Source organism: Oncorhynchus mykiss, chromosome 13 (assembly GCF_013265735.2).
Source record: "Oncorhynchus mykiss isolate Arlee chromosome 13, USDA_OmykA_1.1, whole genome shotgun sequence".
Taxonomy (NCBI): domain Eukaryota; kingdom Metazoa; phylum Chordata; class Actinopteri; order Salmoniformes; family Salmonidae; genus Oncorhynchus; species Oncorhynchus mykiss.
Genome location: NC_048577.1, coordinates 23,385,257 through 23,507,152, shown reverse-complemented (window position 1 = coordinate 23,507,152; position 121,896 = coordinate 23,385,257). Strand labels below are relative to the sequence as shown.

At 43.6% G+C, this 121,896-nt stretch overlaps 4 protein-coding genes across 8 annotated transcripts in view; 2 read left to right on the top strand and 2 right to left on the bottom strand.

The window, feature by feature from the left end:
- The first annotated feature begins 643 nt into the window (after positions 1 to 643).
- On the top strand, positions 644 to 7,151 carry LOC110485989 (26S proteasome non-ATPase regulatory subunit 12). Its single transcript, XM_021557260.2, has 11 exons — positions 644 to 882; positions 1,555 to 1,614; positions 1,750 to 1,878; positions 2,207 to 2,314; positions 2,491 to 2,595; positions 3,351 to 3,500; positions 3,906 to 4,040; positions 4,285 to 4,397; positions 4,854 to 5,028; positions 5,290 to 5,367; positions 6,539 to 7,151. The coding sequence occupies exons 1-11, from the start codon at positions 757 to 759 to the stop codon at positions 6,746 to 6,748; spliced, it is 1,389 nt and encodes a 462-aa protein (XP_021412935.2). The 5' UTR covers positions 644 to 756; the 3' UTR covers positions 6,749 to 7,151.
- Positions 7,152 to 7,827: 676 nt separating this feature from the next.
- On the top strand, positions 7,828 to 64,666 carry LOC110485986 (probable helicase with zinc finger domain). Of its 4 annotated transcripts, none has more exons than XM_021557259.2 (31): positions 7,828 to 7,964; positions 12,918 to 13,157; positions 13,584 to 13,620; positions 15,328 to 15,452; positions 16,478 to 16,534; positions 16,704 to 16,752; positions 17,066 to 17,138; positions 17,536 to 17,734; positions 18,202 to 18,309; positions 18,959 to 19,265; positions 20,557 to 20,824; positions 22,652 to 22,988; positions 25,102 to 25,232; positions 26,924 to 27,103; positions 28,151 to 28,252; positions 29,470 to 29,648; positions 33,368 to 33,486; positions 35,126 to 35,271; positions 35,811 to 35,958; positions 37,132 to 37,315; positions 38,227 to 38,455; positions 42,963 to 43,236; positions 46,203 to 46,254; positions 47,269 to 47,456; positions 49,497 to 49,719; positions 49,852 to 49,934; positions 50,674 to 51,175; positions 55,775 to 55,994; positions 56,147 to 56,747; positions 59,151 to 59,454; positions 60,314 to 64,666. In XM_021557259.2, the coding sequence occupies exons 2-31, from the start codon at positions 12,936 to 12,938 to the stop codon at positions 60,685 to 60,687; spliced, it is 6,021 nt and encodes a 2,006-aa protein (XP_021412934.2). In that variant the 5' UTR covers positions 7,828 to 7,964; positions 12,918 to 12,935; the 3' UTR covers positions 60,688 to 64,666. The 4 variants fall into 4 exon arrangements, with proteins under 4 accessions (XP_021412934.2, XP_021412933.2, XP_021412931.2 ...); XM_021557258.2 differs by having other exon boundaries at positions 17,045 to 17,138; positions 60,317 to 64,666; XM_021557256.2 differs by having other exon boundaries at positions 17,045 to 17,138.
- Positions 64,667 to 65,907: 1,241 nt separating this feature from the next.
- On the bottom strand, positions 65,908 to 104,757 carry LOC110485985 (voltage-dependent calcium channel gamma-1 subunit). Of its 2 annotated transcripts, XM_021557255.2 has the most exons (4): positions 104,165 to 104,750; positions 80,943 to 81,017; positions 68,136 to 68,273; positions 65,908 to 67,929 (listed from the first exon to the last, which is right to left on the bottom strand). In XM_021557255.2, the coding sequence occupies exons 1-4, from the start codon at positions 104,397 to 104,399 to the stop codon at positions 67,700 to 67,702; spliced, it is 678 nt and encodes a 225-aa protein (XP_021412930.1). In that variant the 5' UTR covers positions 104,400 to 104,750; the 3' UTR covers positions 65,908 to 67,699. The 2 variants fall into 2 exon arrangements, with proteins under 2 accessions (XP_021412930.1, XP_036796540.1); XM_036940645.1 differs by lacking the exon at positions 80,943 to 81,017 and having other exon boundaries at positions 104,165 to 104,757.
- An 11,283-nt stretch (positions 104,758 to 116,040) lies between these two features.
- Positions 116,041 to 121,896, bottom strand: part of LOC110485984 (voltage-dependent calcium channel gamma-4 subunit-like) — a 23,908-nt gene continuing 18,052 nt past the window's right edge. The window contains exons 2-4 of the mRNA XM_021557253.2: positions 117,851 to 117,934; positions 117,389 to 117,529; positions 116,041 to 117,205 (exon numbers count right to left, since the gene is read on the bottom strand). Coding sequence (XP_021412928.2) covers positions 116,649 to 117,205; positions 117,389 to 117,529; positions 117,851 to 117,934 — 782 coding nt within the window. The 3' untranslated portion in view covers positions 116,041 to 116,648. The remainder of the gene's footprint in view (positions 117,206 to 117,388; positions 117,530 to 117,850; positions 117,935 to 121,896) is intronic.

The window sequence follows — 121,896 nt, the reverse complement described above, 5'->3', positions numbered from 1 at the left end:
ACAGAATAATATCAAAGTGCATATGAGTTTTCCCCTGGGCAGTCAGGGAAATGTTCTCATTCCACCGTGGGTGTAAGCCATTTGCAAATAAAACACATTCCTCACTATCTCTCCCTCAATGTTTTTTAAAACAGGACTGTTTGCGTCTGAAATAGCACCAAGAGAAATATTACCAAGAGTGCACAACTGTCTTGAAACTTTGATGGTTGAGTCAATGAGATGAGATTTGGAAGGAAGGCCTCGAGACTACATCATCATCGTCGTCAATTAGATCACGTGTAACATATTTATGTTTACATTCGCTTTACTTAAAATGCCTCCTTCACAGAGACAGGGGTCTTTTTGTTATTGGCCCACTATTTTCATGCTTAAAAAAATATACCAGAATAACCTAGAAAATAATTCTGGAAATTCTAACGTTTCACCCTGAGCACAGTTTCCCCCCATCAAGAACCTATTAATGGAAAAAAATATCAAACAATATCAGTGAGGACAGCTGGAAAGATTAAGTTGAGAGAGAGGGACGCTGTGTGAATAAGTAAGGATTGACTGTCAAAACGCCTGACACAAATAACAATGATTTTTTTTATGGTCCTTCTCTGGGTCCTTCTGGCAGCCTAGGTGGCCTTTGCAGTTCCTTGTTATTGGTCGGTTTTCCTTCACTTCCTGTAGTTTTGACACAACAGCAGCGGGCTAGCAGCAGTTAGCACTTAGCAGAAATTTCACTTGTAAATTCGCCGTAGTATTCAGCTTACGATGTCGGAAAACATGTCTGCAGAGGTGGAGCGATCAGAAAGATCAGATGGCAAGCTTGTGAAGATGGAGATTGACTACAGTTCAACTGTAGATACACGTCTACCGGAGTGTGCTGAAATGGCAAAAGTAAGTTGAGTATGAATGAGGCCAGCGCTGGCTGAGTCATGGTGCATCACGAATGTTAGCAGAATGGCTAGCTAGCTAACTTGTTAGCAAATAAAGTGCTGTTTGTAATAATAGGCAACATTGCAACTGTATTGCAACAAAGTATCACAAATATTGAGTCGATTTACTTGTAAGATGTAATACATCTCGATTAGTTCCCTAGGTAACGTTAGCTACGGTAATTGTTTTCGTCAGGTAACTTCTCAAGCTAACGTTACCTACAGACTCTACTAGTACAGTATCTTCGCTCTTGGTGTTATGTTATGCTTACTAGCCGGTTTGGTCGTTTCAGTTGGATTGTATACTAATTTATCAACCAACTACTAACGTAGGTACCACAGTTATTGTTTTTCGAAGACCCCGCTACTTTTTGTTAGAAATATACAAACGTTATAGCTTGCTGGTGAAGTTTTTCAGTTTAATCATGTGTCAAAGCTGACTGAAATTTGTTGACATCTTTGGCTTTACCGAATCAGACTGATCAGCAATGACTTTATGAATGATACAGTTTTCATTAGTATTTTTGGTTGTCCATCTCATAATTTGATCATGTGTGGTCATTTTAAATGGATCTTTATAAGAATTGTCTGTCATTTGTCCTGACTGTAAGCTTGATCTGCTCTGCTTTTCTAGGAAGGTCGGCTGCAGGAGGCCGTTGAAAGCCTCTTGTCGCTGGAGAAGCAAACGAGGACTGTGAGTGTGAATTCATTCATTTCTAATTAAACATCATACTCCATTGATATTAAACAATATAAATGATCATACTCCTCTGACTAATCGCATAGTTATCTTTGAGTAACATTGTTCTCTTTTTATCCATCTTCACAGGCTTCTGACATGGTGTCAACCTCCAGAATCCTGGTGGCCGTTGTGCAGATGTGCTATGAAGCGAAGGACATGGACGCCCTAAATGAAAACATCATGCTGCTCTCTAAAAGGAGGAGTCAGCTCAAAGGGGTGAGAGTTGGGGCTCCTTCTTTGAAGGGATACTAAGAGAAGGTAAAACATTTGAGGCAGGGGTGTATTAATTAGTGCAAGCAGTTGCCAAAACGTTTTGCAACAGAAAACTGCTTGCAACGCAACAAACAAATTTAATGTAGGTCCCTCCTCGTTTTTGTTCTGTTTGCCAACATTTGGTTTATCGTGAATACACCTCAGGTATGCACCAGTAGGTTACGGTGCTTTGCCATCAAAACAATGTTTTCTTCGTGTCCTTTTATGTGTTGCCTGATGTTAGCTCTTTCGATATATAACCTTCTCTTTTGCTTTGTTTCTCTATTCTCAGGCTGTTGCTAAGATGGTGCAAGAATGTTACAAGTATGTAGATACCGTCACCGACCTGACTGTTAAGCTGAGACTCATTGACACACTACGCACAGTGACCGCTGGCAAGGTGCGTGGTGTCATGAACTTTCTCTGATTATCCTTACTTGGATCATCCTAAAATGACTGATGATACCACCAATCATGCATATTCAGATGGCATAAAACAATGATTTTACTTTTGTGGGTCCAAGTCATGTCTCCATGCAATTCAAATGCGCTAACGGCTTTGTTTCCCTCACTCAGATCTATGTGGAGATTGAGCGGGCCAGGCTGACCAAAACATTGGCAAACATCAAGGAGCAGCATGGTGAGGTCAAAGAGGCCGCAGCAATCCTCCAAGAGCTGCAGGTAAGGGGTTTTCACTGGCATTCCTTGGCAGTTTTCACAATTTCTTATAGATTGGAGGTAAGAGGTTTCAACCATCCATGTTGCATGAAGCTATTTGACTTACTGGACTGAATCTTCAGACACAAGTGCAGAACTCAAACTGCCAGTCAAATCCCCTTGACATCAAATAAAAGGAAATGTAAAAAAAATATTCAACTTCATATTCATCATCTCCAGCACCACCCCAACATCAACATGTGTGAAAATGGCGAGTTTCTTTGTTTGGTAGTACAAAAGATGGAAGAAAAGTTTTTCCAATGACATAATTGGTGTGCATCGTGTGATTTTTTAACCAATTATGAGTAGGCATTGTCATTGGAAACACTTTTCTTCCATCTTTTTTACTACGAAACTCTCCATTTTCACATATGTTGGGGTGGTGCTGGAGATGATGAAAAATAAGTTGGAAACTGCGAAATTTCCTTTTTCATAATTTTAGTGAAAGTTGGCTGAGACACCATAAATAATCGAAATAAAAACTTGTGAAGTGTTGTGCCCTCCAGGACCACTACAACAGTTGTTCACAAACCATTCTTCTCCCGGTCCAGGCTGTGATGTTGCACAGCTGGGCCGTGTTCAGTAGGCACGGAATGGGAGTGGTATTAACTGAACTTGCCGAATGAGAAACGTTTTGCTATGACGTGCCCTAATGAACATGACCCAGGGCTAGAGTACAACATTCTGCCTCTGACAGCATGCACTCTTTCACCCTACAGGTGGAGACATACGGCTCCATGGAGAAGAAAGAGAAGGTGGAGTTTATCCTGGAGCAAATGAGGCTGTGCATCGCCGTCAAGGACTACATCCGCACCCAGATCATTAGCAAGAAGATCAATACCAAGTTCTTTACAGAGGACGGCACTGAGGTGAGAGAAAATAGTTTATTCAGGCTGGGTGTTATGATATGGCCTCCCTCCTAAATAGCACCCTGTTCTCTAGAGTGCACTGCTTTTGACCAGGGCCCATAGGGGTCTGGGTATGCTATGTAGGGAATAGTGTGCCATTTGTGGTTTTGTCTATTGGGGTGGAGGAGGAACTACCTAAACATTCAATGTTCCAATCAAAACGGTCACTTTCGTTTTCCTATTTTGGAACAGTTTGACAGAAAACAATATTTATTTCCTGCAAAATATTGAAGTCATGTTTTTCTTTTCGGCTGTTTGGAAAAAATGACTGTTTTTGGCGGTCTACTCTGCTCCTGATGAAGAAACATAGCAGTTAAGAACCAAGCTGCAATATTTTTAACCATTTACGTCATTATTTTTCATTAGGAGTCTAAGCTGAAGTATTACAATCTGATGATCCAAGTAGACCAGCACGAGGGATCCTACTTGTCCATCTGCAAACACTACCGTGCCATCTACGATACCCCCTGCATTCTGGAGGATAGCTCCAAATGGCAACAGGTAAACTGGTCTCAGAATAATGTTTTTTTTTTTTTAGGCTTCAGCTGTACATTTGTTGTTTCTGAAAGAAAATATTGCTCTTACAGCAGGACTTAGTTGGAGAGGGTGTTAGTGAGTGTACTGCACACTGACTGGCGAAAATGGAACTAACATTGGGTCTGGCTTCACAGGGGACTAAGACGTTACAGATTGCACCTTTTTTAAATGCATAACGATACAACGCCAATGTTCTTTCCTGTTCCAGGCTCTGAAAAGTGTTGTTCTGTACGTGATACTGGCTCCCTACGACAACGAGCAGTCCGACCTGGTGCACAGAATCAACGAAGACAAGAAATTGGAAGAAATACCCAAATACAAGTAAGACATTTAAATCGCATTATATTCCGGTGATTTAATTTCACCCCTCAAATACCAAGAATGTAATCTAGCTTCGATGGTTCATTCCTTAAAATCTTCAATGGTATAACACATTATTTCTCATCAGCAATGCCCAAATATTCCTCATCAGAAGAATGTAACCTCGAGATGATTTAATTCGTAATAATCTTAGCATTCAATACTGTTTCACAATATTCCTCATCATCCAACTCTGTAACACAGTAATTAACTATATATTCGCGAAGGTACCATATAACCTAGCCAATTCCCAGTGGTGAAACCTAGCTAAGCTACCAACTGCACATGCTTGATCTTTGTGGTACGTTGAAACCTAGGCCAAACTCTGGTGCCTCAACTACATATCATTGCGGGGTGGTGCTTTTGCCGTTGCTGTGGTTCGTCTCATCGTGGTTTCCCTCTTACCTCTCCCTCCAGGGACCTCCTGAAGCAGTTCACCACCATGGAGCTGATGCGTTGGGCCTCCCTGGTGGAGGATTATGGGAAGGAGCTGAGGGAGGGCTCCCCCGACAGCCCGGCCACCGACGTATTCAACTGCTCAGAGGAGGGCGAGAAGAGGTGGAAGGACCTCAAGAATAGAGTGGTGGAGCACGTGAGTAATTTATGGAACTGCTTTTATGGACTATCTATAGATAGAATATCACAATTACCTTAGTGGGATAGTTTGTTTTAGCAAAGGGGTCTGTGGTGGGATCACAATGCTGTCTCGTTGGAACATGGTTGCGGAAAAAAATGATCTGGGAACGTCCCTTTCCCATCTAGAATACTTTCACGTAATTGGTGTTTTTTGATTCCAGCTATGTTATGTTGCACCGTTGCTTACTTGAGTTTTTTTCTTAATCTCTCCTTTTAGAATATAAGAATTATGGCCAAATATTACACGAGGATCACAATGAAGAGGATGGCTGGCCTCCTGGACCTCTCCATAGACGTATGCACCACCAATCTACTCTTTACATCTGTTACATTTTTGACAGGGGATGGAATTCTTACTGGTCCTCAACCCTAATGAATGCAGCCTTAAAGGATAGTTTTCCCTCCAAAATAAGGTTTAAACTTAGGTGCAGCTCCGTATGGTGCGTCTCTGTTCACGCCAGGGGATCTGAACAGGAGTTAACGACTTCGGTGAAACTTCACATGATTGTTGCCTTACTGTTTTCGTGTGTTGCACTTGCATTCAATCGCATCTATGAATCGCATGGTTATGCGCAGTGTTGACGTCAAGTTTTGTTAGTCGTATGTACGGGACACACCGTCCAACGAAATGCTTAGGCAATAACCAAGGACACGGATGGTTCCTAATGTTGTGAGATTACCTCTGGTGTTTACAGAACAACAGGTGCTGTGAGATTACCTCTGGTGTTTACAGAACAACAGGTGCTGTGAGATTACCTCTGGTGTTTACAGAACAACAGGTGCTGTGAGATTACCTCTGGTGTTTACAGAACAACAGGTGCTGTGAGATCAGGGAGTCAGAACCGGCTGAGACAAAGCAATTGTAACAGTAGAGCAAAGGAATGTATGAAAGCGTATATTCTTATTTTAAATATAAGTAGTTCTGTCCCTGTGCTGTACTTGTCTACTAATGTTATGTATTATGTAATGTTTTCTCTTTTGTCTGGACCCCAGGAAGAGTAGCTGCTGCTTTAGCAAAATACAAAATACTAGAGATTTTCATACCTTAAAGGTCAAATCAAAGGTAGACTTAGAGATATGACGTAATGTACAAAGGAAACAGCATAGCGGGTCAATTTCCGCAGTAAGTAAGCATTTTAAGTGCAAGGCTAAACTTCTCTGCTGTTTTGGTCCATTGCTACCACGCTGTAACGGTGTGAAGAGAACCCATGTGCAGATACTGTGTGAGAGCGAGGTCTTCCATCTCGCTCATTGCAATATATGCGGCGCTCCTCATGGCAACTTAATTTTCGCTGAGTGGTCGACAGTTGAGCTCAATCCATATTCTCAACTTGATATTGGAGTGTGAACCATTTTTTGTTGAGTTATCTATAGAAGTACTATAGTACCCTAAATGAAATGTGTGATTTTTGTTATTGATGGTCTTTTGAAGACACAGATTCTAACATCTCTAATATCTCTTGCAGGAGTCTGAGGAGTTCCTCTCCAACCTGGTGGTGAACAAGACCATCTACGCCAAGGTGGACAGGCTAGCCGGGATCATCAACTTCCAGAGGCCGAAGGACCCCAACGACCTGCTCAACGACTGGTCCCACAAACTGAACTCCCTCATGTCCCTGGTCAACAAAACCACACATCTCATCGCCAAAGAGGAGATGATACACAACCTGCAGTGATGAGGACCGAGTGCATTGTTTTCTTTTTTTTCTTTACTTTATTGAGTTTTTCTGAATTTACATTGAATGAACTGTTATTCCAATGTCAACTGCCCACATTTTTGGAATAACAAATACCACATACCACACGCAAAGTTGAAGCATTTACAATAAACAAGTCTTACCATATGTTACGATCTCTCGTCCCACTGATGTAATACGAATTACACTGTTTAGAGTGGTTTCCCAATTTTATCTACCACAATTTGAGCATGTACTTTTGTTCTAGAACCTAGACCACAGAGGGCCATACACTGTAAATGTTTTCTCTCCTGTTCCAACTCTCTTTCTCATGTAACTGTTTTAAGGGATTTAGTGTTAAAGCATTTGCGTGCAACTTGCTGTATTAAAACATTTGCTGTGAGTTCTTGATGTCTTTTTTACATTTTTATATCTACTTTGCAATGTAAACACTTCTCACATGGCATAATGGATATTATTTTTGTTGAGTATTGTAACAGAAAATGTGATTATTATGGAGTTTTAACTGTTGTCAGATCAAGTTAAGAATACTTGTTTAAATGCTGTGAAAGGCAAACCTGACAGATGCAGCTTTTTGTTGTTGGTTTGAAAGGTTCTGGATCCTCTAGCTATCTAGTGATGACTAAATGTTACAGGTGGCACTACATCAAGACTTATTTTTGTGAGCTTATTTATTATATTGACCATTTCTACCTTACTGTGTAGTTCTATCCATATGAAAATAGAACTATAGCAGTTATGTAAAAGCAAAGACAATGGGATATTATGTAGAAATAAAATTCAAATGTAGTTATGTACATGATCACATGATCTTTCTATTGTTTTAATTATCCAAATCATCTATACATCAAAATATCTCTGAAAATTGTCCAGATAGTAGCTGAAATGAGGTGGACAAAATACAACAATGTTTTATTGATGTAATACTGTTATATAATTTACAGTGCTCAGCTAGGTGAACCCTGGAAACTGGTTTATGGCAATTAACTGGCAATTAACTAGGGAAATGTATGAAAACTGGTATAATGACTTGCTTTAAAGACTGGTATATGACTTGGTTAGAAGTTCACAATGGTCAAACCCCAACCTACACCAAAAAGACCCAAATCCCCTCAACCTTCAGATGAGCTTTTTCCCACTATCCTTTGCGATGGGCTGACAAGTGGATCCAAGATGGCGTAGAAAGTAAAGCTAGGTAAGTGTAGACTTCCTATTTTCAGTCCTTTCAGTTGTCTTTTTCAGTGGCAAGGACACCGACTTGACTCCCATCTGTAACACATTCTGAGAGTAATGAAGGTATACAATTCATGCCGCGACCACAATGTAATGTCATGTCACTTCTATACGTCTAAAAACCGAGCTAAAATTACAGGCCCGTGCAATATCGCTAACGATAGCTCGGAAACGTTAGTTGTGTATCCATTCTGCATACGTTTTGGTCAGCATGCTAGCCAGATGGCTAACGTTAGCAAGCTAGTTTGGTGCCAAAACCAAAGCGAAGGGCCCTATTTTGGCTGACGTGCAAACTGCTGTCGACAGCACCATTTTCTCACTATGTACTCATGATGAATTTAACGACAATTATTATGGAACTGTTTTATGTTTTTTCCTCGTAATATTGTTGTAAACTATGTGCCAATGGTATTGGCTACTATCGCTCAGTGAGTCTACAGTCTCATCACAAAATTATTGCTAGCCCACCTAGCTAGCAAAATTATTTGCTAATCTAATTTCTTTGTTTTTAAAGTTAGAAGCAATACATTTCCATGGTTCAAATTCCTCCTATATTTAATCACGTTGCACACCAATATGTCACAATAGATAGCTGAATGCCTTGATACAAGCTAATGTGAGCTAACTAGCTAGATCACGCCACACGACTATTGCACTGTGGTCCCACCAAACATGCGAGCGAACTCGAAGCCAGCCACAGTTAGCGGGTGCTTGTACCGTGTTGTTTTAGCTAATACCGACGATGGACAAGTTCATCGTTAACGTTAGTGGTTCGCCAACAGACATGGTACATCTATTAACTGACCCGGAATCTCAAAATAGACTGTTTTTTTAAAATATTTGTATTAGTCTATAGGAGGGCATTGTGTTTTGATCAAACTTGCCATTAGGTAAACACTAGCTAAACCATAGCGATGTAGTAACTAGCTAGCTAACAGCCTAAAAATGTCGCCCCTTGATTCATCTTTGTTTATTTGAAATGATGCGTTTCATTTGACTGTGAAATATAATTAATGACTCTTCTGGCCGTTACTTGCAAGCCACATGGTTGTCATTTTGCTCTTACAAACTGCCATAGCATGCTCATGTCATGTCTTTGGTTGTCTCAATTTCTTGTCTATTGACCAATCCATAATAGTACAAAAGTTCAAGCTAATAGACTTAAAGATGCCAAACAAAAAGTGTTGGCCTATATTTGGGTCATCAAATATGTATTTGCATTCCAACGTGCTGTGAGTGATATTTCCACAACAGTAGTTGTAGCATTTGCTAAAATGCTTTGAATACTCTGGAAACCCGCCTCTGAACCTTGGCCTTATCTGAGGTATTCCTTACAAGATAATGTTACACATAAATTCTGGGGGATGGTGTTGGTTTAGGTTAGGACTATGGCATGACTAAAATATAGCCTAAGTAACCTATCTTATACACTCATCTTGGTCATCGTGAGGGAATTGAAATATGTGTGATTCACTTTGTGGAAACTACATTAGACACTGAGTGGGGTGTCCACCCACTTTTCCCCAAAGTGGGTGAAAATGTGCTTCCTTATTTTATACCAAGACACATCTGATTCTTCAAGTTCAGAATTGTTCATTCTCTAACGTATCATTAACATTCTATCCAAAAAGTTGGAAAATGCTACATATCATGTCTCAAATTCGATATCCATCTTGCCTCGTTTCATTTCCTCCAGATTTGAGAAGAAAGATGACGAGTTCAACAGTGAGCCTGTCAGTTTGCCTTAATTCTCACACAGCATCCAGCCTAGCTGACACAATGCAATTTTGTTTATACCACTTTTCTTCTGGCCTACATTGATTTAGTCACCCTAGGATACAAGGGTTAAAACTACAATAACATTTGAACGGATAATGATAGAGACAGGTTTGGGCTATAAAAAACACAATTAACATTATTTTACCGATTGGTCAAAATATGTGTTTTTGATTGGACACCCTACACTGAGAGCTGGCTCAGTCAATGATGGTCATAAACAAAGACTAGCCCCACTTCTGCTAAAGTAGAGGTGGTGTTGTAATAGGCTACTGTCCTTAGATATAACTGCTGTGGCGTAGTGTGTTTCTTCACTATGAAAGAGCCATATCAAACCCTGATAAGGAGAAATAGAGCGTTTGTTATAAGTTGCTCCTTGGGCCCGGAGGCCTTTTCTGTTTTTAGTCAAAGCAGAGGCTATTTCAAACAGGGACGACCCCTTGCCACAGACACTGCATGTCAGGTTTTACATTTAGGCCTCCATGTACCTCCCAATGTCTGGCTGTCACTACAGTCACTGGACAGAATCCAGGCTGTGTCACATCCAGGCACGATTGGGAGTCCGTAGAGTGGTGTACAATTGCCCCGGGTTTGGCCGGGGTAGGCCGTCATTGTAAGTAAGAATTTGTACGTAATTGACTTGCCTAGTTAAAGGTAAAATTTAGTAAAGTGCATGAAAACAGATTGTTGCCCATCAGCTAGTCACCCCCCTTCTCCCCACCCAGCTATTTGTCATTGCACTCTGTTGTGGGACGGTAGCGTGCTTTTCTATTCGAGACACTGTATCCCTTGAATCCCTGGATGCCATGGCCTGGGTCAGCTCTGTGCTGTGATTAACGCTAGAGGACACCACCCTCTCTGCAGAGGACAGATGCCACCACAAGTGTTAACAGCCGCAAGTGTCCAGTAGTAAACTCGACTGCCCCTATTGCCTGTAGTTGTGCCTATAGGCCTATTAGGTTCCCAAATACTCAAGTGTCACCGGTGGACAGGCTATTTCTAATTGATTTTGGGTACATTTTTGCACGGCAAGTGTAGTCCACTCAATGCCCCTGTTGCCTGTGTGCATATAGCTTAGGCTTATTAGGTGCAGAAATACTCGTGTCACCTGTAGTCAGCATACATTAGTACCCAATGCTGCAGCTGCACACATTTTGTTCTATTGATTTAAGTGCCGTTGATGGGTCCTACCTTTGCTAGCCATTCAATTGTGGTTCAACGCCGCCAATGGATAACTCCAGTTGACTCGAGTGGCATTGGCCATGGGGCCTTTTTGGGGCCTTTTTGGCGCCTATGTGTTACTATGAAAAAACCTGCCTATAACAAGCTTGTCATTTGACTTGAGCTTTTATTTTTGAGTCAAATGTATTGAAATGCCTTGGTAAACAACTACGCCTGTATATAGACCTACTACCACAGAGGAAATACTGCTCGGCCTCTCAGCACATTTGTTATGATATCAAAAAAGGATGTGGTTCTTGTTTCAGGGAACCCCACATAGAGCTTTTTCTCAGACCATATTCCATCCAGGCTGTATCACAACCGGTGGTGATTGGGAGTGCAATTGGCCCAGCATCGTTAGGGTTTGGCCGGGGGAGGCCGTCATTGTGAATAAGAATTTGTTCTTCACTGACTTGCCTAGTAAAATAAAAATATCAGTTGCTTTTTAGGCTAGTACACTGGTTTTCAAACCTCTCCTCGTGGACCCCCAGACAAGTCACAATTTTGTTGTAGGCTTGAACCAGCTCCCCTGATTGACCTATTCTAAGGCTTGATGATTAGTTGACAAGTGGAATCCGGTGTGCTAGCTGTGGAACAGTTAAAATATTTGACTACTATATTTGAAAAGCCTAAACTTTTAATCACTTACAAAATTGTTGTCACTATGAAATGATGAATACATAGCGAAGAATGCTGTGGCATTGTAAGACCCAACACTTTCAAAATCCTAACATCGTTGAGCCTCGTGTTAAACAACCGTCTTTCCTGTAGCTTTTTTTTGTCTCGCCAACGTAATGGTGCGCGCACTAAACAATGTGGCACAGCACAGACGAGCCACACTGTACAAGATTCTTCAGTTGGTCGTGAAGATTCTCGATACCACTCTGTTTTGCGGAAAACAATGTGATGTGATTTAGATTGTGAACTTAGCTAGAACGAGCTGTGGCTCAAAGCAGCCTCAGACGTTTTCAGTCAGACATTTGCCCTTGCCATACAGTTGAAATCTTATCTAGCCAACATTTTTTTTAATTGAATATTATTCATTGTGAACTTCAGCACAGCCCAAGTAGGGGATTTTGTCTCTGATCTCAAACTTTCTTGGACAGCGTAAGATTTTCATTACCGACCTTGAGCCATCCTAGGATATTCTGTAATATTCGCACTGAACACAAATGTTCAAACCCGACTGAGCCTCTGTAATCCGAAGGTTAGCAATTCAAACAAGTACATGTAAAATCCCATAGAGATTGCCAACGAGCGCATTGCTGCCCTACAGCTTAATTTGCAAGGCTCTGGTCTCGTCGTTGTGTGCTTGTAAACAGACAGGGGACTACCGGTAAGCTTCATAATGAAGAATTGTGACGGGTGAAATGAAGAATGCGATCTTTATCTCCTAACGTATTGCACAACTTGATTGCAGGTATTTACTTAAAAAGTAGCTGCAAATATTCAAATGTATAAAATAAAAAAATCCTAAGAAATAGTTTAAACAGTATTGAAAAAAACATCCCATGGCTATTTCCAAATAAGGTATACCGCCCAAGCCTAGTGTACACCCGGCTTAGGAACCAGTAGGACTAACTTAGGTTTGTCGTGCCACACGTGACTACTTATTTTTAGCTCTGAGGAGAATATAGGTCTATGAACCAACACATCTGGATTCCAAGATATTTCAACTCGTCAAAGCAAGTGTCTACAAATAGACCTACCAGCCCACTACCCCAAGTACCCCATCACAGAAATAGCATTGCCCCCCCTGTCTCTCACTCCGGGGTGAAGTTTCCACTAGGTACAGATCTAGATACAACTTCCTCTCCCCCAATCCTTACCTTTACAATTAGTGTGGAAAATGCTAAAACTGACCCACGATCGGTGTCTAGGTGCAACTTAAACGCCCTTTTTCTCTTTCTGTCTCCAGACATTCTGTCCCTGAGTCATGGCGGACAGGAGAGCGGAGAAGTCATGTGAAGAAGCCAGCGGATCGTTAGCCAGGCGGGAGTACGAGGTGGCGGTGAGCCACTGCACAGATGCGCTGCTGGCCCTCGGCCCCCCGGCCCCTCCCAGCCCTGGAACCCCCACATCCAACCCCCCCAACGACACGGTTACCCCCCTCCGCAGCCGCGCCCTGCTCTACAGGATAGCCGCCCTGCTACAGCTGGTGAGGCGTCAGACTGATCCGGGATGCACACCTTTCGACCCACTCCCTCAGTGTGACCCACATATGGGTTTGAATTTAAGTGTGTTCAAGTAAAGTGTCATAAGCCCATCTTGACTTGGATATGTTTTCTGAGAACCAGATAAAACGACCAAGGTCCCACCTCCTTTCATTTCTCTGCCTCTAACTGCACTGTTATCTCCTTCTAGCACTAAAATTATACCCCACTACTTAAGCCTCACGATTATAGACACTGCTTAAGTACTATAATTATATTGCGAGTGACTCCGCTCTGAGTAGCAAAGATATCAGTTCTGGGCTCTTATCTAAGACTCAGTCAGGACTTCTGTCATATAAAACCCACCTTTTACGAGGACAGTCATTCTGCTGCTTTGACTTTCTGTTTACTTGTTTTCTTTCTACCACCAGAAAAACTATGATCAAGCAGATGAAGACTGCAAACATGGTGAGTTGGTGGAGTACTTATCATAGTGAAGACATAACCCATTGTATTGAAGTCCCATTCCCAGGTTAGTCATATACCAACTATGACTTGGCTAGAGGATGCACTTGCCATAAAGCCTGTTTTTGCATGGGCAGCACCATGGAGTGCTTTCACCATTTTAAAACTTGTAGAAGATGACATTGACTACTTAGAAATTAGGGCTGGGAATTGCTAGGGACCTCACAATAAGATGTTATCCCAATACTTAGGTGCCAATATGTATTTTGATTCTCTATGTATTACGATTTGAATACAATGATTTTATTGCGGTTCGATGTTCCAAACATATTGCTAAGCCTATGTCAGCTGCAGAGAGACGAGAGAGCATGAGAAAATGAGTTTTGATCCGTTAGGGAAATAAAAGTGCTGAAAACAAATTCTCTCTATTAAAAAAATATGGAAAACAAGCTATGAAGGAAAAATACTGGAGTTTTGGTGCAGCCTACTAGCTCAAACCTTTGTATTGAAATATTGTTAGTTAAACCAATACGATATCGTCAAATAATAGCCCGATATGTAGCTATATATTTAAAAATTAAAAAAGTACTATTTCAAATGGATATCAAATGTTTTATTTATATAGCCCTTCGTACATCAGCTGATATCTCAAAGTGGTGTACAGAAACCCAGCCTAAAACCCCAAACAGCAAGCAATGCAGGTGTAGAAGCACGGTGGCTAGGAAAAACTCCCTAGAAAGGACAAAACCTAGGAAGAAACCTAGAGAGGAACCAGGCTGTGTGGGGTGGCCAGTCCTCTTCTGGCTGTGCCGGGTGGAGATTATAACAGAACATGGCCAAGATGTTCAAATGTTCATAAATGACCAGCATGGTCGAATAATAATAATAAGGCAGAACAGTTGAAACTGGAGCAGCAGCACGGCCAGGTGGACTGGGGACAGCAAGGAGTCATCATGTCAGGTAGTCCTGGGGCATGGTCCTAGGGCTCAGGTCCTCCGAGAGAGAGAAAGAAAGAGAGAAAGAGAAAATTAGAGAGAGCACACTTAAATTCACACAGGACACCGAATAGGACAGGAGAAGTACTCCAGATATAACAAACTGACCCTAGCCCCCCGACACACAAACTACTGCAGCATAAATACTGGAGGCTGAGATATAGCCCTAATTGGAATTTACCCAGAGCTATTGTGGCAAAGACGCCCTCTATCCAACTATAAGTGTAACACAGTCCTACTCAACAGACCTTAAGTTTTTATTGGCAATTAGTCATCTCAGATAGTTTCATTGCTATTAAAATCATTCTAGACATGATGATATGCTAAACAAATGTTAGGGTTAGAAACAGGTCAACATTTTGGGTAAATGTCAGAGCTAAGGTTCATGCTCAAGTTAGTGAAAACTTACAAGACAAGTGGTTTGCATAACATCAGCTGTCGTAGGCCGCGTGGAGCGGGACTTCTGCACGCCATGCCTGCTTCAGTAGCTAGCTTTGCCCATGTCAAGACAAGCAGTTAGAATAACATTGGTGGTCATAGCCCTGTGTCGCAGGACTTTACCACACCGTGCCTGCAGCTATGCCCATGTCATGTGACTTGGGTGGAGAGAATGCAGTTCGATGTGATGGGAGTGAGCACACGTTCCATGCAATGTAGTGCGGTGCGATCATGCACAGTAACGTTCCCTGTCGTCCTGTGTGTCTTTTTATTGTAGTTCTGGCCGAGGAGCTGGCCAAGGGAGACGGGTCGTTTCAGGCCAGCCTGCGCTGCATGCTACTGGACGGCAGCCTGCACGAAGTGGCCGGCCTCCTCTCCAAGTCCCTGTTTGGGGAGCCTCTGGTAACACTTGCTCCCGGCCTTACTTCACTGTTAACCCTGCCTCTTCAACACCTACATCATCTTTTTCACCCCCCTAGTTCACTACCTCCTTTTTCTCCTCCTTTTCCACCCTCCCCTTTCCACCTCCCCCTCTTTCTCCTTCTGCCTTTTCCTCCTTTTCACCCCTCTTCTCCCTTTAACTCCTTTTTCCTTCTCTTCCATTTTGCTCCTTTTCCCTCCACCACCTCCTCCTATAACTGATCTATGGAGACAAACACAGCCATTTAGCTCTGAGAGCAGCTGGAACATTTGGTTCCTTTTGACTTTTCCAGGAAATGTCCTCTGGGTTTTTTTATGAAGCAGGTTCTCTCAGCACAGAGGAAGTGTCCATGTTGACTGTTGAATCGATATGCTTTTAAGGGTTTGTAGCTGTGTTATTCTCCAGCCTCTTTACATGGGGGTAAATGTCAGAAAATAGCAAAATACTAGTGTTGCATATCTCAATTAACTTGGAAAAAAAGTCATTCCTAAAATATCAATACCTTTTTAGATTAACAGGCAGTGCCCAAGTGACCGTTTCAATGTTGTGATTTATTTTTAAGTGTGTGATGCCCTGTTCTGGTGTCAGGAAACAAGCTTGATTCTCACACTGTCCCTTAAAACTCCCAACAGCAGATAACTTTCAACAGTGAAACGCGAAGCCTGAACACTCTGGTGTCTTATCTGGCAACCAAAAAGCATAGATATGAAGTCCGTTATTTGTTCTCAAGTTGACTAGAACCAGGGAGCAACAAACATGCTGCTGCATTAAGTATAAGAATCATAAGCGGCATCCACATAACCATTTTGACCAGCCTGTGAACAGATTTGGTTTTTCGGATGAACAAATGTGTTATTCAGAGGATTTATGTATCGAGTAGTATTTTGTATTGACCAGTGACTCTGCCAAGTCTCTTTTAATTGATATAGTCTAAAACCCTTTTGGATATGCTTGCTGATATTGTATGTGTTGTAATGTATTTCCTGTATCTTTTCTTCTTCTTCAGAATGGCATCGTCACAAAGGACTTAACTAGATTAAAAATGCTTCTCTCAGAAATTGAAGTAAGTGTTTGTGAGGTGGTCTTGACTTGTGTTTCTGACTATTGATTATATTTAAAAGTGAATGACACTGCAGATTTATCACCCGTTGCGGTACTCGAGGTCAACTAATTGTTTGAGTGGACATTAAATGTTATTGTCTTATGAATACAATACTGTCTCTTTCTCACAGGCCATTCGTAGCGAAATGGCTACAGAATATACAGACGACAACGAGGAAGGTGAGCAAGTCGTCCTCACGCGGGGGGGGGGGGTATATATATTTGGATGCGTTTTATATATGTCAATTGGATTTCACAGCTTGTGCTCAACACAGTCAGGCTCAATGCTTCGAAAAGGATGATTTGCTTCGAAAAGGAAAGCTCTTATTTAACGCCTGGTCGCAGGATATCGAAAGACCCAAGCCTTTAGAATTGGATTTCATTTTCACTTTGACTCAAGTCTCAAAAGCTTGACTCAAGTCCATATGTAGGCGCTTATTTACTGTGTGAGTGGGATGTTCTGTTGATGCAGTTATGTCTTTGTGGTCAAAAGTTCGGGATGGATGGCAGTTTCGCCCCCCGCCTAGAGGAGTTACCAGCAGTGAGGAGTACACGCTGTGTAAAAGGTAATGCTGTCATGCGTTGCTGACTATGTTATACCGGTGGCGTAAGACCATAGTTCATATAACATATTACAAGACTTGTTTAACGAGTAATTGGCATGTTGTATGCAATCACTTTGTCACATTTGTACAGTGAGTGGCCTACAATTAAAGCCATTGTTATTGCACCTGCATTATGTCCACCTGCTGCAAACATGGGCTTGCTTTACAAGCAATAAACATTGCATTAGCGCTTGTTACCTAGCTGAGTAACCGACACAGTTTTTCAGTGTTGGTTCAGAGGGTGAGGCCCTTTTGGTCCTTGGGGGTTGGATTCCCGGACACTATTGGAAACGAGAACCACGTAACAAGTTGACGCCACCCGGTTGAATGTCCTGTTGTCCTCGCCGTGCTCCTCCAGGTTCCTGGAGCAGGGCCTGTGTCGCTACGGTGCCCAGTGCACGTCGGCCCACTCCCGGGAGGAGCTGATGGAGTGGCAGAAGCGCTACGCCTCGCGCCTCATCCGCCTCAAGCAGCAGCAGGAGAGCAAGCACTTCACCGAGAACTACATGGAGGCGCTCATCGAGAAGTGGATGAACTCTCTCTCCCCTGAGAAAGTGGTGAGTCAACCCCTAGTCTAGTCGCTTGGCCTACGGCCTTAATAGACTAGTGTTAAAATACACCCTCCCTTACTGGAAGTAATCACTGATTTTTAACGAGTGGAGGACAGGCTGAGAAGCTGTTTGCTTGGGTCTTCAAATGCGTTAACACGAGCTCCCTTCCTCGGAGTAATCACTGATCTAACCCAAATTGAGACGTGGTCAGATCAGGGATTAGTACTTCAAGGAGGGGAGGAAGCAAAGATGCTTGTATTAGGACAGAGCCCGTGAGGCTGATACAGGTGTACTGCTGTACTCTCAGCATATATTGGTTTTTAGACTTGTTGACTCTTTCATTTTGTCTACTTATCTCAAATAAACTGCCCTTTTTTTAAATGTACAATCTATTAAGAGGTTATGTCCTCGTTTTAGCCAGGCTTTTATTTTGTTCAACTCTCCTTAACCTGTGTTCTGTTCCTCTGCTGTAGCTGAGTGACTATTTGGACGGCGTCAACGTGGAACACAGCTCCAACCTCTCCGTAACGGTCACCACCAAGAAATCAGCTCACTCCTGGACCTTTTCCCTGTTCTGCAAGGTAACAGGGGCTCTGTCTCACTCAATGTCAGCACACCAAATACCACCCTTATTCCTTATACATGGCACCCTATTCTCTATATAGTGCACTGCTTTTGACTATGACCCATTGGTCAAAATCAGTATATAGTGAATAGAGTGCTGTTTGAGATGCAACCAATGGTTTCAAATAAATATATTTCCAAAAGCACCACACAAGTAGATTTTGATTTGAAATCAACATCTGGCTGTTATCTGTAGGTCGTACACGGCCATATCATTTATAAGCAACTTTGATAAAGACTGCTCCTACGCAGAGGAAAGCTGCATGTTGATTTTTGCCGGCAGGTTGGTCATGTCGACCTTTATCAAGACATTATCATAACACATAAAATAATTGTGCGGAGGTCGTGTGTGGGAGAAATTTGTATCATTGACCGAAGTTGTACTGATTTTTTTTTTTCCCCCCACCATTCCCAGCACCACAGCAGGAGACCATGTACTTATGCGTCTGAACATTCACTCTCAAAAGCCAACTTTTTCATATACCCATTGATATACTCTTAGACAGTAACTGACTGACAATGCTTCCAAAGAGCACTCACATGTGGCGCAAAGTAGCCCTTTATCTCTGATTACCCACTTTCACACGTTCTGCCCCTCCCCCTCAGCCTGTGAGGAAGCTGTACCGCATCGCCCTGCTCTACGACGCCCACCGACCCCACTTTTCCATCACGGCTGTGTCGGTTGGCGACGCCGGCGCCCAGCGGCTGCAGGCGGCGGCCGAGGGCTGCCAGGAGTGGACGGCGGGCGAGGAGGCGCTGGCGGCCGACAACGGCATGGACCACTGCGTCTACACGGTGGTGGTGGGCTTCAGCACCGAGATCTTCGGCACCTTCCGCCAGACCATCGTCTTCGACTTTGGCTCGGAGCCCGTGCTGATGCAGCGCATCATGGTGGACGCCGCCTCCATAGAAGGTTTTTTTTTGTGGTTTTTTTAGAGAGATTTTGACATTTTCAGTTAAACAAAAACCTCCCACCCTCCCTCATTAGTCCAAGTTTCTAACACAACAATAAAACTAAAATTATTAGGAAAATAGAAGTTAGGTTATATTGATAATGGGTTGCACGTGTGACATTCCTTACAAGGCCTCAAAGTACTTAGCAATGTAATAGGAGGCAACTGAACCCTATCCACCACAATGTGTAGCACCAACATGAGTGGTACGGCAGCCGTATACCGTTCATTCGGAAAGTATTCAGACCCTTTAACTTTTTCCACATTTTGTTACGTTACAGCTTTACTCTAAAATTGATTTCACTTTTTTTCTTATCAGTCTACACACAATACCCCTTAATGACAAAGCAAAGACAGGTTTTTAGAAATAAGCATTCAGACCCTTTACTCAGTACTTTGTTGAAGCACCTTTGGCAGCGATTACAGCCTCAAGTCTTCTTGGGTATGACGCTACAGACTTTTGACTTCTTTTACTCACTATTTCAGATGTGCAAATGCAATGTTCATTGTTCTTTTTATCCTTTGGTTATGTCAAAATATATATATATATGTGTATGTATGTATGTGTGTGTGTGTGTTCTGGCCAGTCCTCATAGCTTTAGTAGCAGGCCAATATTCCCCATGATTTGCGCCAGGTGGAATCTGTGTGGGCAGAATTTTCCTAAGCTCCTCTTCCTAAGCTGGAAGAGGATTTGAAATAAAGTAATACTTATGAATTTTCTGACATTTGATTCCACAACACTGTTGGCCATTATTATGTTTACAGACATGCATGAAAGCGATTTAATAATTCTTTAGGATTGGAATAATAATATAGGTCTCTATGAATAAGAACCTGCAGATTCTGTCTCATCTCACCCCAAATCCCCTGTGACTTACAGTAAAATGTATATATGGCCCTTGCGGGAATCCCACGCACAACCCTGGTCTTACCAGCTGAGCCATCAAAAACACAAGTGCAGGCCAATATTTAATTTTTAAAATCTTTTTATTTATTCAGGCAAGTCAGTTAAGAACAAATTCTTATTTACAATGACGGCCTAGGAACAGTGGGTTAACTGCCCTTGTTCAGGGGCAGAACGACAGATTTTTACCTTGTCAGCTTGGGGATTCGATCCAGCAACCTTTCGGTTACTGGCCCAACTCTCTAATCACTAGGCTACCTGCCGTCTCCAATTACCCTCATGCTCAAGTGTCAATATTAATGATGGAAGGTGTGCTTTTCACAAACCCTCACATCTCCCTCTACAGACCTGGAGCACCTAATGCAAGCCAGGCAGCAGCTCCTGATGACGGCCAAGCGCTGGGACCCGTCCTGCAAGACAATCGTGGAGTTCAGCCCCAACGAGACGGTTGACCTGGACCGCAGCCTGCTGGCTCGCTACCAGATCCCTCTGTCGGCCGACCAGCTCTTCACCCAGTCGGTCCTGGACAAGACCCTGACCCGGGACAACTACCAGGCCCGCCTGCACGACCTGCTCTACATCGAGGAGATCGCCCAGTACAAAGAAGTCAGCAAGTGAGAGCCTCTTTGTTGTTGTAGTCTGTTTCCAATCAATCCTATTCTGAAAACCTTCCACCATTGACAATGGGGAGTAATTGCTAAAAAGACACTTTTTAAATAGCACTTCCATTGCTAGTGATAATTGTCTTCTAATTGTAAAAAGTGTGTACTGATTTTGAGTATGTTTTCTCCGAAGGGTTGGTCCTTTAGTGCTGCTTTTTATTTAGTTTTAGTCAGTCACACCTCTTGATACCTGCGAATATACATTTTAGTGTAATGTTTTATGTAGTGTGTAGACAGTACTGAGCGACAGTCTGGATTGAGCAGGGGTCTGTGAGACTGGCTCACCACAAGGTGTCAGAGTCGATCTTCCACAGTAAAGGGGTGTGTGTACACTACACACGTGGCCAGGCACACAGCTAAAGCCCTTTTGATTATGCATATCTCCTCTGCATCCCCAGAGATTTCCCCAGACCAGGACATTTTTGTTTTAGAATAGAAGTCATTTCTTGTGTATGAACTAAGGCGCCTCCCCAACCCCCCCCTGTAATTCGACACCTGCTGCTGTCCTCAGTGGAAGGTGAGAAGGAGAACAGGTTATCACAGCAATACAACCCTGATTAAGACCTAATCAAAGGCCCCCCAAGCCTTCGCTCAGTCAACCCAGTGGAAGGAACCAGGGTTTCCCCCACTCCTTCACTGTTCCCCTCCCCCACTCCTTCACTGTTCCCCTCCCCCACTCCTTCACTGTTCCCCCTCATCACTGTTATTGTCATTTGACTGGGGCTGTGGAATGGATTCCTCTCAATCATCCAATTTACCACTGAGGGCCGGTTTCCCGGGAAACAGACCTGGACAATAAGCATTTTCTATGGAGATTCTCTATTTGAAAATTATTTTATGTCCAGGACATAATCTATGTCCGGGAAGTATGTCTTCATGTGGCGTTCAAGGACCTGTGAATTCCTGGTTTTGCATGCATGCTCATCTGGTTCAATACAGACTATGTAATAGTTTATATAATACACAATATTAGGATATATATAATACAAAAATGAATATTTTATTAATACTACTATAGTATAGTCTAATGTCCCTGTCAAATACCCTTCACAGTATTGCTGTCTTGATAAGAGAGATTGATCTCAGATTTATTTTCGCTGTCCATGAACCACACTTGACTACTTGGCACAAACAAATGATCATTCAACGGTCAATCTGCTGTCTAATTGTTAAGGTCCCTAGCTTACCTAAGGGACTCCCAAAGCTGACAAACATATGGTCCAAGTCAGTTTTGCCACACTGCTGAAATAGCAATTGGTAGATTTTCATGCCAAACAAACCCAGATTCTTTTGCCCAACACAAACATATTTTTACCACTAACAGCTGTCTATGTGAATGCCTCCGGGCAAAACATTTGCCATGTAAACCACTGTGGATCACAACAATCACTGTTTGCATGTAAATGAACAGGATGTGAAAAGGTCAAATTTCAGGAAGTAAAGAGGTTACACTGATTCAACCTTATTCCAGTTAAACATGGTGCATATTTAGCAATGACTCCAGTCCAGTCTCATTTCATTGTTTAGCTATCTTTGCCACTGTCCTACCCTCTCTCCTCCCAAGTTCAACATCAAAAGTCACCTCAGCACTGGCTAACAATGCTTATGTCTATTTCCACTTAAATTAGGCCTAATACTAATGTCCATTTCTGGCTAACTTCGTTCAGGCCTACTCTCCACAACTCCCGCCTCTCCTCTGTCACATCATTTTCGAACAACGCTAATGCTCCCGTCCCTCAACTAATTTCTGGCTGATGACAAAATGTCCTCTCCCACCAGGTTCAACATCAAAGTCAACCTCCAGCTGGTCACCAGCTTCATGCTGACTGGCATCTCGGGTGGCGCCAAGTACGCCCAGAACGGACAGCTCTTCGCCCGCTTCAAGCTGACTGAGACTCTGTCGGAGGACACACTGGCGGGCCGACTTGTCATGACCAAGGTGAACTCTGTCTTGCTGTTGCCCCTGGCCCGCCAGGAGTGGTGCAGCCAGCCCCCTGGGGTCAAGGAGCGGGTCTACGAGGCCTGCATCGAGGAGAAGACCAAGGACTACATCTTCCTGCGGATATGCAAGGACTGCTGCGAGGAGCTGGGGTTGATACCTGACAGGGAACTGCAGGTACGGACCAAATAGAATCGTTGTATAACACTGTGTGATTGGCCTAGCAACAAGTTGCTACAGAAGAGTCGATTGGTTAGAATAGATCATTTATTTTTCAATTGAGATTTGAAACATGACAGCTGCCACAATAGGTGTTTTTTAAATGTATTTTTGCGGGTAGGTTATTGGATGAACAGATCCAATGTCCACTATGGAGTAGGTGACATTTTAGCCATGTTCCAATATGGAGGATGTTGGATTTGTTCCCTGTAGTTCAATACAACACATAATCACACCATGGGTGAGGTCTAATGCGTTTGATTCACAAGGACATCTCCCTTGACATGGCTTCAGCCTCAAAGCTTGTTTATGTCCCATGTCATCACGGACAGAAGCGGTGGCATAGAAACTATTCTCTTGAGTCAGGGGAACTGTTTAAACCCCTTAAAGGCCCACCGCCCCATCCTTCTTTCAGTCTTTTCAATCTCCCATTCCACTGTGTCCTCTGCCATTTGAGAGCTGAGAAATCTTTAATGAAAGGGTCACCTCTCCAACGTCTGATGCTTTAGCGAAAGCAAACTCTCGGGGTGAAAGGTCCCAGTATCGATTGCCACTTCACAAAGGTTAGCGCCGTCCACGGTAAGGCTGGCGCTCCAGGGAAAATTGCACTCTCCCAGCGCGGCGAGAGATCCCAATTACTTTGCCCAGTGGCGTCTAAAGGCTGTTCTTACCCGCCGGTGTGAATGATGGGCTGGCGGGGGAAAGCGAGGCCCGGGCATGAGCAATTATCCAAACAAGCCTGTTGCAGGGAATATAATCTGTCCGTCCGTGTTTTGGAGCAGCTCATGTCTAGCTAAGTGATTAGGACAGAGCCCGTAGCGACGGGGGAATTAAAGCTAGCTATCTAGCCACCCGGTGGGGGAGAACGTGCCCCCTAGTTAAACGAAGAGCCACGATTGCCAGTGTCAAGCAGACTGACCTGCAGATAATGAACAAATGTAGGGATGGAATCTAGAAATGTAAACGGTATTCTACTATATTACAAAATGATCTAACTTTTATATACAAGCGCAGCTAGCAATTTCTGTAGCTGATGGCTATGATGCGAATGAAAAATCTGGTAAACGGAAAGGCTTTCCCCAAAAACGTGTTTTATTAAATGTTAAGTACAAAGTAGCCTATGCTTACCTGGCAGAATGACATCACGACATCATTATTTGCATTCATCCAGTGAGTATTTGTTTAGCTAATTCTACCTGCGCTACAAAAACAATCCCAGCGTCTTTCTAGGTGCGCAATGGAATTAAATTGTAACTGCCTGTATACAATCCGCGATGTGGAGAACACGTCTGGATTCTGTGATTCCTTCCATTTAAAATGGAATTCAACAATATTCAAAAACATATTGAACTTAGTAGGGAATCAACTAAATGTATTAAGTTAGTTCATTTGCACAGGTTTTTTGTTGTTGCACATAAGACATGAACAGAATGCATCAGTGACTCGCATTTCCTGCAACTTTGAAGAGGCAATGAATATATGTAGCCATTAGCATGATTGTAATTGAAAGGCTTTCCCAAGAACCTCAGTTAAATGTTAACTACACAAAGTAGCCTATGCTTACCTGACAGAATGATATCATGGTTATTTGCGTTAATCCAGTGTTTATTTGTTTTGCAAATTCTACCATCACATATACTTGCACTACAAAAATATATATAAACAGACTTTTTCAATGGGCACGCTGGAATTAAAGGGTGACTACAACAACAACAACAAAATATTTTTTCCCAGACCTCAAATGGTATCCTGATGTGGTGTAAGTATTGTTGTGGGCTTCAACCATTTTCTATTAAAACAGTGTGATTTTTGAGAGTGAAAAACAGGGAAAAATAAAACAGATTTTTATAGGGCCCTATAAATGGTTGCCATTAAAAAGGAGCGAGGGAGACCGACACTTTGAATTTGTAACAACCATCTTAGCATTGTGTTGATGGGCCATTGAGTAATATGTCAGTTATGTAGTCGTTTAGAGCCAATTGTTTCCAGCTGAACCTCTCTAAACTGCATCTTTATTTAGTCTCAAGACACTTGGTTTGAGTGACCACTCCTGTGTTCCCCTCTGCCCCAGGTGGAGCTGCAGTTTCAGTTGAACCGCCTGCCCCTGTGTGAGATGCACTATGCTCTGGACCGCATCAAAGACAACGGCATCCTGTTCCCAGACGCCAGCCTTACCCCCACCATCCCCTGGAGCCCCAACAGGTACTATTCCCCCCCCCCCCCCCCCCCCCCCCCTCTAGACCAGGAGTATTTCAATCTAAGCCTGGAGGTCTGCTGGTCTTCTGTTCTACCTGAGAATGAATTGCAACCACCTTGTGTCCCAGGTCTAAGTCAGTCCTTGAGGAAAATAATGAAAATCAGGAGTGGAACTGACTTCGAGATCCAGATTTTAATTTGTCTGCCATAGATCCTCCAACCCCTGTTCCATGGTGTGCAAACCGGTTCAGGACAAGCGTTGCTAGTCATAGTCTGCCCAACAGGCCTCTTACTCAACCTCGATCCATGTGAGGTTTTCACATGAATTTTGGCAGAGGCCTTTTTTTGATTTCAAGAAAGATTACGCAATAACCTACGTGTGTGTTAAATGTTATTCTAGCTTGCATACTCCTTTAGGTTAAGTTTAGTAGTCTGCCTAAAACATGCATGGTAAATTAGGTTTGCTAATACTTTCACACCGAAATGAAGTTGAGAAAAGGTTGCTAGCTGTCCTCGCTGACTAGGCGGACATTTTGAAAAGCTGTTAGTTCTCCCGGCTTTAGATATCTCTTCTAAAGACGGACAAATGTTGGAGGGCCACAGAGTAATCTTAATTGACGCGAACCCAAGAGTCAACAATGTCAAGCCTAATCTCTTGCTTCCAAATAGCTCTTATCTGGTTTCCTGAATATGATTAACACTGTATATAGGCTTTGATTTAATGAGCTAAAGCTTTTGCTACTGAAAGATCAAGTCAGACTCTAATTCCTGCGTTTTGTATATGTTTTTGCAGTGGTGGCCATAATTTAAATGCATAAAGGGGGAACACTTACTAAATTGACAATGGTTATTAGTACAATAACCACCTTAACTAGCTCCATATGGCAGTAACCCGCTTTGGATAAAGTTCCTAAATACTATGGGTCCATGTATGCTTCACCTCATTAAGATAATGGTATGAGAATAAGTAGTGTTAAAAATGGGTTTTAAATATATGGAAAGTGTTGACTGTTTAGAATAAGTAGGTTATATTGCTTGTTATGTAGGCCTAACAAAGCCCCTGCCTTGCCTGACTGCATGGTGACTATTGACTGCCATGTTGATTGGTCATGAATAAGCTAATTGGCCAGCGCCAATGCACTTGTCTCCTGTGTCTGGGTTTCTCAGACCAGCTGTGCACGCTGTGTGTGTCCACTTTGTTTCACCACCCATACACAGTGCTTTCGATCAGCCTCAACCTCAACCCTCCTCTTCCCTCAGACCTCATTACTCTGTGGGTGTAGCAGCCCAGCTCAGTGTTATACCCTGACCCGGCTCTCCATTCATCCCCACTGATCCCTGAACCCGTCCCTCTGCCTCTACCTATTCACAGCCCCTTCACGGTGCTTACAGCTGCCTTTAGCAAGGCTGGGCCTGTATACGATCGACCGGGCGGGCTGTTCAACTCCACTGGGCCAGTGCTCTCTAATGAGGACTGTGATGCTAGTAGACTGGGAGACTGGCCCACGATTTATCACACTTAAGAGGGTGTGTTAGTGGGGTTTAGTGTGTAAATGAGTGTGAGGGGACCAATGTCCCCTCCTTGTGTCAGGGACCCCACGAGCGATGCTGCTTGTTCGCCAGCCAACTAATCGACTTACTTTCCATGTGAGTCATCTTCCTCCCCTATCTCATCCCCTCTCTCTGCCACCCTGCAGGCAGTGGGACGAGCAGCTGGACCCGCGTCTCAACGCCAAGCAGAAGGAGGCCATCCTGGCCATCACCACGCCTCTCACCATCCCCCTGCCCCCTGTGCTCATCATCGGGCCCTACGGCACGGGCAAGACCTTCACCCTGGCACAGGCTGTCAAGCACATCCTCAGGCAGGACGACAGCAGGTGAGGCGGGCACCACACAGCAACTCTGCTATGTCCAGATAGGTCGCTCTAAAAGGGCAATGGGTGAAAGGGCAAGGTTACTGCTGCTCCCGGGGGCTACCAGCTTCCTTGGAGTTGATGTTTAGTTCAATAAACACTCAGGGTGACATTGTCAAGTTGGGTGTATCTTCCGATCAGAATGTGTCACTGAAAGCAATTGGGGGATGTGTGTGGGTTATGGGAATGTCTGTCGATTGGGAATAAGGCAGCGATTGGTTGGTTGATTGTGTTTGGATTGTTCATCTCCATTCAAGTGAACCACGTGTTCAATTGGATTGCCATTACAACGGCCTGTTATCTCACGTCCAACCGAATGCCATGATGTAATAGAGCCATGATGTAATAGAATGCAAAATTGCCTGAAGATTCACATTCTCTTGTTAGTACGGCGAGGCGCTGGCAGGAAATGTATATTGGCTGGTGTAAAAATAGGAAACAACAATGTTTTAGGTTTTTATTTAAAATAAATTGTAGAATACGTTGTGGCATTTGGCCTTGAACATAAGATACGTTTTAATTTGATAAAGCCTTCATACATAATTTAAAAAAAATATGTTCTGAAAAATGTGTTGGAATGCAATATTCATCTGGAACTTTCTAACTGACTATGATAAATATTAAATGGTGGGAATGAATTATGGATGTTTTAAAAGCCAATACAAGGAGGGTGATTGACCCCTATAGACGGTTATTCATCATCATGTTAACTTTCTGAGAAATAGGAACTTAAAGTCCATGGTCAAGTGCACAGCGTTCCTGCAGCGCTGTTTAAGGGTCGTGTTAACATGTTCACTCCAAAATGAAGGTCCTAGAATTGTCAGTATGGCCTGAAAGAGTAGGAGTTCGTGCACTTCTGGTCAGTGCTTCTCCAACATACCTACTTGTCTTTCATTGTTATGGCCTGGAGTTTTACCTTGGTCAGATCACATGGTCAACAAAATCTCCTGGCTGTATTTATTTGTTAAAGATCTCTTAATTGCTGACACATTTATCCCCTTTCTTTCGCAGGGTCCTCATTTGCACCCATTCCAACAGTGCAGCTGACCTGTACATAAAGGACTACCTTCATCCATACGTAGAAGCGGGCAACGCGCACGCAAGACCTCTCAGGTAAGGGTCTGTAGAAACGCTCTACAAGGGGTTTGCAGCACCTCTTAAGATTTATTCCAAGATATAAAAAAATATTTTTTCCCCGTTACAGTACCCAACCTTGAGAATTCATTGCTTACAACATCTTTAAAGGAGCATGTCTGCCCGCCTGAAATCAATCCCCCACCTCTTCTGAACAGTGTGCTTTCAGGCATTCAGTTCTCCCTGCTGGCTGTAGCCTGAGACATCAACAAACCCAAATCCACTCATAGTTGTATCAACTCCATGGAATCGCAGTTAAAACCAATGATCGCTCAATCAATCAAATGTATTTCTAAAGCTCTTTTTACATCGGCAGATGTCTCAAAGTGCTTATACAGAAACCCAGCCTAAAACCCCAAACAGCAAGCAATGCAGATGTTGCTGTACGGATGGATCGGATTGATCCATCCACGTCATTGAGGTTAGAGGTGTAGTGGAACGGGAACAGCGGTTGCCTTATGGCAGTGAGCTTGGCAGACCTCGCTCTTTCTGAGGAGATGTGTCCTGGCCTCACAACACAGCAGCTGTGACATGAAGACTCTCTCACATTCCTCCCCTTCTCGCCTACACTCAATCTCCTTCTTACGACTGCTGCTTCAGTGACTTCTAATCACAGTAACTGTAATCCAGCCCCCCCCACCCACCCAACAATATAGAAATGTATCCCTGACTTCTAGCCAGACCCCATGTGTCAGTGAAGGGCCTGCAGGGGGAACAAATGACTTGTTACACTTGACTGATGGCCTGATACCAAGGGCTGTGTTGGGAATCCCACTATAATCGCCATGTAATTGGGCTATCAGCCAATTTCTCCTGAGGCTTTGTGTGCTTAGCCAAGTGAGAAGGCCATAAGTGTACATGCTGAAGGCGATACACAGACAGTTCTTTAGGTCAGCTAAACCCTGTCGTGGCACAAAACCCCATAAGGAATGAGACAAGATACAACCAATGGAGTGTTATGAAAATGTCAGGACAGTTGCTAAGAGTATGAAAAGTCGAGACGCTGCTAATTTGTGTCTCTACTTGTCGATTTGCAAGTTCAGCAATTGAAATGTTAGATAAATAAATAACCCCGAATAACAAGTCAATGGATACTTCTCAATGTTAACATGTATCTGCTGCTTTTTGATTTTTGTCAGCCCAGTTTGTCTGGAATTAACCATCCCACTGTGTCCTCTCTCTCTCTCTGCTCCCAGGGTTTACTTCAGGAACCGCTGGGTGAAGACTGTCCACCCGTTGGTGCAGCAGTACTGTTTGATCTCTAACACACAGTACACTTTCCAGATGCCCGAGAGGGAGGACATCCTCAGGCACCGCGTGGTGGTGGTCACCCTCAGCACGTCCCAGTACCTCTGCCAGCTGGACCTGGAGCCAGGTGAGTGGCTAACCGCTGACGTAGCATACACAGCTAACGTAGAATACGGTTGTGCTTGGTTGGCTAACTGCTTACGTAGCAAATATGGCTAATGTAGCAGCATAATACTGTACTGGTGCTTTGTTTGCTAACTGCTTACATGGCTAATATTTTCTTAACTCTTTTTGAACGTGCACTGTTAAGGGCTTGTAAGTAAGCATTTCATGGTAAAGTCTACACTTGTTGTATTTGACGCATGTGACATAAAGTTTGGTTTGATTTCATGTTGCAGCATATACTGGTGCTTGGATTGCTAACTGCTAACATAATAAGAATACACCGCTAACGTAGCACATGGATAAGGTGAAATGCATAGCTAACATAGTATACACCGGTGCTACAGTGACTTGATATGTTGAGCTGTATACCCACATAAATCAACATGGAATACACCGCTAACGTAGGACATAGCTAATGTAGCATATACAGCAAACGTTTCATACACTGGTGCGATAACTACTTCATACACGGCGCTGTATAGCCAGGAACAAGTGAGCAATGCAACTGCAAACTGCGTGTTTAACCAGCTTAGGCTACATGCAAATTGTATGTGTTTACCAAGCAGTTTGGTTTTAACGAGCTCATAAAGTAAACAGAATGACAACGGGGCCTTAAAACAACCCAGACACCCACGTACTGTAGCTACACGACACATCTCAAACCCGCCCCAACGCGTCTTTTGATCGGCCGCTACACCTTCCCCATAACAGCAGGAGAAGGCAGAGAGAGGGAGGAAGTCATTTTAAGATGGAGTATAAAAAGACGGTGAAAACAAACCAATTTGTCAGCGGCGAGCTAATAACCGTCTCTAATGTGTCAGCGGAAGGCTTTGTCTGTTGCTTAGGAACACCATCTGCCTGTATCGAATGCACTTTACTTTATTAGCCCCCCCCTCGTTTAATCTATCTCCCGCGCTCGCCGTTGATGAAAACCGCCGACAAATGAGGCAATTGGGAGCCCCTCGCGCTCCTTTGTAGTGATAACAAATCACCAATCCAGTACACATGTTGAACAGGTTGCGTTGTCGCTAATCTGTTTTAGTTTGGGTTTGTTAATCCCTCTATGGGCCAGGCTTTTGGCAGCCTATGGTTTGTCTGTGTGTGAGAGTCGACCTAGAGAAGAACATTTTACACCTACATAGTCTACCTCTTAACACCACCGCACCCCCAGTGCTCTCCTTCCACCCCCAGCTCAGGCCAAATTCCACGGCCGTTGTTAGACACATGATGGAGAGCGGGTATCGAAATGCAATTTGTCCCCTGGTTCTTAGCCCCCCCCCCGCCCCTTCATGTCCGACTGCCCTTGCTCATCAACAGAACAGAACCTGCCTTCCCAGCCTCGAGGCACACTACAGATTATTATGTAATTATCCATGTACATTATGTGCTGTTTTGCATATTTATGAGGGTGGAGCTGCAAGCAGCAGAGCGCGTTGGCGCCAGCTTCACCTTTGGCTGGGTTTAGATGGCTGGGGTTAGAGGTCACCTGTAGTGCATGTTGTAAATGACTCATGACAATGGGAGGTGAATTTATGGGGCTTTGGTGTCTTTGTAGTCTCTTAACTGACGTGCAGGGTGCCATTCATAAATAACCCTACTACAATAGATGGTAAAATGTGCTTTATATTTCATCTCTTGCTCAAGTACGACTGCAGTTCCAACGCTCAACATGAATACAAATGTTGTCGTGCATTTTGCAAAAGGTGTTGTTGTAAAGCTAGATGTGGCCTTACACTATACAGAACATGAAAGCATTCCACTCTGGTCTGTTTTGCTAGTACCAAACGTTCTAGAAAAATCCACCAACCCCTTCAATGAATCCCTTTCTCCACCATCTCCACCATCCTGTGAAAATGTTGAGGCGTTTGGACACGGCTGAACAGTGGTTGTTTCTTCCACCTCTCCCTGCCTGCTCTGCTCTGACAGTCCTCGACTATGCCGTTACATCCTCATGCGCCAAGCAGCGTTTGAGCCTTCTAAATCAGGGTAACCGCTCGATCCTTTTCGAACGTCTGCAATACCAGCTTTAGTGTGTGTATAGGGGGCTACTCTCTGACGTTGAGGTAGAGAAAGAGATGGAGAGATGATGGCAGAAGACAGGCGTGTGACAGGCGTGTGTACATGTGTACCGCGTTCATCTTTTTTTTGGGGGGGGTCTTTTTGCTGTCTGCAATCACAAAGCCAGACGGATCAGAAACCAAAAGAAAAACTGTCTGTACATAACCTTCTCCTCATGGGCTGAGCAATGTTTGAGTATTTTAAATGAGGGATACCACCGCTCCAACCCTTTCAAACGTCAGCGAAAGCAGCATTGGTGTGTAGTGGCTACTGTTGAAGATGGATATAGAGGGGTAGAAGGTTAACTAACCTTGTTGCTCCAATGTGTTTTTTGGTTTGTGTTTGGGGGCGGCAGGTAGCCTTGTGGTTAGAGCGTTGGGCCAGTAACCGAAAGGTTGCTAGATTGAATCTCAGAGCTGACAAGGTAAAAATCGTTCTGCCCCTAAACAAGGCAGTTTAACCCACTGTTCCTAGGCCGTCATTGTAAATAAGAATTTGTTCTTAACTGACTTGCCTAGTTAAATAAAGTTTAAATAAAATAGAAATCACAAAACCAGACAGGCGAGACAAAAAAAACGAGCTGGAACAAATATCCCATCTAAAGAAGATCTGCAAGTTTACAAAACGAATAGTAAATGAGAGTATTCGTAATAGTTTATTTTTTAGAAAGTTAATCTCTGTGAATTTTTTTATATTTGAGGTGCAACAACTAAGACAAGTACATCAGAACGTTTGGACCCTGATCCAAAAGGACTATATAGCAGCTCTATACCACAGAGCAAAACTATACATAGCAGCTCTATACCACAGAGCAAAACTATACATAGCAGCTCTATACCACAGAGCAAAACTATACATAGCAGCTCTATTCCACAGAGCAAAACTATACATAGCAGCTCTATACCACAGAGCAAAACTATACATAGCAGCTCTATACCACAGAGCAAAACTATACATAGCAGCAAAACTATACATAGCAGCTCTATACCACAGAGCAAAACTATACATAGCAGCTCTATACCACAGAGCAAAACTATACATAGCAGCTCTATACCACAGAGCAAAACTATACATAGCAGCTCTATACCACAGAGCAAAACTATACATAGCAGCTCTATACCACAGAGCAAAACTATACATAGCAGCTCTATACCACAGAGCAAAACTATACATAGCAGCTCTATACCACAGAGCAAAACTATACATAGCAGCTCTATACCACAGAGCAAAACTATACATAGCAGCTCTATACCACAGAGCAAAACTATACATAGCAGCAAAACTATACATAGCAGCTCTATTCCACAGAGCAAAACTATACATAGCAGCTCTATACCACAGAGCAAAACTATACATAGCAGCTCTATACCACAGAGCAAAACTATACATAGCAGCTCTATACCACACAATATCAAAATCAATCCTTATCCAATGAGGTTGTGATGTTACAAGCGTCATTACCGATGGCATCCACCATAAGCACCACAGACCAATGCATTGCTAATGTCTTGAACGACCCGTGCACCATTTGTTTCAAGGAGCCCAATGAATCACCACCTCATTATAATTAATGGGTCATATGATGGTGCTCTGACTGAAATGGTTTGTGTTCTGTGTCCGCAGGGCTCTTCTCCCACATCCTATTGGACGAGGCGGCCCAGGCCATGGAGTGTGAGACCATCATGCCTTTCGCGCTGGCCAGCAAAAGCACCCGCATCGTGCTGGCTGGAGACCACATGCAGGTAAAACTGCGGTTTAGGAGGAGGTTTATGATGTCATTGGTTTGAACAAACTCTGACCTTTGAAACAAACTCTCACTCCTTTTTTTTTTTTTTTTTTTTTAGGGCCTTGATTTTTTAGGTTTTTTTTGGTCAGGCCTTAATCGTATTCTCTCATGCGAATGACCTCCGCGTTCTGCAGACCTTTGCCAAGCTAGCAAATAAAAACCAGTGTATCACCTAAGTCCTTTACATTTCCGTGTGCTTTGGACTCCGTCGTTAGCCTATGGCTAACTTCACATTGGCCGTGAGTGAAACAGACTGAGGAGAGAAAGAAGTTGTCAGAGAGAGCATGTTTACCATTCACAGTCCAGTCAGACGAGGCAAACTAAACGAAACTCCCCCTGTCATTCAAGCTTTGTGGAACACTCCAAAGTAGCCTCTTATTTCCGTTTCTTTTTGTGTTCTGGACATTGTGTTTATTTTAGTGCGACAGGATTAAGAGTGGGCAGTAGATAAATACACCCCGAGGGAGTTTAACCGTGCGATAACGGTTTTAATTATTTCTCTACTCCTTCCTCTCTGAAGGAACAACGGCTTCAAACACGCTCTATTCTCCTCTCCTGCTTCTCCTCTGTCACTTTCTTTCTCTTGCTCTCCCTCTATCTCCCTCTACATCCTAATCTGTTGCACATTGTCTGTGCGCTACGTGTCAGTTGCCAAGGAGGATTTGTTTGCCCCTCCTCCGACTCTCTTCTGTCTTATCACTCTTCATTATGGGATGTTTTGTGTCTCAGCTGAAAGAAGTAGGCTGAGAATAGTGAATGAAGGTTCCCTGGCTCCTGTTGACTTCAGGTCTTCTATCTGCTGCGTGAGCCTTATTTAAATGCCTGGCTGAACTTTTCCCCTGAGACTGGGAGGTTCAACCTGGAGCTACATTACCACAAACACAAAACAATCTAGTTCAGCCAGTGTCAGATTAGAGGTAATTGCTATTGGGGGGGGGGGGGGGGGTTGTGTGTCTTCAGCGCGCATCTTAATCAAAGTTGCTGTTGAGGATGTTTCCGGAGCACCTCAACGCGTTTCGCTAACTTGAACTATTAGTATGTCTTATTGTTGTGTCGTGGAGGGAACCTGCAAGTAAGCGGTCAGTTGGACAGTGTTTACCATGGTGTATCCTGTACATACCACGAATAAAACGTGTGACTTTACAAATCATGTTAATGGAGCAACATCGCAGCAGAAATGTAGCTACCGATGATGAGATGCTGGCCACAGGTCCGTTTTTCGATTTAGAGACGGTAGGACGGGAACTCATTGGTTTGGAGCATTGTGTTATCTACACGGATTGCATGACTCGAGCTGTCGAAGAGCAGACGACGTCTGTTCCGCAAGTCAGATGTACATTATCTGAACCAAAAGTTGGTGTAGAATACATTTTGGATCCAACCAAATATTGTCACACAACATGTACAGTTCCAGTTATATTGACTACAAATGCAGAGAAGACACAACTCCAGTCAGGCTGTATCACCACCTGCACATCCCTGTTGCATTAAAAATAAACAAAATAAAAATGAATTAAAATTTGTTACTCAATGTTTTTGGGCTGCCCTCACTTCTCTACCTCCATCCCTCTCTTTTCCCTGTTCCCTCCCTCCAGCTCAGTCCGTTTGTGTACAGCGAGTTTTCTCGAGAGCGCAACCTGCATGTGTCGCTGTTGGACCGGCTGTACGAGCACTACCCAGCCGAGTTTCCCTGCCGCATCCTGCTCTGTGAAAACTACCGCTCCCACGAAGCGATCATCAGGTAGGTGTGAACGTCATCACGTCGCCGAGACTGATCCAATTTTCACCCCGACTCTGCAACGTCGTTTACAAATGAGAGATTTTATGCAGACAGAAGACTTGGAAGAGTTGACGGTTCTTCTAGGCTATTGACAGACATAAAAGCCCAATGTACACTGAGTCCCATGACCACCCTTGTTAAACAATTCTCAGATGGGGATGCTGACATTTTGAAGTGGTGGTTTATCAAAGAAGCTTACGCAATGGGTTTGAAGTGGTTTCTCCACCTTTAAAGTGGTCTTGGTATTTTATATAATGCTTTTCACTCACACACATTTACGTTTGGACAACACTGTGAATGCACATTCTTTACAAGAACCTCGAAAAGTCACTAGGAACGGCAAGGACCACATGGAAGGGAAAACGAACAAAAACAGATGGCACCATTGTCGAAGAATAGCCACAATGCACGCAACCATGCCTTTCTCGACTGACGCAACTGACATTTGTGAAGACCCACTGATGTTAAGTCTCCCTCCCTCCCTCCCTCCCTTCCTTCAGCTACACGTCAGAACTGTTCTACGACGGGAAGCTGATGGCCAGCGGGAAGCAGCCGTCTCACAAGGACTTCTACCCGCTGACCTTCTTCACGGCGCGCGGCGAGGACGTCCAGGAGAAGAACAGCACGGCCTACTACAACAACGCAGAGGTATAAACCCTTTTGTTCCCTGTATGCCACTGACTTAGGACTGCATTGATGGAATCAATTACATTTTGATTGAATTGAGTTGGTGCGTTCGTGGTGAATTGAACGTTGATTTGAATTGAGTTGGTGCGTTCGTGGTGAATTGAACGTTGATTTGAATTGAATTGGTGCATTCATGGTGAGTTGAAATGGTTAATCATTCAATGGAATTGAGTTGAAATGCACACGTGGGCAAAACACACCCCATTCAGTCAACATTACTGTGATGTATTACTTGTGCCTCATACTACTGCGCTTCACAACCAGACGTTTGACACAACCACTAAATGCTAATTCCTTGTCCAACATTTAAACCAGGCACTCCAGCGACTGAGTTTGAATTTCGGAGGTGCCTCTGCTAAATCTGAGGGGCAACTTGCCAAGTTGACCCCTGAACCCAGCTGACAGAAGCTGCCCAATTAAATTGGATCTACTCCTATCACAGCGCCGCGCTAACCTGTCAAAGACGCCACAGGAATTACCCTACCTCCCTTTGATGACACCGCGCCTGTGTCAAACGGTTTCGGGACATTAGCATAATGTCATAGGTTTAGGTTGCCTTGATTTAAGCGTGTGTCCTGTTTGTCTGCTGATGTGACGTCTGGATTCTCCTATTTTCTTCTTCTTCTCTCCTCTTGGCTGAAAAGGCCCCTTGAGCAGCAGTCATTTCCGCCGTCTCTTTAGCTCTGCTTTCTCTTTAAGTGTTTTAAGCACCGGGTTAAGTACTTTGGTGACTCATAAATAATGGCAACAGCTTACAATGGACTTTCTCCTGCGTTGCACTGGTAAAGATTCAATTGACACCAATGGAAGATGAAAAGGTTTTTGGCGGGAGGCAACAGGGCCGAGGCGGGGTGCCCTGCCTTCCAGGACAATTGTTTCTATCCAGGACCACGAAAAAGCGCCCCACCTTGTAGTCAGTGGGGACTGGGGAGTAGGGTGACGTTGCCCCTAGATGCTGATCTTGGGTCAGTTTTGCATTTCCCCCATTTATGGTTAAGGCTAATATTGGGGAGGGGAAGCTGATCCTAGATCTGTACCTAGGGGAAGCTTCACCCCAGAGATGCCGATTTTCAGACATGACCTATGAGAAACACTGGCACTTGTAACCAGTCTCTCCCTCCTGTGTTACCCGAGGTGTTTGAGATCGTGGAGCGGGTGGAGGAGATGCGCAAGAAGTGGCCGGTGGCGTGGGGCAAGCTGGACGAGGGCAGCATCGGCGTGGTGTCGCCCTACGCCGACCAGGTATTCCGCATCCGCGCCGAGCTCCGAAAGAAGAGGATGCACGAGGTCAGCGTGGAGAGGGTGCTCAACGTCCAAGGTGAGAAGAATACTATATTTAATCCATTTCCTTACAATTGTTTATTTCGTTTAACTTACGACATTACATTCCACTGTAACCCATGGCACAGGTGGCCATTTGGCACACATTTGCTATCAAATAGAATGAGAATGTCAATACCGCAATCACAATGGAATTGTAACGATCAAATCCCATACTACTCATACACTGAAGCATTTACAGGACGTTCACTGTGGAACTTTCCCGTTCTCCCATTTTTAAATTCTGTTTTGGCATTCTAAGACGGCAGAGGTTTTTAAAGTGTGACCCTTCCCATTTCTACCCGACAACTCCGAGATTCTCAGTGACCGTCTCCCAGCTAGCAGCTCCTCTCGTCTCTGGGACGAGGCTAATGCTCCCAGTGGCAACAAACACTCTCACACACCCAACTCTCACAGCCATACGCTGCTGCTTCCAGCTCATTAACTCTCTCATTAAGGAGAAGATGCAGCGATCAGGACGGATCTCACAACACACAGCTGTCTCTGTCTCTCAATGTGGTGTTGGTGTACAGTACACACACACTAGCTGGAGTTTGGGTGTGAATTATTTTTTATTTTTTTGTATTGCCAAACTCCAATGCTTTGTCATGAATAATTTCTGCAGTAATTGGATCGTATTTTGGGTCATGAATGATGTCAGCGCCTTGTCGAGGTACTTGGATCATATAATTATTATTATGTAATGAATTGGTAATTGTTTCTATGAGATTAATATCCACGAAAGAACACTGAATATGACCAGTGGCACTTAGTGACCTAATGAAAAAGCATTGTATGAATGCAATTCATTACTAAAACCTTTGCCATACGACACACTAGCTCCTCAGAGTGCTGGCTGAAAACTAAGGTCTAAACTGGCCTTGTATGTTCCCCCCTCCCCCTCTCCAGGTAAGCAGTTCCGGGTGCTCTTCCTGAGCACAGTGCGCACGCGGCACACCTGCAAGCACAAACAGACGGCCATCAAGCGCAAGGAGCAGCTGGTGGAGGACTCGACAGAGGACCTGGACTACGGCTTCCTGTCCAACTACAAGCTGCTCAACACAGCCATCACTCGCGCCCAGTCCCTGGTGGCCGTGGTGGGAGACCCCATAGCGCTCTGCTCGGTGGGCCGCTGCAGGTACAAACAAAACAACCAGGAAGTGTTGTCATGGGTTAGGGCCCTGTTTTTGAATACTTAAATGAATCCTTCCTTGAAGAAATCCCTGATCTGACATGGCTGGATTGGTGAAAGCTATACGGTAGAACTGTTGCTTACACCTATCAATCTGGGTTAGATCAGTGATTACTCCAAGGGATGGAGGTAGGATGGGTGTGTTTTCACAGTGCTCAAGCAGTGCCTGGCGTTTTCCCTGGTCACGTCCTAGTCATCCAAGTATTTTCACTAGAAATGTTGCTATTTTCATGTTCCATTACATGTTCTGAAGGCTCACAGTAAATGTTACGCTTTGCAGTGTGTGTACGGGTGGAAGGGGCACAGTTGGTGTGTCAGCTGTGCAGGAGGAAGAAGTAGCACAGTGGGGGTATATGTCCCTGCCAGGCTGGCTCGCTCTACCTCTGCCCCACACACTCATTCACACACCCTTCCCAATCCCTCTCCAATGCACGCCCGCAGAGTGTCAGCTTAGGATGACATCATAACGCCAGGCCCTGACCAAGCCATTGACATCAGCAATGTGCTCTGGAGGGGTGGGGCAAGGGTGCACTACTTAGTTTTTCTCCAATGGAACTGAAATATGGGGGGGGTGTATTGAATTTGGTGCAGCTATTTGTGACCGATAAGAGTTCTCATCTTTGCCCTGACTGGTATTAAGCCAAAATCGACACTTTGCCTAGTTCTGTGTTGTTTACGTCTGAATTTTCCCCATATTCAAAGCGTCTTCAGGGCTGGGGCACAGATTATGCTTCCCCATTGCAAACACACACACACACAAACAACACCCCCACGGCGCTCACCGACCCCCAGCTGCAGTCCCTCTCTCCCGTTGCCGTGGCAACTGTTGAGCGTCAGCCAATCGCGACATCCGGCTGCGGCAGTTGTTTAGAAAATGTCTCTCTCTCCCCCCCAGTTAAATCAATGGCGCTAACGAGGAAGAAGCTCTGTTTAGATGGACTGTCTTAATGCCTGGAGGGGGGGGGCACCCCCAACATCAAACTGTTACCTTTTAAAAAGAACAGCCCAGTGGGTAGGCTGCACAGTACAGACGCACTTGATGTGCATACACACTCGCTCATACACACTCTCACACGCATGGCGGGTGGGAAAGAGGAGGAGCATGAAAGGGAGAGATGATTGGGGCGTTGACTCATTTTCAATATGTCACAGAACCCCCGCCCCCCCCTTCCATGTTGGTAAGAACAGGGCACTGGACACACACCCACCACTCTGCTGTGCCTGTCAGATAAGCCAGCGGGTAGCCACAAAGGTTAAGCAGCCTGACTACAGAGAGAGGCCATGGCAGTTCTATATACACATTAGAGGTCGACCGACTATGATTTCTCAACACCAATACCGATAATTGGAGGACCAAAAAAGCCGATACCGATTAATCGGCCAATTTAAAATAAAAATGTATTTGTAATAATGACAATTACAACAATACTGAATTAACACTTATTTTAACTTTAATATAATGCATCAATAAAATCAATTTAGCCTCAAGTAGATAATGAAACATGTTCAATTTGGTTTAAATAATGCAAAACAAAGTGTTGGAGAAGAACGTGAAAGTGCAATATGTTCCATGTAAAATATGTGCTATGTTAGAAAGCTAACGGTTCAGTTCCTGGCTCAGAACATGAGAACATATGAAAGCTGGTGGTTCCTTTTAACGTGAGTCTTCAATATTCCCAGGTAAGAAGTTTTAGGTTGGAGTTATTATAGGACTATTTCCCTCTATAGCATTTGTATTTAATTAACCTTTGACTATTGGATGTTCTTTAGTATTGCCAGTGTAACAGTATAGCTTCCGTCCCTCTCCTCGCTCCTCCCTGGGCTCGAACCAGCAACACAATGACAACAGCCACCACATTGAAGCAGCGTTACCCATGCAGAGCAAGGGAAACAACCACCCCAAGGCTCAGAGCGAGTGAAGTTTGAAACGCTATTAGCGCGCACTAACTAGCCAGCCGTTTCACTTCGGTCACACCAGCCTCATCTCGGGAGTTGATGGGTTTGAAGTCATAAACAGCGCAACGCTTGACGCACAATGAAGAGCTGCTGGCAAAACGCACGAAAGTGCTGTTTAAATGAATGTTTACGCGCCTGCTTCTGCCTACCGTCAGATACTTAGATACTTGTATGCTCAGTCAGATTATATGCAACACAGAACACGCTAGATAATATCTAGTAATTTCATCAACCATGTGTAGTTAACTAGTGATTATGATTGATTGTTTTTTTATAAGATAAGTTTAATACTAGCTAGCAACTTACCTTGGCTTACTGCATTCACGTAACAGGCAGTCTCCTTGTGGAGTGCAACGAGAGAGAGGCAGGTCGTTATTGCGTTGGACTAGTTCACTGTAAGGTTGCACGATTGTATCCCCCGAGCTGACAAGGTGAAAATCTGTCTTTCTGCCCCTGAACAAGGCAGTTAACCCACTGTTCCCTGGTAGGCCGTCATTGAAAATACGAATGTGTTCTTAACTGACTTGCCTAGTTAAATAAAGATTAAATAAAGGTGTAAAAAATAAAGGCGCCCAAAAATACCGATTTCCGATTATCATGAAAACTTGACATCGGCCCTAATTAATCAGCCATTCCGATTAATCGGTCAACCTCTAATACATATATAACCCTCCACAGTGAAAGATGTCACCAATCAAATTATGATCTCTCATCTTTTTTGACGCTTCTACTGTTGCTCACATGATTCACATGGTCTTTCGTGAGTGAAATACAGTCGCATTCTTGATGAATGCACATCTAATAAACAAACAAATTGGCAGTGAACTTACTAATTCAATTTGTTTTACGATTGTGTACAATTGATTTTAATTCTCCATCTATTTGGACTTAACTCAGAATGAACAGATTGTGTTGTCTCTGTCCATGCCGCCCGTGTGGGCTGAATGTGGGTCATGGAAGCGATGCCTTAAATGTGGGTAATCTGATGAGACGAGATAGCGATGGGGTGGGGGTGGCCTCTCCTATGGGAGGGACAGACTCCGACCATCTTATTGACGCCCGATTTTAACAAAAAATAGCCTTCGCAAGTCACTGCAGATCAATCATATAACCCAGACACACATCTACCTCCCATCCAGCCACAATAAGGAGTGAAGATGCACGTTGCCACTGGAGTCCTAGCGCTGTGTTCTGAGAGACGTGCACTGTACCACACCAGCCATAATTGTGAGGTGCCCTCAATTTGATACCAGCACAAAAACCTTGCATTTGCTTTCAGAGTAAAGCTAGAGATTCATAGAAATGTAAATTCAGTACCATTTAATATTCTATAAGGATTTTTCAATTTACTCTTCAAATGGAGTTGAAATGGAACTGGCCCTAAGTTAGGGAGTAGTGAATCTCGCAAGCTTCCGTCATAGTGATGCTTTTTCATCGCGACGTCTACACTCGATGCAGTCAAAATAAGTGACCGCTTATGTTCCCTTGGCCACCGGTTCTGCAGTTAATGTGCAAATATGTGAATAATGTCCGTAATTTTTATTCACCCGGACATTATGCAAGTTGTGTTTCCGTACGCTCGCGCACACACACACACACTCGTACACACACACACTTATATACACACACACACACACACTCGTATACACACACACACACACACACACACACAAACATGCAAATCATAGACTCGTACACGGTCTACACGACAGAACTGATCTGTTATGAACATGACAACCCCACAAAGAACTTAATTTGCTTTGGTGTTGCTGCCTACAATAGCCCTTTTTTCAGTGGACCATGATTTATTCATTTATGCTACAGGAGCCATCTACTGTAGTGGGTGGTTTAATAATCGAATTCTGAAAGTAGAAGCCATTCACATGAAGATTCTGTGCAAGATTGGACTTTTATTTAACCTTTTTGACGGGGGAGTCTTTTCCAGATGAGCCCTGTATAGCACCCCAATACACATCAAAATACAATAAACACATTAAACTACACGTTATTGTACACAACGATACACAAAAAGCAAAACACCATCATAAAAACCAGACATTTTTCAGTGAAAAGAATGTCTGAAATGCCCTAGAGGCACCAATTCCTCCCATTTTAAAGCATATTGTAGATCGTTCCACATGTAAGGTGCAAGGAAATGAAAGGCTGAATTACCTAGGAGTCTCCAGAGTTAACCAACCCTGTGAACAGGGTTGATAACTTGTCATTTTAAATCTTAACAGCGATGTTAGGTAAGTTGGACGTTTGTGGAGCAGGGCTTTGTAAACGAAAAGAGCGTAATGATGTGATCTACTTGACTTCAGTCTGAAGGTGTGTGTGTGCGCGTTGTGCACTAGGCATTTCTTTAAATAATGACTTAAGTCGGCGTGTCAGCAAGTGTGCAACCAAGTGTTCGTGAGTCAAGATAAAGTGTATTATGAGAACACGTCCATATATGTCCATGCCACTCACATCACCCCCCTCTCCTCCCCTCTAACAGAAAGTTCTGGGAGAAGTTCATCTCCATCTGCCACGAGAACGCCAGCCTGCACGGCATCACCTTTGAGCAGATCAAGGCCCAGCTGGAGGCCCTTGAGCTCAAGAAGACCTACGTGCTCAACCCGCTGGCGCCCGAGTTCATCCCCCGCGCCCTGCGTCCCCAGCCGGCCCAGCACCCCCATCATCACCATCACCATCACCAACACCCACACCCCCAGGGACACACGGCCAGCAAGCAGCCCGGGCCCCAGCAGCAACAGCAGTCTCCTCCGAAGGTAAGTGGGTTAAGCCTGGGGGGAGGGGTGGCAGAGCAGCTAGGGGCTGTGGGTCTTGGGGCTGCTGGGTTTTTCACGCTCAACAGTTTCCCATCCAGCCAACTTGACACAACTGTAGGAAGCATTGGAGTCCGCATGGGCCAGCATCATGTGGAACGCTTTCGACACCTTGTAGAGTCCATGCCCCAGCTAATTGAGGCTTTTCTGAGGGCAAAAGGGGGTACTCCTAGTGCTTTCTACACTCAGTGTATATTAAGCGAACAATGATGAGAGATGGGGCTGGCACAATTACTTTATAACCATGTAACTGACTGTTATGGATGAAGACAGTCATGAAAATAAAATAACCATAACTGTAAAAAATTGTGTAAGTTTTGTGTGGAACAAAAAGCTGATTGAAGACGGGACGTCCGGGCATTTGAGTCCGTTTCTGCTGTAACATGGACTTTACAACATGATGAAACTTCGTTGCTCGTTGCTGAAACAATCAAGGTGTTGTAGCAAACAAGTATTTGTTTGCCTAGGCAACGCCCCTTTCCTGCAGCAGCACATGCAGTCAAGAGTGGAGGAGAAACTGTCAGTCTCAACAAAAATAGGATAGGACTGGCCACTTCAGAGCCTGGTTCCTCTCTCGGTTTCTTCCTTGATTCCTGCCTTCCTAGGGTGTTTTTCCTAGCCACCGTGCCTCTACATCTGCGTTGCTTGCTCTCTGGGGTTTTAGGCTCTGTTTCTGTGTAAGCATTTTGTGACAACTGCTGTTGTAAAAATGCTCTAGAAATAAATTTGATTGAGAGATGTAGGTATGTATGTATTTGTTGTATGTCGTTTTATTTATTTTTTGGGGGGGTGAATGTGACCATTTTGCTAACCAATAGTCTTCATCCATAATTCCCTGACCGTCAGAGCCCTAATGAGAGGGATGCATGGCTAGGGCTATCAGTATCTTTGTCTTGGTGGTAGTACAAGAGTACGCTCAGAACTCGCATAGTCAGTGGTTTTAGAGCTCAAGGAATTCATATTTTCAATTCAGTTCAATACAACGTAATTGGTTCCCTCGCGGGCCTTTTTGGAAAACATTTCGGAACATTTTGTACTTTTTGTGGTTGCTTCAAGAGTAGTTTCCTCAAGTAACTCCTCTAGATAGTTGTAATTATTATCGCAAAACCATGTTTTTTTTTCTTTTCGAAAGTGGGTTTTGAAAAGACGAGGAGAGAATAACCGCTTGAGTTTGCACGAGTGCCTTTTTCTTTTTTTTCCCTGTGAAAATGTTAACTGTTTATCTGATGTCCTCGCTACAGGCGTAAAGGTTAACTAAATCACCACAGCTGCCAAGCCCCTGTATCGCCCACTGAGTGAGGTGGATATCCACATCACACACACTTCTCTGTGCGTACATACACAGTAACACTGAAAAGAGCGCATACTGGCTCTCTCTCTCTCACACACACACACACACACACACACATACAAAGTGGGTTGGTTACAGGCTCTTACTCTGGGCGGTAAAATTTTTAAAAAAAACAATATACCAGTATTCATTCATGGACCAGGTAGGATTTGTACATACTCTCTATAAAGCTATTTTCATGTTTGATTTATAACGTTAAATTATTCAGTAATGACTTGAAAAAATTATGGTAATCATCTGTTTTTATCACCAGTTTCTTTTTTTAAAAATAGTTTAACCACAAGAGGCACGTCCCGATTGTCTAAACAGAAACCGGGGGAACCAAACCAGCCATCTAACCGATCACGAGGCGCATCCCCCAAGGGAAACCACATCAAGTGTTCTCAGTTTAACACCACCACCTAGGGGGACTGTGTGCCTCAGCTCGGCTACGCTAAGACACGCTGAAGTAGATTACTGCGTACGTTCCTCCGTGCATCAATAATACAACAGGTTACAATCCACCTAAAGTCAATTGGATGGAGAACGTCCGTGTTGTTGGTCACATAACAATCAATCAATGTCAGACGTTGTTGTCTGAAAAAATGGAATCAAATGGAATACGGCCCAATGTTGTGTGCATTAAAATGGAACCTGGTGGCACGGAATTGCCTCTCTTTGTATGGAGAGCGAGAGAAAAGAGTAGATGGAGAGAGAGAGAATTGAGATGTGTTGGTGCGTGCTTGTGCGAGTGTGTAAGTTCCTTTGGATAAAAGTGTCTGCTAAATTGGCTATGGTGTGTGTTTGCTTGCTCACTCCAGTTAGTGTCAGTCCTCATTGCCCTTATAAACAGTTGAAAAAGATGCGTAATGCATACTGTCCTTTTTTTAACACTGTAACGACGTAAGGAGAGTGCTTCTGTATGCATCTAACAGCTATGGAACACCCAGTTCCCAGCTGAATAGATTATGAAATTAGGCACGAGTGTAGGATGGACATTTTTTTTCTATGAGCACAGAATTGGTCAAATGATTTAAAGAAGCGAGGAGTCTGAAAATAGGAAACCTACGACGTTTTGATATCTTGGGGCCGGTAGTATTTCTACCCACATGACTTGACCACATGAAAGCCTATTTTGGCTAATAACAGGATGTTTGAGACGTTTTTGACCCATTGCTTATTCTTTCTATCAGCGCTTTTCCCAAGTCGGGTCACGTTAGGTAAAACTCCTGGCCCTAAAATACTATAGCTGCCGCCCTCATGAATCCACACAGTGGTTTTATATTCTTCCAGAGCTGCAGCAGGAGTCTTTATCCTCCAAGAATGTTGTTGCCATTTAGATTCAACAGCATTGGCTATTTAAAGTGTTGTACAAGCGTTAACCGTGTAGCCATTGTGACCAATGTGACATATGTGGGCCACCGCGGACCTTACGGTTACCGCTGCTTGCCCGCCTTGTCACATAGGGAGCCTCGCTCTCCTCCACTTACTCCCTCCCTCCATCCCTCCCCCTCTTTTTCTATGGACTTCTCTCGCTCCAGCCCTTTCTAAGGATGCCTCCCTCTCTCTTCTCTTCCAGGGGAAAGGTCAACATGCGAACCACACGGAGCACTTCCCACCTGAAGGATTTGGTGAGTGTCCATCTTTTCTCTTCCTTGTTGTGTTGACTTGTCAATTTGTATCTCTTTCTGGAGTCCATACAAACCACTCAGACAGAAAGTCAAGAACACTATACTCTAGCTGTATGTCGTTTGAGGGTGAAGCACTGTCCAAGTCTTTAAACTGCCATCTCTCCACAAACATACTCAAAAATGTGTTTAACCTCTTCTCCAAAGAAATACTTGTTACTTTAGTCATAATACAGGAAGGACACCGTATTTATTAATTTTCCATTGATTGGATTCACTTCTCAATGGTTCATGTTTCACTGGGATGTGAAGATTCAGGGTTAGAGAGGTGTAGCACACAGCATAGTGTACTCTACCGTGTAGGAGCGCTGTCACCGTGAATCTAGTCGCCCCGTAATGGAGAAAGCACGTGGGGGGTAGGGGAGAGATGGATAGAAAGGAGGTATATTGTGCCATCACTTTAGACGGAGAGCTAGAGCGAAGAGGAGAACAGTGAGGCGTACCATCATGTCCCCCACCCCCATCAACTGCAGAGCTTTAGGCCCAAGGCTACTGTGGCAGCTCCTATAAGAACACTGCATGACGCCCATTATAGGGTGTAGTCTTGGAAGACATGAAGTCAGGGTAACTGTTCTTTATCCATGACTGGGGGACAAGGAATTATACACAAACAAACTTATCTTTCTTGCTAGATCATCGCAGGAGTTGTCTACACTTGAAGACCAACATGGTGCAATTGTTGTGAAAACGTTGTTTCAAATGTATTTAAGACCTCTTATAGCCAAAGAAGGTCCAATTGTTTCAAAATACAATAACATCTCATGGGGAAATTAGCTTGGTCCGCATAGGCACAAATAACAGAGACCAAAACAATGATTAGGTCTAGATAATCAAATCTTTCAGGATTAGCAACAAGACTAGCCACTGCTGTAATGAATATCACTTTAGGAGTAGCAAATCATTAGCAGATATTAACTTTTATTTTCCTCCTCTTCTTCCTCCCCCAACTCTCTCCAGTTCAACCCAACCCTGCGGTGTTGATGGGCAACCCCATCCGGGCGTTCACGCCGCCCCTGGGGGGCACCCCTGGCGGCATGGGCAAGTCCCCCAGTCCTGTGCAGAGGATAGACCCCCACACGGGCGCCAGCATCCTCTACGTGCCCGCCGTCTACGGGGCCAACATGGTCATGTCCATGCCACTGCCCGTAAGTATACTGCTACTGGGAATTGTAGTTTATTGTTGAGGAAAGACTCCATGTGTGGGTTTTGGTTTGAAATAATTAATTTTTGTAAGTGTGTTGCTTTGAGTTGGAAGGTGTTGAGGAACGGGTTAGCTGTGTGTGCAGAGCATACACTCTTATGCGTATGCATACTCGCACACACGAACTGACTTACACAGATCTTTCAGTTGGTGTTCGTTCTTGGTCTAAATGCACTTTATTTGAGTCTAGGAAAACTATAGTTTTTTGGTTGTAACATGATTAATTAGTCAAAGAAAAAACACGGACCCATTATGCAATACTACATTTAATTCAAACTTGTCCGTTGGGCTTTGGTGTTATGGCGAGTTGTTAACGAAAACTCATCATTACGATCGCTAATAGAGTGCCAAAATCCCCATAAGCTTGATTTTGACATGTTCCCTTTGTGTTTGGGCCCTATGTCTACATCCCTCTTCATCCTCCTCTGAAAACAAGACCGAGAACAACACGTTAATTGAGAATAATGACTTCTGTTAGTCTGAACATTTTCACCTCGGCCCGCAGGGTGAGATTTCACACTCGTTATTCCTCGCTCAGTAATGGAAAGAAAGTCAACTCTCCATCTAACCCAATCTAGGCTGTTTATTTCCCCATTAAACCATAATGGCACATGGCTGATAGAATGAGCGTTTTTAATCAGGAGGATGATTTGGCACAGCAAATTGCTGTGTCGACACACGGAGGGGACACACTGTTTTAAAAATTATGTTCTTGATAGATAGATGCCATCCTTTTTTATGTTCTTCACCGCACTAATTTTGAGTCTTTTTGTGAAACAAAAAATATTATTTTCAGGGCCATTTTTCTTTATATTTGAGGGGTTTATTTAGCAGATTTTCTTTTTTTGTAATAATGTTTTTGAAGATGCTTTTATATCGGAATTTGTTTATTCTATGGACCATGCAAACAATCGGAGAGTCTTCATTCCTTCACATACCAATGCCTCTTCTTTTTAATTTTTTAAAATTATTTTTATTTTTTTACCTTTTGTGGAAATTATTGGATGGATGTGCTTTGTTCAAAATTGTCCTTTTCAAAATGTTAATTTTATTCTGTATTTCTGCTCATTGTTGTCAGTCAGTTTGCATCCACTGCAATAAATGGATATGTTTCACTCACCAGCTGGCCTGGCAGGTAGCAGAGTCCAATCCAATATCCTATTGCTCTCCATCTCAGAACCAGATTAATATTTTAACACTGTCTCTTTCCTCCGACCTGCATCAGCCACTGTGCTTTTCACATAGACCGTCAGAACATCGGGGGGGGGGGGGTGCACTAGTCTAGACCATATAATATTTGAAATTATAAACTGGGTGTTTCGAGCCCTGAATGCTGATTTATTTATATCAAAGATCGTATACCACGGGTACAACAAAACATTTATTTTTACTGGTCTAATTACGTTGGTAACCAGTTTTTCTAATAGCAAAAAGGCACCTCGGGAGTTTGGTATATGGCCAATATACAACGGCTAAGGGCTGTGTCCAGGCACACCACGTTGTGCATAAGAACAGCCTTTAGCTGTGGTATATTGGCCATATACCACACCACCTCGGGCCTTATTGCTTAAATATCTAGCATGGTAGTTCAGCGCGACGCATCAAGGCATTCTGCATTCACTTTTCAACACAGTATCTCCTACAAATTGTCAGTTGTGAAAGTCTTAATGCATTGTACTGGGATGTCCATGAGGAAAAAGGTATCATTTCGTTAATTGGCCTAGGTACCAACATCACTCTTTAGGAATGATCTGTTACCTGGACTTGCACTTATTTGGTTCTAGCGATATTTGTATAATTTATGTAACAGGGACAATGCACTGTAATCAACATTTGTAGAATGAACTTCGATAGAACGCCACTGGAATTAGCTGACCTGCTTCCTGTCAACCCTATCTGCTCTGACTAGGCGTATTAGGTGTATTTGATGTGTATTGATGCGTGTGCGTTGATTTATATTGACTCGTATTGCTGTGGTGTCCAGTCTGTCCCCATCCAGTTGCCATGGCCCGGCTACCAGAACCGCTTTGCCATGGACCCACGCATCATGAACCACCAGGCGGCCATGGCCTACAACCTGAACCTCCTGCAGGCCCAGAACCGGGGCTCGCCCATCCCCTACAGTGGAGTCGCACACCCTTCCCCCTTGGGCATGGGCCAGCAGACTAGTCCCGACAAGGAGCTTCAGACGGATTCCACCAGAAACGGTGTGTAGCAAATAAGTTGTAGTACTTCAATGTGGAAATGGGTAGAAAGTGTGAAGTCTGTGTCTTAGCACAGTAACTCACACACAGTACAGAAGCTGAAAAAGTGTCTGCATTTTTTTTTAACCCCCTCAGGTAAAATGGACGGGAGTGCGAAGTCCGAGCAGAGCCGGCTACAGACACCAGAGAGGAAGACCTCGGAGATGAAGGACAAACCGGTACGTTGTTGTTGACTCGCTCTGTAGTCACCCTGTGGGCTTAGTTGGTGCTTTATCACAATGAGAAAGGGACTTTCAATAGGCTCCATTAAAGTCTCAATTTAGCAACAATTCAAATAATACATAATTTCAAAAAAGAGTTTCTTTGCTCACACATATTTAAGTATTGATATAGAGAGGTTGGTTGTTAAGCAATAAAAACGACCTGTCTGTATACAACTATGTGGCAAAAGACTGGGTTGGCTTGATTGTTGACGACATGTAAGCTACATTTAGTCTCCAATGTGTATTGAAAACAAATACATTTGCACAATCAGCACTTGTTTTCTCTCTCTAATACATCGTTACAATTGTTGGTTAGCGAGCTAGCGAATTTTAGCCATGTTAGCCTTAACGTGACATCAGTCAAAACACAAAACAACACATGGTATCAAGAACAGGATAAAACTTGCTGAAATGAGCCACCTGCGATTCCCCACATTGCAGTTTCTAGTCATCGTTTTTATCCATCTGGCCATCCAGAATCACAACAATACACAGACTTCTGCCCGAGTGAAGCATCGTTTTCGTGACGTTGTCAGCTAACCCATTCGTAGTTAATGAACTATTTAGAATTGATACGTTTTCATTTATCCATGTATCTGAATTAAACTATATTAAACTTATTCTGTAGAATTGCTGTATGGCTAAATGAGCAATGTGATTGTAGCCCAGCTCACACTGTGTTCAACTGCTCCAGGGAGAGTGTGATCCGGGCGGTGGTCGGAGTCTGGACTCTCAGACAGACGGACTGGGCTTTCCCAATGCCATGCTCCACCGCAAGGACAACTCAAGCCAAAGACCCCTCAACTACCACCTGGCGCCCCCCAACCCGGCCTTTGCCCCCCATCCCGTGGGCCGGGCCTTCCCCCCACAGTACCCCGGTGTGTCCAGGCTCCCCTTTAGGGTGCCGTCCCAGCACCCAGGTGGGGGCCCGGCCATGGGCCAGTCTAACCAGCATCACTCGGCCCAGCTATCACCAGCCTACGACAGCGGCAGGCACAATCCCTCCTTCTTTGGTGGGGTCATGGCCTCCCACAGGGTTGTGCCAGAGACTGAAGAGGAGGGGCCGGAGGACATGGGGAATTCCATGAGGTCCCAGATGGGCCACCAAGGGGCGCACCACCCAGCCCTGTCGCAGCCCAGCCGAGTTAACAGCTTCGGGGAGGAGAACCAGGAAGGAGGCCTGGGAGATGGGATGGGTGAGTTCTACCATAGAGTTCAAATTCTACGAGTGATACTTATTTTTGTCCCCTCTAACCCGGGAGGCTTATTCAAAGCAAGGGAACAATAATAACAACAAAATAGGAAACGATCTGTAAATGTTGAAAATAAAAAGAAGCTAAAGAAAATTGTGCTTTTTCACATCTGTAAATATTGAATACTCTTGTGGTACAGGTATAAATGTTGCGTTAGTCTGGGCTGTAGTTCAGGAGGGGCCAGTTTGGTCCACAGATGGTCCCAGAAGGAAGGCTGCAGGGCCGTGTCCCGGGGCCAGTCCAGGTAGGTTCTGGTCTTGACCATTCTAGCCAGACGGTGGTGGGCAGACAGCTGCCTATGTGGGATGTTCTCCAGGAATACCAGGATGAGGAAGTCCCTGTGCTCCACCAGCAGATGGAGAGTGGCCAGTCTCAGCTCCAGCAAGCACGAGTTACTGCGCAGGAAGTGACGACTCACCCCACACAGGGTGTGGCGGCTGCCATAGAGGCTCGCTGTGATGTTGTTCACGATGTCCTTCCCTAGCTGGTAGTCCCTGCTGTGCAGACAGACGTAGGAAGGGAGGCCCCCTCTGTTCCAGGTTGGGCAGCAGCTGTTCCACCACCCAACGCTTGTCTTTTCTGCTATACGACACAAAGGCATCATAGCAGTACCTGGGGTTGGCCTTCCGCAATGCTTCCTCCAGCCAGCCTCGGGCAATGTGGAAGAGAGCCAGCTGATGGAGTATGACCACCAACATGAAGAGGAGCGGGCCCAGATAGGTGCAGAGGAACAGGAAAAATCCCAGGTCCAGTGTACAGTTGGCCTCCAAGTATCTGCCAAAGTTCTGGATACCGTTAGCATTTTTGCATGTCAGCATCGCTTCTCTGGCCTGAAACAAGATGACCTGGACTTGTTTTTGCCTCTGGGCCCAGGTGATTAGCCAAGCATTCACAGCTGTAGTACAGGTAAGGGTCTGCGAATAGCATGTACCTCAGGCTGGTCAGGGGTTCTGGGAAGCTCTCCATCACGGTGTACTCATCGATTCGCGCTGCCTGATGGAGTGCAGGTCTCCGCTCAGATACTTGTCTAGACTTGGGGTTCCACAGTCTAAGGTTCAGGCTCTCTGGCCTGGTCACCTTGTGGAACATGATGGCCAGCCCTGGTTGCAGCTAAATGTCCAGTTTTTCCAGCTTTAGATACCTCAACTGCACAATCCTGTTCATGTCAGTCATGTCCATTAACTTTGCATAACGCTTCGACTGGGAGTCAAACTCCTGCAGGGAGGGAAAGTACTTTGCTGCGAAGTGAGACCCACACAGGAGGCACTCTGTCTTGCCCATGAGGCTGACAGCCGTCTTGGAAGTACACAGTTGGGGCACGGAGTTGAAGGGACAAGCCTGGTTTTGGGGTGCTGTCGCTGCCAATGATAATGGTCAGGTTGTACCCCACTGAGAATATTGTCATGTACTTCAAATCCTGAGGGAAGATTCCAAAAATGTAAGTCAGATTTACACTGCTCTGGCTCACTGGAGAAAGTTTCCTGAATCTATACTCTTTTTAGGGAAGTAAGGTGGATTAAAGCATGAGCTTTGACGTGTACGACTGGGTTATCTTCCAGTGTTAGGGTCTCCAAGCTTCGCAGGCCATTTGAAAATGTGCTTGGTAATCTGTGAGATCTTGTTACCACTAGGAACCTCAATTGACCACGTCCATTAAATGTAAAGTCGACAATAGTGGTGATTTGATTGATTGCTAAATCCAGCCTCTCCAAATGTGTGAAACAGAACTGCTGAGATGTTCAGCTCAATGATGGGTGTCTTTTTGAGTGTCACAAAGAATACCCAAGCTCAGCTTTGTCAGAAAGGGAAACTCATCTTGGTGACATTTTTCAAATAATGTATCAAGCTCAAGTTTATGCTGGCATGAAATCCAATATGCTGGCATGAAATCCAACAAGAATTATCGTCTTTATACCCAAGCAGTTTCTGACTGCAAATGTGGTGTAGTTCCTGAATTTACAGTGATCAAATTCAAGTTGTGTGATTTGTGAGTTTGAAAACCGTCTCACAAACTGACTCGAAGGAAATGCTTTTCTCGCCAAAGGGAAAATAACCTAATCTGTTAATACCAGGCTGCAGAAGCTGTTTCTGTGCCTCATCAATAGCGGATAAACACAGAGATGAGATGTTTTCAAAGCATTTGAATGCTCCTTCTTCTAAATGACGTGCATTAGGGAATGTTTAAAAAAAAAAACGCCTCTTGAAGACGATAGAAATAAGGAAGCTCAAGAACAGCTCCTTTTTGTTTCAAAGCAGTTCTGGCGTCTCAAAGTTACTATCCCGTCTGTCAAGTTCAGGCTCGTCAATGCCTGTGACGTATTGACAATCCTACAAAACAAATCGGAGAGCTCCTGTGTACAGGTGTTGACTTTGAGTTTCTTCAGACCCAGATTAATAGACAGTTCCTCCAGGTTCGTCAAGGTGTTGGATAGAAGTCATGAATTGTAACACTTACCGCAGTACATAGTTTCTTCACCCTGGACACCCTTGGAAGGTCTCAGGAAGAATCGTGGGCAGACAGCCCTGTTTGTAAAGGCTCTTGAGGTTATCGAGGCAGAGCGCCAGACTGCAGGACAGAACCTTCTCTTATCTCAAGACAGAGGGCATGGTAGTTTGACGGAATGATGGAGAGGTTGAGGTCGCATACATCCCAGCACTTGGCACTGAGGTTGCCGTATGTGCAGTTAGGGTCAATGAACTCCCAATACTCTTCTCATAGAAGATGCAGTTGTTACTCAACCAATTCCAGCAACCAACCATCCAAGCTGCAAATAGTCCAAACTGAACACCGAGCAGGCTCATCTTTATTGTATAGTAGACACTGGTTCAATAGAAAGAGGTGATGGCCACTTTGTAGTTTAAGGAAATAAATGTCTTGTCCAGAACATTTCTTGTCGTTCAGTGACAAATAAAGGCCTGCGTGCAAAGAAGGAAGCTCCCTTTTCCAATGGGACGAGACGTTGGTGAGATGACTTGTCCAGTGGAATGGCCTGGAGTTATTTCACTGCTGTGTTGTAGCTGTGTGCATCTCCTCTTGATCTATTCACTGTATACATGTATAGCTTTTGCTGCATCTCTGCAATCTCTTCCTAGTCTGTTTTTTGAATTGTTTTGCCCGAGAGGCTCTGGGGCACAGATAAGGTCACCTCGTTTTAACTTCCTTTTCTTCAGAATCTCTGAGGTGGTGGTGGTGGTAGTAGTAGTAGTAGTAGTAGTAGTAGTAGTAGTAGTAGTAGTAGTGGGTGTGTGGTCTATCTTTGTTATGCAACAGTCTGAGGTCACATTTGCATAACTGATGGTTCTGGACACTTCAGTGAGTTCCTCCTGTTGTTGTGGGAGATCCAGTCATCAGTGTTGGCCCTCACTTTTGGTTTAAAGTTGAGGCTGGTATCAATTTCACACAGTTGTGCAAAGGTCACGTAATTCGCTATAGGGAAACAACGTTTTTGGACTTTGAAGGGTTCAACTCACGGTTAATCCAGAGAAAATGGTGTTTGACAAATTCTTTATTTGAAATGGCTTTCTGAAAACAACTTACAAATGATCCACTAATTGAGGCCTCCCGAGTGGTGCAGTGGTCTAAGGCACTGAATCGCAATGCTAGCTGTGCCAATAGAGATCCTGGTTAGGGAGGGTTTGGCTGGCTGGGATGTCCTTGTCCCTGTCGGGCTCTAGAGAGTCCTGTTGCGGACCGGGCGCGCGGTGTTTCCTCTGACACGTTGGTGTGGCTGACTTCCGGCTTAAGCAGTGTGTCAAGAAGCAGTGCGGCTTGGCTGGGTCGTGCTTCCCGTAAGACTGTACTGTAACTACCAATTTGGATACCACAATTATTAAAAAATGAAAAATGTATTTTTTTAAATGTTTAAATAAAATAAAAACTATTTATCCACTAATTAAACACAACAATAAACGTATTGAAATAATGCTACACTGTCGACCTGAGACTTTAAAAAATATGTATTCAACCATTCTCTGAAAGGAGAAGTTCAGTAAAGGGTGTTCCCGTTGAAAAAGGGTGTTCCTGTTTGTTTTGTTAATAAAACCCAACACATCGTGACACTACAGCATTCATCTGGGTTTAACTGCGTAGACATGTATTGAAATTATTCTCAGTCTGAACATATTTTGTAGTTCCTGTTTTTTCTTTGTTTTCACACACCTTGGTTGGGTTGTGAGGTAGCGACCGTAGACTATGCCTTATTTTTAATCTGAGACTTTGACCGTGTCCAGAAACAACCCCGTGTCACCACAACTTTGTTTTCATATCTAAAGACACTCAGACAGGCCTAGCTTTTAGCAATCTGGTGATCACTCCAAGTCTTCCAATGCTTCTACTACCTAGGCAAATGGCACTCAAACTATCTTTTGGGATTTGTTTCATTAGTCCACTGTTGATAGTCTCAAAATATTTTGCATGTCAGCAATTACTCTTTCAAAATATAGAACTTTCAAAATACAGCAAGTGTCACAGTATGATGCTTTTTGCAACAACCCATTATAATCTAACAATCTTGCTCTCTTCTCCCTCTTTCCCTACAACAGACCCCCTAGCTCTGGAGGCCCTGAGCCAGCAGGCGCGGCTGGGCCAGTGGGGTGAGCCCGGGCCCTTCCTCCAGGGCGGTGTGGCCTTCCCTCTGCCCCAGCAGCTGGCCCATCTGGCCCAGCCCGGCCTAGCCCGCTTCCCCCCTCAGCTGCTGGCACGGGCCAACTGGAGGATGAGCGCCGGTATGGAGGACGAGGCTGGCGGACCGCCTTTCACCAGGTAACCTTTGTCCTCTTTCCCTCTCCATTTCGCTCTCTTTCGCACTATCTCTGGCGGTTTCTCCTCTCTCTCGACCTCTTACACCCTCTCTTTCTACTGAGTTGACTCCCTTGGGATATTAAGGGTATGTATTGGCCTTCTCTTCTCTGTAGGTTCCCAGGCCTCCTGCGAGAGATGCCCCCCCAGGATCAGCCCGATCCCAGGGACCTGGCAGAGATGCAGCCCCCTCCCCAGTCCCGCCTGCTCCAATACCGCCAGGTCCAGTCCCGCTCCCCAGGAGACCCCTCCTCCCCCTCGTCTGCAACCTCCAACCACACCGGCCCCTTCCCCCCTGGCCCCTATCCTGGCCGAGACCCCACCAGCCACGAGCTGGACCTCCTCAATAACCCGGGTCTCCAGCAGCACCCGGGGAACCAGCTCTACAACCCCAACGCCTACCCCCACCAGCTGGGCCACTCTACTTCCCCGCCCCCGCAGGTCAAGTACCTCCTCCAGGAGGCCCAGTGGCCTCACGGCGGAGCTGGCGTTGCTCAGAACCACATGCTGTCCCAGGGTCAGGGCTTCCCCTACGGGCTGCCAGTCATGGCCCACCCCAGTAGACAGGAGCAGGTCCACCTCATGCAGCTCCACCACCAGCACCACCAGCAGCAGCAGCACCAACAGCAGCAGCAGCAGCAAGGCCCAGGCCAGGAACCCTACCACCCCCTCTCCCCCAGAACAACAGGTGCCACCGCCCTTCACAATGTAGAAGAGGTAAGGACTATGCTCCATCCGTGTGTGTGTGTGAAGAATAGAGTTGCTGTGACTTATACTAGTATGCCCTGTCTGTCACCATTACTAGTATGCCCTGTCTGTCACAGTTTTGTGCTACAGTATATACTGTCTTTTCACCTAATTTCCAATGCTATGTTTTAACACGGGCGGGTACATGCAAATGTATTTCAAGATTTTAATACAGAAATGTTTGAGAAAAAAAAAAAACATTTTTCTCACCATGACAACATCACAGGAAATGGAAGCTATGCCTTTCTCACTTTCTGTAATTGTCTGTTTGACCTAAAAATGACTGAGAGAAATGTATCAGCTAAAGTGCTCCATATTGCTCAGAAGCTCTCCGTGGGGCCCTAACGCTGGAAAAATAATTTCCCTACCGTTCCCTCGACGTTGCTAACTGTGTCGGAGTAGAAAGTTAATGCCAGGTGACTGAGGACAGGAGATGATAGGGCATAACATAAAGGATTCCTGTGGGTGAAAGTGTGGTCCAGGGTTTGGGCGACCTTGGTCCTGGAGAGCTCCAGTGTGTGTGCAGGGTTGTTTATCAGGCACCAAACGGAAGAAAATGGACAGGGGCTACATGGGCTTGTCCAAAACCCAGCTTCGTTTCCCAGTGCATAATGTTTTAAAACGTTTTCCGTTGCATGCCCTAATGAACACGACCCAGACCTTTGGTCCTACCCGGCTGGGTCAGGCCACAGAGTGAATAAGCAGCCCTCTCCATCTTACTTTTGTGTTATTGCCTAGCCTGTTCGATAACATGGCAGCCCAGTCAACCTCGTGGCATTTTCCTTTATTAGATTTTAACAGGAAATTAACGTTATTGGAAGACTTTGCTATTTTTGGATGCCAGTATTCGGGCTGAAAGGGATATTCGCCCTGTGTATTCAGGTGAAGTGTTAGGACTTTCCAGTGTTTGCAACTCCCGTACAGACTCGGGAGCCGTGCGTCCTCCAAAACACAACCCGACCAAGCCGCACTGCTTTTTGACACATTGCCCACTTATCCCGGAAGCCAGCCGCACCAATGTGTCAGAGGAAACACCGTACACCGTGTCAGTGTGCATGCGCCCGGCCCGCCACAGAAGTCACAAGAGAGCGACGGGACAAGGACATCCTTGCCGGCCAAACCCTCCCCTACTTTTGATAATTTGTCCAGGTGCTACAACGTTCTTAAGGGTTTTTTTTAAGGTATTTTGTGCCGCTGTGGCAGTCAAACCTGCCTGATCACGAGAAACGGCGCGCTGTCAAGACGGTGGCTAGTCAGACCTGGAGAGATGGCACACCACCTCACCTAGTCAAGTCTCAACACTGCACTAGTCAAGTCTCACCCTTCCTCCTAAAAAAAAACATGTTTTAGGGGGATAACGGCAACTTCTAGCAATTTCTCCCCAATTTCGTGATATTACAATATTGTCTCATCGCTGCAACTCCCCAACAGGTTCGGGAGAGGTGAAGATCGAGTCATGAGTCCTCCGAAACATGACCCGCCAAGCCGCATATCACCCACACGCTTAACCCGGAAGCCAGCCGCACCAATGTGTCGGAGGAATCACCGTTCAACTGGCCCGCCACAAGGAGTCACTAGAGCGAGATGAGCCAAGTAAAGCCCCATCGGCAAAACCCTTCCCTAACCTGGACGACGCTGGGCCAATTGTGTGCTGCCCTATGGGACTCCCGGTCACGGCCCGAACCCCAGGCTGTATTGACGCCGCAACACTGAGATGCAGTGCCTTAGACCGCTGCACCACTTGGGAAGCCCAATTTTACTGTCATTCTAAACATTCTAAACCCCCCCCATGCAACTAAAATTTCTGGAGAAAAAAGGGTCTCTCACAAGGTGTTGGATCTAACACTGTCACTCCCCAAAGGCTCATCTCACCACAGTCATCAACACCCCTGGATGGTGTTCTGGTCTGAGGGCTGTTCTGTTTTCATACCACTGTCCAATTTTGGAAACGGGTGTTTTCTCGACTGCTCTTCGGAAGGCTCAGCCTGTCCCCTCACGTGGCTCTCATCCCGTCTTATTGGTATTCCCATGAGTTTTCCAGGATTTTTATCATGATTCCCTGCATGTTCCCAGCTTACTGTAATGGTTACTCTGGCTGAAGAGTGAATGTGTTGTGTAAGTGAAATGAGGACGTTGTGGAATGGATTCACTCCTGCTGTTACTAGTTGACAAATAAGAGGAGCGCCGAGGAGGGTGGTGTGATTCCTACAGCAATGACCTGGCACTGTGAGGAAAGGAATAGGGATGATGTCTCAATGTACCATGGGCCATTTTGATTGACCTATATCGTTTTCGTTTTTTTTTTCTTCTCTATCCCACCTTGCCTCCTTTCTGTATCACACCTGTCTGTTATTTTCTCTCTCCCTCTTTCAGTATGAACCCAGGGGTCCCGGGCGGCCCCTCTACCAGCGGCGGATCTCCTCCAGCTACCCAGACGAGGGATCCCCCGCCAACGCCGCCGTCATGGCCCAGCAGCAGCCACAGCCCTGCCCGGCAGACCCCCAGGAGCACCAACACCCTCACCCCCACCAACACACTCACCAACACCCCCACGCCCCCTACGGTTACCCCCCGCCCGAGCTGTGGCCCGGCAACGGGGGTGGCCCCGGCCCGTTCCAGAACATTCCATGCAACGGAGCCAGCACACTCGTTCAACACCAACACCGGGATCTCCTAGGTACGCATGGGAAGCACCACAAATGACTTTTTGAAACCGTTATCAAAGTGTTGTGCTAATTATTCAGCATTCTATTGACTGTACCTGAGCGAGGTACAGTGCAGATCACTACATTTTTAAAATACAAATATATAATGGTTTAAGTGTAGCCTACTCATTGTACTTGGCAGTGCCTTTGTTAACGCTCTAGCAGTGGCAGAACAGTGACAGCGGACACCATGGCCAAACCGGACGCTCAAATCGAATTTGTCTCCTCCACACCAAACGCGATCACGAGACGCAGGTTGAAATATCAAAACAAACTCTGAACAAATGGTTCAAATTAGGGGACAGGTAGAAACATATAAAGTATTTATGACAAATTAGGTCACAAATGGAAGCAACTTCTCTTTTAACGCCTGGCCAGGCATACGCTCGTTGGCGCGCGCGAGCAGTGTGGGTGCAATGATTGAATAACATGAAGGTTGATTTTGCAACGCACGCGTCCGGTTTGGTCAGTGTCTGACACTCAGGTGAGAGCCAGTCGGGTGTTCAATTTCTGACGGTTGTCGTCAGGGTTGGACCTGGTGAATACAATTTGAAGGCTGCTGGCCATTTGTACGGTTGACGAATCCGCATGCTGAAGCGGCTGTCATTGTCAATGATTCCAACAATGCAAGCGTGACAAAAACAAAAGTGTCAGTTTCCTTTCTAAGTGCCCATTTGTTCTCCTGACATTGACAAGCAACCCCCAATGTGTTGTATATTTTGGAAGTTGAAACTAATCTCTCCAATTTTTCCTCTTTCCCTTTCATCCTCCTTCCTACTCTTCCCTCATCCTTCTTCCTCACTCTCCCTTCCTCCTCCTCCCTCTCTCCAGTAGCTTCCAAGGCCCTGCGGCAGGCAGCAGAGGAGCAGATGAAGGCTGAAGCGGCAGCAGCAGTAGCTGCGGCCCAGCCTCCCGCCCACTCCCTCCAGCACCTCGGACAGTTCCCCCCTCTTATGCCCAACAGCAAGCAGCAGCCGCAGCAGCAGCAGCAGCAAGCCCCCCCAGAGCCCGGCCAGGGCCCTGGGGGCCCCCAAAACCCTGGAAAACCCCCCACCATGTCCTACGCCAGTGCCCTCCGCGCCCCACCCAAACCCAGAGCTCGCCCCGAACAGGTCAAAAAGCACAGCGACCCACTTTCCCTACTCCAAGAGCTCAGCATAGGAAGTTCAAATGGTAGCAACGGATACTATTCCTATTTTAAATGAGTTTCACCCTTGAGAAATAACCCCTAGAAAAATATGAAATAAAAAAAAACGTAAAATATATAAAAAATTGGAAAAAAAGCTAATAATGGCAATACTTTTGTGAAAAAGACAAAAAAAATCAGCTTTTACAAATTGTTTCTATTTGTTTTTGTTTCCCGCTTTTTGTTTTAAACTTTTATTTGTAAAAGTCAAATCTTCTGTTTCACATATCTGACATAAACATTTTTTTTTTTTAAATATGTAAAACTTAAGTATATATAATGGATGCATTACTGGTATATACATACACATGATGTATATATGAATATATACTTATATTATGTACACTTATATATGTATGTAATGCAAAAAAAAGTTTTAAAAAATGAACTAAAATGATTTTAAAAACAGCATTTGGTTGACCACTTGGCTGCCTGTCTGTTTTCCCTTATTGAAGGTTTTTATGTTGAAGGGGGGGGGGGGGGGTTTTCGTTATTTTTTTTTTCCGTTTTTAAATTGTGTTTGGACTTTCTGTCTTGATTTTCATCATAGTTGTGTTAACAGGGAAAAAGCTAAGTGGTCAACTAATTTCATATAAAGTATATGGAGCATTGTATAGAAGTAGATACATTTTCCTCTAATCTGTACATATAGAGAAAATAAATGACTGAGTTGTATGCAACAGACATGTACCTAAATTCCTGTATCATGTTAGCATTTACATTAGACTTCATTTGGTTTGCTTTTCATCCTCAACCTTAGACATTCTCACCTGAAAATCATCTTCAGTGACAGATTAGTGCAGTAAATGGGATTCTTACATCCATACAAACATGCACATGCAAACACACACCATTCAGAGAAACGATTACTTTATTATACATTTATACAAATGTGTTAGTTGTACGTAAATTCCTTTTTTCACTGGCCCTCTCCTCTTTTTTTTTTTAAAAGAGAAAAATATAGGATAGATAATGATATGCATGCAAAGCCACATCAAAGGGAGGTCTACTCTTGTCTGATTCCAACTTGGACAAACTAGTTTCAGAAAGAACCACGGTATGCTTCCTCTGCCGTTTTTCACCTGAGGCCCAAACAGGGTTGTTCTCCTGTTGGGCGACTGGCTTTCCCTTTAGTCTAGTCGGGTTAACCACGGTCTTCGATGTAGGCGTATTGCGTGATAAAAACGGTATGGAGAAACTTGAGGCCAACTGCATATATTGGTGGATGGGTAACGTGAGTCATAACTAAGGCACGGCTGATGAGGGAGTCTGAAGGTATAGAGAGGCATCACGGCCAAGTTGGAAGTATTTGTTTCATGTTGAGTGAGATGATGGGTCTACGTCAATGGTCTCCTTGTTTTTCTTTGACCCACTTCAGAGCTTTAAAGGTCATTTTTTAGAAAGTCTTGAGAAAGATCTTGTCATACAATTTCCCAACATTCCCTGGTAATTTCTGAAATCCCGTTTGGAGATTTTCTGGAATCAGCGAGGGGAGTAAGCAACTAGGGAATCGTCCCGACTTGGAATTCTTCAACCGGGATTTCTGAAAAACCTGGGAATTTTGGGAACTTTGCAACCGTAGACTATTTTTGTGCTTTTATGTAGGACTTCGGCCCGAAATAAAACCGTCTGGTTTAGACCCGCGCCATCAGTTACTTTTTGGTTCTGTCTTATCTGATTTGTACTGCAATACCACAGTCTTTTTCACCGATATTCCATGTACTCTGTGTCATCAGTGGACATCACTTTTAGCTACCAGCCTCTTGCTCTGATTAGATCGTTGCTTAGATGACTGTTTGCCCTGGAAATTTAGACAGGAAAAAATATTCCGTTTTTTTTTATTTTGACGACTCAAAATGTTTCAATTTTTAACAAATAAATGCAATCGGTGTGGGTTATTTTAACCACAAAAGAGAGATTGTTCACTGTTTTGTAGGTCTTTTCTGACATGCATTCCAATCAGTGAGGTATTTTGTTTTCAGGGTGACGCGTGTCTCTTGGGAGTGAAATCTATTTGCAATTTTTGTCAAATAATTTGCAAACAACCATCAAGCTGTCCAATCTTTATACATTTGTATTGGTGTGCACGCTCAAAAAAGAAATTGCCAGTCGACAATTATTGACGATTGTTATCAAATGCAAATTTGTGACTGATTTTTATTCCTTTTGTGTAATAGCCATATTTGTCACATTTACTGGAAACAGTTTTCTCTCTTCATGATTCATTTGTGTTGCAGCCTTTTTCTCCCCCATCAAATATATATTTTTAATTGGTTAATGGTTTGTTTCAGTATATTGTAATAAAAGACCCTTGGATTCTAACTGGTACATTTATGTAACTATTTTGTCATTCTTTTTAATGTATGAGCCCGTCAATCAGAAGTATCAGGAAGCAAATCTAGTCGGAATTAAAAACATCTCTTAAACAGTTGAAATGATCATTCAAAACATTTACGGGGACTTAAGTTTATTTCAATATTTGGTCATTAGCTTTCCAAGGTCCAGATTCAAGAGGTTGTGAATTTTAGGTTCATCACTACAAAAAACATACTTGTAAATATGCGTTTTCTAGGTATTTACAAACGAGGTTTAGGGAGCGCCTCAATTTTGTAGAAGCTGTTTAAAAGAGGAGGTATGCCCTTTTTAATTATGCAAATTCAAAGACATGGACCGTGTTGGCAGTCACAGCATCTTATAGTAATAACTTTTTAAATTCATTTTTATAAGATGGTGTCTGGCTGCTTTTACAAAGTTTTTCTGTTGCAGGCATATACAACATGTTATTGTAGAATACTTCATTTTAAAATCATTGTTGCAGGAATTATTTGTCCTTGTTTCAGTTTCTTTGCTAAATCCATTTAAAAAAAAAAAAAATCGATTTTAATTTCAGCGGTGCTTTGTGGTTCAACAATGATTTTTCACGTAAGACTTCATTCATTCTGTGCATGCCAAGATGACATGGCTTGTTTATATCCCCGGTTTTATCAAATAGTTTGATTTGTGCAACAACAATTACAATGTGTTTGTTCTCTCCCTACACAGTAACATTTTGGTATATTGTTTGATGTGTACAATGACTTGTGACATACAAAAAAAAAGTATGATATTTTACTAACGTCAATGAATTATGTAATGCTCATGTAAGAGTTGTTTTCTCTCAATTATTTTGCTGGGCGAAAGTTGCTCCCAGACATACGGGAGAGGGGGGGGGCACATATTATGAGCTTTGAAAATCTTTGCAAAGAAGTGGATATTACATTTGAATTAGTTCTCCACAAATTAGTTGTTGGTTAACCTCTAAATTGTGCAATATTTATTCTTCTCAATTTATGCAGTGTCTGATCTGGATTTGTGTGAAATCCAAACCATAAGAGATTGAGCCATTCTGTGTTTGTTCTTAGTAATCTTGTCCAAGAGTAAGTAATAGATCTGTGCTTGTTTCCATACCGTGCCTTTTCAGGCCTTCATTTATTGCTCAAACTCAAAATCTAAATTTTGTGCCGTTGTCATGACTCGTGACCTGACTGACTTTGCATCGAGACAGAAGCTTTTAATGTGTTTGTCGTCAACAGAGTTTGAATGTCAGTTAGCCTCCACCCAGTCACACATCATCGTGTGTAAGTGGCTTCCGAAAGCCTTCATAAAACACCTAAAACAACCCTAACTTGAACAGACGGTTTTGTCTTGGGAGCAGCCTTTAGCCCAGCCAGTAGAGAGCACTGTGTTTCAGCCTTTGTAAAACCACATCTCCTGTTGTCATCCATTTTGTCTCCTCTGTTTCTTCCCCTCCCACAGTAAATCAATGGCACACCTGTTAACTGTAACCCCCCCACTTGACCCACAGGAGTGGGCTACATAATGATGAATATTTCCCTTTCACTCGTTTCAATTCAATTGGTGGTGGTCGTGATAAAGGATTTAGACTTTGTTTCAAAGGTTTTATTTTGTTTTTTGTTTTTCAAAATTTGTTTCTCTATTAAAGTGTTTTTATTGACTCAGTTACTCCTTGTTTTTATTGCAGAGACGTACTTCAATTGTTGGATTGGATGAGGTAGAGTTTTATTGCTCTGAGTGATTTCCCTGTGTGGAAAGGAAGTGCACACCATGTGTCTCAATGTCCCAAAGGGGACCGAAGGGTTACGCAATTGACTTTACTCTCATTAAATCGCTGGGTGTCTTGTTTGCCATTGAAGTTGTGACTTGTCATTATCTCACTCAGAAGTAATGTGGCCCCTGAGGAACCCTTAACCCCAACACACTGTATCCGTCTTGGGATCGGTTTATCCTTAGCCGTCTCAACCGTTCTCTCCACAGGTGCATAGGCCCCCGACCCAGAACTGCTGCTAGTGGTGTACAGTACCCCAACAGTTTGCACTCAAGGCCAATAGACTTGCATCTTTAACATTTGTCACCTTTGTTTACAATCAACCAAGGCAGCTCTGAAGTCATTTTCTCTCTCTGTTTTTGATCCATTCTCCATGTGGTTACTTCCTCTCGTCCCTCTTCTCTGCCACCAGACTAACTCTGGCTGTGAGTTTGGAATCTAAATGAACCCATCAAGGGAGTGGAGACTGAAAAGATCCGGATCAAAAGCCTCGACTCTTTCTGATGTGGCGAAGGACAGGGAGGGTGCTCTTGCTCCTCTTTCATCACCCCCTACACACAGTGAGGATACGCTTCCAAAGATTCCTCCTTCCTTTCATCACCCCCTACACACAGTGAGGATACGCTTCTAAAGATTCCTCCTTTCATCACCCCCTACACACAGTGAGGATACGCTTCTAAAGATTCCTCCTTCCTTTCATCACCCCCTACACACAGTGAGGAAACGCTTCTAAAGATTCCTCCTTTCATCACCCCCCTACACACAGTGAGGATACGCTTTTAAAGATTCCTCATTTCATCACCCCCCTACACACAGTGAGGATACGCTTCCAAAGACTCCTCCTTCCCTTCATCACCCCCCCCCCCAAGAACATGGCCTCGCTCTACCGCCACTCACTGTCCGAGCCCTGAGTTTTCTGGATATTCCCCTCTATTGGCCATAATTCAAGGCTTTATTCTCAAAACAGGTTTGTGTTCATTGGGCCACGCAAAGGAAACATTTAGCTACGGAAAACAAAATGAGCATTTCTTATTGGGCAAGTTCAGCCCATTTCTTACGTTTTGTACCTAAATGAACACGACCCAGGGGTCTTGTATACAGGAGAGAAGGACGGAAGAGATACAGGAAACTGGCTTTCGTCCAAGCTAGATATCAGTGAATTTATTGTATTTAGAAATGCATGGTTATCATAACATGTACGCACAACTGAAGACAACCACTGTGCTGTAATTCATCATTCCATACCAAAAGCTAGTTCTAACAGACAAGGACAGATAAGATGGCGAAGCAATTTTTTGTTCTGCTACAGTCACAAAGTCTTATGTAGTGTTTAGTAACCATAGTGCCAAGTACCTTTATCAACTGCCCTCATCTATTCAATCAAATATCAAATGGGGAAAGCAATGGCATTAGAACTTGCAAGCTTGTTTTGAGACATTAGCAATGTACATTTCTGTATCAAAAAGAATCCTAGTTTAACACTTCCACTGAGTAAATACAAAAGCAGTATCATCCATAACAAAAAGAATGTACCCACTGGGTTTTTACAATACACCTATTTCCTGTCTGTCCATAGAAGCCAAAGACGATTGGTAACATGGGAGAGAAGTCCAGTTTAGTTTGGCTGAAAAGACTGGACATTTGGGAGATATTTCTATTAAAGCTATTTACTGGATCTAAAATGGTACATATTAAGGCTCTCGAGTTTTGTTGAGCTGAATGCCCCTGAAAGTGTTGGCTACTGAGTACCCTCCAAGTTTGATGTTAAATGCATCAGATGCTAACTAAAATCAGAACTAGAAGAAATTGATACCTTCATCAACAACAACAAAAATAGAGTACTTGGTTCGCCTAAATTGAATGGGATCAAATAGTCCAAGAAATTAGGCTGCAATGTGTTCAGCTCTTAAAAAGCAGTTTTTTTTGTGTTTGGTGTGCACCTGCTAGAACTGAATCTTTTCCAACCCAAGCATTCAGTGGACGGTTGGTGTTTAGCATTCTGCCTGGTATGCACACTAAACTCACTAGACAACATTATTTGCCTCTCCAATTTGCTGCGACAGCCATGTATTATTCTTATAAAAGTCCTTTTGAATACTGAAAATACTTTTTTTTTTCCCACTATAAATCTAACATGACCTAAATTCTATAATTAAAATAGATCATTTTAATATCACTTCTTTACATCACAATTAGTGGTATGTATGCTGTGAATTTTAAAGGAGTTGCAATATTAAATGCTTAATTATGAAGTAATAATTTGGCATCTGATTAACAATTTCCTGGTTTATCTTAATCTGCCTGAATACATTTGACATAAATTCATTGCAAGTGCTTGATGCACTGAAAATAACAGAACCATCCCAGTTATAAATTGATTGACATATGTACAGAATTATCATAAAAAACACACATTGTGAAAAAGGTGGATTCATAGGTCAAATGTCAATCCATTACTATTTATACCATTAAATAACATGTCAAAATGTATCATTAACCAGGTTTCCATCCAACCATTTCATGCTGATTAATTACCGGACACTTGGAAAAAAAGTAACGACTGGGCTGATGGAAACAGGAAATGCCGGTGCAGTTTTATAAAACAGACCATTTGCATCAATCGACATGGTGGGATGTTTTATGTGTCTGTAAAATTAATAATGCGAGAAATGGCAGTGGAAATGCCTTTTATCTGCAAATATTTAATAACCATCACATCGGCATAAACTTGGAGTCACACGATGACACTATGTAGTGTGATCCTCCACTATGACTCGGGAAAGCATGCAGGACTCGACTGCTCCCAAGCGCTGTGTGAAATAATCCTCTGGTTCCACTATATCACAACACAAAGTTTATCTTGATCGTGATCTTATTGCTTTTAAAACAAAGTGTCACTCTCTTCCTCGTCTCATCCCTCTGTCTATTACTCCACTTCGTGTTCAGCGTCCATGCAGGACTCCCAGGGGTTTTGGGGCATGCGGGGCATGGAGAGCAGGAGGAGGCCGAGGCCACTGAGGAAGAGGAGGCAGAAGCCGGCGCAGGCACAGGCGAAGGACCAGGCGTAGGAGTAGTCTATCCAGATGGTTTCCTCGCTCTCGATCATCCGCTTTACCGACTGACGCATCACCTCCACTGAGATGATGGCGCACAGACCTGCGATTGGGCATAGAGGGAGAGAGGAGGATGGGTTAACGGGCATGACCTCCAATCACAGGTAAGCAGTTGAATCAGATATTATTTGTTTTTCATTTGCTATACTATATTTTGATTTTAGTACTGCATCTGTTCCCTTAACACACTGATAACAGTACAACCAAAAGATTACAGAGGTAATGTGTTATCTGCGTGTCTGGTCTCACCTGCGAAAGCGAAGAACATTCCGGCAGGTTTGAGGATGTAGTCATTTCCCTTCTTGAAGGAGCACAGGAGACACAAGGTGCCCAGGATCATAAAGGCCAGGCTGAAGATGGCGATGGCCGCTGCCGAGATATTGTACTCTGAAAAGAGAGCAAATAGAGGTCACTTGAAGATGACCCCTGACCTATGAAAATATAGTATGCCATTTAGCAGACGCTTTTATCCAAAGCGACTTACAGTCATGCATGCATATGGGTGGTCCTGGGAATAAAGCCCACTACCTTGGCGTTACATGTGCCATGCTCTACCAACCGAGTTAGAATGTATGTAAACACACAACACAGGAGGAGGTTAAAGTTTCCTCTTACCACTGATACAGGGTCAGACATTTTGCCATCCAGGTAGGATTGAGGGAAGGGTAGTCTGATCCTAGATCTGTGGTTAAGCGCAACTTCTATCTTAAGCAATTGTACATACTGTAAACTTGTAGAGTGCTACTTTCCTCCTATAACACTAAAAATACCTCTCTAAAATGGATCTGCATAAATTAACTTTAGCTTTTCAATACTCAAATTGTTTTGATTTTTCTACGTTACAGTACACGAAAAGGTAAGAAAGAGTCATTGTGGTGGGTTGTCTTTGTATGTGTATATAAAATCAGCCATAAGCCGATAGGAGGCTTACCAAGAAAAATTGTTTTATTCCAGAGCAGCATGAGTCCTTATGTCTCCAGCTGAATTATATCAATTATTTTTCATGACAGTGCAGCACTGGCGTAACTGGATGTGCAAACACTCATGTGGATTTTTTCCATTTGTCTTTAGTTTATGACTGAGAAAATAGTTGAAGGGACCTAACTGAATTGTTACGCGTGCAGATTAATTTAGTTTGTCACCTCATTGTACAGTACATGAGGTACAGTCACAGAATGGACAATTAAATATATCTTTTTTTTTTAATGAACAGGAGTGTGAAGCATGATAAGGAAGACGGAATTTCACTTGGTTGGTGGAATCTGCCATCAGTCAAACTAACAAGCTACCTAAATCAATCAAACAAACTAACGGAATGAAATAACGAGGTTACATTTGAAATGACATTGAGCTCGAAGTCCAAAATTGTTGTGTGAAATGAGAGACATGTTACACAGTGAAAAAGTTCCTCTGGCAGTAAGGCAGCCATCTTTATTCAACCAAAAGGAGAGAACTAAGCTTGGCATTACTGTACGTTGTTCCAAGCTATTCCAAGCTGCTTAACCAGCCATTCCGGTTATGTCGGTGTTGTAATGTGGATGGAGGAGCTAGGCTTTGATCTTCCGCCTGCGCTCTTAGAATCGGTGCCCAGGGGAGAGCCTCTCCTCGGGGGCTCCCCTTCATCTCATTCTGGGGGAGGATGGGCCAATGCTGGCTCTCACCCCTTGAGTAGTCCTGGAATCATGCTATATCCTGCATGGCGTGCTAGCGCTCTTCCCCTTGCAACCCCAGAGAGAGGGGTGAGCGGTTTCAGTCTAGGCTGGATCAGTGGTTTAATGTCTCAGGTATGGGCTGAAAGATCTCTTTTGCGCTCTATTTGGTGCTTTAGTGATTTATTATCCAAGTGGCATTTTCAGTTTAGCTCTGTTTACGCTGCTTGGCTGGAACTGCCTGTAGCTAGTCGTACTGACAGCGCTGGATCTGCCTGTGGCTAGTCGTACTGACAGCGCTGGATCTGCCTGTGGCTAGTCGTACTGACAGCGCTGGATCTGCCTGTGGCTAGTCGTACTGACAGCGCTGGATCTGCCTGTGGCTAGTCGTACTGACAGCGCTGGATCTGCCTGTGGCTAGTCGTACTGACAGCGCTGGATCGGAGCTCTATGGCCATGCTCCATATAAATGGTAACCATTGGTTTATTGAGGAGTGAAGAATCCCAATGGGCATTTGGAATGGGTCAGTGCCACATTTCAAAGTAAGGGCTATTTCTATTTCTGGGGCTAGCCATTAGCAATTTCATGAGGTGTGTGTGTGTGTAAATATATTATGAGGTTACACAAACTTACACAAAATAAGCTTTAGACCACACTATTTACCAAACTCTAGACCACCTTTACTCCACACAGAGAGACGCGTACAAAGCTCTCCCTCACCCTCCATTTGGCAAGTCTGACCATAATTATATCCTCCTGATTCCTGCTTACAAGCAAAAACTAAAGCAGGAAGCACCAGTGAAGCAGATGCTAAGCTACAGGACTGTTTTGTTAGCACAGACTGGAATATGTTGCGGGATTCTTCCGATGGCATTGAGGAGTACACCACATCAGTCACTGGCTTCATCAATAACTGCATCAAGGACGTCTTCCCCACAGTGACTGTACGTACATACCCCAACCAGAGGCCATGGATTACAGGCAACATCCGCACTGAGCTAAAGGTTAGAGCTGCCCCTTTCAAGGAGCTGGACTTTAAATCGGAAGCTTATAAGAAATTCCGCTCTGCTCTCCACCGAACCATCAAACAGGCAAAGCGTCAATACAGGACTAAGATTTAATCACACTACACCGGCTCTGATGCTCGTCGGATGTGGCAGAGCTTGTAAACTATTGCAGACTACAAAGGGAAGCACAGCCACAAGCTTCCCAGTGACACGAGCCTATCAGATGAGCAAAATTACTTCTATGCTCGCTTCGAGGCAAATAACACTGAAACATGCATGATAGCATCAGCTGTTCCGGACGATTGTGTGATCACTCTCTCCGTAGCCGATGTGAGTAAGACCTTTAAACAGGTCAACATTCACAAGGTCGCAGGGCCAGATGGATTACCAGGATGTGTACTCTGAGCATGAGTCTGTAATACCAACATGTTTCAAGCAGTCCACCATAGTCCCTGTGCCCAAGAACACTAATGTAACCTGTCTAAATGACTACTAACCCGTAGCACTCTCATCTGTAGCCATGAAGTGCTTTGAAAGGCTGGTCATGGCTCACATCAACACCATTATCCCAGAAACCCTAGACCTACTCCAATTTGCATACCGCCCCAACAGATCCACAGACGATGCAATCTCTATTGCACTCCACACTGCCCTTTCCCACCTGGACAAAAGGAAAACCTATGTGAGAATGCTATTCATTGACTACAGCTCAGCGTTCAACACCATAGTGCCCTCAAAGCTCATCACTAAGCTAAGGACCCTGACACTAAACACCTCCTTCTGCAACTGGATCCTGGACTTCCTGACGGGCCGCCCCCAGGTGGTACGGGTAGGCAACAACACATCTGCCACGCTGATCCTCAACACGGGGGCCCGTTGGGTGTGTGCTCAGTCCCCTCCTGTACTCCCTGCTCACTCATGACTGCATGGCCAGGCACAACATCATTAAGTTTGCCGATGACACAACAGTGGTAGGCCTGATCACCGACAACGATGAGACAGCCTATAGGGAGGAGTTCAGAGACCTGGCCGTGTGGTGCCAGGACAACAACCTCTCCCTCAAAATGATCAAGACAAAGAAGATGACTGTGGACTACAGGAAAAGGAGGACCGAGCACGCCCCCATTCTCATCGACAGGGCTGTAGTGGAGCAGGTTGAGCGCTTCAAGTTCCTTGGTGTCCACATCACCAATAAACTATCATGGTCCAAACACACCAAGATAGTCGTGATGAGGGCACGAAAAGGCCTATTTCGCCTCAGGAGACTGAAAAGATTTGGCATGGGTCCTGAGATCCTCAAAAAGTTCTACAGCTGCAGCATCGAGAGCATGGTTGCGTCACTGCCTGATATGGCAACTGCTCAGCCTCCGACCGCAAGACACTACAGAGGGTAGTGCGTACGGCCCAGTACATCACTGGGGCCAAGCTTCCTGCCATCCAGGACCTCTATACCAGACAGTGTCAGAGGAAGGTCCTAAAAATTGTCAAAGACTCCAGCCACCCTAGTCATAGACCGTTCTATGTGCTACCGCACAGCAAGCGGTACCGGAGCGCCAAGTCTTGATCCAAAAGGCTTCTTAACATCTTCTAACCCCAAGCCATAAGACTCCTGAACAGCTAATCAAATGGCTACCCAGACTATTTGCATGTGACAAATACAATTTTATTTTAAATATTAGTGACATAGCTTTTATTGCAGGACTTTGACAAATTACCTCAACTGTCAACCTTTTGTGTGTTTTAAATATTAATATTGGAATGTACAGTCTTACCCCACCCATATCATGGGTGTACACTCTATAGGCATCAGCTTACTCAGTGACACCCATAGATTACAATTCCATAGAGTTTACACACATATTAGCGTCTTAGCTATTATTGCAGGACTTTACAGTCCATTAGGAATGTTCAATACGCACAATAGATTGACTGGGGAGGTGATTTCTCACAGTCAAAGTCCTGCAATAAGAGAGCCCACAGCTCATCCAGCAGTACACTGCATCCTTCTCCCTCTGAAATGCTGCACCTCTCTCCCGACCTGCTGCAGCCACACTCTGCCTGTTGCTTTAAACAGATGTGTGATTCAACAAACACCATGTTGTTAGTTCTCAAACCATGCTTATTGTGGGACTTTAAAGAGCGACTTCCTTTAAAAAGCAACAAATCCCTTTGAAAACGGCATACGTGGTATCAGTATGAGCCAGAAACAGTTATTTTAAAGTCAAAATGTACTGCAAAGTGTAAATATGATCATTTTTGTGATGAAGTCAGTCTGGTCTAAAACGGAGTTTGGAACATCCATGCATCACACCAGGTAAAGGAAAGTTGGGTTTTGATTTGCCGATGTCCAGTTGCCCACTAACATGGAGTGAACCGCTTCGGTGATTGCTCTCTATCCAATAGCATAGACAGTGAGACAGACCTGCCCAGCAGCTCCGACTTTGTTTACAAAAGACATCAAGTCGTGCATTTTTTTACTCGAGAAATACTGCCCCAAACACCTTACAGGCTGACTACACTGCTCGCATCGCATGCGTGAGCGTCGCTCGCTAACGAGCGTCTGCGTTGCCAAGGGCTAAAATAGAAGTCAGTTCTATTTCTGACGCAGATCGCGCTGCAAGTCCTGCCTCTCCCATCTCCTCGTTGGTTTATAGAAGCAGGTACCCACGTGCCATCTCCTCATTGGTTATACCCACGTGGGTGACTGAAAGACGAACACGGTCAGTGGCAGTAATGCACGTAATTTATGAAAGTTGCCAATCGCAATATAAAGTCAAGAGAAGAAAAAGCCTGGAAGGAGGAGAGATGACTATAAACGATACGGTTGACAGTTTTATGTGTGGATTAATTGGTGGAGTAGGGGACCTTGTGCATTTCAAATAAATAACTCAATGTTTATATCCCAGGACAAATTAGCTAGTAACATCAAGCTAGCTAAATAGGACAAATTAGCTAGTAAGGGCAAGCTAGCTAGCTAAATTGACATAAATGTTTAATGCTTTTCGATCTGTCCCCAAATTAATATACATGGTTCAGAGTTTGTTTTGATATTTTAACCTGCGTGTCGTGATCACGTTTGGTGTGGGGGGACAAAATACATTTATGCACGATGGCGCACGAGCGCAGCCGGTTCGGGTTCCTTGTTAGTCAGATGTAAAATTGCACAACTAAAACATCATTGGCAAAAACGTCAAAATGAATTATAGATTTCTTCTGGGGATTTTTAGGAAGTGAAGTAGGCTTCCGCATCTACAGTGTCTCACGGGGGACAAACATTAACCAAACGTGTAATTAGTCAGAAAACAAACCACCAAGACTGAAATCCAATTTTTCTAATGAGCGACAGAAAAAAAAAACATGTGCCGATCGGCGTGTTCAGTGGCTCTTTAACTGTGTGAAATCACCTCACTAGTCAGCCTATTGTACGTATTGAACATTCATATAGCTTTACCTATAGTGTCTGCCCCCCATGAAATGGTGCATCAGCCTACTCACTGACACCCACAGATTACAATTCGGAAGTGTTTACACAAATATTAGCATCATAGCTCTTATTGCAGGACTTTGACTGTGAGAAATCACCTCCCCAGTGACCCCTGCAAACAAAAATGAGTCGTTAGGACGTCCTCAGAACGTCAAAAGGTTTTGTCATGGTCACCTGGACGTCAAAACAGTGACATGCTCGTATCTCCTGATCTATGTGAACTGTCTTTACGTTTCTTTACAAAAAAGATTGAAAATATTACATCACAGACTTGCAGTAGCCAGTCTTACACCAGCAATTCTTGTTCAGAGGCATAAGAGGCAATTACTCTGAGACAGTCTACTGCTTCCTATTGCTCATTTGAGAAAAAATCCATTACATCTCTTCTTATATGTACTCATATACACAGCGTACTTATAACGTATGTTCTTATAAACTATGTATTTTACAAGCCTGTGAATTTACAGGTATACAGGTATATTATTTCAATATGATCCGATGTACACAACTGAAGTTAGATGTACAGTGGGGCAAAAAAGTATTTAGTCAGCCACCAATTGTGCATGTTCTCCCACTTAAAAAGATGAGAGGCCTGTAATTTTCATCATAGGTACATTTCAACTATGACAGACAAAATGAGAAGAAAAAAAAATCCAGAAAATCACATTGTAGGATTTTTAATGAATTTATTTGCAAATTATGGTGGAAAATAAGTATTTGGTCAATAACAAAAGTTTCTCAATACTTTGTTATATACCCTTTGTTGGCAATGACAGAGGTCAAATGTTTTCTGTAAGTCTTCACAAGGTCTTCACACACTGTTGCTGGTATTTTGGCCAATTTCTCCATGCAAATCTCTAGAGCAGTGATGTTTTGGGGCTGTTGCTGGGCAACATGGACTGTTGCTGGGCAACATGGACTTTCAACTCCCTCCAAAGATTTTCTATGGGGTTGAGATCTGGAGACTGGCTAGGCCACTCCAGGACCTTGAAATGCTTCTTACGAAGCCACTCCTTCGTGTTTGGGATCATTGTCATGCTGAAAGACCCAGCCACGTTTCATCTTCAATGCCCTTGCTGATGGAAGGAAGTTTTCACTCAAAATCTCACAATACATGGCCCCATTCATTCTTTCCTTTACACGGATCAGTCGTCCTGGTCCCTTTGCAGAAAAACAGCCCCAAAGCATGATGTTTCCACCCCCATGCTTCACAGTAGGTACGGTGTTCTTTGGATGCAACTCAGCATTCTTTGTCCTCCAAACACGACGAGTTGAGTTTTTACCAAAAAGTTATATTTTGGTTTCATCTGACCATATGACATTCTCCCAATCTTCTTCTGGATCATCCAAATGCTCTCTAGCAAACTTCAGACGGGCCTGGACATGTACTGGCTTAAGCAGGGGGACACGTCTGGCACTGCAGGATTTGAGTCCCTGGCGGTGTAGTGTGTTACTAATGGTAGGCTTTGTTACTTTGGTCCCAGCTCTCTGCAGGTCATTCACTAGGTCCCCCCGTGTGGTTCTGGGATTTTTGCTCACCGTTCTTGTGATCATTTTGACCACACGGGGTGAGATCTTGCGTGGAGCCCCAGATTGAGGGAGATAATCAGTGGTCTTGTATGTCTTCCATTTCCTAATAATTGCTCCCGCAGTTGATTTCTTCAAACCAAGCTGCTTACCTATTGCAGATTCAGTCTTCCCAGCCTGGTGCAGGTCTACAATTTTGTTTCTGGTGTCCTTTGACAGCTCTTTGGTCTTGGCCATAGTGGAGTTTTGAGTGTGACTGTTTGAGGTTGTGGACAGGTGTCTTTTATAATGATAACAAGTTCAAACAGGTGCCATTAATACAGGTAACGAGTGGAGGACAGAGGAGCCTCTTAAAGAAGAAGTTACAGGTCTGTGAGAGCCAGAAATCTTGCTTGTTTGCAGGTGACCAAATACTTATTTTCCACCATAATTTGCAAATAAATTCATTAAAAATCCTACAATGTGATTTTGTTTTTTTTTTCTCATTTTGTCTGTCATAGTTGAAGTGTACCTATGATGAAAATTACAGGCCTCTCATCTTTTTAAGTGGGAGAACTTGCACAATTGGTGGCAGACTAAATACTTTTTTGCCCCACTGTATCTTCTACATATAAAAGGAAAACATGTGATGTGTTCATTTCATTTATAGGACCATGGAAACGGTGGGTCCCCATAAACCATGTTATAAACTGACGGACATCATAAACATAAAAACAAGTGTGTGTGTGTGCGTAAATATATTCTAATTTACACCCTACTGATTGGGTCTGACAAGGCCCTGCATGTGCTAAGCAGTCCTGTCATATGTGAGAGTACATACGTTGAATGGGCCAAATGTGCACAGTACTGGCAGGGTCACAGAGGGGGCTAGTGGAAAGATGGGGGAAGGGAATGGGTGTTGAGCGGAATTAGCTCTGTCACATGGTGTTCCATTGATGCTACCTGCCAGATCATATACTCAGCTAACACATAACATTCTGAGAACCATATGTTTTTTTTTTATGGGAATTTCAATATTTCAGCATAACGTTTTCTGCAAGTCAAGAAAACATTAGTAACGTTCAAAGTAGTGTTCTCAAATACCAGTATTGTGATACGAGGAAGTACGGAAGAAAAGGAAACAAATTATGAAGCGGATTACATTTCTTGAGAGAAACATTCCTAATGTTGGATGCAAGAAGTCTTATGTTGTCACCCACAGTCACATTTGCTTATTTTCCAAGCTATAGCACATCATACTTAACAAAAGTAGATTTTAAAGGACCATAGAGTTGAGTCTGCGTCGTGCTTTCTTTTTTGCCATGGAAAATCTGGAATCGTAGTATCACAATACTGGTATAGTGACAACAGTAGTTCAAAGAATGTTCTAAGAATGTTTTTTTTTAAAAACATATACATTCTGTTCTCAGCGTCGACAAAACTCTCTCTATCCTCTATCTTGCTAAGTGTGTTCAAGTGTGTTGTCCGTGCCAACTAATTGGCCACACCTGATGTTAATGAGTGCTTGTTTCCTTTGAAATGGGGTCTGTTTGAATAGACTAAAATGAACAGCGTTGTAAACAGCTGAGTAAAAAACAAACATGGCGTGCTCGCTCCGTCCTGCTGACGCAGTGGACTAATTCCATGGATAGAGAACAGAAGATCACAGGTTTGAATCTCACTGACGCCGTGGCATAATAAAAAATACATGTATTTGCATGATTAATGCCTAAGCAAGATTTCCATGTTCTTGAAACATTCAGGGAAAGTTTTACGGGAGTTATTCAAAAAACACCAAATAACATATGATTTCTGTTCTCAGAACGTAAAATAAAAACCTCCCAGGAAAACTTCCAGGGAACCATAGTAAAATGTTCTCAGAACCTCCCTGCCACCTAAAAACAAACATTCCCAGAACATGCTAAATGATCATTTAGTTTTCAGAATGTTTTTAAAAAATTCAGTTCTACTGGTCAGGAAACATATGGCTTCGTTCGCAGAACCAATGGGAAACCAAAAATGTACGTTTCCACAATTTCCTAGGAACCAAATGTGCTAGCTGGCTATCCATTCAGTTAACTTGGCCGCGTCCCTTGGTATACTGGGAAAAGTCCATATACTTCAATGTTTCTGCTTGTATTGAAACCAAGGCTGATGGACAAATGCTAACAAAGACCAAGGGCCCCATTCAACCCGTAGCGCTGAAGAGCTGCGCTACTGCGCGCTAGGAAAGTAAAGGCAATCTTCCGACTGCATTGACAGTTAGGACTCCATAAGTCGGCTCAATCGGAAATTACCTTTACATTTCAAACGCGCTGTAGCGCTGAACTTTGGTGACGTGGATTGAATCCAGCCCCAAGGCACCACTGGTTATGTGGGTAAGGCTTAGAATGAAGGGGTATGTCTGGCTCTTTGTGCTTTGGTCTTTGTTAGCGTTTGTTCCTAAAACTTAGAAGGAGACAATGGGCAGCCCTGCCATGCTCCTAAAATGGAGTTGAGATGTATCCAATTTGGCTTGTACTATTCACCATCCATGTTTCATATCCCATGTTGCTTATTTGTTTTTATGACTCTCCCTTTGAATCTTCTCTTATGAAACATTCTGTCAAAAGGACATCAAAGAAGACACACATTTTGTTCTTGAAGAGAATAAACCAATATACAGGTAACTGCCAAAATAAAGGAAACACTTGTGTAAATGAAGGATATAAAGCAGGTGCTTCCACACAGGTGTGGTTCATGGGTTAATTAAGCAATTAAAACATCCCACCATGCTTAGGGGTTATGTATATAAATGCCCAGTTGCCCATTATTTTGGGTACCATGGCTAGATGAAGAGATCTCAGTGACTTTGAAAGAGGGGTCTCAAAGGAGCATAGTGGGCTTAAAGGGGGTGTGTGTGTGTGGATGTTTTACTATACTTGAGTACCAAAAGTCCTCACAAGAATAGTAAACTAACTAAAATTCAGAGAAGTGAGGACATTTTGCCGGTCCACACTTGTAAAAAGGCTATTTTAGGCTTAGGTTTTAGGGTTAGAAATAGGTTTAGGGATTAGGGTAGAGGTTAGTGTTAGGATTAAGGTTCATTTAGGGGTTAGGGAAAATAGGATTTTGAATGGGAATCAATTGTTGGTCCCCAAAACGTCCTCACGAGTATAGTAAAACATAGCTGTGTGTGTGTGTGTGTGTGTAAATCTATTATGATTTACACCCTACTGGTTGGGTCTGACAAGGCCCTGCATGTGCTTGGCGCCCTTACGTGCATCACATGGAAGTCTTGTCATATGTGAGAGTAGATGTGTCTAATGGGCCAAGCATGTGCGCAGTACTGGCAGGGTCACCAAGGGGGCTAGTGGGGTGATGGGAGAAGGACAATATCCAGGAGAGAAGGGAATTGGCAGTGACAGGGATTCGCTCTGTCACATGGGGTTCCATCACGCTACCTGCCGGAGCTTATATCCACTCAGTTGACTTTGCCGCAACCCTTGCGCCTACCAAAACTTAATATACTTAAATGTTTCAGCTTGTGTTGAAATTAATTCCAGGCTGATGGCCAAATCCTAAGAATGACCAAATCACCATTGGTTGTGAAGCAGTAAGTCTGGTTCTTGTACGCTTGTTTTTGTTAACATTTGTCCATGAAACTTAGGAGACAACGGGCAGCCCTGCCTTGCCTATTTTTTTTATGACTGTTCCCTTTGAATATTCCCTTATGAAACATTCTGTCAGAAGCGACATGCTTTACACCACTCCAGCCGATGCTTGGCATTGCGCATGGTAATCTTAGGCTTATTATGTGTGGCTGCTCGGCCATGGAAACCCATTTCATGAAGCTCCCGACAAACAGTTCTTATGTTAATGTTTCTTCCAGAGGCAGTTTGCAACACAGTAGTGAGTGTTGCAACCTAGGAGAGATTAATTTTATGCGCCACTCGCTTCAGCAGTCGGCGGCCCCGTTCTGTGAGCTTGTGTGGCCTACCACTTTGAGGCTGAGCCATTGTTGCTCCTAGACGTTTCCACTTCACAATAACAGCACCTACAGTTGACCGGGGAAGCCCTAGCAGGCCAGAAATTTTACGAACTGACTTGTTGTAAAGGTGGCATCCTATGAAGGTGCAACGTTGAAGGTCACTGAGCTCTTCAGTAAGGCCATTCTACTGCCAAAGTTTGTCTATGGCGATTGCATGGCTGTGTGCTTGCTTTTATACACCTGTCTGCAGCGGGTGTGGTTGTAATAGTCAAATCCACTCATTTGAAGGCGTGTCCACATACTTTTGTATATATAGTGTATAAACCAAGTGTACAAAATATTAGGAACATCTGCTCTTTCCATGACATAGGCTGAACAGGGGAATCCAGGTGAAAGCTATGGTCCCTTATCACTTCAATCAGTGCAGATGAAGGGGAGGAGACAGGTTAAAGAAGGATTTTTAAGCCATGAGACAAGTGAGACAAATTGTGTATGTGTGCCATTTGAATGTGGTATGGTAGTAGGTGCCAGGCACACTGATTTGAGTGTGTTGTCATATATACATATATTCATACACATAGCTCATATATTATACAGCGCCAAACTTATCCGCTTGACTCAAGTCATTGCACACACCCCTGTTCGAACAGGAAGCACCCTACCCCCAGCCATAAACTGCCAGTTTCAGTTCCTCTTATCTCACGACCCCAGGACACACAGACATTCCATTGCATAAACACACACACTTCATCCCCCCTCTACTGGTCGGGTGCCCAGAGCAGAAGGCTCTGCTGTGCACCATTGGGGCTCCTGCTCTGGCTGGAGCAGGTCCGCCTCCAACCCTTCGGGACCAGTCAGAAGACCACCACGACAAGACTCCACCTACATTATTCTATGTATAAAAACTGTTGTAACCTTTGTTTAGGCCCCTTTTTCAGCTAACTCCATTTTGAGCTATATGAATCAGGTCCGTGCACGTTAAACTGCTAGGACAAGATATCTTTGACCTTAATAAACTGCCTTTTTGCTATAATTGATTCCACTCTGTCCAGCGTCCATGATTTGGTCTCACTCTCCTGTAAGTTAATCATCAACAGTGTCAAGAACTGAAATGTCTTTCACACTCAACAGTTTCCCATGTGTATCAAGAATGGTCCATCACCCAAAGGACATCAGCCAACTTAACACAACTGTGGTAAGTAAGCATTGGAGTCACCATGAGCCAGTATCACCATGGAATGCTTTCGATGCCTTGTAAGAGCCCATGTCCCGACGAATTGAGGTTGTTCTGAGGTCGAAAGGGGGTGCAACACAATAGTAGGAAGATGTTCCTAATGTTTTGTACACTCAGTGTACATGAAAGTTACAAAACAGAATCATGGTGTGTTAGTTAGGCCATTATTAACTTGTGTATGGATGAGGCACAAAAGAAACCTTACCTTTCTGGGTTTTGACTTCAAAAATCTCAGACTCGTCCCCAGGAGTGAAGTGTTTGAAGTAAGTGCAGTTCTCCGCTGTAGGAGACATGAAAACACAGTCAGCTGGAGGTTCAGATAGTAGCACTTCAGGCACTTGAGCCACAGAGGATGATTTGCTTCTTTTAAAAAAATAGCTGTGGATTGTAGCTGTGGATTGTTTTAAATCACAATGCCAAGGGCATAACCTACAGTTGAGAAGTGCGAAATTGGGCAGGCGGCGCACCATATCAGATAGCTGATTGTTGATTTGCGGCTGTCAGTGCAATTAGGCTATCAAAATTCTCAACTCACAATAGGCCATTGAGCGAACAGTAGCGTATTTTATTGGCACTCTATAGCGGAGACCATCGGCCATATCCCCGTTGAGGGCGCATATTCACTGTCTTATTCATTGGGTCCCTGTTTCTGTAAGGACAATAATTTCCTCCCCCAGGCTAGTTGAGCGTCATAGCCTGTGTCTCCAGTGTTTTTTTTTAAATCGACTAGCGACAAATCTAGCGACTTTTTCTGGTGTTATTGGAGACTCTGACATGAAAGGGTGCTGCTGTGGGCCCCACCCCGGTCCCAAAGCACTCGCAGGCGGCCCAGTCCTCGCGCAACAGTCCCTCCCAGCTGCAGTCAGAGCAGGAGATGTTCACCCCTCCATGTCCAAACTGCAAATGAATTGCGCATGTGGGAAGCTCCCGCTGGCTGATCCCGCCCTGGCTTACATTCAGGGTGGGATGTAAATGTTAAATGTTCTTTCTCTAAAATAAATCACTGCACAAAAATAAATCACTGCATTTGACTCACTCACACAGCCTCAGTCACTTACTCACCTTGTCCACTGTGTGTGTGCCTCTCTGTGACATAAGCTAAACATCTAGCTGGCTAGCTCATCATGTCTCAGTCTAAACTGTACACTCAAAAATACAGAAAGGAGTGGGAATCAAACCCTGAATTCAAAGGTTGGTTGAAGCCGTCTACGCCAAACTTAGTGATGTAAAAAAACACGTCAACTCAAAAACATACTCAAAAGGCAAAGCCTTATAACAGTTCCACCCAAAACAAGCTGCCATTTATGGTTTAAAAAATTGACTCTGCAAAAAAGGCTGAAGCCACCATGGCATTAGCTGTCGCTGAACACTGTTCTATGCTGGCATGTGATCACATTGGAGAAGCATGTAGAGCTGCTTTCTCAGACTCCACTGCTGCTACCCACTTCAAAATGCACAGGACAAAGTGCACAGAAATGATTAATGGTGTTATAGCACCATACTTTCTGAAAAAAATGGTCGCAGATGTGGGTGAGCAGCGTTTCAGCCTCCTCCTCGATGAGTCCACGGATGTAAGTGTTTCTAAGTACCTGGGGGTTGTGATAAGGTACTTTAGTGGCACCAAGCAGACAATTGTATCAACATTTCTGGGGTTTGTTGAGTTGGAGAGAGGAGATGCCAAATCTATAGCCCGTGCTGTTGTGGCTTTCCTCGAGAAGTGTTGTCTTAAAAAAGAGAAACTCCTGGGGATAGGGACTGACAATGCCTCTGTTATGACTGGAATTAACAATGGGTCCATAAACTGCTGGAGGAGGAGTATGGCCTCAAATATCTGGTTCTTATTCGCTGTGTGTGTTCTAAACATATTTAGGGTGTTTTTTTACTCACTTTTTGTCTCTCCCACGACGTTATTCCTCTCTCTTACAGCTTCCATCACAATTACAAGCACATTGCAAATTATGCAAATTATACATTGCAGTCATTTAGTGACTTCTAGCGACTTTTAGGACAGCCAATGGCAATTTCCCTACTGAGGAGTTGGCAACACTGTAGTCCCTCCCATTTTCAGAGGCCTCGATTAGATGGTTGCATTCAAGACGTCTTTATTGATCTGAGTCTGTCAGAGTAGCCTGAGATTTTGGTGGCATTAAAGATTCTGCTAGTCTCCAGTTATGGAGACGAAAGTGTCGTAGAACTGCATTAAATGTTTATAAATGGCAATTTTTTTCAGATTCTCGTAAAAATGTCCATCTAGCTGGGTTCCCGAGCTCTGGACGTGTGCAAATAAAGGAAAAGAAAGCAGAACAGTGTTTTTTTGCGAACAGTGAGTTAGTTATATTATTAGCCTAGTTTATGACTATCCAATCTACTCATCATGTTAGGAATAGAAGGCTATCTTACATTAGTCTGCAAATAGATAGATGCATGCAATTCTTTATTTTTAGCCTCCACTAACTTGAAACTCACACGCAGCCTATAGGGGCATCCCATTCCCTTTGCCAGGACCAATGTGTTAACCCCTGGGGATCCGTGCTAAGCACAAGTAAAAGCTGACCCACAGAATACGATCACAGCGATTGCAGAGGGCTAGGAGTATCGCCCTACGCTTTAATGCTAAACCAGAACATCAAAACATCCATTCGCCAGGGAAACCATATTTGTAAACAGCGGCGACAGACGGCTGTGTCACTCAGACGTTAGGGGGGACTTCAGAGTCGCTCAACTCTGTTCTGTCACCGGAGAGGCCTGCTCTGCATCAGATACATGGCATCTAATGTTCTGGGCCAACTGCAGGGACCAAGCAGGAGTAAGTTACAGGCTGTCATGTAGAATTATGTGAGCTAAGCATGTTATCACATCGGCTCCAGCCTTTCTCATATCCACACATACACATGGGCTGGAGATAATTCCCCTTTTCCCAGGACTAGAAAGATCGAGTTACTGGTGGGTGGGGTTGCCAGGTTGGATGTATTACTGAGAGAAGGCTAATCAAAAAAGATACACAAAGTATGTGCAGGTTCAATTAGCTGGATTTGGCGCCCATACATGGCGCCAGCAAAACACTCTTTAATGAGTAGAATCCAGCAGACCAAATTTGGCACATGATTAATGACTTCATTTTCTCGGTGTAAACTGGTTTTCTGGTTGAGAAGACATCATCATATAATCAGAGTACAACCAACTGGTCTGTGTTACAACCAGTTAAAGATGTATTTTTCAGTACAGGATGAAAAGCTAAAGTTGAATATGTCACATTTTGCTTGTTATCTAGTCAGATCACCAGATTTCCACCAGATAAAGATGTATTGTTCTGGTTACTTAAAATATGCTCACAAAACATCCTTATACGACTATTATACAACCTGACAATGATTGGTTTTGGTAAGGTAAAGGACCATGAAAAAGGATCTAAATGTGTTCATGTTTTGACTCTCACTAATAGAGGATGTTTTTGTGAATGAGGACACAGACTGGCCATCAAGGGAAAACCCAGAGGTGGTTACTTAGCAACTGGCTTGTCTGCTCTTTTTATTAAGTAAGGCGGGCAGGGGAATGAGGTGGCTAGCCACAGAATTCAATGTTTTGGTTTAGAGAGAGAGGGGTAGTTTATAGAAGAGTCAGAGTACATTCGGGCCTTTAAAGGTCAATTGCTGAGTCGCCTCAGCTCAACCCAGCCATTTTAAGTCGTTCACCCCTCGGCTCTAGCTTCGGTAGTATCTCTCCGCACCACAAACTCCTGTGTTAATAACTGTAATGGACCAGAAGGGATTCTTGTCATCATGCTGAAGACCAAATGGCCTTTCATTGCGCTGAGAGGAGAGAGAGCCCACGCTGCATTATGAGACACTTGAACAGGCATTCGGGCTGTGTCGTTGTCCTTCTGTGTTTGTTAATTGAAACACTAAATCCAGGGATTATGCCAATTATGCGGCGGCGGCGCTCGCCTCATTAGCTTTTGATGTCCTCATTACACACTCCCATCCTCACCTTTAGAGACACACGCGCACACACAATATGAAGGCATTCAGTCAGGTTGGCACAAATACGCACACACACACACATACACTATGAACGCAGGTAGGCAAGCACACATGCACGCTCCCTCGCACACACATGGTCTGTGCCGCTGTGCTCTCTAATGGCATTGGAAGACACTCAAAAGGTCTCTCTAATGATGGGTAGAAGAAAGAGACTCAGGCCTTCCAGGAACTGGCTTACAGTATATGCGCTTGGAATTCAAACCCAGGTCTCTATAAGGACTTGTAAGGCTCCCCCATGTCTATCCACATCTGTAGTATTATCTAAAAATAAGGACGCACGACAATGAGGTTCTAGCTCCCGCATGTTTACTAACCTAACCCTCGCATGTCATACCTAGGTACGGAAACCCCCAAGGGACATCCTACTACATCTTTCCCTCTCCCATGAACAAGAACTCAACATGCATAACCACTGAAGTATAACTGAAATGCAATTTGGAAACCGGTATTATTCTCGAACATGCTACTTCCCATCCTGAAACAGTATGAAAGCATTAAATCACACAGTATGGACATTAACTTAGGTACAACAGTCTCTTTTTGCTGGGTATGGTCCCCAACAGTATGTTTTCTCTTCACGTAACATAGTCTTTCAGCGCTTCACATCCCTTTTTTTTCTTTTTTCTTCCCAATTTCGTGGTATCCAATTGTTAGTAGTTACTATCGCTACAACTCCCGTACGGGCTCAGGAGAGACGAAGTCGAGAGCCATGCGTCCTCCGAAACACAACCCAACCAAGCCGCACTGCTTCTTAACACAGCGCGTGCACCTGCGCGATGAGACAAGGATATCCCTACCGGCCAAACCCTCCCTAACCCAGGCGACGCTAGGCCAATTGTGCGTCGCCCCATGGACCTCCCGGTCGTGGCCGGCTGCGACAGAGCCTGGGCTCAGCTAGGACTGCGATGCAGTGCCTTAGACCACTGCCCCACCCGGGAGGCCCTTCACATTGTGGCTCTGTGAGCATTCTCTCTCCTTCACCCTCTTTTTGTGCATTTTCTGTGGCCTCAGTCTGTGCGGCTGGTAGATCTGGAAGAGCTCTGAGGTGTGTTTTGTTCCTTCGTACCTCTTCTGAGCCTGTGTCCAACACATAGGAGCGTGGGGCATCCGCTTTCCTCAGCACTATTGCTGATGTCTTTGAGTTTGTAATCCGTTGACCTTCTGCCAGCTCTGGCCTCTCCGTAGCACGGTGTCTCCGATTTAAAGTCTCCAGTTTGCGTTTGTTTCAGCCGTTTGTCCCTCTCACCGAAGGCCTTCCTATTAGGCCATCAGGGTTTAAGCTGAGCCGGTGAGACAGGCAATGGGGAACGCAGCCTCCTGCCCGTCAGGAGCTCGGCAGGCGACGGCCCATGATGCAGTGGTGTAACTCTGTAAGCTAACAGAGCCCTGTATGGATCCTTGTTCTTTTTCAGCAGTCCCTTGACTGTTTTCACAGCTCTCTCTGCCTCACCATTACTGTGTGCATGGTAGGGGCTACTGGTCACGTGTGAAGTCATACTCTGCGGCAACAGCAGAAAAGGAGCTTGCAGAGAACTGGAGAGCGTTATCTGTAACCAGGACCTCAGCGACCCCTCGCCTGGAAAAAATGTACTTTAATCCATTGATAACACCAGCTGATGTGGTTATGGGTGTCTTTGCTATTTCAATGTATCTTGAATAGTAATCTACCACTAGCAGATGTGTCATTTTTCCAATAGAACATATCTGCCCTTATCATTTTGCCATGGCCGTTTTGGCAGTTGCGTTGCCATTGGCTCCGGATGACAAGGTTGACATTTTGTACAGACCTCACAATGGGCTACCAGCTTGGCAATCTGAGTACTCAGACCAAGCCACCACACTGACTGTTGAGCCCTCAGTCTGCATTTGGTTATCCCCATGTGTCCCTCATGCACTCTGTCTAGCATTTCTGGTTGTAGACTCTCTGGGATAACTATCCGTAGTCCTTTCATGAGAAGGTCTCCATTACAGTGGAAGTCACTTTGGTGCACCCAAAAGGGCTTCAGCAACTGAGGCAGTTCCTCCTGCCTGGGCCATCCCTTTTTGCACTGCTGCACTATCTGTCAGCAGATGGGGTCTCGTTGTTGCACCTCTGCAATCTGCTGCAGTTTGGTCTGAGATGCAGGTAGACTGTCCCTTACTGCATTAATGGACACCTCCCCCTCTAGACATTGCTCCTCCTCTCATTGGGGCCCTGGAGAGTGCATCTGTTGTGATCAGTGCCTTCCCTGGCACATACACCATCTTGTAGGTGAACCTCAGTAATCTGAGGCTGAAGCGCAGAACTCTGGGAGGCAAGTCGTCCAGTGCTATTGTCCCTAACAGAGCCAACAGTGGTTTGTGGTCAGTCGCTGCTGTAAACTGCAGGCCAATAAGGTATTGGCTGAGCCTTTCACATGCCCATGTAATAGCCAACGCCTCCTTCTCCACTTGTGCATACCTTTGCTCTGTGTCAGATAAGCTTCGGGAGATTATGCTATTGGACGCCATTCCATGTTGTCCTGCATCTGTGTAAGGACCGCCCCAAGCCCAAAGGATGATGCATTTGCTGATACCTTTGTCTTAGCGTGGGGACGGTACTGGGCCAGCACTCTCTGTGAGGCCAGGTCTCCTTTGATTTTGTCAAAAGCTACCTGTTGCACGTGACCCCATGACCAGTCATTCTCTTTGGCTAACTCTCAGGGGTTTGGTTATATCTGAAAACTGTGGGAGGAACTTACCCACATACAGTGCCTTGCGAAAGTATTCGGCCCCCTTGAACTTTGCGACCTTTTGACACATTTCAGGCTTCAAACATAAAGATATAAAACTGTATTTTTTTGTGAAGAATCAACAACAAGTGGGACACAATCATGAAGTGGAACGACATTTATCGGATATTTCAAACTTTTTTAACAAATCAAAAACTGAAAAATTGGGCGTGCAAAATTATTTAGCCCCTTTACTTTCAGTGCAGCAAACTCTCTCCAGAAGTTCAGTGAGGATCTCTGAATGATCCAATGTTGACCTAAATGACTAATGATGATAAATACAATCCACCTGTGTGTAATCAAGTCTCCGTATAAATGCACCTGCACTGTGATAGTCTCAGAGGTCCGTTAAAAGCACAGAGAGCATCATGAAGAACAAGGAACACACCAGGCAGGTCCGAGATACTGTTGTGAAGAAGTTTAAAGCCGGATTTGGATACAAAAAGATTTCCCAAGCTTTAAACATCCCAAGGAGCACTGTGCAAGCGATAATATTGAAATGGAAGGAGTATCAGACCACTGCAAATCTACCAAGACCTGGCCGTCCCTCTAAACTTTCAGCTCATACAAGGAGAAGACTGATCAGAGATGCAGCCAAGAGGCCCATGATCACTCTGGATGAACTGCAGAGATCTACAGCTGAGGTGGGAGACTCTGTCCATAGGACAACAATCAGTCGTATATTGCACAAATCTGGCCTTTATGGAAGAGTGGCAAGAAGAAAGCCATTTCTTAAAGATATCCATAAAAGGTGTTGTTTAAAGTTTGCCACAAGCCACCTGGGAGACACACCAAACACGTGGAAGAAGGTGCTCTGGTCAGATGAAACCAAAATTGAACTTTTTGGCAACAATGCAAAACGTTATGTTTGGCGTAAAAGCAACACAGCTCATCACCCTGAACACACCATCCCCACTGTCAAACATGGTGGTGGCAGCATCATGGTTTGGGCCTGCTTTTCTTCAGCAGGGACAGGGAAGATAGTTAAAATTGATGGGAAGATGGATGTAGCCAAATACAGGACCATTCTGGAAGAAAACCTGATGGAGTCTGCAAAAGACCTCAAATCAAATCAAATTTTATTTGTCACATACACATGGTTAGCAGATGTTAATGCGAGTGTAGCGAAATGCTTGTGCTTCTAGTTCCGACAATGCAGTAATAACCAACAAGTAATCTAACTAACAATTCCAAAACTACTGTCTTATACACAGTGTAAGGGGATAAAGAATATGTACATAAGGATATATGAATGAGTGATGGTACAGAGCAGCATAGGCAGGATACAGTAGATGGTATCGAGTACAGTATATACATGAGGTGAGTATGTAAACAAAGTGGCATAGTTAAAGTGGCTAGTGATACATGTATTACATAAGGATGCAGTCGATGATATAGAGTACAGTATATACGTATGCATATGAGATGAATAATGTAGGGTAAGTAACATTATCTAAGGTAGCATTGTTTAAAGTGGCTAGTGATATATTTACATCATTTCCCATCAATTCCCATTATTAAAGTGGCTGGAGTTGAGTCAGTGTCAGTGTCAGTGTGTTGGCAGCAGCCACTCAATGTTAGTGGTGGCTGTTTAACAGTCTGATGGCCTTGAGATAGAAGCTGTTTTTCAGTCTCTCGGTCCCAGCTTTGATGCACCTGTACTGACCTCGCCTTCTGGATGATAGCGGGGTGAACAGGCAGTGGCTCGGGTGGTTGATGTCCTTGATGATCTGAGACTGGGACGGAGATTTGTCTTCCAACAAGACAATGATCCAAAACATAAAGCAAAATCTACAATGGAATGGTTCAAAAATAAACATATCCAGGTGTTAGAATGGCCAAGTCAAAGTCCAGACCTGAATCCAATCGAGAATCTGTGGAAAGAACTGAAAACTGCTGTTCACAAATGCTCTCCATCCAACCTCACTGAGCTCGAGCTGTTTTGCAAGGAGGAATGGGAAAAAATGTCAGTCTCTCGATGTGCAAAACTGATAGAGACATACCCCAAGCGACTTACAGCTGTAATCGCAGCAAAAGGTAATTTTGCACGCCCAATTTTTCAGTTTTTGATTTGTTAAAAAACTTTGAAATATCCAATAAATGTCGTTCCACTTCATGATTGTGTCCCACTTGTTGTTGATTCTTCACAAAAAAATACAGTTTTATATCTTTATGTTTGAAGCCTGAAATGTGGCAAAAGGTCGCAAAGTTCAAGGGGGCCGAATACATTCGCAAGGCACTGTATGTGGGCATGCCTAAGAAGGTCCTAACTTCAGCCACGTTCTGGGGGATGGGCATATCTGTGATGGCGCTGATCATCTCTGAGTCCGGCTCTATTCCAGCTGCACTGATTTTGTGTCCCAAGAACAAGACCTCTGACTATGCAAAAGTAAATTTTTCATTGAGTGCATCATTCAAGTTAGTCATGTCCACACAGATCCTTATGTCCCCATTGGCTTTTGGGACCACTACCATCCCTGCACACCATTCAGTGGGACTCTCTATTATAGACACTGCCTCAATTTCTTTCATCCTCCCCAACTCTTCCTTTACTCTGGCCAATAAAGGGATAGGCACACGGCAGGGGGTGGTAAGGGCATAGGGGACAGCATCCTCTTTCAAGCGGATTTTGGAGTCACCTTCTATCCTTCCTAGACCAGAAAACACTTTGGGGAATTTATTTTTGAAAACCTCACCTCGGTCCTCCAGTTCACTCACTCTCTCAATGAGTTGCAATGCTTCAATTGCTGGCAGCCCCAGCAACGGTCTGGCTAGAGAGTCAATGACGAAGACAGGCTGGATGGCACTTTTGTCTTTACTCTCCAGCCTAATTACCAACTGCCCTACCACTGGTAATATCTTATTACTGGGCCCGTACAGTTTTTTGTTTGTAGATAGCAAAGGGCCATCTCTACTATAGCTATACAGCTTAGTTGTGATAGCTGTCACTGCTGCCCCAGTGTCTAGTTTGTCGTGTTTTGCACACTTTGGACAAAATAATAATAAAATGCAGGGGGGGACGCCATGTGCGACTGACGTGTTTTCCATTTGCTCCCGTGGTATTCTTAAAGTTTATGTGAATTTTGCAGCAGAACCGTATTTATTTTCAAATATTAATTTGGTGATCCCTTTCCGTAAAAACCAAGACTACTTTGCTTCCGAATGTCGGCATGTCGACCAAACATAAGGCCAAAAGCATGACAAGACCCGCTCTCATCACCGCACTCTACTGAGTCTGAGGGCCCGGGGACGCACACTTTACCCGGGGGTGCGGCTTGGCCTGGCAGCGCTGAAATGAACATTCTCGAGGCCATCAAACTACTACGCTCTGAGATAGTTGAAATGATAACGGAGGTGGTTGCTACGATTGAGGCCCGAATACAGGAGGTTTCTGATACTTTAAAAGCAGATTTAACCATCCTGCAGAACGAGACTGTGCCAGCAATCACATCACTCAAAACAACAACGGTGTAGCACACTACAACGATTGCAGCTCTGGAGACCTCCGCTACTAATGTCTCCGACTTAACTACATCCCTGGAGGCTGAAGTGAAACGCCTGGCTGCGGATTTGAAAAAGGTGAAGGAGAGCTGTGTGAGTTTAGAGGGATTCTCTCACTGCAATAATCTGAGACTTGTTTTCGGTCCAGGAGTCAGCGGAAATGCATCGCACCACAGATTTCGTTTCAGGGCTGCTGAAGGATGTTCTTGCCTTAGACGAAAAGCCCCTGATTGATCGAGCCCACCGGTCGCTGCGCCCAAAGCCCCGGATGGGGAGAGGCCCCGTGAAATAATTCTTCGAGTGCACTTTTTTCATGAGAAGATGGAGATCCTCCGACGAGCCCGCAATACCACTCTGAGCTTTCAATGACAGAGTTTCTCCATCTACCAGGACTACTCCCCCACTGTTTCCAGGCAGCGCGCAGCTTTCGGACAGGCCAAACGAGTACTTCGGGACCATCCAGGTGTGAAGTGTGGACTGCGATTCCCGGCCTGTTTATGGCTATCTCATGAGGGTAAAGACTACACATTTGAGTCTCCGGATGAGGCTATGGCTCACATTCAACATCACATCAAGAAGTCTTGAACATGCTCACAGTTCATCAACTGAATTGTTCAGTTCTAATGTTGTCATTCTGTCTTTTTAGTTTTTTTTTCTGTACTTTTTCCAAACATCTACCACCGTACATTATTACTCTGAGACAAGTTATTCTGGGGGTTTTGGGCGCTCTACTTACGAGAGTATTGTTATTTCTGACCATTCACCATTAGTGCTTGAACTAGAGTTTCCCCAGCGACCTCCTATGTGTTATCAATGGTGTCTCAACCCCATTTTACTCTCAGATAAGGAGTTTGTCAATTTCATTTATTCTGAAATCACCTTATTCCTAGAAACTAATTCAACACCAGGTATGTCCCTATCTACCATATGAGAGTCTCTCAAAGCATACCTACGTTGCCAAATTATTTCTTATACAGCCAACCAAAACAGAGGTCGCTCTCAGCGACTTCGGGACCTGAGCGAGTCCATAGCCACATTGGATGAGAAGTATGCTATGGATCCTTCCTCTGTTCTGCATAAAGAGCGCCAACTACTCCAATCTGAATTTGATGAGCTTTCTACCAGGCAAGCTGAACAGTTACTCTTGCGAGCTCGATACAAAGTCTATGAACAAGGCGACAAGGCCAGTAAACTCCTTGCACATCAGATCCGTAAATCTGAGGCCTCACGTTTAATCCCACAAATAAGGACCCCGTCTGGTGCCACCACAGTTATACGTAAAGAGAACAATGATCAATTCAAACAATTTTACTCTGCGCTATACACCTCTGAATCCCCTCAAGACCCTTTGCTGATTGATTCCTTATTTAATGGCTTGAATATGCCTTCAATTGATACAGACTCCCATGACTGTCTAGAAGAAGAATTTACGCCTGAGGAGATTGCAACAGCAGTGTCCGCAATGAAAAGTGGTAAATCACCGGGTCCGGACGGTTTTCCAACTGAATTTTACAGGACGTTTTCTGGTCTGCTTTGCCCATTCTTGTCTCGACTATTTGCAGAGTGCCTTAATACTTCAAAGCTACCGCCTAGTCTTTATCAGGCTTCAATTTCTTTACTATTAAAGAAAAACAAAGACCCCCTGGAATGTGGATCCTATCGCCCAATCTCGCTTTTAAACTGTGATTACAAAATCCTAGCTAAGCTTTTAGCCATCCGTATGGAAGGCTTGCTGCACCAAGTAATACACTCTGATCAGACTGGCTTTGTGAGAAATAGGCATTTATTTTTCAATATTAGGCGCCTTATGAATATACTGTACTCCCCAGCGTCGGAGGACCCGGAGGTGGTGGTCTCACTTGATGCCGAAAAAGCGTTTGACCGCGTTGAGTGGGATTACCTAACAGCTGCCCTTTATAGATTTGGCTTTGGCCCCAAATTCATTGCGTGGATAAAGATTCTTCATTTTTCCCCCATGGCTTCGGTACGGACTAATAACTTGTCCTCTGACTATTTTCCCTTGCACCGCGGATCCAGACAGGGTTGTCCACTCTCCCCCTTGTTGTTTGCTTTGGCAATCGAGCCTCTCGCCATTGCACTATGCTCTAATGATGCCATTGAAGGTATAATCAGGGCGGGCTTGGAGCAGAAAGTCTCGCTATATGCTGACGACCTCCTTTTGTTTATAACCAACCCTGATACCTCATTGCCACGTGCCCTATCTGTTCTTAAAAAGTTTGGATCAATCTCAGGGTACAAGCTGAATCTAGGCAAGAGTGAGCTTTTTCCGGTAAACAAGGCTGCTTTAAAGTGCTCTTTTACAAGTTCTCAGTTTAGGATTGTCCGGGATCAATTCACCTACTTGGGAGTTAAAGTGACAAGGAAATATTCAAATTTGTTTCAGGAAAACGTTGTTGCTCTAGCAAACAGTTTGAAACAATCTTTTACTTTTTGGAATTCGCTACCCCTTTCTCTTATCGGAAGGATTAATGTCATTAAAATGAATGTGTTGCCCAAATTTTTATATTTATTTCAATGTTTACCCATTTTTATTCCAAAATATTTTTTTATTTCACTGGATCAAACATTCATGCATTTTGTTTTGGATGGCAAGGTACCACGGATTGGTAGAAAACATTTACAGAAGCCTAGGTCATTGGGGGGTTTAGCTCTACCAAATTTTCAGACATACTACTGGGCTGCAAATTTCAGAGCCCTTCTGTACTGGCTGCAGACTGATCCTACTGGCCCTAGACCACTCTGGGTCCAGATGGAGTCTGAATCGTGTAAACCTGCAGCACTTTCCTCTGTGTTGTGCTCATCTCTCCCAGTGTCCCTAGGCAAAAGGTGTGTCAACCCAATTGTAAAGCAGTCTCTTAAAATGTGGAATCAGTTCCGTTTAGCCTTTAGCCTCCGAGGCTTCTCTCTATCAGGCCCAATCAATCAGAACATTTTATTTCCTCCATCTTTGAATGATGGGGCTTTTGGCATTTGGCACTCACTAGGCCTCTCCTCGCTAGCCCAATTATTATTTGATCATACATTTGCCTCTTTTTCTCAGCTGCAGGAAAAGTTAAATCTCCCCCAATCCCACTTTTTCCGCTATCTCCAGACTAGAAACTTGTCAGAGCTAACACACCTGTATTTCCCCATAGGCCTGCGAATACAGCTATAGAGAGCATCTTGGAGTTGAACAAGCTTCCTAGGGGCGCAATTTCAGATGTATATGCAATCATTCATGACTTACAGAACCCTTCTTTGGTGCCTTTAAAGACTCGATGGGAAAAGGATTTGGGGGAGGAACTTGGGGAAGACGCCTGGGAATCTGTGCTGCACATGGTGCACTCATTCAATTCAAGGTGGTTCACCGTATCCACTGGTCGGGGGCCAAACTTACAGCCCTTTTTGGAGTACTGCCCATAGGTACAACCCTATCAAGAATCCAGTCGGACACTGTTGCTTATACAACTCTTTTAGCTAGACGGCTAATATTACAGAACTGGAAGATAGCAGCTCCCCCATCTTATAAATATTGGGTGAGAGATGTGTTGTGCTCTCTGAAACTAGAAAAAATTCAATTCAATTCACGTGGGAACCCCAAACTGTTTAATGAGGCTTGGGCTCCATTCCGGTCTTACTTTAAACAGTCCATCCTCTGATGGCATTCCAATTAAAACTAAAATAAGTCTGTATTTGACCCCCCTGTGACTTAAGGGTTGGAGGAGCTTCTCTCTCTGTTTTTGCTGGGGGGGCATTAAGGTCCATGTGCTTATCGATTGTGACCCTCGGATGCCTTGTTCATCTTGCCCGGGCAGAGACTGAAGTGTGAGCTTGTTTTTCCCAGTTATTTTTACATTTTGTTCACGCCTACATGAATAATCATTCTATTTTTTTTATTTTCAAGCTTTGTAAACTTTATTTTTGGTCCAGTGGATGGTCAGTCTGTTGCCATGAATGTCTGTGAGTGGTTGCATTTCTCCACCCTTAGCCCTTGACTGTTTACAAAAACAATGGTGAGGTGTTTGCTCTGTCCCTGTACTATAGATTGCCCTTTAACCTTTGTAGCCTTCTGCCTGGTGTGTTTAACTTGTCTAAAGTATGGTATCTTTAAAGCTTTTTTAAAAAAAAATTGTAATATATTTTTTCTAGTTGAGTATATTATTTATATTGCTTTGTGTTGTCTGTGTGTGTGTGTGTGTGTGGAAAACTTAATAAACAGAGTTAAAAAAAATAATAATAAAATGCAGTACTAGAGGATATTTCTTAACGTAGCTCTTTATTAGCTAGCTATAACTGGCATGTTCACATATCGCCAACCAGGATCAAACTGACCATGACCTAACCATTTGAGTGGTCTTAACCAATCATAGCATAGTATGATATGGCGGTAAAATGCATCCAATTATAATTCAGTATGTTTACACATATGAATATTACATAGTTTAAATGACACAACCTCCCCATTGAGTTTAATGTTTGAATGCCAGCCAGCATTGTTTCCCCTTACTTCTCCCAGAAAGATGCTGTCCTGCTGTACCTCCTCTGAGACCTCATGCATTTGCTTGAATCGACAGACAGCTGAAAAGTGTCCTCTCCTGTGACATTTCCTGCATTCCGCATCCTTTGCTGGGCAATCCATCCATCTGTGGAAAGGGTATTTCCCACATCTGCAACAAACACTTGAACTAGCTACTGGTGCTGCGTGTGATTGTTTTCTCCAGTCTGTCTCTGTTCTGTGTTTCCCTCAGTTTTTTTTATAGCTCAGGTAGCTGCTGTCACGCTCTTCAGGGAGCTGCTGTCGTGCAGCATCGTCTGCTGTCTTTTTACTGTCTCACTCTGCCTAACCTGGTTTACAGCTTTGGACAAGGTAAACTGGGAATCCAACTGTAACTTTTCAGAAAGTGATATTTCTTATTCCCACTACAATCCGATCTCAGATCAGCTCTTCCCTGAGCGCGCCAAACTGACAATGTTCTGCTAGTTTGTGAACAGCTGTGATAAAACTGTTGGCGGTTTCACCCTGCTCCTTTTTGCGCATATTAAACCTAGCTCTTTCAAATATAATGTTGTGTCTCCCTACAAAATGCGTTTCAAAACAGTATTTAACTGTAGTTAAGTTTCTCTTCCTCAGTCAACGTTGAAGCATTTAATATATCCTCGGCCTCATCACCCATAGAGTAGATCAGTGTATTAACTTGAAATGCCTCATTTTTCACGTTTAAGCCTGATGCTACCCCTGTACCTTTCAAAGCGCCGGATCCATTTCGGACAGTTTTGAATGTCCATACAATCAGGGGGCCTAATGCGAAATCTGTCAGCACTAGCCACTGGCCTGTCAGTGTTTGCGCCAGAGCCTGTTGAACTTGGAGTCGCAAACCCTGACATCTCGCCAGTTTTTTCCTCTTGCAACATGTTGCTTAACAGTAACTTAGTCCTTGCTCGTTAGCTAGCAAAATAATGATATGCGCTCTTTTATCTCCAACACTGTGCCCTCCCTGCTTTGAAACAGCCTGAATGTACGATTTACTTGGTACTTCCTTCACATTTATGTGATTATTAAAACCACTTCTGACACCATGTAGTATTGTCTAAAATAAGGACACACGACAATGAGGTTCTAGCTCCAGCATGTTTACTAACCTAACCCTCGTCATACCTAGGTATGGATACCCCCAAGGGACATCCTACTACAACATCCATGAATATAGTCCCACACTACTAGATGCCGTGGCTCTCTTTGTGTTGTATTAATTCCACCCCGGAACCGTATGGCTCGGCACATGTCCAGACAATGCTCTGTCTATCAGTGAGTGGATTAGTAATGCCAGGGTGGTCCAACTGTGTAACATCCCAGTGACACCCACACCGACAGGGTTATATACATTTCGGTGCGAATGGAGTCCAAACCGCACCCTAACTAGGAGCCACTTCGCCGACGTCAACATCTCAAGGAGACGATAAGTAATAGCGCCCGATGGAACTCAACTGGCAAGTCAATAGCGTATCAATTAGCTGACCTGCTCAAAACAGAAATTCTATGCACCACTAAACAACCCTTCATCTATCTTTAGAAAGGTGAGGAGATCAACATAAGCCTCCGCTATCCTGTTGTAATGAGGTGCTTCACAGTGAGTTTGTCTGCCATTTCATCAACATAAGTTAGGCATTTCTTTGAGCCCCATGTTTTCATTCTCTTTGCCTGTTGCATAGGCTATAGCTACAACGTGTCGTGTTGTAGCCGAAAATGACCCAACCTAAAAAATCCCCCCCCCCCCCCCAGACGACTAGTTTGGTGCCAGCTAGGATGAATACGAAACACAAGTTAGATACAAACATTTAAGCTCATGTCTAAAATAGAAATAGGGACATATAACCAACCATTAGATAGTCTACCATTGAGATCGTTGTATACAGAAAAGCAAACCAGAAAGACCAACATGCAACAAATCATCATTGGCACTTCCACAGCCGGGTTGCCCCTCCCAGCACTGGTATGTGGTTGAAGTTCCGGTTGTCTACATGCCCAGGCTTTGACTAGCCTACCCCAGGACCCTTGTAGCCCACCCCGATGGGACGGGAAATGATTTTGGACGGTGGGTAGCACGGCAGCGCCAGGGAGGGGGTTAGGGGTTGAAGGGCTATGCCTGGCTTGTGCAGGTGCCCTTGTCACTCAGATGGGCTCTGAAGGTGTGCACACACTTGACTCCCTCACGGCTCTTACCCCAGGACAGCTGGGTATTTGCACAGCCTATATTTATCCTCCATTGGCCCCCTGCATAGTGCTGCGCACAACAGAAAATCCCGCCGATATCTTTGTTTCTGTAACAGTTGCTATATTGGCTTCGGCTGAACATCTCGCCACATCCCTGACCTAGATTGTATGTTTGCTGTTCTGGACAGTATTCATATGTAATAAGTTATGTCAATATCCTGTTTTACAGTCATTCTTATTTTTTTGAACCATCTGTTATGATTATTTAGGAAGGCAAACAAGGTGAGCAACAGTGGAAAGCAACCTTTATGTACACATATACATAGATCTCCATTTCTCCTTGATCTATGTAGACTACTAGCGAAAATATACATACATTTTTTATTCCAACAGATGGCAAAACCCATGGAGGATCACTTAGAGAGCACCGTCATCCTAGAGATGACAGAGGGGCAGGAACTGTCCTAGTGGTTGGTATTTCTCTCATTAAGATGTGAGGCTATAATAATGTGAGGCTAACCCTAACCCTAACCCTGAAAGAACTTCACTGAGGCTGCATTCATTGTAGCTGGGGATTTGAACAAAGCTAACCTAAGATTAATACTCCCTAAATTATATCAGCATATTGAATGCACAACACGAGCTGCCAGAATTCTGGATCATTGCTACTCGAACTTCCGCGATGAATACAAAGCCCTGCCTTCGGCAAATCTGACCATGAATCCATTTTGTTGCTCCCAGCCTATAGACAGAAACTAAAATAGGAAACGCCCATGCGCAGGTCAATACAATGCTAGTCTGACCAATCGGACTCCATGCTTCAAGATTGCTTCGATCACGTGGACTGGGATATGTTCCGGATTGCCTCAGACAACAACATTGATGTATACGCTGACTGGGTGAGCGAGTTTATTAGCAAGTGTATCGGAGATGTTGTACCCGCTGTGACTATTAAAATCTTCCCTAACCAGAGACCGTGGATTAATGGCAGCATTCGCGCAAAACTGAAAGCGCAAACCATCGCTTTTAATCATAGCAAGGCGACCAGAAACAGACCGAATACAAACTGTGCAGCTATTCCCTCCGCAAGGCAATCAAACAAGCAAAGCGTCAGTAGAGACAAAGTAGAGTCGCAATTCAACGGCTCAAACACGAGACGTATTTGGTAGGGTCTACAGTCAATCACAGATTACACAAAAAAAAAACAGCCCCGTCGCGGACATCGACGTCTTGCTCCCAGACAAATTAAACAACTTCTTTGCTCGCTTTGAGGACAATACAGTGCCTCTGACACGGCCCGCTACCAAAGCCTGTGGGCTCTCCTTCTCTGTGGCCAACGTGAGTAAAACATTTAAACGTGTTAACCCTCGCAAGGCTGCCGGCCCATGCGGCATCCCTAGCCGCATCCTTAGCGCATGCACAGAACAGCTGGCTGGTGTGTTTTCGAACATATTCAACCAATCCCTATCCTAGTCTGTTGTACCCACATGCTTCAAGAGGGCCACCATTGTTCCTGTTCCCAAGAAAGCTAAGGTAACTGAACTAAATGACTTTCGCCCCATTGCACTCACTTCTGTCATCATGAAGTGCTTTGAGAGACTAGTCAAGGATCATGTCACCTCCACTCTACCTGATACCCTAGACCCACTCCAATTTGCTTACCGCCCCAATAAGTCCACTGACGATGCAATCGCCATCTCACTGCACACTGTCCTATCCCATCTGGACAAGAGGAATATCTATGTAAGAATGCTGGTCATTGTCTACAGCTCAGCATTTAACAACATAGTACCCTCCAAACTCGTCATTAAGCTTGAGACCCTGGGTCTCGACCCTACCCTGTGCAACTGGGTCCTGGACTTTCTGACGGGCGCCCCAGGTAGTGAAGGTAGGAAATAACTTCTCCACCCCACTGATCCTCAACACTGGGGCCCCACAAGGGTGCGTTCTCAGCCCTCTCCTGTACTCCCTGTTCACCCATGACTGCGTGGCCATGCACGCTTCCAACTCAATCAAGTTTGCAGACAACACTACAGTGATAGGCCTAATTACCAACAACAACGAGACGGCCTACAGGGAGGAGGTGAGGGCCCCCGGAGTGTCAGGAAAATGACCTCTCACTCAATGTCAACAAAACAAAGGAGATGATCGTGGACTACAGGAAACAGCCCCCCCCCCCCATCCACATCGACAGGACAGTAGTGGAGAAGGTGGAAAGTTTTAAGTTCCTCGGGCGTACACATCATGGACAAACTGAAATGGTCCACCCACACAGACATCGTGGTGAAGAAGGTGCAGCAGCGCCTCTTCAACCTCAGGAGGCTGAAGAAATTTGGCTTGTCATCTAAAACCCTCTCAAACTTTTACAGATGCACAATCGAGAGCATCACCGCCTGGTACGGCAATTGCACCGCCCTCAACCCCAAGGCTCTCCAGAGGGTAGTGCGGTCTGCACAACGTATCACTGGGGGCAAACTACCTGCCCCCTGGACACCCACAGCACCCGATGTCACAGGAAGGCCAAAAAGATCATCAAGGACAACAACCATCCGAGCCACTGACTGTTCACGCCCCTATCATCCAGAAGGGGAGGTCAGTACAGGTGCATAAAAGCTGGGACCGAGAGACTGAAGAACGGTTTCTATCTCAAGGCCATCAGACTGTTAAACAGCCATCACAAACATAGAGAGGCTGCTGCCAACATACAGACTCATATCTATGGCCACTTAAATAAATGGACTTAATAAAGTTATATCACTAGTTACTTTAAATAATGCCACTTTAATAAGGATTACATATCCTACATTACTCATCTCATATGTATATACTGTATTCTATACCATCTACTACATCTTGCCTATGCCGCACGGCCATCACCCCTTTAGATTTGTGTGTATTTTGTGTGTTTAAGGTAGTTGTTGTGAATTTGTTAGATATTACTGCATAGTTGGAACTAGAAGCACAAGCTTTTCGCTACCCTCGCATTATCATCTGCTAACCATGTGCATGTGACCAATAACATTTGATTAGATTTGATTTACTTCACACGCAATGCTGTATGTGTGGCATTAGCAATGTAGCCACATTTTGTTGTTAGCAACAAGGGAGTTTTAGCAACAAGATATTCATTGAGTTTTTCTCCATAAAGACTATTTGAAAATAAGTTTAGGCTTTTTCTTTTGTGATCAGAGTTAAGGAGTGTGAGTTGTCTGTAGTTTCGCCAATGAGTTATTTTTCAAAAATGTACAGTTGAAGACGGAAGTTTACATACACCTTAGCCAAATACATTTAAACTCAGTTTTTCACAATTCCTGACATTTAATCCTATTAAAAATCCCTATTTTAGGTCAGTTAGGATCACCACTTTATTTTAAGATTGTGAAGTGTCAGAATAATAGTAGAGTGATTTATTTCAGATTTTATTTATTTCATCACATTCCCAGTGGGTCAGAAGTTTACATACACTCAATTAGTATTTGGTAGCATTGCCTTTAAATTGTTTAACTTGGGTCAAACGTTCGGGTAGCCTTCCGCTTCCCACAATAAGTTTGGTGGATTTTTGCCCATTCCTCCAGACAGAGCTGGTGTAACTGAGTTAGGTTTGTATGGCCTCCTTGCTCGTACACACTTTTTCTGTTCATTCCAACAAATTTTCTATAGGATTGAGGTACGGGCTTTGTGATGGCCACTCCAATACCTCAAGTTTGTTGTCCTTAAGCCATTTTGCCACAACTTTGGAAGTATGCTTGGGGTCATTGTCCATTTGGAAGACACATTTGCGACTAAGCTTTAAATTCCTGACGGATGTCTTGAGATGTTGCTTCAATATATCCACATTATTTTCCATCCTCATGATGCCATCTATTTTGTGAAGTGTACCAGTCCCTCCTGCAGCAAAGCACCCCCACAACATGATGCTGCTTCACGGTTGGGATGGTGTTCTTTGTCGTGCAAGCCTCCCCCTTTTTCCTCCAAACATAACAGTGGTCATTATGGCCAAAATGTTATATTTTTGTTTCATCAGACCAGAGGACATTTCTCCAAAAAGTACAATCTTTGACCCCATGTGCAATTGCAAACCGTAGTCTGGCTTTTTTATGGAGGTTTTGGAGCAGTGGCTTCTTCCTTGCTGAGCAGCCTTTCAGGTTATGCCTATATAGGACTCATTTTACTGTGGATATAGATACTTTTGTACCTGTTTCCTCCAGCATCTTCACAAGGTCCTTTGCTGTTGTTCTGGGATTGATTTGCACTTTTCGCACCAAAGTACTTTCATCTCTAGGAGACAGAACGCGCCTTCTTTCTGAGCGGTATGACGGCTGCATGGTCCCATAGTGTTTATACTTGTTTGTACAGATGAACGTGGTACCTTCAGGCGTTTGGAAATTGCTCCCAAGGATGAACCAGACTTGTGGAGGTCAACAGTCTTGGCTGATTTCCCCATGATGTTTGAAGGTAGGCCTTGAAATACTTCCACAGGTACACCCCCAATTGACTCAAAATATGTCAATTAGCCTATCAGAAGCTTCTAAAGCCATGACATAATTTTCTGGAATTTTCCAAGCTGTTTAAAGGCACAGTCAATTTAGTGTATATGAACTTCTGACTCACTGGAATTGTGATACAGTGAAATATTCTGTCTGTAAACAGTTGTTGGAAAAATTACTTATGTAATGCACAAAGTAAATGTCCTAACCGACTTGCCAAAACTATAGTTTGTTAACAAGAAATGTGTGGAGCGGTTGAAAAACAAGTTTTAATGACTCCAACCTAAATATATGTAAACTTCCGACTTCAACTGTAAAAGCCAGCTCTGTGTGGATAGAGACCACCCACACTGACCACCAAATGTATCCATGATAGGCCTACGTCTGATGGTACTCAACACTATGTATCTAATAAGACATTGTAAGTTTGGGTATCTCTAAATAACCTGCACAACAGTTTTCCTTACTTTAGTAAGGGTCTGATACAAAGCAGAATGATTGATGCTACGTTCAGCCCTGCGTTTCTTGATGTCTTTCTGACTGCTCCGCTATTTAAAAGCTTCAATCAGCCAAGGTCTCTTGCCCGAACACACACACACACCCTTAGGACAATCTTGGCTAGATTCTCTGAAGCAAATGTGCCCACTCCATAGTTAGCTCACCTCTGGGCCTCTGGGAATTTCATCATGTCGACTGGTGCAGGCACTTTAATGAACAGGTGGAAATGCCGGGTTGGGACTCATTTTGTAAACATTCTTGGCTGACCCCTCCTAGCTATAAAGAATTAAGGGATTTACGATGTTAAGCTTGGCGCATTCCCGAACCAACGGCACAGTCAGACAGTGGTAGTGCTCCTTACATTAAGCTATGTGTTGTATTGCTTTTACAAGCTTCACTCAACTATTCCCTTTCCTGTCAATGAGTTTATTTCTCACTCAGTGTGATATTGACTCAACATTTAGTGTGAGTCATCACAGGTTAGTGTAGTGGGATCAAAGCATCAGTTGTCATTCAATGGTCGGATAAAGCCGGGATTCAATCCGATCGCCCCTTTTTGGCTATGCACCATTTAAAGGCAATGTTACCACAGTCGCGGAGATCGCATTCAAAGTAAATGCTGCAGATGTTTGCAAAATTGGAAATTACCTTTTTAAATGTCAACCGTGCTACAAAACGGATCTTCCGTGGTCCAGGTCCTGTTTTGATTGGAGTAAATGATAACTGCAGTCATTATAGAGTGTATTTTAAGGCCTTGGAGCTAGCCTTGTTAGAGCTGGGACTCAGGGGATACTGCAGCTTCAAGAGTTCTTAGTTGCTGAGGAGCTGGCAAACACCTCAGCTTGGGGGAGAGAGACACCTCATCGTTTAATTACTGTGGGGATGTAGCTGGATTGGGACTTGTGGTCAGTTGTGGTCAGTCTGAAAGTGCTCGACTTAGTTTATCTTATTGTTGTGCTATTTATTGTAGCATATGCTAATCCTCACACTATTGGGCTTCTGAAGCCTCAATATCTCAATTAAATAAAACAAGCAGTTTTACACACCAGGAAGGCTTGTGGTTTAAGAGGAACATTAGCTGACCACATTACAAAGATGACTTTTGCTTGGTGACATGGCTAACCGCTAAGTGTTGAACCATGACCTTAACAAGAGCTAATTGACCCCCTTCCACCAAACCCAATCTCTCAGGCCTGTTCCAACAATCCAAATACTGTTTTTAATACTGTGTGATAGCACATATTTCTCGGTCAGCAGTTAGTGTGTATCCGTTTTAACAGTAGTTATGGACACAGACAATGTTTTAAAGTGCCACATTGGTCGGTGTTACATTAAGTCGCCTCAGACATTGGATAGAGAGGTTCAGGGTTAGCATAGACACAGACAGTGCAGATTTTCAGGTCCAACCTATAAGCCGTCTCCATGTTATCTTGTCTTACCTCCAGGTAAGCTGATGGGGCCACAACCCTTTCCATTGTAGTCCGCCTCACTGATGTAGATGACCTTCTTACACAGCCTCCAGAGGCCAAAGTGGGCCGCCTCACACGTCGCGTTCACCTGCTCCACCCGCGGGCTCAGCACGGCCCAATGGTCCGTCACCACCGCCGTAAACATGGACGCCATACCCACCAGGATCACAAAGAACGTCATCTTCACCTTCGTACGCTTGTGCATGGTGCAGTTTGTACGTGGAAACACTGACCAGAAAATGGACAATGAAGAAGAAATGCGTAGTGCCGAGGTCCTCACTTGGATCAGACTTGAAGGGACATCAAACTTCTGGGGACATCGGACTTCTGGGGACGTCGGTGGTGGATTTCCGCGGGCTTCGCTCCTTTAACAGCCACACAGCCTTCCACAAATGTCTCTCTCTTCCCCAGCCTACACCCTCCCACGCTCTCTCTGTTGGATCTGTGCCTCTGGTTTGAGGGAAAGGGGTCAGTTTTGTTGTGCCCTAGTTTTCACGGCCCTCTCCCTTCTCTGACTGTGTCGACTGAGGGGGGCCTGTGTGCCTCAGACTACAGCTGTTAAGGTGGATCAGGAAAGTTGATGACCAAACCGACTGCCATGGTGTGGTGTGGAAGGAGGGGGGCTGCTGCTATAAATGTGAGCGGTGATTCAAGATGTCAGGCTGTCTTTATTGGGTTACATCGGAGTGGGCATGTGTAAAGTGCCATGATAAGGGACGTAAATCATTTTTATCTCCCGGTACTTACTCTAATATATTCAACACACTTTATTTGGCAAACATCTCAGTGAACTATACATGTGCTGTGACACAAGTAAGTCTAGGACGAGTAAGTCTAGGACCTGCCATTTTTACCAGTTCATTTACAACTGCACTGGGGTACTGACATCTCATGTCCATCCTATGGCAATTTGTGGATGCTGTTTTAAAAGGATTTGTGTTGTTGCTATCCTCAAACTGCTTGGTCTGAGTTTCTATGTATCTCTAAACTATTTACAAGGACTAAATGTGTTTGTAAACAGCAGCTGTCTCGCTGCAGGCCTGAGAGTGGCTTTGACATCCCCTCAAGGAACTAGACTCCGGTATTGCCAATCCTGACATTACTGACTCTATGCCAAACTCCAGCACATATCAGATTGATAGTACATGGTAGTGAGCTTCACCAATGTCCAAAAAAGTAATAATACTTGAAAGTCTTACTTAAGCAGTTTTTTGTGGGGGTATCTGTTTGACAACTTGTACTCCGCTCCGCTTTTACTCGCTTTTCCTACAGAAAATATGTACTTTTGACTCCCATACATTTTCCCTGAAACAAAAAGTACCTGTTTCATTTCAAATGCTCAAGTAGAAAAGCAATATGGTCCAATTCACGTGCCTATCAATGTAACACAATAAACACAAATACTGCGTTTGCAATTGACTTTGGAGTATGTGCCCCTGTCTCTCCATCTGAGGCATAGGCAGAAATTGCTGTGTCTGGGGCCGAGTAAAAGTGTCTGGAGCTGGGCCAACATTTTCCAGCAAAAACATCGACATTGTAAGTGAAAATTTGTGCAATTGCATCACATAACACGTGATACATGTGACCAGGAAACACCACAAGTTTCCCTTGTCAAACAAGCCCGTTATTAGGCCTATTGCCAAGTAGGCAGCACCGGTTAAAACCGTTTACAACACCGCTGAAGAAACAAGCTGACCATCCGAGACCGACAGTAAACAAACATAATTAAATACACATCATAGGAGGAGCGTGAGTTTCTCATGTTTGGCGTAGCAGCTCAGCCCGAACTAGAATACATTGATTTAATCGAATCTAGGCCTGCGAAAAGGGGATACATATTGTACAATATGACATACATCTAGACAGGAGGAAAGTATTGCGCAAAACTTTCCAGTGGCACTGACTCGCCCAATGAAAACAGTGAATATGCGCACTCAACAGGCATATGTCCGACGCTCTCCGCTGGTGCCAATAGATTAGTCCTGGTACACCAGTTTGTTGTAGCCTACTAACGGGAATAAACTACAGTACGTTTTACAGTTAAATCATTTGAAAGGATCAATCAGGAAGAAATGTGCCTTGTGTTTATCCTGCGATTGAATTTTGAAATATTGAGATAGGCTAGGGCTGTTTTTAGATGCTTTTCACTGACAATATTTCATATTTGCCGGGCGTGCGCTGACCAAACTGCAGGCTTCCCTGTAGCCTAGGTGCTCATGATTTACCATATGACTGCGATTTAACCAATTAGGTCCCAGTAACTTCTTACTGCATATGCAATGTTTCTGATTAGTTAGGGGACAATACAACCAGCGAATCAAGTTCATTTATTTCATTTGAATTAAAAAAATATTTATATTTTAAACCAGCGGTGGGCCTGTATTCAACCTAGCATGGCCTGGGCCCAGCCATGCCCCGCCCTGGCTTGCCTCTGTGTAAAAAAAATATTATAAAAATATATATATGCGTAATATAAGGAATATGAATTACTTTTTACTTTTACTCAAGTATGAAAATGTAGTACTTTCCCCACCACGGTACATAAGTACATTTAAAACCAGATAGTTTTAGGCTTTTACTTAAAAACTTATTATGGCTGGGGGGCAGTATTGAGTAGCTTGGATGAATAAGGTGCCCAGAGTAAACTGCCTGCTACTCAGGCCCAGAAGCTAAGATATGCATATTATTAGTAGATCTGGATAGAAAACACTCTGAAGTTATTAAAACTGTTTGAATGATGTTTGTGAGTATAACAGAACTCATATGGCAGGCAAAAACCTGGGAGAAAATCCAACCAGGAAGTGGGAAATCTGAGATTTGTAGGTTTTCAAGTCTTTGCTTATCCAAGATAGTGTAAATTTGGTCCGATTGCACTTCCTAGGGCTTCCACTAGATGTCAACAGTCTTTAGAACCTTGTTTCCGGCTTCTACTGTGAAGGGGGAGTGAATAAGAGCTGTTTGACTAAGGGGTCTGGCAGAATGCCATGAGCTAAGTCATGCGTGCGGTCGTGAGAGCGAGTTGCGTTCCTTTTCATTTCTAAAGACAAAGGAATTGTCCGGTTGTCAAAGGAATTGTCTATACATCATTTGACATGTTTCTACGAACTGTAATGGAACTTTTTGACTTTTCGTCTGGACTAAGTGCCTGCGCCTCGTGAATTTGAATTTGTGAATTAAATGCAAGAACAAAAAGGAGGTTTTTGGACATAAATGATGGACTTTATCGAACAAAACAAACATTTATTGTGGAACTGGGATTCCTGGGAGTGCATTCCGATGAAGATCATCAAAGGTAAGTGAATATTTATAATGCTATTTCTGACTTCTGTTGACTCCACAACATGGCGGGTATCTGTATGGCTTGTTTTGGTGCCTGAGCGCTGTACTCAGATTATTGCATGGTGTGCTTTTTCCGTAAAGCTTTTTTGAAATCTGACACAGTGGATGCATTAAGGAGAAGTATATCTATAATTCCATGCATAACACTTGTATTTTCATCAACATCTATGATGAGTATTTCTAATTTGATGTGGCCCTGCACTTTCACCAGATGTTTATTTAATGCAATATATTTCTGAACATAAAGCGCCAATGTAAACTGAGATTTTTGGATGTAAATATGAACTTTATCGAACAAAACATACATGTATTGTGTAACATGAAGTCCTATGAGTGCCATTTGATGAAGATCATCAAAGGTTAGTGATTCATTATATCTCTATTTCTGCTTTTTGTGACTCCTCTCTTTGGCTGGAAAAATGGCTGTGTTTTTCTGTGACTAGACGCTGACCTAACATAATCGCATTGTATGCTTTTGTCGTAAAGCCTTTTTGAAATCGGACACTGGTGGGATTAACAACAAGTGTATCTTTAAAATGGTGTATAATACTTGTATGTTTGAGGAATTTTAATTATGAGATTTCTATTGTTGGAATTTGGCGCCCTGCACTTTCACTGGCTGTTGTCAAATTGATCCCGTTAACGGGATTTCAGCCGTAAGAAGTTTAAGTAGTATTTTACTAGGTGACTTTTATCTGTACTTAGTCATTTTCTATTAAGGTATCTTTATTCAAGTATTTGAGTACTTTTTCCACCATTACCTGGGATAATTTTCTGCAGTTAAAGTTTTTGATTTATAATATGCTTTCCCTCATATTTAGCTTAATCACATTTTGATTGTTTTCCAATCTAATAATGTTGTACTTTGAATTACACATTACAAATGTTTTTCATTGTTAATGTATCACTGTAATGTGAACAACTAAAGTATGAAATGCTACTGGTGCACAGTTATTAATAATTTTACTTCTAAATTGCTGCTCCCACCACAAGTGCTTTGTTGTAACACTGGCTGAGATGATGCCTTGGTCAATCAAGTTAACCTTTACATGGCTAATTACAATAGCCAATGTGGTTAATGAGTAGAAGTCTATTTGTAAAAGTATACATGAAAAACATAAATAGACTTTATTTGTAAAGAAAATATAGGAATTCTAATTCAAAAACCATTTAATTGATCATGCTAGAATACTAATAATACAATGGCGTTTGGTCAACTACATCAAATGTACAACATTTACGATTAATTAGAATTTGAGAAATATACATAAAATGTAGTAAAGATGTATTCAAAGTATCTTTGTTGTGCTCTATATCTAATATACTAAGAATATAAGTACAGAAAAGTGTCCCAATTTAGATCATTTTCAATGTATTTAATATACATAAATGCTAATAAAGTTAATATTAAATGTATATAAAAAATTATATTTAGACCATTTTAAATACACTAAAGTATATTTATTACAGATACTTAAATATATGAATGAAGTATGATTTAAGTATATTTAAATATGTATTTTTCTGCTTGGGTTGTGATCCCACCCTGCCGCTACCCTTTAACAGCAAGTTCAGATTTGTTACGATGTTTCTGTGGCTGAAATAGACTAATCCCCTAATTTGAAGGCATGTCCACATACTTTTGGCCACGGAGTCTATATAAATTCACATAAACTTCATGTTAGTGTGTTAGTATTTTTCCTGAAGCACAAAATGCATTGTTATGATTGAAAACAATTGTTGTATTCAACACACTGAAACCAGACACATACTACAGTATCGTGAAGATTGCCTCGAAAAATTTCTTTTTTTTCGCTTGTTCTCTGAAACTGAGCCTTTATTTTATACTATCTACAAAATCTCCACTTCAAGTTGTTTTTCATTGTTATCTTAAAGTAAAAGCATAACCCTTTTCGGAATTGAGGGAGAAGGAAAAGAAGAGACTTCATCTTAGCACAGCAAACTTCTTTGTATGTTAATTTCTAAACCAAAACACAAAAGAGAGGGCAAGGAAGCATTCAACCACACTTTCAGATTTGGTATCAATTGCGGTAGAACAGTATCTGACATTTACGCCTTCTGAAATGATACAGTCCTCAAACATAATCAGATGAATAAAAAAGTACCCTCACACATGGATGTATTCTACAGAGTGATTAGGAACAGAACACTAGGGGATTGAACTCCCACTATGAAAAATGTCAGCCATTTTGAAAATGAGGATTCAAGCTTTTAAGAAGGAAAAATGTATTGGGATGGCAGTGCTTTTTTCCAGTTCTGTGTTTGAGCATTCAGACAATATCTTGGAAATATAAATGTGGATGAGTACAACTCTTTGGTGCTCTCAACTCAATCAAATCACGCTTCAGACAGGGACATTACCTTTTTTATTCAATTAAAACAAATGTTCAAAGACACTTGGAATCAATTACAGTACATATATTTTAGAGGGATGCCTGACAGAGATTTCAGTGGAGCTACTCTCATTCATTCTGTATTCTCACTTTCATGTGCCCCAATAGAGTTTTCAGAGATTAGCCAAAATAAGGCCTGTAGCCTAATATTATCTTCCCAGAATAACATTACCTTAAGGTAGCACTGGCTGTTACCAAGACAATGGCAGACATCAATATCTACATTGAGAGAAAAAAAACATCAAGCAGATGGATACACTTTTCTCCCTGTTTCTCCCACGACTACTGCCTGTTCTCCTACGACTGTGTGGCCAAATACGACTCCAACAACATCATAAAGTTTGCTGATGACATGACGGCGGTAGGCCTAATCACCGACAGTGATGAGTCACCGCCCTTTACCGCAAAGTGCTACAGAGAGTGGGGGGACGGCCCAGTACATCACTGGGGCCGAGCTCCCTGCCATCCAGGATTTCTATACCAGGCTGTGTCAGAGGAAGGCCCGAAAGATTGCCAATGACTTCCGCCACCCAAGCCATAGACTGTTCACTCTGCTACCGTATGGCAAACGGTACCAGAGCATTGGTTCTCAGGCCAACTTCTAACCCCAAACCAGAAAACTGCTAAATAGTTAATTAAATGGTTACCCATTCTTTCTGCACTGACCCGATCTTGCACTGACGCTATGCACACAAGACTATACAGTATATACACTCACTCACACACACTACACTGACACTCTCACACAAAACCACACACATTCACACCCATATGTTTGTCTATGGAGATTGCATGGCATTGTACTCGATTTTACACACCTGTCTGCAACAGGTGTGGATGAAATAGCTGAATCCACTCATTTGAAGAGGTGTCCACATACTTTTGTCTGTGTATATACAGTGCATTCAGACCCCTTGACTTTTTCCACATTTTGTTACGTTACAGCCTTATTCTAAAATTGAGTAAATTGTTTTTTTCCTCATCAATCTACAAAAACTATTCAGAACCTTTACTCAGTACTTTGTTGAAACACCTTTGGCAGTGATGACAGCCTCAAGTCTTCTAGGGTATGACGCTACAAGCTTGGCACACCTGTATTTGGGGAGTTTCTCCCATTCTTCTCTGCAGATCCTCTCAAGCTCTGTCAGGTTGCATGGGGAGCGTCGCTGCACAGGTCTCTCCAGAGATGTTTGATCGGGTTCAAGTACGGGCTCAGGCTGGGCCACTCAAGGACATTGAAACTTGTCCCGAAGCCACTCCTGCGTTGTCTTGGCTGTGTGCTTAGGGTTGTTGTCCTGTTGGAAGGTGATTTTCATCAAGGATCTCTCTGTTCTTTGCTCCGTTCATCTTTCCCTTGATCCTGACTAGTCTCCCAGTCACTGCCGCTGAAAAACATCCCCACAGCATTATGCTGGCACCACCATGCTTCACCGTAGGGATGGTGCCAGGTTTCCTCCAGACGTGAAGCTTGGCATTCAGGCCATAGAGTTCAATCTTGGTTTAATCAGACCAGATAATCTTGTTTCTCATGGTCTGAGAGTCCATTGGGTGCCTTTTGGCAAACTCCAAACAGGCTTTCATGTGCCTTTTACTGAGGAGTGGCTTCCGTCTGGCCACTCTACCATAAAGGCCTGATTTGGTGGAGGGCTGCAGAGATGGTTGTCCTTCTGGAAGGTTCTCCCATCTCCACAGAGGAACTCTGTCGCTCTGTCAGGGTGACCATCGGGTTCTTGGTCACCTCCCTGACCAAGGCCCTTCTTCACCGATTTCTCAGTTTGGCAGGGCGGCCAGCTCCAGGAAGAGTCTTGGTGGTTCCAAACTTCTTCCATTTAAGAATTATGGAGGCCACTGTACCCTTGGGGACCTTCAATGCTGCATAAATGCTTAAGTACCCTGCCCCAGATCTGTGCCTCAACACAATCCTGTCTCAGAGCTCTATGGACAATTCCTTTGACCTCATGGCTTGGTTTTTTCTCTGACATGCACTGTCAACTGTGGGACCTTTATATAGACAGGTGTTTGCCTTTCCAAATCATGTCCAATCAATTAAATTTACCACAGGTGAATCCAATCAAGTTGTAGAAACAAATCAAGAATAATGAATAGAAACAGGATGCACCTGAGCTCAATAGCTCAGTCTCACAGCAAAGGGTCTGAATATGTATGTAAATAAGGTATTTCTGTTTTTTATTTTTAATACATTTGCAAACATTTCTAAAAACCTGTATTCACTTTATCTATATTGAGTATTGTGTGTAGATTGATGAGAAAAAATATTGAATACATTTTAGACTAAGGCTGTAACGTAACAAAATGTGAAAAAAGTTGGGGTGTCTGATTACTTTCCGAATGCATTGTATAGTGTATCTACCTCAAAGACCTCATACCCCTGCACAGTGATATGGTAGTGGTACTCCCTGTATATAGCTTCATTCTTGTGTATCTTATTCCTTTTGTGTTACTATTTGTATTTTTTCATATAATTATTATTTGTTTGTAGATTTTTTTTTAACTCTAAATTGTTGGGAAGGGCGCTCTTCTCTATTCTTAAAGCATTCCAAAATCATTAGCGGGAAGCTGTTAAGAATAACAAAAATATACAGTGCCAAGCATGTTGTGGTGATAGCCATGGACCATGGTTAAAGTAAATAATGATTGAATGTTCATGATAAAAATAAAAAATTCTAATGAAGCTGTCTATCAATGTGAAGTTCAAATGAAAAACATACATGGAAAAGGAAGACTGCCAGTCACTGTTTTTTCTGTAATCTTATCCTCAATTGCTATGACTGACAGACCCAGACAAATCGTTCAACATAGATGGTGCAGCGGTGCTGTCACACAGTAGCTAGCTAACTAACAAACAGCTCAGTCATTGGCCACGTGGAACACAAAATCCTGTCATTTCTGTCTCCTATAGAGGGGGAGGAAAAATCACTGGCTCACACTGGAGAGAACAAGCTTAGCTTTATCGTGGATGAAACTATCTGTGATGAGGGGAGAGAATTGTTCAAATTCATGGCTGACGAACAGACCAGGACGGCCACTACTTGGGAGACTAGCAACAGTGCTGAACTTTCTCCATTTATAGACAATTTGTATTACCATGGACTGATGAACATCATGGCTTTTAGAGATACTTTTGTAACCCTTTCCAGCTTTATGCAAGTCAACAATTCTTCATCTTAAGTCTTCTGAGATCTCCTTTGTTCGAGGCATGGTTCACATCAGGCAATGCTTCTTGTGAATAGCAAACTCTTTTGTGAGTGCTTTTTAAAAGGCAGGGCAGCTCTAACCAACATCTCCAATCTCGTCTCATTGATTGGACTCCAGGTTAGCTGACTCCAATTAGCTTTTGGAAAAGTAATTAGCCTAGGGTTTCACATACTTTTTCTAACCTACACTGTGATTGTTTAAATAATGTATTCAATATAGATTAGAAAATACAATACTTTGTGTGTTATTAGTTTAAGTCCACTGTGTTTGTCTATTGTTGTGACTAAGATGAAGCTCAGATCAACTTTTATGACTAATTTATGCAGAAATCCAGGTCATTCCAAAGGGTTCACATACTTTTTCTTGCCACTGTATTGGAGTCTGTTAGTAGACTTCCCTTCATTCACACCCTGTGAATGCTCGTAATGTCTTAATGCCTTTCGTGCTGTCACAGAATGGAGCATTTACAGGCCTATCAAGCCTGCCTCATTAGCTCAATGTGAGGGGGAACTGAATACCATGAACAATGTGGCGTTTGAGGGAAGAAGGTTGTGTACTGTGCTACACAGATGATTCAATTTAAAGGAAGTTGGCTCTGACTAGTGGCCTTTTAAGCCTTGTTCACACTGCAGGCTTTAATGCTCAAATCAGTTTAGTTTTCAAAACCTTTTTGGAATATTGACTGTCCAAACATCAAGTTACCAAACCGGATGCGTGTTCAGACAGAAGTCATTTGCTGACATGGCTACGCTAGTTGTCATAGTAACGACGGGTGTGTGTGCAGTGGTGTAGGCTACTACTTCCTGTCGCTCAGAAGTTACGTAGCAAGTTAAAGTGACAACAATGCCTGCCATGGATGTTTCCCAGTTGTTTTGAATGTTCAAAATTATAGTGTAAGATCACTTGTCAACAGACAAAATTATCCAACTTTCAAAACAAGTCCTTTTTGGCTAGCCACAGCAGTCAACTAGCTAGGTAGCGGTCTAGCACATTCACTCATTTGTTGGCAAACAATCAACTAGCTAACGTTAGTTGGCTACCACATGTTCTTGTCAAACTGTCAAAAGTGTAGCTAAAAAGGAACAAGGTATTTCAATTAACAGCCTAAAACCCACTTAAGGGCAAATAAATCAGATTTGACCGTTCCGACACAAGTCGCAGGGCCAGGAATCAGATTTGTATCTGACTTTAAACCCCCTACAGAGGTGGTTAGAAATGTGGCTTCAACTATACAATTCCATGTGCTTTTTGGTTGTTCAGACTGCAGGAAAAATAGCACATTCAAGGATATGCAATTTTTGGAAGATTTGAGTCACTTCAAACTGCTAATGTGAACAAGACTTTAGTTTTCCAACACATAAGGGAATGACATTTTCTCAAGTTGCTGATCCAAGGTTTTTATCCGCTCATGGTTAAGGTTAGGATTTTGGTAAGCTGATGCTAGATCTGTGCCTACGGGCAACTTCTACATGGAGCTTGCCATACACACAGTCCTCCACAGAAGTACATGATTAAAAAGTAGATTCATAAACAACAAGACATAGCCTACAGTGTGATCTCACCTCTATTTTTGGACACTGATGACAGTCTTTATGGCATTAGACAAGATATAACAGCATAAATGCTTTTACGTTAATATACCTAATAGGTAATGCTTCATAAAGGTGTAAATTAGTTGATACCAATACAGCTTCCCTGAGCAAAATCGAAAATAATATATAACACTCAATAAAGACAATATCCATTTGATTGAAATAAATCTACTTATTTATATTGATTGGAATGTTATTCATGATAATGAGTTCAGTATTTTCATACATCCCCCTTACTTATTTTCAATCTACAACGGGTTTGTATTTGGATATTTACTAATAGTAAGAGTATGGCAGTGGGTCAGATCAAAGTACAAACATACGTAGCGTACAGGTACACCAGTTCCCGCCAACACAAAGACCACAGAGGATAGATAGATAGATGAGGATCACATGACAGTTAGTGAGAAGGATTAGAGTTACAAAATGTACAAAAAAAAGTTTACCAAAATTCCCAGGTTTTTAGAAGATTTGCTATCTAGGACTGAAAAGGGTTCTTCAGCTGTCCCCATATGTGAACCCTTTGAATAACCCTTTTTAGTTCTAGGCAGAACCTTTTGGGGGTTTTATGTATACTGAACAAAAATATGAATGCAAAATGCAACAATTTCAATGATTTTACTGAGTTACAGTCCATGTCAGGAAATCAGTGATTTTAATTTAATTCATTAGGCCCTAATCTATGGATTTCACATGACTGGGGCACAGGCATGGGTTGGCCGGGGAGGGTATAGGCCCAACCACTGGGGAGCCAGACCTAGCCAATTATAATTAGTTTTTCCCCATAAAAGGGCTTTATTACAGACAGAAATACTCTGTTTCATCAGCTGTCTGGATGGCTGGTCTCAGACGATCCCGCAGGTGAAGAAGCTGGATGTGGAGGTCAGGGGCTGGCGAGGTTATGAGGCCAGTTGGACGTACTGCCACATTCTCTAAAACAACGTTGGAGGCGGCTTATGGTAGAGAAATTATCATTCAATTTTCAGGCAACAGCTCTGGGGGACATTCCTGCAGTCAGCATGCCAATTGCACGCTCCCTCGAAACGTGAGACATCTGAGGCATTGTGTTGTTTGACAAAACTGCACATTTTAGAGTGGTCTTTTATTGTCCCCAGCACAAGGTGTGCCTGTGTAATGATCATGCTGTTTAATCAGCTTCTTCATATACACCTGTCAGGTGGATGGATTATCTTGGCAAAGGAGAAATGTTCACCAATAGGGATGTAAACATATTTGTGCACAACATTTTAGAGAAATAAGATTTTTGTGCATGAAACATGGGACCAACACTTTACATGTTGCGTTTATATTTTTGTTCAGTATAGAACCCCTTCTACATGGGGTTCTACATGGAACCCAAAGTAAAAAAGGGTTCTCCTACAGCCCAAAACTATTTTGGAACCCTTTCTTCTAAGAGTGTAATCAGAATATTCAAAGTGTGTTGAAAGTGTATAGCACCAGTTACAATGGCAAAATCAAACCCCTCCAGTGAGTTTTATCACTTGACAACATCAAAACAACAAGATATGACTACCATTTGTTGAGGGATATGCAAAACACATACTTTTCTTTTCGTGTATCACAGAAGCATTGCTACTAAAGTTCTGGGTTTCTGTAGTCTTTGTAAATGGACTTATAGTAGCTTTACCAAAGGTTTTCGAAATATTCCTTCAGCGTCCATTTCTCCTCCACATTCAAACGAAGACGGACGGCAATTTGTTATACCACAGAAAGAGCACACTCCATCATATGAACTATGACCTTTCAACATGGAAGATAGTCTGTGTATTGTAGTTGCAACAATGATCCTGGATCATGTGCTGTCCAAGTGTTTACTTTACAGTTTAGTGAAGTCTCCTGTATCCTACCAAGTTCAGAGATGCATTCCAACCCTCATACGGGAGTCGTTCTCCTGTTGACACCCTCCTTCAGATCTTTCTGGAAGCAGTTGTGGACCTGCAGGAAGCTTGAGTCACGCTCTGGACTACAGTACCCAGCTATCCCACTTTTCATAGTGTCCCTACTGAGGGCGTACATGGAGATACCACCCATGGGCATCCCAAAGCTTGCTCCACTTCCTATGCCTGCTCCCCCTCCTCCTCCCATCTTAACCCCGACGGGTGAGGTCTCTCGGGACGGGTCGGTGGAGCGGGAACTGGAACGGGAGCGTCGCCGCCGGTAACGGTAACTAGGGATACGGGAGTAGGGCGAGGTGGACGAGGTGGTCTTGATGAACTCCCGCCTCGCCCGGCACCGCGTCTCCTTGTTCTTCTCGATGTAGATGTTGACAGCGAGAACGCCAACGGACTCCGCCACGATGAAGGACAGCGCTCCGAAGTAGAAAGACCAGCCGTATCCATAGCTACCCTTATTGTCCTCGTCCTTCTTGTCGCTGGGGTCACCGGCATTACTGGAGATGTAGACGATGATGCCGATGATGTTGCTTAGACCTGAGGAGATGCATCGAGAGAGAGGTAGAAATGCCTTGCCCATACAGTAGCTTAGTGTTTTCAAAAGTATATACAGTATATGTAAACATCAATATGTGGGTAATGTCTACTCCAAGGCAATGCTAGATATGCAAGGAATCGCCGCCATTGCAATGTTTTGAATAGCTGTGTGACGTCACCTACCTGCAGCCACAAACAGGATGCCGGCGCTGAGCAGGATGTTGTTCTTACTGCTGTAGATCCTCCCAGCCCCGACACACAGTCCTCCCAGCAACAACAAGATGTTGCTTAGGATGGGGAAGAGGCTGGAGGCCCGCACTATACCTGTATAGTACACAGCAGTTAGGATGGTTAGCATGTTTACAACGTTAGCTTTACTTTACTCAAGTATGAAAACTCTGTACTTTTTTTCACCACTGACGGCTCTATATAAACCCAGCACTTACGCCATCTGTCTCTCTCTCCATAGCTCCAATTACTGTCATGACATCATGCAGTTATGGGCCAGGGCCAAGGGAGTTATGACAGACAAAGCACCCCTTGACCACTGACTACCATTGAGTATCTATGGGCATTGTGTGCTTTACACACGGTGATAAAGGATGAACAGACATCTGGATGTGGTGGCGGGAGACAAGCACTTACGTAAGATGTATTCCGAGCTGTCTGTGTCGTAGTTGTTATCTTCTGGGAAGTGATTGATCCGAAGACAGCTTCCTTTGTTGATCCCTGTGGAGTCCAAAGAACCACAGAAAGTCTGTTATAAAAGAGTGCACACTTCAGACAGAAGGGTCGAGAAGTTGATTCTAGCTCATGCAGTTTTGTGGACATTTGAAACACGGCTAATGATTTTCATACAGTACCAAGACCAAATCCATATTGTGGCAAGAACAGCTCAAATAAGCAAAGAGAAAAGACAGTCCATCATTACTTTAAGACATGAAGGTCAGTCAATGCGGAAAATTTGTTTGAAGTTTCTTCAAGTGCAGTTGCAAAAACCATCAAACGCTATGATGAAACATGAAGACCGCCACAGGAAAGGAAGATCCAGAGTTACCTCTGCAGCAAAGGATAAGTTCATTAGATTTTACCAGCCCTAAAAATTGCCCAAATAAATGCTTCCCAGAGTTCAAGTAATAGAGACATCTCAACATCAACTGTTCAGAGGAGACTGTGTGAATCAGGCCTTCATGGTCAAATTGCAGCAAAGAAAGCACTACTAAAGGACACCAATAAAAATAAGAGACTTGCTTTGGCCAAGAAACCTGAGCAATGGACATTAGAACGGTGGAAATCTGTCCTTTGGTCTGATAAGTCCAAATTTGAGATTTGTGGTTCCAACCCCCGTGTCTTTGTGAGATGAAGAGTAAATTAAGAGATGATCTTCGCATGTGTGGTTCCCACCGTGAAGCATGGAGGAGGAGGTGTGATGGTGCTTTGCTGGTGATACTGTCAGTGATTTATTTAGAAATCAAGGCACACTTAACCAGCATGGTTATCGCAGCATTCTGCAGCGATACGCCATCCCATCTGGTTTGCGCATAGTGGGACTATCATTTCTTTTTCAACAGGCCAATGACCCAAAACACACCCCCAGGCTGTGTAAGGGATATTTGACCAAGAAGGAGAGTGCTGGAGTGCTGCATCAGATGACCTGGCCTCCACAATCCCCCGACTTCAACCCAATTGAGTTGGTTTGGGATGAGTTGGACCGCGGAGTGAAGGAAAAGCAGCCAAAAAGTGCTCAGCATATGTGGGAACTCCTTCAAGACTGTTGGAAAAGCATTCCAGGTGAAGCTGGTTGAGAGAATGTCAAGCTTGTGCAAAGCTGTCATCAAGGCAAAGGGTGGCTACTTTGAAGAATATAAAATGTATTTTGATTTGTTTAAAACTTTTTGGGTTACTACATGATTCCATATGTGTTATTTCATAGTTTTGTCTTCACTACTATTCTACAATGTGGAAAATAGTAAAAAAAGAAGAAGAAGAAAACCCTTGAATGAGTAGGTGTTTCCAAACTTTTGACTGGTACTGTATATATGTGTTAACTCCAATTGAGCATGGTTCAGATTGTTTAATAGTCAGAGTTGCAGGTGCTATTGCAGGGTACAGCGAAAATCTTAGGCTTCGAGCTCCAACATGTAGGGGAGCAGCAGGAGAAATAATGTCCATAGGGGGAGTAGCAGGTAAGTGAGAGTTGAGACAACACTATACTAATTCAATAATGGCTGTACATCAACCATGTCTGTTTTTTAGAAAAATATATTATGCCTCATGACATGTCACAGTGGAAGTGAAGCTAAAATGGTTCCCAATACTCAATGCACTTCTGTGTTGACCTGTAAAATCACTCACTAAGTAGAGAGATTAGAGGTTGCAGATTTGCCGTACATTGGGGTTGCTTAATTGTCATAATTAAAAATGACAAGACAAATTGATTGCCAAAGAAGAGATGCCTATTATAATGCTGATTATTTTGTTTCCCCACTGATTTTCATACGAAACAAATAATTTAACCTATGAATTATTTATTTAAAAGGATTCTCAATCTGCAAGAGACATTTTCTACCACTGCTAGGAAATTATGTATTCTAGTGGTTAGTGTACCACAGTTAGACAGTCCATTTTCAATATACACATCCCACCACTAGGGGCAGCGGCGGCCAGGCTAGGTCATTTTGATCACAGGTAGGGGTTGGAACCAAAATTATTTTCCAATCATTTAGTTCTGAACAGAACCATATATATTTTTTTCGTTCTGTTCCACTGTTCTAACCTGCAAAATAAAGATTTGAACCAGTTCGAACCAAAAAAGTTATGGTTTATATATACACACACACACACGTGTATATATATAATTTTTTATTTAACTAGGCAAGTCAGTTAAGAACAAATTCTTATTTACAATGACAACCCACTGTTTCTAGGCTAACTGCCCTTGTTCAGGGGCAGAACTACAGCTTTTTACCTTATCAGCTCAGGGATTCGATCTAGCAACCTTTCGGTTACTGGCCCAATGCTCTAACCACTAGGCCACCTGCCGCTATATTGTTCCATTCTATTCCTTTTTAAATCTCTGAAATGTTTACATTTAGTTCAACAAAATAATTCACCAATCAGTGCGGATAGAGCGGCTTGCTATGGAGTGGGCAATCTATAGTTGTTTACATGTGCGATGGACAGACAACTGTAGGGCTCAAGATGCGACAGAAATGTTGTGTACGGTGTAAAGAGCGAGAGATGTTGGAGGAGGCTTGGCTTGAAGAGCTGGGTATTATTGACATGCATTATCTGAATTAGGCCCACATAATTATACCTACAGAAGAGCAGCTTCTATGGAGGAACTTTGAATGAATGAACTTCAGAGAGTTGGCTAAACGTTGAACCAGAGCGAGGTAGCTAGCTAACAAGCTGTGTGTGCAGAGTGGCACCAGAATTAAAAACACGTCTTACCTTTTTGTAGTTAATAAATCCAATGTGAAACGTGATAACTATAGTATCCTTAACTAGCATTGAAAAAGTTCATTAGAATTAAATAACTTCACCCTAATTTCTGAATCCCGCTTGCAACTTAAGTAGACTACAGTAGTTTCGGAGGGGGAGGGGCAGGTAGACTACACACATTGGCAAAGATTTCCAGGTCAGGTAGACACTGGAATCCGTTTCCGAGTGACAGAGTAAGGGCTTTGTTGTGTTTTTTTTTGTGGGACTGCAAAAAGTGTCCGGAACTTAAAACTTTGTCACATGTGCCGAATACAACAGATGTAGACCTTACCGTGAAATGCTTAATTACAAGCCCTTAACTCGATTTTCTTAAAACTGCATTGTTGGTTAAGAAAATATTTAAATCAAATCAAAATCAAATTTTATTTGTCACATACACATGGTTAGCAGATGTTAATGCAAGTGTAGCGAAATGCTTGTGCTTCTAGTTCCGACAATGCAGTAATAACCAACAAGTAATCTAGCTAACAATTCCAAAACTACTACCTTATAGACACAAGTGTAAGGGGATAAAGAATATGTACATAAATATATATGAATGAGTGATGGTACAGAGCGGCATAGGCAAGATACAGTAGATGGTATTGAGTACAGTATATACATATGAGATGAGTATGTAAACAAAGTGGCATAGTTAAAGTGGCTAGTGATACATGTATTACATAAAGATGCAGTAGATGATATAGAGTACAGTATATACGTATACATATGAGATGAATAATGTAGGGTATGTAAACATTATATTAGGTAGCATTGTTTAAAGTGGCTAGTGATATATTTTACATCATTTCCCATCAATTCCCATTATTAAAGTGGCTGGAGTTGAGTCAGTGTGTTGGCAGCAGCCACTCAATGTTAGTGGTGGCTGTTTAACAGTCTGATGGCCTGAAGATAGAAGCTGTTTTTCAGTCTCTCGGTCCCAGCTTTGATGCACTCGTACTGACCTCGCCTTCTGGATGATAGCGGTGTGAACAGGCAGTGGCTCGGGTGGTTGTTGTCCTTGATGATCTTTATGGCCTTCCTGTGACATCGGGTGGTGTAGGTGTCCTGGAGGGCAGGTAGTTTGCCCCCGGTGATGCGTTGTGCAGACCTCACTACCCTCTGGAGAGCCTTACGGTTGTGGGCGGAGCAGTTGCCATACCAGGCGGTGATACAGCCCGACAGGATGCTCTCGATTGTGCATCTGT

What these genes read in the sequence shown, in the direction of transcription:
- LOC110485989 (XM_021557260.2), top strand. Translation starts at nt 757, where the DNA reads ATGTCGGAAAACATGTCTGCAGAGGTGGAGCGATCAGAAAGATCAGAT. An exon ending in GGAGGAGTCAGCTCAAAGGG is followed by an intron (nt 1,879 to 2,206) that starts GTGAGAGTTGGG and finishes CTCTATTCTCAG; the next exon opens with GCTGTTGCTAAGATGGTGCA. An exon ending in ATAGCTCCAAATGGCAACAG is followed by an intron (nt 4,041 to 4,284) that starts GTAAACTGGTCT and finishes TTCCTGTTCCAG; the next exon opens with GCTCTGAAAAGTGTTGTTCT.
- LOC110485986 (XM_021557256.2), top strand. Translation starts at nt 12,936, where the DNA reads ATGGCGGACAGGAGAGCGGAGAAGTCATGTGAAGAAGCCAGCGGATCG. An exon ending in GGACGCCGCCTCCATAGAAG is followed by an intron (nt 19,266 to 20,556) that starts GTTTTTTTTTGT and finishes CTCCCTCTACAG; the next exon opens with ACCTGGAGCACCTAATGCAA. An exon ending in CCCTTCACAATGTAGAAGAG is followed by an intron (nt 56,748 to 59,150) that starts GTAAGGACTATG and finishes TCCCTCTTTCAG; the next exon opens with TATGAACCCAGGGGTCCCGG.
- LOC110485985 (XM_021557255.2), bottom strand. Translation starts at nt 104,399, where the DNA reads ATGCACAAGCGTACGAAGGTGAAGATGACGTTCTTTGTGATCCTGGTG. An exon ending in CCCCATCAGCTTACCTGGAG is followed by an intron (nt 81,018 to 104,164) that starts GTAAGACAAGAT and finishes TGTCTCCTACAG; the next exon opens with CGGAGAACTGCACTTACTTC. An exon ending in AATGTTCTTCGCTTTCGCAG is followed by an intron (nt 67,930 to 68,135) that starts GTGAGACCAGAC and finishes GCCCAATCGCAG; the next exon opens with GTCTGTGCGCCATCATCTCA.